General features: G+C 39.3%; 1 protein-coding gene across 11 annotated transcripts; it reads right to left on the bottom strand.

Annotated features, from left to right (window-relative positions):
* Positions 1 to 53272: 53272 nt before the first annotated feature.
* Positions 53273 to 143848, bottom strand: RALB (RAS like proto-oncogene B). 11 transcript variants are annotated; one of them, XM_036746520.1, is made up of 8 exons: positions 143764 to 143848; positions 129484 to 129622; positions 116711 to 116759; positions 77262 to 77359; positions 71190 to 71354; positions 67274 to 67482; positions 60476 to 60653; positions 53273 to 54961 (listed from the first exon to the last, which is right to left on the bottom strand). In XM_036746520.1, the coding sequence occupies exons 5-8, from the start codon at positions 71301 to 71303 to the stop codon at positions 54842 to 54844; spliced, it is 621 nt and encodes a 206-aa protein (XP_036602415.1). In that variant the 5' UTR covers positions 71304 to 71354; positions 77262 to 77359; positions 116711 to 116759; positions 129484 to 129622; positions 143764 to 143848; the 3' UTR covers positions 53273 to 54841. The 11 variants fall into 11 exon arrangements, with proteins under 11 accessions (XP_036602415.1, XP_036602411.1, XP_036602409.1 ...); XM_036746516.1 differs by lacking the exon at positions 116711 to 116759 and having other exon boundaries at positions 71190 to 71357; XM_036746514.1 differs by lacking the exon at positions 116711 to 116759.
* Between the last annotated feature and the right edge of the window lie 331 nt (positions 143849 to 144179).

The raw sequence follows: 144179 nt of genomic DNA, 5'->3' as shown, positions 1-144179 counted from the left end.
GGCCATGCGGGTGAAAGGGGGAGACCATGAGACAAGGAATCTGGGAGAAGGGAGCGGAATTTTGTCCTAAGGTTTGTTTTAACAGAATTCAGGGCTCTATTGTCTCTGTCACATTTCTTCCTCTAGCCTACTCCTGATTATAGCTATTGCTGGCTTTGCCTCAGTGACCTTTACAGGGCAATCAGGGATTACTGCTTTGGGCCACTTATTGTTTCCAGTCCAAAAGGAATCCCATTTATCATAGATCAATAAGTTAACACTGGAAAAATGGCTTAAAGAAGTTGTTGAGTAAATGAGTTGAATTCTTCTAAAGGGTATATTTAATGCAATTTATTTTTTAAATATATTTTATTTCATTAAATATAAATTCAATAAAATATTTTAAAAATTCAACAATATTTTTAAAACAAAATTTTTAGTTCCATATTCTCTCTTTCCCTCCTGCCCCTTCCCATCCTTGAAAAGGGAAGCAATTTGATATCGATTCTATATGCGAAGTCATGAAAAACATATTTTCACATTGGTCGTGTTACAAAAGAACGCACAGACAAAAAATAAAAGAAGAAAAAGAAAGCAAGTTTTTAAATATGTTTCAATCATTCAGAATTCATCAGTTCTCTCTCTAGAGGTGTTTAGCATTTTTCAACATGGGTCCTTTGGAATTATTTTGGATCATTGTGTTAATCAGAGTAGCTAAGTCCTTCACAGTTGATCATCCTTACAATATTGTTGTTACTATGTACAATATTCTCCTGGTGCTGCTCACTTCACTTTGCATGAGTTCATATGTCTTCCCAGGTTTTTCTGAAACCATCCGGCTCATCATTTCCTTTTTTTTAATTTAGCTAGTATTATCATTTTTATTGTATTGGCTCAGCCTACATATGAATGATTAATATTTCTTTTATTTTTATTTTTTTAAATTTTCTTTTTTAAATTTTTTTATTTTTAGTTTACAACACACGGTTCTACATAATTTTGAGTTCCAGATTTTCTCCCCTCCCTCCCCCTTCCCTCCCCAAGACAGCATGGAATCTCATATAACTACCATGTATAACTTCACATTGAATTAATTTATACACTAGTCAAGTTGTGGAGAAGAATTATGACCAATGGAATGAATCATGAGAAAGAAGAAACAGAACCAAAAAAAAAAACCCCAAAAACAAAACCAAAAGAGAAGAAAAAAGGCAAGCATGTAGTATGCCTCAATTTGCATTCAAACTTCACAGTTCTTTCTCTGGAGGTAGATAGCATTCTCCATTGTGAGTCCTTTGGAGTTGTCCTTGTACCTTGTGTTGCTGAGAAGAGCGAAGTCTGTCAGGGTTGGTCCTCATGGAATCCATATATCTGTGGTTGTGTACAATGTTCTCCTGGCTCTGCTCTGCTCACTCAGCATTATGTCATGTAGGTTTTTCCAGGTTGTTACGAAGTCTGCATCATCCCCATTTCTTATGGCACAATAGTATTCCATTACCTTCATATACCACAGCTTGTTCAGCCATTCCCCAATTGATGGGCATCTCTTTGATTTCCAATTCTTGGCTACCACAAAAAGAGCCGTTATAAATATCTTTGTACATATGGGTCCCTTTCCCTCTTGTGTGATTTCTTTGGGATACAACCCTAGAAGTGGTATTGCTGGGTCAAAGGGTATGAACATTCCTATGGCTCTTTGGGTGTAGTTCCAAATTACTCTCCAAAATGGCTGGATCAGCTCACAACTCCACCAGCAATGTAACAATGTTTCAATTTTCCCACATCCTCTCCAGCATTTATCATCCTCCTGCTTTGTTATTTTACCCAATCTTACTGGAGAGATTTGGTATCTAAAAGTTGTTTTGATTTGCATTTCTCTAACCAGTAGTGATCCAGAGCATTTTTTCATATGCCTATAGATAGCTTTAATTTCTTCCTCTGAAAACTGCCTGTTCATATCCTTTGACCATTTCTCAATTGGGGAATGGCTTGTATTCCTATATATTTGGCTCAGTTCCCTGTATATTTTAGAAATGAGGCCTTTATCAGAGATATTAGTTGCAAAGATTTTCTCCCAATTTTCTGCTTCCCTCCTAATTCTTGTTGCATTGGCTTTTTTTGTACAAAAACATTTCAATTTAACATAATCAAAATTATCCATTTTGCATTTTGTAATGCTCTCTCTCTCTTGTTGGGTCATGAATTCTTTTCTTTTCCATAAATCTGATAAGTAAACTATTCCTTGCTCTCCCAAATTACTTATAGTATCAGCTTTTACTCCTAAATCATGAACCCATTTTGACTTTATTCTGGTATATGGTGTAAGATATTGGTCTATGCCCAGTTTCTGCCCCACCATTTTCCAATTTTCCCAGCAGTTTTTGTGAAATAGTGAGTTATTAGCCCAGAAGCTGGCCTCTTTGGGTTTATCAAAGAGTAGATTGCTAAACTTGTTGATTTCACCTACTTGTGTACCTATCCTATTCCACTGATCCACACCCCTGTTTCTTAGCCAGTACCAGGTAGTTTTGATGACTGCTGCTCTGTAGTACAGTTTAATATCTGGTATGGCTAGGCTACCTTCTCTAGCATTTCTTTTCATTAATACCCTAGATATTCTAGACCTCTTGTTTTTCCAGATAAATTTTGTTATTATTTTGTCCAGCTCAGTAAAATAATTTTTTGGTAGTTCGATTGGTATGGCACTGAATAGATTAATTTAGGTAAAATTGTCATTTTTATTATATTAGCTCGGCCTAACCATGAGCAACTGATATTTTTCCATTTATTTAGATCTGACTTTATTCGCGTGAAAAGTGTGTCATAGTTATGTTCGTGTAGGCCCTGGGTTTGTCTTGGAAAATAGACTCCCAAATATTTTATAGTGTCTACAGTAACTTTGAATGGAATTTCTCTATCTCTTGCTGTTGGGCTTTGTCAGTAATGTATAGGAATGCTGAGGATTTATGTGGGTTTATTTTATATCCTGCAACTTTGCTAAAGTTGTTTATTATTTCAAGTAGTTTTTTACTTGATTCACTAGGATTCTCTAAATAAATCATCATATCATCTGCAAAAAGTGATAATTTAGTTTCTTCTTCTCCTAATCTAATTTCTTCAATTTCTTTTTCTTCTCTTATTGCTACAGCTAACTTTTCTAGTACCAAATTGAATAACAGGGGTGATAATGGACATCCTTGTTTCACCCCTGATCTTATTGGGAATGCATCTAGCTTATCCCCATTACAAATAATGCTTGTTGATGGTTTTAGGTAGATGCTATTTATAATTTTAAGGAAGGTTCCATTTATTCCTATGCTTTCTAGTGTTTTTAATAGGAATGGGTGTTGTACCTTGTCAAAGACTTTTTCTGCATCTATTGAGATGATCATATGGTTTCTGCTAGTTTTGTTGTTGATATGGTCAATTATGCTAATAGTTTTCCTAATATTGAACCAGCCTTGCATTCCTGGAATAAATCCTACCTGGTCATAGTGTATTATTCTCGTGATGAGTTGCTGCTCATCATTTCTTATAGCACAATAGTATTCCATCAAAATCATATACCACAATTTGTTTAACCATTCCCCAATTAATGGATATCCAATTTCCAATTCTTTGCCACCACAAAAAGATCTGCTATAAACATTTTTGTACATATATGTTCTTTTCTCTTTTCTTTGATCTCTTTGGGATACAGACCTAGTAGTGGAATTGCTGGATGAAAGGGTATATACACACAGTTTTATAACTCTTTGGGCATAGTTCCAAATTATTCTCCAGGATGACTGAATCAGTTCACAACTCCACCACAACTTCCCAACAGTGTATTAGTATCCCGATTTTACCACACCCCCCTCCAACATTTACTATTTCTCTTTTCTGTCATGTTAACCATATCTGCTAGGTGTGAAGCGATACCTCAGAGTTGTTTTAATTTGCACTTCTCTAATCAATAGGGATTTAGATTATTTTTTTCATGTGACTAGAGATAACTTTGATTTCTTCTTCTGAAAACTGCCCATTCATATCCTTTGACCATTTATCAACTGAGGAATGACTCTTATTTTTATAAATTTGGCTCAGTTCCCTACATATTTGAGAAGTGAGGCCTTTATCAAAGAAACTTGCTATAAAAAAATTCCCCCAATTTCCTGCTTTCCTTCTCATTTTGGCTGCATTAGTTTTTTTTTTGTGTAAAAACTTTTAAATTTTATTTTATTTCATCCTCTCTATCTCTTGTTTGGTCATAAACTCTTCCTTTATCCATAGATCTGAACCGTAGCTTTTTCCATGCTCCCCTAATTTACTTAATGCAATTTAAAATCACACCAATCATGCAGATTGGAAAAGATGAACTAATTCCAACACTCTACTCCTTGGACTAGGTATAGTATAGAGAATAAGATAACAGAATAAAGTGTCATTGTACTCAAACAATCTGATGCATCCCTAGCAGTTCTACCTGGTCACAATTAGTCGTGTTATTTAAGTTAAATGACTTGCCTAATTAGCTAAACTCTCTTTTTAACCAACAAATATATGCATAAATATAACACTACCAGATCAAACTATGAATCACCATTACACTACACTTTTCATGTGCAGTTCTGCTTAGTTTCAACTTCACTGAACAAGATGCCCCTGACGGTATCCCTACATGTCCCCACTATCACCAGCTTACTTTTGTGTGCTGTCTTCCCCCATTAGATTGCTGCTGTTTGTCCTTTGTTCTTGAAGAGGACCATGACATGCAAGTGAATTGGATTTGAGGGAGAGAGGGTGATGCAAAGTCCCCCATAGGTAGTAAGCTCCTTGAAGGCAGGGTCTTTTTTTTTTTATTTGTATCCCCAGTACTTAGCACTGTGCTTAGCCTATAGTAGGTACTTAATAAGTGTTGATTGAATTGAGTTGAATTGAATTTTTAAAAAAACTGCAGAGAAGATAATGCTTCATATTTTGCTGGGAGAAAAACTTTCTATATAAAAGTGAGTTCCCTAGCTTGTTAATATCCCATGTTGGCAATCCATTCACTATAATGGCGGAAGATGAGACCTGTACATTCATGGCAGCCTTGGGATTTGGCTTAAATTAAGTGGCTCTTTCTGCCTTATGCCCCTGAAAGTCAGAAGCACATAAATTCTTGATTAAATAATGTCCACTCATTTCACATTTCTTCAGAGTAAAAATCACCCCACCTACGTTGCCTTTCTTTCCTACAGAAATTGACAGAGAGCCAATTTACCCTACACCACCCTTCACTGACATTCCTCTAACACTAAATCATATGGATTTACTAATACAAATTTGAAAATGGCTTTATCTTCCTGGTCTATACATAGTATTTGTTCTTCAAAACTCTCCCCCTCTCCACCCTCATCCTAATTCCACCCAAATCCTTTTGCACCTATCCTGCATAATCCCCTTCTCCCAAGTATTAAGCAAAATAAAGTGGTATCAAACACTTAATTTTCACCAGATTTAAATAGTTAAAAACAAAATGGGTCAAATCTATCACTGCTACTACTCATTTTAACAGAGAGATCATTTCCCCAATCTTTCAGTGGTTCCTTTGCCCCCCAAAAAGGGAACCGAATCTCAGGGGAAATCAGATTAAACCCTTTTTGGGATACTCTGGCCTATCTTCTTATCCTTCTATCCTTTTAGGGAGGAAAAAGGGCCTCAGATTTAGTTCTGTTCTGTTAAAAAGAGCACCCAAGACACATTGCTATTTTCTTTAGGAAATCTTATTTGTAATCCTCAACCAATCCTTCTTCTGGTTTGTTTATCCTGGGCCAACCTGGTCAATACTGAATTGGCTAATCAAGATAGGAAAAAAGATAACAGAGCTGCCTCCAAAAACTATAATCACTGAGGTCATCACCTTTGCTTTGAAAATGAGAAATGTATTTGCTCTGGGGAGGGAACAATGTGAGGACAAAATGGCTTCTTTTAAACTTGGGTGACTTCACTTGAGTTTTGCTCAATCTTGAGCGCAAACGGCTAAACTTTCTGAACTCCAAACCAAAATAAATATAGCTCTGAAGTTAAACAATGTTATTACATCAAGGCTGATGTAATGGTTCCAAACCATGAGAAAATAATGTTTCAGCATAATAGGCCCCTCTGTTTAGCCAGGAGAAAGGCTGGGCTGCTGGCTTCTAGTCAACTGGAATTTGGCATTTTCAATAGAAGCTGAGCTGGTAGTGTGTGCATGTGTGCATGTGTGTGTGTGTGTGTGTGTGTGTGTGTGTGTGTGTGTGTGCATGTGTATTTGTGTAACTTATTAGCAACGTTTTAGGAATTGCAGTGTGAATGTTTGCAGATATGCAAAATAACTGAGAGGTATGAAGTACATATTCCTGCACTTATGCAAACATTGGTTCAAAACAAATTCATCCTCACATATCTCCACATGATGCTTTTCTCAGGGTCCTGGTTCTCAGGCCAACACAGAACCTCACACTTGACGGAAAAAGGAGATTTTCAGGTGCTTATATGTGAGAAATGGGATCAAAAAAAGGTTGCTTCAGGTGAAGGGTGATGAAATGGAGTGAAGACTAGCTACAAAATGGAGGATTTTGCTAGTAAACCATATAGTTTTCATTGTTTCCTAAGTGATTATTAATTATCCACCACAAGGGACACCTTCATTCTGAGGGCCAGTTTCCAAACAAAGAGAGAAAAGATACAACCAAAGAAAGTGCTGCCTGTCATCAGATGAGTAACAAAACTAAGATGCTAACCACAAACAACTCTTGAAAAACCCTAATGGTTAATGGTGTCTGGAGGCAAAACTGGGAATTGTTCAGACAGCTAAACAGAAAAGGGAGCATTCTGAGCAAGAAAAAATATACTTTGGAAAAGGTATCTGATGAGGAAACATCTCTCCCTTCTCAGTGGAAAAGTATGTGCCCAATGTGAGACAACTATCAGATATGATTGTTATGTCAGCTAGTCTTGCCTAACTTTTTCCCTTTATGACCAGGGAGCACTCTTTAGGGTTCAGGGGAAAGGGAATCAAAGTTGTCAGTATAAAAAATAAAATGCATAAAAAAGAAAGATGTATTTGAGCCCAATATTCCTGTAGTTCCAAAGGCACTGGACAGTTATGCTGCTGTCAGCCTGTGAAGTTGGAGCTTCAGTGAAATTATATATGTAAGGCACTTTAGACATCAAATCATTATATTAATGTCAGCTATTATTTCTTTTAGGTTATTCATCTTCTTACTTCCCTAAGTTAATCAAATCCAGACAATTCTGATGTTGCCCCCAGCACCTAGAAAGCAGGGTGAAGTTGACTGGAAGATATGTTAGTAAGTCAACCAGCATTTATTAAACAACTATGTGCCAGGCACTTACGCTAAGGGTACAAAAACCCCACGAAAACAGCCCCTGATCTCAAAGAGCATATACTCTAGTGGGGAAGACCACGAGTAAATAATTAGGTGCCATACAAGGGATATACAGAGAAAGGAAGGGAAGGCTCCAGCACCTAGGAAGACCCAGCCTTGTGTGGTAAGTAGTACAACTTGAGTTCTGTCTTGAAAAAAAGCCAAGAAAACTGAAAGGTGGAAGTGAGGAGGCAGAGCATTACATGTATTGAGGACAACCCATGCAAAAGCATGGAGATGGGGGATGGACTGTCTTGTTTAAGGAACTGCAAGTAGGCCAGTGTATCTGGATCATAGAGTACATGGAGGAGAGTAAAATGTTAAGATATTAAAATGTTTCTCCTTTTTTGCTGCATCTTTAGCGAAAATGAAAAGAGCTCTGAAATAAAGAGAAAAGAGTTCTTTTCCCAGTTCCACTACTAATTCTGACTTTAAACAATTTATTCCAAGTCCCTTTGCTTCACACAGTGATACTGCTACCTCATCTTGCCTCCCCACATACACCAAAGGAGTATTTTCTGGACAGATATAAAGCATTAAGGACAAACAACATAAATTCATAGTATGGGAATTGAAATAGGCTCTCTTTTCAAAGTCCCCAAGCCAGAGATAGGAGATATATTGGAGAGCTATATTGACAAATTAAGTCTGATCTTTGCTGATTAAAGGTTCTGCATAAAATTTAAAGGTTGTTTCTATGTACTATTAATCAGCACTAAATACCAGCCACCTGCACGAACACAGAGCTAATCACTGCTCTGGCCCTTGGGGGTCTTTAACTAAATTAGGCACAAACAGAAAACCACAAAATTGTAGGAGATCACAGCATAGCTTTGTTCCGAGGCACAGGGATGTATTAAGTAATTTCTCAAGTTTCCTTCTAAGGTTTTAAGTCACAAGGGATAGACGGCAACAGACAGATGAGTAAAGTTATTGGTTCTTGGCTCTCTCCACAACCACTAGCTTCCCTGGGGGCAAAACAATGCATACAGTTTGGGACCTTTGCTTTATTGAAAGCTGATGCCTGTAATTCATATGATCAAAACATTAGAGAACCTGAGAATCTGGCTGCTAAGTCATCTTCTAGGCATACATGGGAGAAAGAACTATTGAACTTGAAAACAAGTATGGAAATAGACTGATGTTGCTCTGTCAGCAAAATATGCAAGATAGGAATGTATGACCATGATGGATTAGTAAATGTATGTTAAATAAATATATATAATTATATAAACAATAAAATATATATAATAATATATAACTGCTCAGCTCTGTAAAATTCTTTAAGGTTTACCAAAACACTTTCCTTAAAACGTGTCTATCAAACTCACACACAAGAGAAAGGGCCTCAATTGGTGGCTTCTTTGATACTATTGTCTTAAAGAGTTCCCTGGAGTGGTGTCAAACTCGATTTGAAAGTCTTTCTCTTGATTGCTTGCAAAAGTTGTTTGTGAATGGAATTGTTAAATTTAACCACTCTGTGTCCTGGATTTTGCAGCCTGTTTTTTTTTCTAAAGGTGATCTGGGAATTCTTTCAAATGGAATTTAATTTTCTATGTTTAGAAGTTCTAGGCGGTTCTCTTCCATTATATTTCCTTCATTATAGTGTTAAGATTCTTTTTTGTCCTGTCATGTTCTTTGGAAGGCCTATGATCCTTATGTTGACTCTACATATTTTTGTCTTCTGAGATCGGTGTATTTCACTTGTGTGGTGAACTTATTTTCTTTTAATGTCATTTTTTGCTTTTCTTCTAGATTGTCCTTCACTTCTATATATTTGCATTCCCAATTTATTATTCTCTCTTGTTTTTTTGGTGGTGCTTGCAATTGCCCATTCCAGTTTTCCTATTCTGCTCATTATTTTTTGCTGTGCAGGACATAAATTCTGCTTTCATAATTCTCATTTCTCTTTTGAACCACTCAGGGACAATGTGTTTGGGTTCTATATTCTCCTTAGCATTGTAAAGCTCAACAGCTCCTCTGTCTTATCAAGTGTTGGATTATTTGTTCTTCAGTTTTCATTCACAGATGCCTGAACTTGTTTACTAGCTTTGGAGGCCATAGTTCTTTCTGTTGTTACTGTTTTTCCTGTTGATTTATCTGTTTATGTTCAAAGTCACTGAATTTTCTTCTTCCTGAAATCTTTGATAATTTCAGTCCTTTTTCCCTTTTATTTTCCCTATCACTCATTTTCTGACTCCCTCCCCTCTATGATTTCCTTGAAGGATAATATCAAAGCAATCTCAGCCTCCTCTTACACTGGGCAAGTTTACCAGCCTAAGTCTCTATCCTGACTTTTGGGAAAGTCAAAACTGACCCCAGATGAATGCTGTGCTATTTCCCTCATGCTTAGTGGAATACTTAACAGTCCTCCCACTCCCCAACATAAATTCACACATAGTATCCTGTCCTGGTGACCTGTCCCACTCCCTCTGTTCCTCAGTTCTCTGGTGCAGCACAGGCAGTTCAGAGATTTACAGCAATGGTGCTATGGGGTTGCATCCTCTAATAGGGCTTTGCTCCTAAAGAGCTAGGGCCAAGCTGGCTGTCATGGTCCAAGCAAACTTTTACAGCCAGAATTTAGGATTTTCATAGCACTGAAAAGAGGGATGGGGTAGGAACAGGTTTTGTTGTAAGCCTCTGCTGTAGAGTCCGTGGGTCTGCTAATGCAGCCTTGGTCCCAATAGCATTAGAGGTGGGGGAGGGGTGCTAAGTGAGTTCAGGATCAATAAGTGTCAGTTCATAGATTTCTAAGGTTGTTGGTTTGTGTTTTTTTTACCTTCTTTTGATTCTTCCTTGACCAGGTAAATAGTTAAATTTGCTTTATTTCTGATGCATAATTTCTGTTTTTGAGAGGTCTGAAAGGTTGTGGGGATCAAAGAAAATGTTTAGTTCTCTATCTTGTTGCTCACATGACCCAGAAGTCAGTGGGGTCAAACTCAAAATAGAAATGGGGGCCATTAATCCATATATAAGGGTCCCTGACCCACATATTGACAGCTTTAAACTGTAATATTATCTATGTTTTTTTGCATTTTTGTTATGTTAGATATTTCCCAATTACATTTTAATCTGGTTGGGGTCTCACTCTGCATACACAGCACCTGCCAGCTGTGTGACTGACACCTCTGGCCTGGAGGACTAAATTAAATCAGTGCATGTCAGAGTCAGGACTGAAACCCAGGTCTCTGGCTTTGAGGCCAGCCCTCTCTCCACTATGCCTTGCTGCTTTCTCCTGTTCAAATATTATTTTCCTAATTATGAATGAGGAAAGTAAGGTTTGGAAAAACTAAGTGATTTGCTCATGGTCACTCACCTGGTGCTGAAACCAGGACTTCATCTGAAGTCTTCTTGTTCTAAGAACAGTGATTCTAATGCCAATGCTGTTTCCACAATAGTGCTTTGCCTCTCAACTAGGTAGTAGCTGTTCAGTCTTCATTAAACTGGTAGACATAAGACAAGATTTCTACTCTATGTCTGGCTACAGATTTACAGCTGACATTTATATAATATTCTCAGGTCTTCAACGCACTTTTACATAAATTAGTTCATTTGACCCTCATAACAGCACTATGAGCTAAATACTAAAGATATTATCACCTGCATTTTATAGATGGCAGAACTTAAAGTCTCTGAAAGGTTACGAGGCTTGTCAGTGGTCACATTATTAGTAAATGTCAGAAACAGGATTCAAACCCATGACTCTCTTGACTCCAAGCCCAGCGTTCTACTATACTATGCTAGTTCTCTGTTTCTTCCGGTCAAATTTTTTCTTTATTTGTAAGGGAGCTGAGAGGGTAAAGTGGGGGTGAGAGGGGCTATGAGTCATTAGCCAATGATCAGTAATTGCTATGACATGACATAAATTGCTGCCACTTTGGCAATGTAGTCAAATATGGAATGGCAGAAAAGCTGCTCAATTGATCTCAACAAACCATTAGATCTTTTCATAAAAAATCTAAAGTGTAGCTTTGCAGATGGGCTCAAAAACACTTATGCTTACTTCTCAAGGGTTTTCTTTTTGTTTTCTTCTGTTTTTAAAGACCCTTCTGAACATTTCCAAGGGGTGCAAGTTTTCATCAGTTGGCAAAAAGCATCATGAGTAGCTTGGCAGCTGTTTTGTTCTCATTCTGACATGCTTCCCATCTGACTAATTTCAACCTTTCTTTGAGTTTCTGGGACTTATTTAGATATCTAAACCAAACTGACTGTCTACTAAACAAGGATAAGTAACTGCTGTGTGTGGAAGGGAAGACTGGAGGTAGCTTCTAGAACTCCAAATAGCTTATAAACAAATTTTACCTCCAACATCCACAGGTGTTAGCTAAAAGTCAAATGTCAAAGTCTTTTGGGGGCTGCCTATTTGTCTTGGTTGCAATGGAAGGCAGTTGTCTTAAGTGTAGGAAGGGGACATCAAAAACCCCTCATCACAAGTGGCTACAGGTTTTGAATCAAGACAACAGAGTGAATTTTCTGATAGCATGGATTATCCTTTATTTGGAGTTACTGGAGCTGGGCGAGGGGGGCACTGCTCTGTAAGTCTTTGAAAATGAGACCAAATATCATCCAGGATAGTTTCCTTTGGGGAATGGATGTGCTGGCCCATGGAGCCTCCTCCTACCTCAGAGTTCACCATGGCACTATGAAAAGCTGACAATAGTTGGCAAGTGACAGCAGCTGACAGATCCCAGTGGCCTGTAGCCAGCAATAACAGGGTGGCCCAATCTGGGCAATGTACCTTGAGTTAATCAAAGGACAGTTGCAAATAGCAATAAATCCAAAGGCTGCCAGGATTAGCCATTTGACAAGCTGTACAGGCAAGAAGATGGAATTGCTAGGTGTATATCTGTTGTATGTCCACAAAGGAAACAGTAGCAGAACAGGCTCTCTGAATACAAAGTGTAGGTGTATGTATATACATGTGTCATAAAACACATAGACACATACACTATTTATATCGAGATGATGGAAAGGTCTGCTTGGGAGGTCTAATTTCCAAGATAATAAAAGTACCAATAACAATTAGACTGCTTTCTTCTTAAGAGCAGAGCGTGTTTTCTGCCTCCATCGCCTCTTTCATCTTCACAACATGCCTCTGAAGTAGGAAGACGTTGGTATCATTTTCCCTATTTTATGGCTGCAGAGAGTCAAGACCAGAGAACCTTGAATGGCTTGGTCAAAGTCACACAGTGAAGCAACTTGAGACTATTGGTAAAAAGTCCCCTGACATCTAATCCATTAGATTTACTCTGATTGCCATTTGTTCACCTACTTCTAAAGCAACTTTCATTTTAAATGCCAATTTCTTGAACTTAATTTGAGATACTTAGGTCTGATACGTCACAGCACATCAGTTAGTCAACAAGTATCGATCAAATGCCAATTTTACATGCTCAGAACTGTGTAAGGCACTGTAGAGGATACAGAAATATGATGCGTGATACCTGCTTACAAGTATCTTATAGCCTGGATGGGAAAGCAAAACCAATATGCGTGAAAAGCGAATGAACAATATTACAATACATATGCAGTTACAGTATGTTACAATAATATACAGTGCATAATTAGATGACAAATTTGGTAGTATAAATTAGAAGTACTGCAGGAATGAGAGGGGGAGGAAATATAGAGCTTGAATGGAGCTCTGAAAGATGGGTAGGATTTGGATAGATGGAGGAGAAAGAAAAGACATTTCAGGGTAAATTAAAGACCAGTAGCAAAAATAAAGATGGGAATTAGCATGGCATGATTAAGGAAAAGTGAAGAGTACAAGGAAAGAGTACAATTGTATGAGCCCAAAGGTTTATGTTGGTGAGTGAGAGGAAATAAACTTTAATGGATGAGGTAGATCAAGATCATGGAGAGCTGTGAAAAAGGCCACAGAGTTTAGGGAGCCCCTAGAGGTCTTTGGGAAGAAGAGAACAATGAAAAGAAAATTTTGCAGGTTAGATTGAAGGGAAAAGACACATATCAAAGACTGAGATTTACAGAAATCCAAATATGGAAATTCTCAAACACATCACTTAATGACATGAATAAAAATATCCAATAGAGACACAGACTGAATCCTAGAATCAATCATTAATGGCTGGAAGTCACTTGGATATATCACCTTTCATAGCATCCTATAGCACTAGGGGATTGAAACACAAAGTTCTAGAGATCTTAGCAAGCGATTTGGCTCATGTCTATCTCTCACCTCAAAGTAACCAACTTGTTATATGATAGACATGGAGAACCTATTCATTAATTCTCTAAAGTTATAATCCTAAGTTTAAATTCTGGGTGTCCATGCTAATATTCCTTCACCGACATCACTTGCAGAACAAACAGACTGTCCTGTGTCCTCATGTCAGTGATGGGGTTTGCTGCTTGGTTCATACTAATTCCCTTTGAGAGAGAAAATGAGGGCATCATGCTCAAACTGCAGTTTGTCTGTTCGTGTTCTCCCTGGACCTTTCTTTTGCTTTTTGAACTTTTCCCGTGTCAAGCAGAACTTCACCTGTTCTAGAGCAAGTAGATAAAATTTAATTCCACTGGCTATCATATGAAAATATGGCATCTTTATGGAGGTTCAATCCTCACACACTCTGTAAACATCATCCTTTAGGACTCCACGTCATACAGAGAAGAAAAAAGTGCTAAACCTGGGGGTCAGGAGGCCTGGGTTTCAGTCCCACCTCTAACATGATGTGACTTTGGACAAATCACTCAGACTCTTGTAACTTTAGTTTCCTCATTTGTAAAATAGAAATGTCTTGGATTTGCCTACCACATTGTTTTGTTAGAAGGAAAGCACATTGCAAACCTTAAAAGTAAAATTGTGAGTTATCTTCAGAGCTACGGGAACCCTGGCTACCACGAAGCAATGCTAAGTCAATGATTTCCCTCTTCTCTCAGGATACTTATTTGGAAAACCTAGGGTTAGACATCAGGAAGCCCGAAAGGGAAAAAATGGTTACAAAGAGTTCCTAGGCTTGCTCCCTGACCAAATTCATTTCCAAGAAATCTAACACAATCTCCTCACTTCATTTTGTCCTCACGGACAATAAAACACAACCCAAAACCATGACAAAGGGCACTGTTTGGACTTGCCCTTGATGTCATATTAACCACACCCATGACTGTATTATACCTGTTTTTTAAATATTTTTCCAGAAAGGTCATGTAAAAAATATAGTAAAGTGGATTTTTTTCCTCTGTGCTGTTGATGAACTTTTTAGATGATACAAGGACAATAATAAGGTAAAACACATCTTCCCCAGCAAGTGCTAACTTGTTCCTGAGGCTGCTGCTTTCTTTGCCATTTACAGAAGAGGTTGGCAGTCAGGAGGCATGAAGGTAGCTACAGGTGACACTCAGTTAAAGATATGTTAAAGCCTATTATTAAACTCGGCATAAACAATCTTTGGGAACTTGGTCATACCAAGTGAATTCACCCTTGGTGACTTTATGTGCAATGTAAGCCCTGTCTCTTGAAAATAAAATGTTTTCACTTTTAATCTGTTGCATACTCTTTGTTCTCTAGACTAGCCCCAAGTATTAATGTATTAGATAAAGCTTCTATGACATTTAAAACCCGTAACAAGTTCTCATAGTTTGGGGGGGGTCCACATCAAATAACAATTCTTCTAGACTCTGGAGGCGTAGAAATGTCAAGTATTAGTCCTAAAAGAAATTTAATTCGCTCTACCTTTGTGTTTTCTAGTCCCATTTTTGTTAGCTTTTCTGTAGAAATCTATTGGCAGGGGCCTATTTTCTGTAGTCATTGCTGGTGGGCTTCCAGCATTGTAATTAAATGATCATGCATAGGATTTCTGTAGCCCTATTCCTACAAAGAGTTTCTTTTTAAATATCAAGTCATATAATGCTTGGAAAGATGGGTAGAGACAGTGATTATTACTGACTTCTAAAGATAGAGAAAACTGAGCAGCTCAAAGAATTTAAGTGATTTGGCCAAGATTATCCAATAGGTCAAAGGCAGATCCCAGAATAACCAAAGTCCATATTATCCTCACTGAATGTTTTATCACAAAGATCATATTGCCTTCACCAGAAACAGCACTAGGACTGAGTAGGAGAAAGCAATTAATAAGTTCATCTATGATTATGGAGGTAATATATGTCAAAAATGTGTTGAAAAGTACAGAACCAAGAGAATGTTATATACAGTAATAGCACTATTATTCAAAGAATAACTGTGAATGACTGAGTTATTCTGAGTATTATAAATATTCAAATCAACTACAAAGGACCTATGAAGGAAGATGCTTCTACCTTCAGAGAAAGAACTGATAAATAGAGGGATACACAGTATGGTTTTACATATATACATATCTGTGTCAAATGGTGGCCTTCTCTAGTATGGGGTGTGGAGGGAAGGAGGAAGATATTTCAGAACTTAAAATATAACAAAAATAAATAATTTTTTAAGAAAGAAAAATACAAAGTGCTATAGAATTTCACGGTATTATTTGGTGGATAGATTTTTAAAACTTTCAGAAAACTGTTAAAGCACATAAACTGTAAAAAAAAAAAAGCTCACCACATTTATCAGGCTCTTGAAATGCAGGCTAACAAGTTCATCGAACAAAATGAACATATGACAAGATAAAACATATGACTATACGCCGATGATGATTTGTCTCTTAAAGGTCCAGCTTTCAATATTAGACTATTTTAAAAGTTTACTAGTTTGCCTGCAGTAGAGCTAAACATTGATTGTTGTCTCACTTCTTCCCAGCCCACCCCCTTTCATCTCATGAGAAAGACCATAGCTATCTGGAAAACAGATTTTCCATAACTGATCCATCAGGTAAGGTCTGACCAGGTGGAAGAAATGATGATTTAGATCCTCCTGACGGCCAAGACACTCCCTGGGAATAGAGCTGTTTAGTAAGACTCCAGCAGGACACTTCAGTTCTATGTAATACACTACTACAGAATACCAAATGATCTTTCAGTGGCCTAATTTTCTCCCAAGAAGTAAAACACAAGAACTGAGGAACAGTTCACTCTTTTTGTAAATACCCTAGAGATGAAAGCATCATGTATCATTATTTCCTTATATGTTTTACATATACATATATAATGTATGTTAACATATAGTATGCTATACATGTATATATTACATATAAATAGAATGGTTGTGTTTACTAAGCATGAAACAAGACATCGTTACAATGTGTTTTAAAAGGCACAAAATAAGAGTTCTAAGCAGACAAAGAATGAATATCCTAACAGAGAAGCTGTCAGGAATTAGAATGAGTTATGTTAAGAACAGGAGATATTAAAAAAATTTTTAATTTTAAAAAAAGGAGAGATTCTTACCTATCTGGTATGGGGTAAAATATAATATGACCTAATGGCAAGCAGAAGGGCTGGAAACCTTTCAATGTCCCTTCTAGGCCTAAAATTAAACAAGCCTTATCCATGATCACCCACAGAGATAAAGAGAAATCCTTCTGGCCTGGTGTGTAGCCAAAGTTATAGTGACAGGTAATCTTATGGTGAACACCTTCTTCTAGTATATCCAAAGGGTTCAGTTTTATCTCATGACCCTTGTTCTAGAGTGGTTTTCTTTTTTTAATCCAGAAAAACACCATTGACAAAGTTACTTTTCCTGGCAAAGAGAATGCTTAACTGATCACTTTGAGAAGTTCATACTGCCACCATCCAGCCCCAGACGTCCCCCAATAGGGACATAAATGTTTTCTTACATGAAAATGTATGTGATAAGTCTTTTTGAACAACCTTTTACTTTAAGGTAGCAGATATGTCAGAGTTGTTATTAAAAAAAACATTAGCATTTAAAAGGGAACAGAAGTGCATTGGCCTGTTATTACCAAATGACCTAGAGAGATGGAAATAGAACTATTTATACATGTTGTGAATTGTGCAAAATCTATAACTTTGGGGGTGGGGAACAGGTAGGTAGGAAGAGAAACAACAATTGAGTGCCAGAGGCACCTGGAAGTGAATAATATACTTTGTTTCAGTATTGCTCAATAGTGACCAACATTCACCAAGGTTCTTGCCAGCACTCATGTAAAGGATCAGAGTCCTGCTGATTGATTATTTCATTCCCTGCTGGAAGCAGTATGAGGAGCTGCTCCAAGGTTGCAGCGTCCTTTGTGAAGCTTAGACTCAGCTAGGTGCCAGAGCCTGAGAAGGGCATCTCTCTCGTGCGAGATAGGCAAGCGGACAAGCACCTACCTGCACAAGACGTGTTTGCAAGAGGAAAATGAGGTGTCTCCAGGCCTCCAACACAAGGAGTGAAGTTAGGAAACAGAAGCTCATTCATTCGCTTGCTGCTCAACAGTCAAGGGAACACTCTGCTTTCTCATCAATCCCTCCAGCTGCTATTTACCAGGGGGGTTAAGAAAGTACTAGAGGTCCCCAGGCCATGATCAGTGCAGGTGCTGCTACTCTGGGAGAGGCTGCACAAATCCTAGGAAACAGAATGCATTTTATACAAAAGCACCCTTGTCAGCCACCTCTGATAATGGTTGAACTGCAAAGGACAAGCCCTTTTCTAAAACAATCCCCCACCCACAATACCTGCAACCCAAGCAAAAATTACAACAGGAAAAAAAAACCAAGAACTTGGGTTAGAGCTGTGTAGTCACGCAGTTCAAAGGGCTTTCATGAGCTTATACATGGCAAGATGGAAATGTGCATGAACAACATGGAGCATCCTGATGGATTTGAACTCTGTGGACTCATATTGAAGCAAGCACAAAGATCAGGTACTGAAATGCCTCTTCATTACTGTAATTAAGCATTCACCGAATACCTTCATTCAAGGCATTGGTGTACAACCACAAAGAGATATAAGGCATAGTCCCTATCCTCAAAGAGCTTATAATCTAGTTGGGAAGAAAGGTTAAATACAGAAAGAAAAGAATTACAATACAAGGTGGCATATACAAAGTGCTAAATGAATAGTATAAACTATTGTACCATACGCTATATTCAAGGGAATGAGTTTTTTTTCTTTTTTTTATTTAAATTTATTTATTTAACATATTTAGTTTTCAGCATTGATTTTCACAACAGTTTGAATTACAAATTTTCTCCCCATTTCTACCCTCCCCCCCACTTCAAGATGGCATATATTCTGGTTGCCCTGTTCCCCAGTCAGCCCTCCCCTCTATCACCCCCCTCCCCTCTCATCCCCTTTTCCCTTCCTTTCTTGTAGGGCAAGATAAATTTCTATGCCCCATTGCCTGGGTATCTTATTTTTTAGTTGCATGCAATAACTTTTTTTTTTGTTTTTTGAACATCTGTTTTTAAAACTTTGAGTTCCAAATTCTCTCCCCTCTTCCCTTCCCACCCACCCTCCCTAAGAAGTCGAGCAATTCAACATAGGCCACACATGTATCATTATGTATAACATTTCCACAATACTCATGTTGTGAAAGGCTAACTACATTTTGCTCCTTCCCGACCCATCCCGCTTTATTGAATTTTCTCCCTTGACCCTGTCCCCTTTCCAAAGTGTTTGTTTTGATTACCTCCACCCCCATCTGCCCTCCTCTCCATCATCCCCCCCTCCCCCCCCCCGCTTTTATTTTTTTTTATCTTCCTCCCTCTTCTTTCCTGTGGGGTAAGATACCCAACTGAGTATGTATGGTATTCCCTTCTCAGGCCAAATCTGATGAGAGCAAGGTTCACTCATTCCCCCCTCACCTGCCCTCTCCCCTCCTCCCACAGAACTGCTTCCTCTTGCCACCTTTATGCGAGATAATCCACCCCATTCTATCTCTCCCTATCTCCCTCTCTCAGTATGTTGCTCTCTCATCCCTTAATTTCATTTTATTTCTTTTAGATATCTTTCAAGGGAATGAGTTTTAAAGAATTAGAGCTGGATGGTTTCTTCTAAGACTAACTAGCCTCCAAGATAATATCCTTAACCAACCATGCAACTAATTTTCCACAAAATTATTTGGCCAAAAAAATTTTCCTTAGTCCTCGGAATGGTCAAATAGCCCTAAAAAGAATGGTCAAATAGCCCTAAAAAGCATTTACCAGTGATTCCCCTTGCTCTTCCAAACCTTAAAAATACAGCCATTTATTACTGATTTTTTTGGTCATACCCGTCATATTCTAAAATTGGCACCCAAATTTGATAGGTCACATGAAACTGAGTCAATGTTACTCAAAAAGAGTTATTTTTAAATGGGTTCAAAAATCAAAGTACCTAGAATTAGCACCTACTTTGTGCCCAGCATTGTATATACAGCAAGAAAGAAATATAAAACATGTTCACTACCATCCAAGAAGTTGCAATATAGTTAGCATCTAGGTGGCACAGTAGACACTACTGAGTGATGAACATGGAGTCAAGAAGGCCTGAATTCAAATATGACCTCAGATATGTACTAGCTGTGTGACCCTGGGTGAGTCACTTGACCTCAGCCTGTGTTTCCTCCTCTGCAAAACTGGGGAGAATAATAACAGCACCTGGCTCCTAAGTAGTAAGGATAAAATGAAATCATATTTATAAAACACTTTGCAAAACTGTAGAGTATTATATAAATGCTACCTTGCTGACTATTATCAGAAAGGTAAGACTAACCTACATTCAAAAAAAATCACTATTTGGTAGTAATTATAACTACAGTAAAAGAGAAGAGAGAAATCATTGAAGGGTGGAAGGTCTTTTCTTAGAAAAAGTGGGATCCTGAGCTGGTATTTGAAGACTGGATGAGATCTGGAAAGGCAGAAAGGAATAGGAACAACATTCTGAGGGGCAATAACATAAGCAAAGGCGTGATGCGTAAGAAAACAGACCAAACTGGAATGGAGGGTGTTTAGGGGACTAATGGTTTCCTATTTATACAACGTTTTAAGAGCCTCCCTCTCAGGAACCTCGTGAAGTAGATAGTGTAGGTATTATTATTCCATTTCATAGACAAGGAAGGTTCAGAGAGGTTAATCCAATTTCCCAAGTTAATGAGTATAAGAGACAGGATTCAAATACATATCTCCTCTTCCCAAGTCTAGGAATCTTTCCACTGCATCATGCTGCACAGATCAAATGAGACTAGATTAAGGAAGATCTTGAAGGTCAGTTATAAGACTTTAGATTTTTATATAGTAGTGGATAATAACAAGGCACCATAGCATGATGAAAGTGATGTTCAAAGAATATCAGTTTGGTTCATGGAGCCATGAACTGCTCCAGTCATTCTGGAAAGCAATTTGGAACTATGCTCCCAAGGCCTATACCTGAACAAGATCAAAGAAAGAGGAAAAGAATACATATGTACAAAATATTTATAGCAGCTCCTTTCACGTTGGCAAAGAATTGGAAACTGAGGGGATGCTCATCAATTGGGGAACGACTGAACAAGTTAGATATATGAAAGTAATGTAATGCTACTGTGCTATAAAAAAAAAACAATGAAAGAGACTGTTTCAGAGAAACTTGGGAAGATTTGCATGAACTAATGAAAAGTGAAGTGAGCAGAACCAGGAAAATCATTTATACAGTAACAACAATACAGGAAAGACAGATAACTCTGAAAGACTTAGGAACTCTGATAAACAGAAGGCCCATCCACAACTCCAGTGGACTCATGATGAAACATGTTACCTACCTGCAGACAGACTCAGGGTGCATACTGAGGCATATACATACATATATATATACATATATACACACACACACACATATATACATATATATACATATACACATATACACATATGAGGCATGTGTTTGTATAAATATTGAGGCATATATGTACATATATAGTATATGTATGTGTCTATATTGTATATATGCATATGTATACATATTAAGGCATATGTGTACGTATATACATCTATATTTGGATATGCTAATATAAGAATTTGTTTTTCTTGACAAAAAAATTCTTTTTCTGACATTGTAATAAGTTTTTTCTTTCTGAATTGGGAGGAGACGCAGGTGGGAGGGAAAGAATTTAGACATGAAAATAGAATAAAATTGGACTTATATGTATATAATAAAATAATAGATTTAAATATAAGAATATTAGCTTGCACAAGAATGCAAGAATGTTGGCTTGCATAATATGGAATGCACAAAAAAGTAGAAAGAGAAGACAGGGAGAATAGTTAGTCATTAGGTCTATCAATTCAAATATGAGGTGATATGCCAGATTAGGATGACGGTGATGAGAATGGGAAAAAGGAGAAAAAATGAAATAATAAATTACAAGCCTTGGTGATAAACCCCATATAGGAGTAAATAGAAGGAATCAAAGATGACTTCAAGATTCCTAGTATGAGAGAAGGAAGAATTAGGTTAGTGCTATTAGAAGTTAGAAAGAGAAACCAGGAGAAAATAAATGACCAGACTCTTGGTGGAGTTGTGAATGGTCCACCATCAGGATTTCAAGTTGGAATGATGGCCCCTCTTCCCTCAAAAAGTGAATAAATTGTCCATACCCTTAGACCCAGATGCCATTACTGGGCATATACCCCAAAGGAAATAAAGGATTGAAACAAAGTTCCTATATCAAGCAAAATATTAAAAATAACATTATTTGTGGTAGTAAAGAACTGAAAACAAAGTAAGTGCCTACTGATTTAGATAGGGTTGGGAAAAGTATGAATATGAATATAATGAAGTTATTGCATAATAAGAAGTAACACGCATGAATAATCCTGAGAAATGTGGAAAGATCTGTATAAATTTATGCATATTGAAATAAGCAGAACCAAGAGAAGACTATGTATGACAATATAAATGAAAATATCACTAAAGAAAAATTCTGAATAATTGAAAAACCAGTAAAGTTCCCAGAGAACAGATAGTGAAACTTAGGTCATCCCCCATAACAGAGAGAAGGACTAATGGGATGGAATACTGTACCTGCATCAAGATGTTTGTGAATTGAGTGTTTTTGCAGGTATTTCTTTGTCACAAGGGAGTTCCCTCTAGAGAAGGGGGTCTGACCATAATTTCTAGATCAACAATGAAAGACACTATTAACCTCCTGACAGAGAAGTGATGGACACAATAAATGAGTATAACATATATATTTTTGGACATGGCCAATGAGGAAATTTGTTTTGCTTAACTATGTATATGTTTTAAGGGTTCTCTTTCTCCTCCCTCCCAAAGAGAAAAGTGGGAAATAAAATAGATTTTTTTTTTTGGTCACTGAAAAAATAAATTTATATTAAAAAAAGAAATGATGAGATGAAGATAAAACTAATCAACAAAATGTATTTTAAAACAACAATAATGAGCCAGGAAATAAAAGGAGTGGGGAGATAGTTGGAATGGGAAAGATGATTTGGGATGTGCTAAGTAAGGCTAAAGGGATAAGACATCTAACTGGTATGAATGTGTCATAAGGGCTGCATGTCCAAAGAGAGCCCCTAAATATTTATGAGCTGGCCTCATATAATATTTAAGTTTATAATATGTCAATGATTGAATTAAAAATCCTGGAATAAGTGAGTATTTTGCCTCTGTGCTCAAAACTGGTATCTTTTACAAAGCAGCATCAATCTGTCCTTTAATCCCGGCAAGTTTGGGTTTGGTTGGGTTTTTTTATAGGGGCAAGTGGAGTCAGTAGTTCATGGAGTGTTCTATCCTGCTGAAGTGGCTACGCATCAAAGAAGCTTGAGAACTACGGCGCTATCTCTCTTATTCCTATTGTTATTGTTGGTGTCGGTCTGGTCTGTCACAGTCGGATGCACTGAAACTTCACAATAGCATAGTGATGTCACATTGCTCCTCTTCAAGAACGAGGGACAACCACCACATTGTTATTGTTATCATGATAGCCTTCTAAATTCAATTCAGCTCAACTCAACAAACATATCTATTGTTACTGTTCAGTCATTTTCAGTTGTGTCTGACTTGAATGACCCCATTTGGGGTTTTCTTGGCAAAGATACTGGAGTGGTTTGCCATTTCCTTCTGCAGCTCATTTTACAGATGAGGAAACTGAGGCAAACAGGGTTAAGTGATTTGCCCAGGGTCACAAACAAGGCACTATTCTAAGAACTACAGACACAAAGACAAAATGACAACAACAAAAGTCCCTACTCTCAAGGAGCTTACAATCCTCTAGGGGAATACAACAGGTGTACAAATAAGCAAATATAAATGTAACCCAGACAGCTCAAGTCTGGGCATCTGCGTAAGATTCTCCTCATTTGTAGAGAAAATGATTACTCAAACCTCTGTGCTTTGTGAGGAATTGGTAAGAGTTTGGATGAGTTCTTTTTCTGACTTCTAGCTTTTGAGAAAAGCCCCATGTAGTTCCAGACTCTCTTTAGGGAGGCATTCCTGGAGGGGCAAAAAGATTTCCCAAGAAACTGACACGTAAAGGACCTGGTGCCTCTAAGCCCTTCTCTACTTCTAGTTTGCTTCACTAGAGACTTTAGGGAATTTCCCCTTGGGCGATACTGAGGACTCATGCCTCCGTCTCTCTTTGTCTGTCTGTCTGTGTGTCTGTCTGTCTCTCTCTGTTGAGCTAAGATATCTTGCTCCTAAGGGAGAGCTCATTCACTCTGTGTATTGCCTGGTATATTCTAATCTAAATTTAGATTTATGTATCATTTCCCCGAGTATGGGTTTATTCCCCATTTAATATTTTTGATGTCTGTGTGTGTAGCATGTGGTGAGAAGGTAATCATGCCTTTGGATATAACTTCAGGTAGTCCTTCATTAAGAAAGAGTGACCAGGAAAAACAGATTGAACCTAAGAATAATTTTTCCCTGTTGTTCAGTCATTTCAGTCGTGACCCCATTTGGGGTTTTCCTGGCAAAGATACTGCAATAGTTTGCCATTTCCTTCTCCAGCTCTTTTTACAGATGAGGAAACTGAGGCAAGCAGGGTTAAGTGACTTGCACAGGGTCACACAGCTAATAAGTGTCTTGAGACTAGATCTGAACTCATAAAAATGAGTCTTCCGGACTCCAGGCCTGGCACTCTATCCACTGCACCATTTTAACTGCCACAGTTTTTCCCTAGAGTAGCAATGTTTATTGGATCAAATAGAGATAATTTTGGTCCAATATTCCCTCTCTGAAGAGAACAGAGTGGGCCATTCTTGTGGTCTCAATCTTCTGTTCTCCTTCAGTCAGGAATCAAAGTCTCCCTTGAAGAGAGGTGAAGGAGAATCTAGAGATATTAACTTACTCCTCCTTCAAAGCTATATCTAGACAAACCCATGTGGCCATACACTTAACTTACTTGGGTAAAACACAGACCTTACACAAAGTATGTATAAAATAAATTCAACAATTAGAAGGTATTAACTGCTCAGAGTGGGAGTAGGAAAGGCTTCAGACAGGAGTAGCCACTTTAGCTATGCTTCAAAGGAAACTAAGGATTCTAGACATAGGGCACAAACTGAGCAAAGATATGGAGGCAGAAGAGGAAATGTCATGTGCAAGAAAGAGCTAGTAGGCCAGTTTCAGAAGCAGAGATTATTTATGTGTGTGAAGGGGGCAAATATGAAATAAGGTGAGAAAAGCAGATGGAAGCCAGACTATGAAGGGCTTCAAATACTAGATGAGGATTTATATTTTGCCTTAAAGGAGAAGGGAACCACATTTTCTCTGATTTAAAAATAAAAAAAGCCCACTTTGATTTCTTTATTCTCTATCCCCTTTAAAAAGAATCGCCCCCCCCCCATACTGTCAACTCCATTTTTGCTTCTGTTTACTCCCAGTCCCTCTTTATTTTTAAATAAACTTCTTAATCTCTGCTCCAATTTCTTGCCCCATACTTAAAATAATAATAATAATAAACTAAATTAGGGTGGGGCAGAGGGTTGTGCCAAGTATGGGATTTGGCATGGACTAGATCCCTTCAAAGGCCTAGTACTACTGGTTTAAGTAGTGTTCAGTGGTGGCTGGAGGTGGAGGGTGAGAGACTAAGGAATATAGTCTCTTACCAGCTCTGCTCAGTAAAATTATTAAATTATTATTATTTAGCTAGCATTTATATGGCACATTTGCAAAGTGCTGAACAAACGTCCCTTCGTTTGATCCTCACAACAGCCTTGCGAGGTAGGTGGTATCACTATCCCCATTTTACAGATGAGGAAGCAGAAACAGAAGTTAACTGACCTCTCCAGGGTCACACGACCAATAAATGTCTGAGTCTGGACTGTATTTAGGTCTTCCTGTTTACAGGCTCAGCACTCTAGTTACTCCTAACCCATCCTAATCCGTGTTCTTTTCAGAGTCTGGTGCTTTCATGCTGACACTTAACTGTCCGAGGCACTAGAAGAAGCTATGAACCTCAGCCAGCACTGCTTAAACAGGGTGGCATTCCGTGCTTTTAACTGGATGCTTCCTTTCACAATAAAAATTTACCAGTCTGGTGTTCATCATTTCTGCTTTCCAACGTGACAACTAGATAATCAGATACAATCATTTGAGCTACATTAGTGGATACTAATGGTTTAACTTAACACACTTCACAGGTTTGAATTTTAACAGGGATCTTCTTCAGAGAATATCTTAACCCAAAAGAGTAATTAATGAAAGAGAATGTCACTGTATCTCTATTAGTTGGAAAAATATCATGAAGTATGTAGCTCTCTTGATACCCCTTGAATCATATCATGAAAGGCAGCCCTGGAGGAGAAGTTGGGATTTATTAGGACAAGGGAGCAGTTATTATTGTATTTAATTTTAATTCATCAGATCTGGAGTTAAATGAGCCCTTTGTAAAATATCACAGAATCCAACCCCTTTATTTTACAACCTTAATAATAAGATGGTGTCTATTTTTTATCAAGCACCTACTATGGGCTGGGCCCTATGCTAAATGCTGGGGATACGAATACAAGCAGAAAGGCAATCCCTGATCACAAGGAGCTTATAATGGCGGAAGACAACACATAAAAGGGAGTGAAAAGTGGGGAAAGGGGGATGCGCCCCTGTGTAAGAACAAGGAGAAGAAGTCTGGAAAACCCAGAGAAAAGTTGGGCTTGGGTACTTCCTCAAATGGAGATTCCAAGCTAGAACATGCCAGTTAGAGGAGAGGGCAGATGCATCTTCCAGGGTGAGAAGGCTGCTAGGGTGGAGGTGGAGAAATCCAGAGGGTTAGGAGCAGAGCCGGGAGATGATGCAAAGGGTGGATATCCATAGCAAGGCAGCTTGATGAAAGTTAGGAAGGTTAAATGACTTGTCCCAAAGGTCACAAAAAAGCAGAGCCTCTTCCCTATCTTCAAAACTGAGTTTGTGTCTAAATCCACAACTGCCTACCTCTCTACACACCCCTGACAAAAACTTAAGAAAAAGATCTGACAGAGGAAATCAGAAATACCCGGGGGCATTTAATTTTTTTCATTTAAAAAATAAATTCACCCCTCAAATTAGCTTCCCATGTCACCCCCATTTTAAAAAAGCACAAATAACCCAGCAGCTAGAAGCCCTGAGTCTTTCCATCTCCATCTCTTCAGTTGTGTTTGGTTCAGGAACTTTAAAATAAGCCCTTCTTGGCAAGCCTAATTCTTCCCTATCTTTAACTCTCCATAGCACATCTTTATGAATGTAAAGGAACTTTTCAAGTTCTGGCCCAAACTGATATGTTGGAGCTATACTGGTGTAGTGGCACCGCTGATTTGGAGTCCAGGTCCCTGGATTCTAATCCTGGCTCCAATAACTTATATGTGTGATCTTGGGTAAGTCCCAACCTATCTGGTCCTCAGTTCCCTTATCCATAAAATGTGAGGTTAGATTAAATGACCTCTGAGTTCCCTTGTAGCTCTACATTTATGATTCTATGAAATACAAACAGTAGGAAATAGAATTTTCAGAAAAGAGAACTTGAGGAGAAACTGCAGTCAATCAATAAGCATTTATTAAATGTCAACTCTGTGCCTCGCATTGTGATAGGAACATATGGTATAGTCTGGTCCAAAAGGGATCCTATTAATAGGAGGACTTTGGAACGTATAAAAATCAAAGCCATTTGCAAAAATCACTTTTAAGTGATGACAGACCAAAATTAGACCAAAAAAAATCTTCCCCATTTCACTGGGCTAAGAAAATACAAGAATTTGTCTGCATCTAATATATTTACAATTTCGACAAATTGACTCCTAGCAAAAAATTACCATAAAAGGAGTAAAAAGTAAATCATCGCAACATACAGAAACAAACAAGCACAGTAGCCCAGCATTTGGTAAACCCAAGGATCCCAGCTATTAGGGCAAGAACTCATTATCTTATATAATTCTTAGGGAAAACTGGAGAGCAGGCAGAAACTAGGTATAGGCCAACACCTCACATCATAAATCAAGACAAATTCCAAATGGGTACATGATTTAGACATAAAAGGTGACATAATAAATTAGAGGAACATGGAGGAAATTATCTACCAGATCCATGATAGGGGAAGAGTTCATGATCAAATGAGAGCTAGAGAGGTTCAGAGGAAGTAAAATGGACAATTTTGATTATACAAAATTAAAAGATTTGCGTATAAGCAAAACCAATTTGGCTGAAATTAAAAGAGAAGCAGAAAATTGGGAAAAATCTTTGCAGCAAGTTTCTTTGATAAAGGTCTAATTTCTAAAATATATAGGAAATGGGTTCAGAATAAAAGCCATTCTCCAATACACTGTTGGTTGAACTGGTCCAGTCATTCTGGATAGTAATTTGGAACTATGCCCCAAAGCTATTAAGCTATGCATACTCTTTGACCCAGTGATATTGCTACTAGGTTTACACTCCAAAAAGATCAAAGGGAGAAGAAAAAGACTAATAATACTTATAGCAGCTCCTTTTGTGATGGCAAAGAAGTGGAAACAGAGTACCCATCAAATGGGGAATGGCTGAACAAGCTATGGTATCTGAATGTCATGAATACCACTATGCTATTTAAAAAAAAAAGATAAAGGGGATGCTTTCAGAGAAACCTGAGAAAACATATGAACTGACATAGATAAGCAGAACCAGGAGAATAATGTATACAATAACAACCATACTGTAAAAAAGACTTAGGAACTCTGATCAACCCACAGGTCAACCACAGACCCAGAGGATTCATGATGAAACATGCTAGCCACCTCCAATCAGAGAGATGACAGACTCAGAGTGCATATTGAGGCATATTTTTTTTGATACGGCTAATGTAGGGATATTTTTCTTTCCTATATGTGTTTGTAATGGGTTTTAGTTTTCTTGCTTTCTGAACAGGGGAAGGACAACAGAAAAGAGAGAATCTGGACCTGAAAATAAAACAAAAATTAAATTTAAAAAAAGAAAACAAATCATCCTTTAAGATTAGAGCTAGAAGCAATTTGAGGGATGAAACATATTTCTTTTAAGCTTATGGCACAAAGGTCAGTGTTCATTTCCATGGCTGCCCTAAGTAGTTCAAGGCAAAGAAAAAGTAGCTTGGTCATCTACAGGAAAGGCCTCCTCAATTACTCATCCCAGTATCTACAAGTAAATTTCTTCCTTGTTTCTATCAAAAATCCAAGCCTTCCCTACACACACACACACGAAATTCAATTTTCTCAGTGAAGGAGGATGACAGCTAGGAACCTTACTTTGTAAATGGCTCTTTACATACATAAAGATTACACTGGGTCTTTTCTTAGCTCTAATTTAAGAACCCTAATTTTTCTCTAATTTTTTTTCTTATTTTCCAGCTTTTAACCGCTGCCCATTCTGAATGCCTTTGTCCAACATTTTTACAAGTTTTCCACATCTCCCAAAGTCAAGGAGCCCAGGATGAAGCATGGTACTTAAAGGAGCTAACCAATAGTGATTATAGTAGTTACCTCACAGTTCTTCTATACCAATTAAAACTATAAAATGAAATTGCTACTTCCTAGTATCAAACATAAGGAGAGTAACAGGAGCTACATTTGTCATTTCACTCACATCAGGAACTTTCAAATGAGGAAACTCCCTCCACCAATAACGGCTGGCATCTTCTCTTAAATTTATGGTCTTAAGAGAGTTTCCTAGAGCACTGAGAGGTTAAGACTTGCCCAGGGTCACACAATCAAAATGTGTCAGAGGTGGGCCTTGAACTCAGGCTTTCTTGGCCAGCTCTCCATTATCCCATAATGCCTCTCAGAGCCTACATTTTGGATTCAATAACATGATAAATTTAGCCAGACGATTGGAAAAACCTTCCACACATCAGTCAGTCACTAAGCATTTATTAAGCACCCACTGTGTGCCAGACTTAGTCTCAATGCTGAGCACCAAGGATACAAAGAAAGGCAAACAGTGCCTGCTCTCACAGAACCCACAGCCTAATGGAGGAAATAACAGCATACAAACAACTATGTAGAGCTAAGCTATATGCAGAATAAATCGGAGATAATAAATGGAGGGAAGGTACTAGCATTAAGTGGGATGAGGAAAGGCTCCTTAGAGATGAGATTTTTATCTGGGACTAGAAGGAAAGCAGGTAAGCCAGGAGGCGGATATGAGGAGGGAGAACATTGCAGGTATGGCGGACAGCCAGAGAAAATTCCCAGCCCTTGATGAGTATAGTCAGATTTTCAGATGTGGCAGATTCAGAGAAATCCTACCTAAGTTTATTTTCCAATATTAACTAAAATGCGACAGTGGAAATGACATGATAGCATGTAGGAAGAGTATATTTATATTATATTGGTGCATATGTTTTTGCTTAGTGTTTGAGTAATAACAAAATCTTTGATCAGAATCCCAACTATAATCAGAGATGACTGGCATCTTGCAACAATGGGTATAATTCCACCAACGTGTAATCTGTGGAGCTTCAAATAACCCGGAATTTGCTTCTCTTTTAGCTCAATTTATGAATCAGTTGTGAAACTGTAGCAGCTAATTAAAACATACAGCATAAGAATGAGTTTTGTCCTAGAGGGTCGGGATGGAAAAGGAGTAGCAAAATATAGAAGGCAGACATAGCCATTGCTCCTTGCCAGAATGAAAGAGTCCACATCTCTACAGGTCAGCTTTCATTCCCCTCTCAGCCCTGTTCCTGGCTCCCATACTTCTAGACTGCACTATCTCCCTTATTATAGCACCTGGAATCTCTTCCTCCTGAACATTTCTCAAACTGGAACATCCTTTTATATGGGCAACCCCCTCTTCCCCTTGGTGAGTTTGAAAGGCCCAGGCCAGTCTTCATTCTTCTTCCAGCCCTGTTCTTGTCTCCTAGACTTTCCAAATCATGCTCCCTGAGGGCACCTGTGCCACCTACCTGCCCCATCACCGTAGAGATGATAATTCAATCTATGGGAGCTGATAAGATCACCAAATGAAGTAGTATAGAGGAAGAGGAGAAGGGGGCCCAGTACAGAACTCTGAGGGACACCTATAGTTAGAGGGCATGATCTGGAAGAGAAGGAGCAATTAGAGAGAGAGGAGGGAAAGTAGGAGAGAGTGGTGTCCCAACAACCTAGAGAGAAGATTATCAAGGAGGAAAGAATGATCAACAGCATCAAAGAGCACAGAGAGGTCACAAGGACTAAGAAAAGGCTGTTGGATCTGGCAACTAAGAGATCATCAGTGATTTTGGAGAGAGTAGTTTCAGTGGAATATGGTCTGATGCCAGATTGTAAGGTATCAAGAGAGTGAGAGGAGAGAAAGTAGAGGCACCTATTGTGGATGGCCTTTTCCAGGAGAAACAGGACAACAGTTAGCAGGGATACGAGGATCAAGGAGGGGTTTTTTCAAGATAGGGGAGACAAGGGCATGTTTGTAGGCAATATGAAATGAGCCAACAGAAAGGGAGAGATTGAAAATAAGTGAGAGTGGGAATGTCAGAGAAGACAATCTGTTGGAGGATTCAGGATGTAATTAGATCGTTCAGAAGTAGAGTTAGCCTTGGTAAGTAATGAAGCCACTTCATCATGTGAAACAGGGCTGAAGGAGGAGAAAGTGGCAGAAGGCTCCTGAGAGATGGGAGATGAGGAAAAGGGGAGAAGATGGAAGTTCACAGAAAACGGCCTCAATTTATTCAGTAAAACATGAGGCAAAGTTCTGACCTGGGGGTGGGGGAGGGGGAGAAGAAAAGGTTCTGACTTTCACAGGTTTAAAATCTAGTTGAGAAGATAAGTGTCCATCCTAGAAGAAAACAGAGAACAAAACAAAGTAATACTTGAATGCTACATCATGTGGTGCACACTAACTACACACCTGAAAACCTCCACATCTCTCACATCTGACCCCTTCTCTCTACTTACACACCCTCAACCTTAAACTAGGAGTTCATCGCCCCTCACCTGAATTACTTAAAGACCTTTCAATAGGTCTCCCTGCCTCAACTCTCTCCCCACTCCAAATCTGTCCTCCTGACCACTGCCAAGGAAATTAAGCAAATACCTGCTCATGCTATTCCCTGCCTCCACCCCTGCTTATCCAGTGGCTCCCTATTGCCTCATGGATAAAACTCCTTTGCTTGGCTTTTAAAGCCCTCACAAATAAGCCTCTACCTATCCTTCTAGTCTAACTATACATTACTCTCCAGAGTCTGTGATATAGTCAAACTGGCCTTGTCTCTGGTCTTCAAAGAGCACTGCATCCCTCACTGCCCTTACCTTCCCTGATCTCAGTGCATAAGCCCAAGGAACACTGATCATCACCACACACACACACTCTCCTCATCTCTCCCTTAAAAGAGCTCTCACTTACTTCAAGACACAGCTCAACACGCCTTCTACTCAGAGCCTTTCCTGATCCCCCAGACAGTTACTGTTCTCTCTCTGCAGTTAAACCATCTTGACTTACTCTGTATTTATTCCATAATATATAAGAATACATCTCCTCTGACAGAATGTGAGCTCCTTGAAAGTAAAGGATTTTTTCATTTATCTTTATGTTGCCAGCATTTAGTACAGTACCTGGTATATATACCAACACTTAATAAATGTGATAATTATTGGTTGGGATTGGTTAAGAAAGGCTTCATAGAGGGCTTAAGGTTGGCCTTAAATGAAGTGTAGGATTTAAACTGGCAGAGGAGGGGCTAAGAACATTCTAAGACAGGGAAAGATCATAAAGAAAGGAACAAGCATGGATTACGTGGAGCACAGGAAGGAGATTGGCTTGACTGTATTAGAACATCTCTGTTGGGAACAGTGAGATAAGTTAGAGGTAGTTGATGGAGACCTCCAAATGTCAGGCTGACAAGTCTAGGTTTGATCAAAAGGTAGCCACTATAGGTTCTGAAAAGTGGGAAGAAAAGAGAAAGGAGACTGGAGGAATGAAGCTTACATGATAAAGCTTTATTAAGATTAATCTGTACTCCACTAGTCTGGTCACAGATTCTTTGTCCCCCACAAGCCACTGGGAAAAAAAGGTAGAAAGTAACTCTGGGGGGGGGGGGGGCAGAGCCAAGATGGTGGCTGGAAAGCAGGGACTAGCGTGAGCTCCCCACCAAGTCCCTCCAAAAACCTATAAAAATGGCTCTGAACCAATTCTAGAACTGCAGAACCCACAAAATAGCAGAGGGAAGCAGGGATCCAGCCCAAAACAGCCTGGACGGTCTCTGGGTGAGATTTATCCCACATGGAGCTGGGAGCGGAGCACAGCCCAGCGTGGGTGGCGCGGGCCTACCAGACCAGGAGCTGGGCGGAGCGTGCCCTAGCGCCCTGAATCAGTGAGCTGCAGCAGTTACCAGACTTCTCAACCCACAAACACCAAAGAAAACAGAGAAGGTTAGTGGGAAAAGTGGCTGGAGTGGAAGGAGTTCGTTGTTCAGCTACCGTCCTGGGGGCAGCAGAGGTGGGGCAGCTACAGAACTACAGCTGCAGTTGCTTCCAGCCCCAGGCGCACCTGGTGGGAGGAATTAAGTGGCGGATCAGAGCAGGAGTGAAGAGCCTGCTGAAGATCTAAGTCCAGTCTGGGTTGGGGGTTCTTGGGGAAGGAGGAGTGCTGGTGTGGCAGAGCTGCCACATCTTCCCAAGCTTGGAACATAGTTCTCTTAACTCTACAAGCAGTCATACCCCGCTGAAAAACTCAAGGGTCAAGTTAGTTGGCTGGGAACATGGCCAGGAAGCAAAAACGCACTCAGATTCAGTCTCAGACTTTGGATTTTCTTTGGTGACAAACAAGACCAAAACATACAGCCAGAAGAAGTCAACAAAGTCAAAGAGCCTACAACAGAAGCCTCCAAGAAAAACATGAACTGGTCTCAGGCCATGGAAGAGCTCAAAAAGGATTTGGAAAAGCAAGTTAGAGAAGTAGAGGAAAAATTGGGAAGAGAAATGAGAGTGATGCAAGAAAACCATGAAAAACAAGTCAACGACTTGGTAAAGGAGACCCAAAAAAATACTGAAGAAAATAACACCTTAAAGACTGTTAAAGACCCAAATGTCAAAAAAGCTCCAAAAAACCAATGAGGAGAAGAATGCCTTGAAAGGCAGAATCAGCCAAATGGAAAAGGAGGTCCAAAAGACCACTGAAGAAAACACTACCTTAAAAATGAGACTGGAGCAAGTGGAAGCTAGCGACTTTATGAGAAATCAAGATATTAGAAAACAGAACCAAAGGAATGAAAAAATGGAAGACAATGTGAAATATCTCATTGGAAAAACCACTGACCTGGAAAATAGATCCAGGAGAGATAATTTTAAAATTATTGGACTACCTGAAAGCCATGATCAAAAAAAGAGCCTAGATATCATCTTTCAAGAAATTATCAAGGAGAACTGCCCTGATATTCTAGAGCCACAGGGCAAAATAGAAATTGAAAGAATCCACCAATCGCCTCCTTAAATAGATCCCCAAAACAAATCTCCTAGGAATATACTGTCACCAAATTCCAGAGCTCCCAGATCAAGGAGAAAATACTGCAAGCAGCTAGAAAGAAACAATTTGAGTATTGTGGAAATACAATCAGAATAACCCAAGATCTAGCAGCTTCTACATTAAGAGATCGAAGGGCTTGGAAAACGATATTCCGGAGGTCAATGGAGCTAGGATTAAAACCAAGAATCACCTACCCAGCAAAACTGAGTATCATGCTCCAAGGCAAAATATAGACTTTCAATAAAATAGAGGACTTTCAAGCTTTCTCAGTGAAAAGACCAGAACTGAATAGAAAATTTGACTTTCAAACACAAGAATCAAGAGAAGCATGAAAAGGTAATCAAGAAAAAAAAGAAGAAAAAGAAATTGCAAGGGACTTACTAAAGTTGAACTATTTTGTTTACATTCCTACATGGAAAGATGATGTGTATGATTCACGAGACCTCAGTATTAGGGTAGCTGAAGGGAATATGCATATATATATGTTTATGTATATATATGTATATGTGAGTGTGTATGTATGCAAATATGTATGTATGTATGTATGTGTGTGTATATATATATATATACATATATATATATATATATATATGGACAGAGAGAGAGAGAGAGAGAGAGAGAGCAGGCACAGGGTGAGCTGAAGATGAAGGGAAGATATCTAAAAGAAATAAAATAAAATTAAGGGATGAGAGAGGAATATGTTGAGAGAGGGAGATAGGGAGAGATAGGATGGGGTAAATTATCTTGCATAAAAGTGGCAAGAAAAAGCAGTTCTGTAGGAAGAGAAGAGAAGTCAGGTGAGGGGGAATGAGTGAATCTTGCTCTCATCAGATTTGACCTGAGGAGGGAATATCATACATACTCAATTGGGTATCTTACCCCACAGGAAAAGAGGAGGAAGAAGATAAAAAAAGAGGGGGGATGATAGAAGGGAGGGCAGATGGGGGTGGAGGTAATCAAAAACAAACGCTTTCGAAAGAGGACAGGGTCAAGGGAGAAAATTCAATAAAGGGGGATAGGTTAGGAAGGAGCAAAATATAATGAGTCTTTCACAACATGAGTATTGTGGAAGGGTTATACATAATGATACGCATGTGGCCTATGTTGAATTGTTTGACTTCTTAGGGAGGGTGGGTGGGAAGGGAAGAGGGGAGAGAATTTGGAACTCAAAGTTTTAAAAACAGATGTTCAAAAACAAAAAAAAAAGTTTTTGCATGCAACTAGAAAATAAGATACACAGGCAATGGGGTGTAGAAATTTATCTTGCCCTACAAGAAAGGAAGGGAAAAGGGGATGAGAGGGGAGTGGGGTGACAGAAGGGAGGGCTGACTGGGGACCAGGGCAACCAGAATATACGCCATCTTGGAGTGGGGGGGAGGGTAGAGATGGGGAGAAAATTTGTAATTCAAACTCTTGTGAAAATCAATGCTGAAAACTAAATATATTAAATAAATTTTTAAAAAAAGAATTAAAAAAAAGAAAGTAACTCTCAGTCCAGTTCAGTCCACTTCCACAACAATGTGACTGAATGACCAGAACAGGGGCAGAGAGTGCTAAATGTCAGTTTTTAGACCATAAAAATTAACTTCCTTATTAGTATTCTAAATATGAGCCATTAGAGTTCATTGGGAAGGAGAGTAACCACCTTGACATCTGAGTAAGGAATAGCTTGCAATGAGGAAAGAGTTTGAGGTAAGGAGAAGAAAGCCATTGCAATAGTCCAGGTGAGAGGTGATGAGAGTCTGAACCTGGCTTGTGGCTTTGTGAGTGTCATTGAATAGCAGAATGTGTAAAGGAAAATAAGGTGTAAGAAGACTAGGAGTGTAGGTTATAAAGGAGACCAGATTATGAAGAACCTTAAGCGCATGCAGAGCCTAGTCTTCTTACACCTTATTTTCCTTTACACATTCTACTATTCAATGACACTGGCTTACTGTGAACATGATGCCTCATCTGCCCATGTTTGTGCCTTTGCACTTCCTATCCCCCATGAATGGAATGCTCTGTCTTCTCACCGCTGTCCATGGGCTTCCTTCAAGACCCAGTTCAAGTCCCGCTTTCTATAGGAAGCCTTTCCTGCTGGTCTCTGTAGTTTCTAGCACCATCCTTCTCTCAGAATACCGTCGATCTATTCTACATATAGCTTGTATATAATTACATGCTAGCTCTCCCATTAGAATGTATGTTCCTGAGGGGGTGGAGCCAAGATGGCAGCTAGAAAGCAGGGACTTAAGCTGTCCCCCAAATCCCTCCAAACACCTGTAAAAATGGCTCTGAACAAATTCTATAGCTGCAGAACCCACAAAATAGCAGAGGGAAACAGATCTCCAGCCGAGGAGAGCCTGGATGGTCGCTGGGAAGGGTCTATCGCACAGTGCTGAGGGCAGAGGGCAGCCCAGCATGGGCTGCACCGGGATAGACCAGGCCCAGAATCAGCCAGCTGGCACAGGCCTTGGGGCCATGAAACAGTGAGCTGTAGTAATTACCAGACTTCTCAACCCACAAACGCCAAAGAGCAGATAAGGGGGAAACTGCAGAATCGAGTTCAGAGCAGTCAGGCTGCCAGCTCTGGAGGTGGAGGAGATGGTGCAGCGGTGGCATGGCAGCAGCAGGAAACTCCTGAGGCTGCTTCCAGAGCTCCAGCATCAGCTGCTTCCCGAGTCCCTGGCTCACACAGCAGGAGGAATCTAGCAGATCAGAGCGGGAGTACAAGGAGTGCTTTGTGGGCACAAAGGCAGATTCTCTTGCTGTGCCTTGCTCAAATCTGTATTGTGGTCCTGGTTGGTGGTTCTTGGGGGAGGAGGAGCACTGCTGGGACAGAGCCTGGGGTGACAGTGGAGTAGAGGTAGCTCTGAAAACAGCAGTGCTTGAACCCTAAAGCTTGGGACAAAGTACTCTCTACTCTACAAGCAGTCATATCCTGACAAAAAGCTCAAGGGTCAAGTAGTTGGCTGGGAACATGAACAGGCAGCAAAAACGAACTCAGACTCAAACACAGAATCAAACTCAAACTTTAGATTCCTTTTTTGGTGACAAAGAGACCTAAACACACAGCCAGAAGAAGTCGACAAAGTCAAAGAGCCTACATCAAAAGCCTCCAAGAAAAATATGAATTGGGCCCAGGCCATGGAAGAGCCCAAAAAGGATCTGGAAAAGCAAATAAGAGAAGTAGAGGAAAAATTGGGATGAGAAATGAGAGTGATGCAAGAAAACCATGAAAAACAAGTCAACGACTTGGTAAAGGAGACCCAAAAAAATACTGAAGAAAATAACACCTTAAAGACTGTTAAAGACCCAAATGTCAAAAAAGCTCCAAAAAACCAATGAGGAGAAGAATGCCTTGAAAGGCAGAATCAGCCAAATGGAAAAGGAGGTCCAAAAGACCACTGAAGAAAATGCCACCTTAAAAATTAGATTGGAGCAAGTGGAAGCTAGTGACTTGATGAGAAACCAAGATATTAGAAAACAGAACCAAAGGAATGAAAAAATGGAAGACAATGTGAAATATCTCATTGGAAAAACCACTGACCTGGAGAATAGATCCAGGAGAGATAATTTTAAAATTATTGGACTACCTGAAAGCCACGATCAAAAAACGAGCCTAGATATCATCTTTCAAGAAATTATCAAGGAAAACTGCCCTGATATTCTAGAACCAGAGGGTAAAATAGAAATTGAAAGAATCCACCTATCGCCTCTTGAAAAAGATCCCAAAAAGAAAACTACTAGAAATATTGTCACCAAATTCCAGAGTTTCCAGGTCAAGGAGAAAATACTGCAAGTAGCCAGAAAGAAACAATTTGAATATTGTGGAAACACAATCAGAATAACCCAAGATCTAGCAGCTTCTACATTAAGGGATCTAAGGGCTTGGAATATGATATTCTGGAGGTCAAAGGAGCTAGGATAAAAACCAAGAATCACCTACCCAGCAAAACTGAGTATAATGCTCCAAGGCAAAATATGGATTTTCAATAAAATAGAGGACTTTCAAGCTTTCTCAATGAAAAGACCAGAGCCGAATAGAAAATTTGACTTTCAAATACAAGAATTAAGAGAAGCATGAAAAGGTAAACAAGAAAGAGAATGCATAAGGGACTTACTGTTATGTTTACATTCCTACATGGAAAGATGATGTGTGTAATTCATGAGACCTTTCTGAGTATTAGGGGAGTTGAAGGGAATATAGGAGGCCACAGGATGAGTTGAATATGAAGGGATGATATCTAAAAAAAATGAAATAAAGTTAAGGGGTGAGAGAGGGAGAATAGAATGGGGTAAATTATCTCACATAAAAGTGGCAAGAAAAATCAGTTCTGTTGGAAGGGAAGAGGGGGCAGGTGAGGGGGAATAAGTGAATCATACTCCATCGGATCCAACTTGAGGAGGGAATAACATACACACTCAATTGGGCATCTTACTCCACAGGAAAGTAAGGGGAAGGGGATAAAAAAAAGGGAGGATGATAGGAAGGAGGGTAGATAGGGGGAGAAGGTACTCAAAAGCAAACACCTTTGAAAAGGGACAGGGTCAAGGGAGAAAACTGAATAAAGGGGGTCAGGATAGGATGGAAGGAAATACAGTCAGCCTTAAACAACCTAAACACTGTGGAAGTGTTTTACATAATGATACATATGTGGCCTATGTTGAATTGATTGCCTTCCTAGGGAGGGTGGGTGGGAAGGGAAGAGGGGGGAGAATTTGGAACTCAAAGTTTTAAAAGCAGATGCTTAAAAAGTAATTTTAAAAATTGTTTTTTGCATGCAGCTGGGAAACAAGATGTATAGGGAATGGGGCATAGAAATCTATCCTGCCCTACAAGAAAGTAAGGGGAAAGGGGATGGGGTGGGGGGAGTAGGGTGAAAGAGGTGAGGGCTGACTGGGGAAAGAGGCAATCAGAATATATGCCATCTTGGAATGGGGGGAAGGTAGAAATGGGGAGAAAATTTGCAACTCAAAATCTTGTGGAAATCAACGTTGAAAACTAAAATATTAAATAAAAAATAATTTTAAAAGAAGAGAGAACAGAGCTATTTGCTTGAGGCTCTCATTCCTGGAGGAGTGTTGGCGTGGGACTCTGGGCAGCCACTCTAAGAGCCTCCCGGCTTGTCAACCCAGATGTTGATGGTTTCTTGGTAACTATGAATTGTATTTTGTCTGTTTAAAATGTATGTTTGTAATTTGTTTGTATTTGCTCTGAAGTTCAGGGTGCTGGCTTTTTCCCTGAACTACGTGAGTTTATATGTATATGTTGGATTAAAGTAAGATTGTTAAGCCCTTAACGCTGCTTTCCTCAGTAAAGCAGATCAAAAGAACCTGTGCTGGCAGTGTTCTTGTCATTGGGCTTGTGTTGGTCTTTCACCCCCACAACAGCTGCTAGCCAAATTGTTGCAACACAGTACCAAAAGAAGCTTCAATTCAGGGGAGCAGAATTCATTGAAGGGAACATCCAGATGACTGTGAGGGAGACTATGTCAGGAAGATACCAGTGAAGAGGAGGCCTGGAAGGAGAAGCATAATGACATCACGAGAACATATTACTTACCCTGTGGCATCAAATGAAGGATCTGCCCCTTTACAAATGTTCTCTGGCCACTCATCTTCCCTATGTGTTTGCCATGCCATGAATGTTCCCATTGTGGGTCCGCTGATGGCATGCATATTTTATGGGAGAGTTGTATCCCAGGTATATGGGATGGAATGTTTTGTTGCTACTTTTCTGAATGAATATTTCATTAAATGCCTTTGATTTGAATTGGAGCTGATGCAGACCCACAAATAATGCCTTTTAAAAAAAGAACGTATGTTCCTTGAAGGCGTCAATGTTTTTGCTTTCTTGGTATCCCCAGAATTCGGCACTGTGCCTGACACATAATAAGCACTTAATACTTGTTGACTTAAGGTTGAAAGTAACTTTGAAAGATCTGAGAACTCTGATCAATACAAGGACCAATTATGATTACAGAAGATTGATAATGAATTATGTGTCTCTCCTCTTGGCAGAGACATAATGAACCAGATATTCAGAGCGAGAAATATATTTTTATAGACAGGGTCAATATGTGAATTCTTTTTTCTTGAATATGCTTTTTTTTGTTACAAGAGAAAGCCAGTTAGTGGGGAGTGGTAGATAGCAAAATAGAAAAGAATATACCATCAATGAAACATTAAAAAAATACACAGACAAAAGCAGAAGGAAGCTCATAAGGGAACACAAATAATACATGTATAATTTTGTTATTATTGTCTTAAATGCAATATATACTTAAAATTGTTTATAATGGAAAATTGCAAAGCCAGACCAGCAGAGCTAGGGTAACAATTTTTTTCTTTTAATATTGAAATTTTCAAGTTTATTGAAGTTTGTTAAATTTTAAATAAAAACTAGCATTATTTGCAATAGAGAAACATTAAAAGCTTTGGCACTAATATCAGGGTATAAAGCAAAGATGTCTAATGTTTCCACTACTATTTGTTTTAATACTAGAAGTGCTAGGCATAACAATAATTCTTCTTTCATAAAGAAATCAGGGGAGTGGCAAAGTGGTGGTAAAAACATCTCCAGTTGCAGATGTGGTATGTGACAGAATCTCCAGAAATTCAATGAAAAAATAATCAAGGTAGGTAATCAATGATGTCAGTAAAGTATCGGGTTACAAGCCCCTCCTCATCAGCCTTTCCATACAGCAAATCCAAAGAGGAAAAAACAGAAAAAGAAATTCTATTTTTTCAAACTACAAATTCATAAAATACTTGGAATGTGACTACTCAGACATACTCGGAATCTATATAAACACAACCACAAAACACAATTTGCAAGTAAAGAAATAAAGGAAGCCAAATAATTAGAGATCTATTTGTTGTTCATCGCTAAACTGTGTGATATAATACAAAGGGACTATGACACCTAAATTACACAGGATCACAGATTTAGAGCTGGAAAGGACCTCAGCCACCGTTTAGTCTAATCAGCTCATTTCACAAATTAGGAAAATGAGGTACAAGGAAGTTAGGTGACTTGACCAAGGTCATGTAAGTAGTAAGAACTGGAGGCAAGATTTGAACCACTGCCCTCTACGGCATCACCTGTGCTTCTTCCGTGTACCACTCAACCTATCTAACAAAGGGACTAGACAGAATATGGAAAAAACAAAAAGTCAGGAATTTTAAGGGAAATGATGAAAAAGTTCAAGAATCAAGGCTCAGCGTCACCAGGTCTGAAATTATACTACAAAGCGGTAGTCATCAAAACAATCTGGCATAGGTTCAAAAGCATAAAAGCAGATTAGTGAAACAAACTAGATGGGCTGGAAGCAAATGAACACAGTAAGTAGCCCAGTATTCCATAAACCCCACAGCACATACTACTGAGGGAAGGATTCTGTATTTGATAAGAACTGCTATGAAAACTAGAAAGTAGTTTGGCAGAAAATAGGTTTTTATATTTGTGCCAGTTTCTGTCTAAGACGAAGAGTTATTCTTCAATAGATAAATGGGGAAAATTAGGAATAGTTTGTTTTTATTCTTTTGAAAACTATCAACAATTACATCACATTCCTAATCACTAATAATAAAATGCAAATGTAAAGAACTCTGAGGTTTTGCCTCATAGTCATGAAATAAGCAAAGACAATAAAAGATGGAAAAAGAGTCTATGCCGTAGAGGCTGTAGTACGTCAGGTAAACAAATAACTGTTAGCGTAGCTGTGAACTGGTCTAACGGTTCCATAAAACAACTGAAGTCTAGAGACAATGGATAAGGTGTCCACTACCTAGCATCATCCATCGATCATTTATTAAGCACCTACTATGTGCCAGGAACTGAATGAGCTTTCATTAACTGAGGAGAAAACGAGCACATTCATAGGTATGTACAGAATAAGTATAAAAAGTATAAAGTATAATAAGTATAAAAAAGTATAAAAAGAATAAACACAAGTTAAATACAAGGTATTTTGACAGGCAGCGATAGCACAAGAAATTATGGGGATCAGCTTCATGTAGGAGATGTTGCTTGAGCTTTTGTCTAGAAGAAGACAGGGATTCCCTGAGACAAAAGAGTGTGGGGGAATGGCGCGAGAAGCAGTATATTTTAGGCATAGAGGCATGGAGGTCAGCCTACGGCAGGAAATGGGAAGAGGAACTTGGAGAAGGCCTGTTTGGCTAGATCATTGAGTGCTGGACAGAAGTAATGTACAATGATGCTGAAGAGAGAGACTGGGGCAAAGCTGTGAAGGGCTTTAAAAGCTAAACAGAGGAGTTTATATTTGATTCAGAAGCAATAAAAAGCCACTGAAGTTTACTGAGTAGTAGAATAAAACTGACTATACCTACACCAATAGATTACCATTGGGTAAATCCATTGAGTTACCTTTGGGTTATCAATACAGAAGTCTTTCCAAATCAGCTGTCTGTGCATAGTCAAACCATCAACTTGTTGGAGCAAAGGAATAGGGGATAGGGCACTGGATTTGATATCAGGAAGACATGGGTTCAAATCATGCCCTTATGACGTTGCTTTGTCTATGTGATTCCAGGCAAGTCACTTAACTTCTCAGTGTCTCAGTTAAAGTTGGGAGATTAGACTCAATGTCTCCAAAATCCCCTACAGGTATACATTTATGATCCTATGATCCAATTCTAAATTAGAAGTAAGAATTAAAATGAGAAGATACACCATACAATTAAAAAAGCTCCAAACCTGTATTTAAACAAGCTGCTGACATGAAAAATGGTAAATGGATAAAAAAACAGACATTATCACAAAATATAACCATTTCCTAAAGTAATTTAACCAACATAAATCAGATACCACAAAAAAGATGCCCCCAAAGCCTATAAACCACATTAGCCAGTAAATGCTGGCTCTACCTTCCTGACCAAGGGATATAGCAGCCAAGGGAAACATTACCTTAACTATAAACTTGTTCATAAAATCTTATGGAGGAGGATGATGGAAGAACATGAACAGTATTGCCTCTTAAAACAGTGAAAAGTGCAAAAGGGAAAAACAAATTAACAGAAGACATGGGGAGAGATAACTCAAATACTCGCCAGAACATCCTAAGGATGAAGGATGAAGCTAGAAGAGGGAAATGGAGGGGTGGGGGTAGCGGAGAAAGTCTGCCACTGCTTTTATAACAGATTATCTTCTCCATCAATTGACAGTAGATCCATCACATTTAGACTCCAAAATCAAAGTTCTCAGGTGTGCTAGAGGAGGAAATATTAATAACACTTAAAAAACATGTGGGTAGAACAGAGAGACTGGAAACCTACACAGAAGAGACCCAAGCTGGAGGAGATGCAATTGACAGGGCTTGAAGGATCAATTCTCAGCATATTTGAAAAAAAAAGTCAAATGTTCAGGAAAAGTTACTATTGGGAGGGGGAGAGCGGGAAAATATGATTTTTAAAAATATCAACAACTAATGATCTCTTAATGCTACTTTTCCGTCTCCAGTAAGCTTTGAGAGATATCCAATGAGTAGCTCATCCAAGCCTTGTGATTAGAACTAGGAAGTCTTGGATTCAAGTCCTGACATATACAAGCTGAGTGACCCTGGGTAGGTCCCTTAATCTCTCAGTGCTCTAGAATAGGTCAGCTGCCATCAAGGAAATTATTACAGTAATTCAAGTGTGAAGCAGTAAGAACCCAGAATGATAGCCACAGGAATAGAGAGTAACGTAGCACGAATGGCAAAGATACCAATGAGTTAAAGGGCAATATAACTTGGTGACCAGATGTTCAGGCCCAAAGCAAAGGGAGGAAGAGTTAAAAGATTACTGAGTTGAATTGCTAACATTAAGAGTGGACCTGTGTCAAGGCCAGAAGGTACTCCTAGAAAAGGAAGGGTAAGAGAAGGTAAGAAGAAAAGGATTAACCAATAGATGGGATGACATATGGTGTGGAGGGGAAGTAGGAGGCGGAAGAAGAGCTAGGGGTAAGGTTAGATACCAGACCTGTGATTTAACTGACAGAGAACTCCCTGTTGAGAAACTTTCCTACCAGTATAGGTTGGCACCTTCCCTACAGCTTACAATATTAAAGAATTGCCTAGAGTACTGAGAAGTTAAGGGACCTATCCAGAGACACATGGCTTGTGCACATGAGGACTTGAGCCCAGGAATTCCTGGCTCCAAAACTGGCTCTCTGTCCCCTATGCCACAGTGCCTCTCGATATGGGGCAAAATAACAACAGCTCATTCATATAGCATGCTAAGGTTTACAAAACATGTTACATCATTATCTTGATTTTTATAACAACCCAACGAGGTAGGTAGCACAAATATTATTCCCATTTCACAGATAAGGAAACTGGGGTTCGGGGATATTGAATTTTGCCCAAGATCATAAACTAGTAAGTGGCTAGTAACCTAGAGAGTGATTACAGGGCATGACAGGATAAGAAATGTTCTGAGATACAAAAACGGAGATGTAAATTTTGGTCAGATGTCTAAGGAAAGAAAAAGTTAGGAAACCACTGCCACAGGCTATACCACCTCCTACACAGGTTAGTAAAGAGCTGGCATAAAGCCCTCTACTCTTTCATCAGGCTAGCCACATCAGCTTGCCCTGTTTTATTACCTTTGCATTGCCTCAGAAGAGCTCACTCCATCTGGCTGTGACTGTTAAAAATGTGCTTGGCTTTCTTCTTAAAAATAAAAACCCCAATCAAGAGATGAAAGAAAGTACTTTTGGAAGCAGTCCAGGGAACCACTGCATACAGGTGGGGAGGGAGAAAGGAGAAGATGAGTGAGGAGGAAAATCAGGTGAAGGTAAGAATCAGAAAATGTTGAAAAAAACAATTTGGTTATAACAAAAGCTCCCACTTTCAAGCACAAGATAAGCCAAAATATGTTTTCCAATGCCCAGAGACTGCAAAGATCTGCCACTTAGTGTAAAGAGGGAAGAGAGGTGTGAAAATGTAATTCAAGAAATATGCAGCTACTTTTAGCAAGGCAATGCCATAGAAACATCTGTTAAAAGACTGCATTGAAATGTAAAGCAACATATACTCACAACTCTATTTTCTACAAGTGTTTTATGGATTATCTATAGCAGCCCAAGGTCACATTCAAATAGGTAGGCTCTCAATCCTCAACAGAATGGAGCTGGAAGGGGATTGAGACCAAGTACCACATGTCGCAAGTTCCCCTGCAACCTTTAGTTACATCCATCCCAATCTTAAGGCTTTTTTTGAGGGGGGTGTATTCTACAATATTTAGAATTCATTTCTTCATAGCAAATCAACAAGCATATCTGTTCTCAGGCAGACTTTTATGAAAATTTAACCAAAAAACTAGAATTTCCCAAAATTAGATTTAGGTCTACAGGCTAACTTCTGTAATGATTCCTTTTCATGCTGAAAGAATATGCTTCAGTACATGGTGGGCCTGGAACCTTTAGTATTAACTTGTTTGGGCACAGTCCTTGAGGCAGGGGTCAACACTGTCAAAATGCCAAGTGGCAGCAACTAAAATCATACCACTGTTGATATCAGAGAAGAACTGATACTCAGAATCAAGGCCCAGGCACTCTTTAGGTGTATAGCAACATGTATAAACATTATTCAGAAGAAAGAACTCCTTTGCATCTGGGTTGCCTTGGTCTGTATGGTACAAAAATGTTGAGATTTGGTAAAGGGCTCTGATTTCCCTTTAAGACTCCAAGTCATTTTGCAGTAAACAAGACTCAGTGTGGGAACAATGTCCCCATAAATTACAATACAAATTGATTAATGCCATAAAAATGTTGCTGAAACCACTGGCCCTTGGAAACAGTGGGTCTTATGTTGTCTGCTGTATTCCAAGGAAGATTTCACTTTGGAGCTTGTGTATTGTTCACCCTTTATGTTGGCACACACACAGCCTGCTTAAAGCACATAATAAGGCAGGTCATTAAACTAAACAACTTAATTTGGACCATTTTCAAGGGAGTGATTCAGTCATGAGTTCTCAACACACAATCAGTTTACAATATCTTATCAGATGTTATAAGAGGAGTGGGAAGACAAGCCAGAAAATGTTTCCTTACTTTCTGGAAAAGTTCACCTTCTCATGGCCACAAGGTGGAGCTAAGCGGTTTTTTAAAAATAGTTAAAAGCAACAGCTACAGCTTCCAACTCCCTAGGCTATACCATCTAGCTTATACAACTAAATACAAAAAGGAAATAACAGTAAAGATTAAATGAACATGAAATTCTTATGCTTGCATAAAAATATAAATTATGTGCTGAACAGTCAAAATGGAAATAATCACTTTTATTTAGGATCATACACAGGACTTAGGATCATGGGATTTTAGAGTAGGAGAGAAACTTAAGATTCAACCCCCTCATTAGACACATGAAGAAACAGAGAAGTGAAGTAACTTGCCCAAAGTTATACAGGTAATATGTGACTAGACCAGAATTTGAGTCCAGTTCTTTTGATTTTAAATACAGTATTATACCATGTTTAGGAGTTAAAATGGCCATGTGCATGCCATCATGAATCAATAAGAGCATGATACAGCTGAAATTTATACTTGGCCACAAATCAGGAGACCCAAGGTCTAGTTTCCTCATCTGTCCAAAAAATTATCCCTACGTCACAATTTTGGTGAAAATTAATGAAGTAGAACTTCAGAGTTGGAAGGGACTTCAAAAGTCAACAAGTATTTAGCACCTTTGATGTGCCAGGAGCTGGAGTTAAAAACCCCAAAAATAATAACAAAAGAAACTGCTTGTTCTCAAGGAGTTTTTATATTATCAAGGGAGACATGTACAAAATAAATACACAAATGTAATATTGGAAGGGGGGCACTAACAGATGGAGGTAGAGTCTGAAAAAGCCCCACAAAGGTGATGGCTGAGTCGAGCTTTAAAGGAAATCAGGGAAGTAAGAGGCAAAGGTGAAGAGGGAGGGCATTCCAGGTGTGGGGACAACTTGCTGAAGAAGCACATCATGAGTGAAGAGCAAGGATGACTATTTGATGGTGCTACAGGACATTGAAGGGAAGTAAAATATCAAAAGGTAGAAGAGTAGGTTGGAGCCCTGTTGTGAAGGTCTTTAAAAGCTGAACACAGAAGTTTCCCTTTGACTCTAGAGGTAATAGGGAGCCACTGGAATTTACTAAGTAGTGAATGACATGATCAGACTTGCACTCTAGGCAGCTATATGGAGAATATTCGAGAGAAAGGAGAGACTTGAGGCAGGGACCAATTAGGAAGTTAAAGTAACAGCCCACACCAGAAGCAATAAAGTCATATATAGTCCAACCCCAACTTGAACAGAAATCCCCACCATGCAAAACCCAACAACTCGCCATCTGGCTTCCACTCGAAGGCTCCTACTAAGAAGGCATTCACTAACTCACAAAGCGGTCTACTTTGTTTTGGGGCAGCTCAAATTATTAAGAAGTTTTTCTGTTTATCCTTCTGGACACACTGCTTTTCTGTTAATGCAACCAAAGATCATAATATTATTTTGTCTACCATTATGTTGAAACTGGAACAAAGTCTTGGCAATCCTAATGAATGGCTGCCTACACCAGGCTGTATCTTCCCCATACTTTACTTGTGTAGTTGATTTTTTTTAATCTAAATGGAGAGGCTTTACATTTATCCCTAATGAATTAATCTTATTAGACTGTTTTTAATCACTATGCTGTCATTTAGTATATTAGCTCTCTGTCCCGGCTTATCATCCACAAATAATGTATATGAAAGTACTCTATAAAATTGTTGTGACCCATAAAGTATTATTTTATTGTTGTTTTTTGCCAAATGGATATGGGCCTATTAAAAAAAATCACAGAAGGGTACCAAAGATAGGCTCTGTGAGGAAAGAGTCTAGGGATAAGAAGCATTTCCCAATTAAATTTTCATGTTCAAAATCAAATGAAAATTCTTACAGTAAAAATATGCCAAATTATAACTAATAAACATACATTAGTTTCTGTATTCAATTTGCTTAGTAAATACATTTGCTTAGAAATACATACTATAGCACCAAGAACTATAGTTAGACGTAGGAATAATGAGACCAGACTATTAACTCATTAGAGTTACTGAAGGAGGTGGTGAAGTCTATGAAGTCCTATGATTTTAAGAATGGGAAAATTCTCATCCGTGGAGTCTACAAACAAGCAGATAGATTTTATATAATCTTAAGCTTTCTACTATACTTTAGGCTCAATTATTTAGTATGTGTGGTAAGGACCTATGAATTCCCAAAACAGTAAAGGTTATTATGCCCCCCAAAATGGCTACTTTACAGAGAAAGGAATAAATCTTTTAATATAGTACAAGTACACCTCACTTAATATAACAGGTTTCTGCCAAGTTGTCTGTAAAATCAATTTTTGTAAATCAAGTCATTTTACATGCAATCAGGAATTCTGCATTATGCTTTGTAGTTTTCAAATATATTATCTATCTAATTTGATCCTAACCACCACCCTGGGAATTAAGAGGAATGGATACTAGGCTTACTGCACAAATAGAGAAATTAAGAACCTCTTTGTAATGTAAATAGTTGCTTCCTAAATTCATTTTGATTAGATTTTCTTAAAGACACATTTGTATTTCTGACTACATTTGCCTTCACATTCTAATAAGTATAATTCAATTTTATTTTAAATAAATTATCATATAAAAGTATTGATAGCTGTAGAAAACTGCAGTATACATTTAGTTTGGAAAGAAGTAGGACGTCAAAAGTAAGTATGCTTTAGCATAAGGCAGAAAAATAAACCCAAAGGCGGAATGAGTTCAAAATGTGCTATATTCAATCACAGGATTTGGTAGATGAGAAAAATTTGGAGACAGTCTAAAGAACAGAAATGTAGATCATTAAAGCAGTCTTGAAAACAGCAACACAAACAAAGCAACTAAGTTTTAGAGATGACCAAGTAATTATTTTTCTGGAAATGTGCTTCCACTGTCATTTGAACCATACATGAATTAAATAGAATAGAAAAGTTTCACTGCTTCTTCCCTCTGTGAGATGTTATCCATGCAAAATCACATCCTGATATATTACTTCTAAATGCAAATGATCAGATTTTATCAGAGGTAGGCAGTAACATCAATGGACAAGAGTTATAAAATAGATACTGTAAGAGTACAGGAATTAAAATTTTAGCAGCTCATATTGTTACATATTTTGCCCTATGTTTCAAAAATAATAAAGTACAGAATGATCCTTGGGTTAGAGCTAATTTCCATTAAGTAGCATGAACTGCTTCAGAAAATAAAGGATAAAATCTGTTATCATCTATTCAAGGCAAAAGTGACCAAGACCCAGAGTCATAAATTTAAATTGGGCATTGAAAGTAACATTCAAAAAGGCTTCCTTACCATTAAATGCAAAAAACAAATATGGAGTCCATTTCATATAAAATAGCAATGAAACACTTACGTGCCCCTGAACTTAGGAATAATTATTGTACTTGCCAGAATGTTTACTAGAATAAGCCGATTCTGTTAGCAGATACTGCTAAGATCATATAAGACATAATAGCTAGGATAATAACCAAAATTCTAAAAAATAAAACTTCTTATAGATTCTGGAATCTACCCTTAAAACTGGTTATTTATACACACACACACACACACACACACATGTATGTATGAATGAAGACAGGTTAGATTTGTGGTGAGAGCAAGAGATAACTGCTGGGCATCTCACATGCACCACAGGTATCCTTGAGAAAAGAAAGCAAAACTCTATGCCAATAAAATCATAGGTCCAGTCTATAACCCCCAAAGTCATCATTTTATATAAATATTTTCATTAAAATGGATTTATTTTCTTATCTCATCAATGCAATTTCAACTATATTTGAGATAATTTAGGAGCCCACAGTTATGAAAAACAAAGTTCCTTCACAATTTCTCATTATTTAGAAAATGCAACCACTGAAAATACTATATTAAATTCAGAGTTATACTCAATAGTGACTTTCTACTTCAATTTTCTCTTCTGGAAAAACGTGAGACATTCACATCTGTTTAATTTGCTCTAACATGTACGAGCCAGTTTTAAGTTTTCTATTGTTTTGGAATAATAAAGTTTTGTAGTCTACTGACCTTGGGCACAGAAAGAAGGTTCAACAGTAACTCATGACACTGATAGCAGTCACAGGTCAAACCTATTGCATTTTTATATTAAGCTTAAAATTTTTAAAAAATAAAACACGATACTGATTTTCTATTGGTGAAACCAACTGGCTAGTAAGGAAAAAAAATTTCCATCTGCAACTACATAAGAGTATTAATCAAGAATTTTATGTCCAGACTTACAATAGACCTGAAGAGATCAGTTCGTCCATCCCTTTGTATCAAGTTGTGCATCATTCAGACCATCTTAGGTCACCTGTAACTGGTGAACTACCAAGCATAAAACCTTTCCCCCCATTCCTCCCCTCTAACTCCCTCACCCAGCAGAGGGGAAAAGTGTATGTGTGTTGTGTGTGTTTGGGTGGGGAGGGGGAAGGAGTAATATTCTCACTTCCCCGTCAGACTGAGCCCTAGTAAAACTCAATTCTCCTTTCCCCTTCATTTCTTTCTCAAACTCTGGTAGACCACCTAATATTGCAATTAAAAACAGAGGAAGAGATTACAACACCTACTATTATCAATTCCTTCCTTTCCCAAGGTAGCTGGAGAAAATACTACCACTAAAGGGGCTAGGCATAATGCCTTAACAAGCATTCCCTGCCAACCTGGACATAAGCCTCGGTCCTCACCTCTCTAGTGTTACTCTGCTACTGTTACATAATCCAGTGTGCCAATTTTGACTTAATGTGTTACTTGTGTGGCAATGAATCATTCTGGCAATATGCCAAATACAGACTAACTGAAACTAGTGGCCAAAAATAAGAGAAGATGAACAGGTATATTATGTTTGAGATGATTTAGCATTTGAACTAAAAAAGAACCTGAGGGAAACTTTTTTTTCTGTTCATTTATCTCTACTTAAATAGTGGAAATTAGTCATCTAGTTAGAAGTGTGTAAAATTATAAGTTGTTCAAATAAGCATGATTTTGAAATTTTCAACAAACAGCTTCTTTCTCTACAAAAAACTAGAATTAATGAAGGAACTCAAACAGCATGTCAAGTGATACGACTCAACAGTTCCCATGTTCACTTTATAAAAGTAAATGTTGCTTGAGAGCAAGATAAAGAACACTGAATGAATATGCGATCTATGCAAAACATACCTCAAGATTTTAAAATAGAAGTCAGTTAAAAATCTCATGTCAAACATGAGCACAGTCTGTAAAATCATCAACATCAAGACAATAAGCATTAGATCAAATCCTGAACTCTGAGGCAAGAGGGAACACTTTATAAATTGAAGTGGATGGACAAATAAAACAAATATTACTTTACGGATTGATGGGGGAGGAGGATGCAGATAGGGAGGAGTTGGTACATCACACATATGAATTCAAAGAGCTTTGGACAAAATTTTTGAATACCTGTCCTTTAAGGCTGATGTAGAACCCTGAACAATTAAGTCACATCATTGTTTCAGGCCTCAATTTTCTCTTCTATAAAATGAGGAAATTGGACTAGATAATCTAAGGTCCCTATCTCAAAAACTGAGATTCTATGCTGGGGAAATAGCTATACTTTGTCACATGTCCTAGACCATCTCTGTTGGCAACAGAAGAAATATTAGGTTGCATGTTCAGCTGTGGCAATTACTATGTTCTACAAAATGAAAACTGTTATAAAGTCCTATGAATTAGTCCTTCAATATTACTTTGTAATATCTTAAAATGGCCACTTTAGCCAAGTAAAGATCTTCCAAACTCTTAAACACTGGTTTGTAATGAAAAAAATTACTCACATATCTGAAAACATAAAAGCTGACTCTACTCAGGTCTTAGGATATGACTTGAACATAGCTATTCAGTTTTAAGTTTCCATGGCTTATTTTTTTAATATGTTTTAATTTCCAGGTGAACACAAAATTCATTTGTTTCATTATTTGTCACTTTTAAGTTTTACAATTAAGATAATATGCCTATTAATATGAATGTATAAATAGAGTATATCAGATTGCATGCTGTCTTGGGGAGGAGAAGAGGGGAAGAAAATTTAAAACTCAAAATCTTATGGAATTGAATGCTGAAAACTAAAAGTAAATTAATTATAAATAATATGCCTAACTTTTGTTCCTCTTTTCTTCCAATAATACCCCGGTAAGTGTGTGTGATGCTACATTTCAAAGATATGTGATCTCATCACTGTATGCAGGTCACAAGAGTATACAAAGTTGTAAATAACTAGGGAGAATAAGTCTGAATTATAAGATACTAACGTCCTCTAGTGGGCTAATAAATGACTAATTATCTCAAATTTTCAAATAAGCCAAATTTTTTTCAAATGAAATCAGTGTCCATACAAATCGTTACTATAAAGACTAAACATATTGAGCTACTGCTTTTCAGTTAAGTATGATTTTTAAAACTCACCAATTACAAATACCAAAAGGAATTTCCACATTCTAAGTTACAATATCTGGTATTCACAATGCAACTATATCTCAAACCTGCTTTTTTTCCAAACTAGTCATAAGATCATATATATAATATAAGCAAAATGTGCGGAAAAGACTGAATCAGAAAATCTAGGAGACTACCTCATAGAATCATAGTTTTAGAGTTTGAATAAGCTTTAAAAGCCATCTAGTCCAGCTCCCTCATTTTACAGATGAGGAAATACAAGTTCACAGAAGTTGTGACTTGCCTAAGGTCACACGAAAGTGATAGAAATGGGATTTAAAGTTGTGCTCTCCAATTTACATACTTCCTCAGCTTGTGTTTAGATTTGTTTGAGAGACCTCAAATGAATATTTTTAAAAGGTGATGCTCAAACTAAATGAACAAGCTAATCACATTGAACACTAGCCCAATGAAGGACTCATGAAGATTAAAGTGATGCTAATATTTGTAAACTTGTTTCCCTTCTCCAATTTCAGAGAGGTAACACAAATAAATGTATTTGTCTGGTAGAAATTCAAGCATGAGAAAATAAATAAAAGGAAGAATGTTTTCTTTTTACTCCTTTTCATCTTACCAGCACAGTGCCTTGTTTATTGTAGATACACTCAATGAGGTTTGAAAGTATGGTAAGAAGATGTAAAATAAAAAGGCCCAAATTGTCAAGTTTTTGTCTGTTTTTTTATTCCAAAAAATGTTCATGATTCATTGGGAAGTTATACAAGATGGTTTTCCAAATCAAAATCATAATCTTTGCAATTTCTGTAACAATAAAATAGAGAATGTTTTTTCTTTTTTCTTTTTGGCACCTACACTTGAAGTCTCATTTTTACTGAAAAGGCTGCTAACTTTTGACTTTTTTAAAAAACCCATATTATTCTTCCTTGTGGTAAAATTTGCATGATTGCTTAACTTAGAAATATGGCAGCAGCCAGTAGGACAACTACACTTAACCGTTTTTCTCCCATCATTAAAAATCTCTTTCTAATGTTAGTATGTCTGTCAGAGGAAAACTATATGAAAAACTGCAACCAGAGAGAACACGGCAGTGGCCTACCTTCACTCTCCTCACTGTTTTTCTGATTTAAATTTAGAATTACTGAGTAATTCTGTGAGAGGTAGCAAAATGTCTGGCACTGGCTCTGGCTTCATGATTCTAGGTAACAACCGTAGCTCGTCACTCTTCCAAAGCATTTGTATTAAACTAAACAAGGCAAACAAACAAAAAGTACAGCATCAACATTTGCTACATGCACAGGAGTTTATCAGTGCTCTAGGAGAAAACATAATTTTAAATGATGACAATTATTTTGGGGTAAAATGGTGTTTATAAACTGTTAATGCCAATTAGTGTGTGGAGTTAGCATAAGCATGAAATTCTAAAGTGTGTTGTAGAATTGTTACTGGTTGGTTTTTGTTTTTTTGTGTGGTTTTTTTTTAATTACAAAGCTGCAAAAGGTGAGGTATGAGAAGAAAGTGTACTTTTTTTTAAATTTCCCACACAATCTTAGGACCTTTAGGGAAGGACCAGACAATAAGGGTAAAAGTAGCCAATATTTAAATAATTTTTAAAAAAGCCAGAACAGATTACATTTCATACCTTAACTGCGTAAGAATGAGGTTTATGAACTTCATAATGACCTAATTGAAACAACTCAAATTTACATTTTAGCTACTTTTCACACTCTTCTGGGAAATACTAAGAAAATCTGACTACAAAAGTCGCTCAATTTTACTTAAGTCATTAAACATAACCGAACCACTTGCTTTGTAATTTAATGATTTTTCTGACTGCCATTAATAAAATGGTAATGTGTTAGATTGCTGTGTGCAGAAGAAAGTCTGGTTTTCCTTCCCCAAACTTAAAGAACAAGAAAATTTTAATTTCTGACTGAAATGGTGATGTTATAAAACTGGAAAAATATCATAAGCTACAATACAGTATTTTTAAAATTAACACTGAAGTACTTTCTGCTTGTGGTACTAAGTTTGTTGTTTTTAAGCTTTCAGTTTAAAAAAAATGACAGAGGAGCAGATCCATTTCGAAATGGATCATTTTTTCTGCCAGTTATTGACTGATTCACAACTCTTTTTTTTTTCATTTAAAGAAGTAATGCATGAATCGAGTAAAAAGAAAAGACAGTACAAGTAAAGAAATATAGTCTTCCTTTCATGAATCCAGCCCTATGTCCTCAGTGGCAACTGACAGATTTGATCCACCTTTTCAGCAATCACAGTAAACAGCATCTTTCTTTAAAACTTTTCTTGTTCTTGCTGCTTTTTTTGCCATTCTTATCTTTGTTTTCTGACATCTTCTTTGCTCTTATTTCTCTCATTAGATCAAAGAATACCTAGAGAAGAATAAAGAAGAGGGAAAAGAAAGCCATTTCACCAAAAGTAATTCTACAAAAGCAGTAAAATCAGAATAATATGCTAAACCACAAATCAAAATTAAATTTGAAAAAAGTAAAATAAATTATGCCAAGAAGATAGGACCTAAAGCAAAGAACAAAAATTAATATAGTTGCCAACTGAATAGATTAATGATGTTTATATGATGCAAATGATCAAAAAAAGAGAATAGGAATGGGGCATTCTTAACTGTTACCAGTCACTTAGTCATCTGTTGTAAAAATAAGTTTGTTATTGTTTTTGTAAGGTATAAAAATAAAATGCAGTGGTAGAAAGAAGGTAAAATTATTCATAAAATTATTTGAAAAAAGTGACTGAACAGTCCATGTCCTTTAATCCAGCAATGCCTCTACTGGACATATAACCTAAAGGAAGGACCCATAAATTTCGATTAAAATATTCATAGCAGCACTCTTTGTAGAAACAAAAAAATGGAATGATCAGGTGCCCTTAAAATGAGAAATGGTTGAAAAAATTATGGTATATAAATTGTAGGGTATTAATCAACCAAATGGAATGACAAATGTGAGAAATTCAAAGATATATGGGAAAATTTGTATCAAGTGATACAGAACAAAGAAACACAATCTTCAGTTTGTTGTTCAGACTGATGTTGTCAAACAGCATCTTCAACTACAATAACATAAATGAAGACAAGAACTGAAAGACACTAAAAGAATTCTGATTAAATTCTGAACAATGATGAAGTCAGAGATGCTGAAACACACTAATACAACTAGCTTTGGAACCCTGGATAAGTCACTTATTCTCTCTGAGCCTCTGGCAACTCTCCCAGGTTATCTTTTGCAGTGTGGAGGGGATTAATATGAACTTTCTGGAACACAGGAGCAAGTGTAAGAGTTGTTTCTGTGAACTGAGGATATAATAAATTTTGAAGGACTGGCTATCTCCAATACCACTCATCCTCCCCCCAATTTCATAATGCTCTTGGGGGTTTGGTACTACAATGTACAGCTTTAATGTTGTGACCTTAAAGTTGCTGGAGTAAATTTTTTGATTCCGTGATGACTATGCTATACCCTGCTTTGAAATTTCCAGGAACCTGATAACTCTTGTCCCCCAAACCTGTAAATCTACCAATATTGTGTATTCTTTTCATTTATTATTTTTTAGTTTTAGTGTTTTGTTAATCTGTGTTTGTATTTTTTCAACCCAACAGCTTCAAAAATTTATTATATCCTCAATTCACAGGAACAACCCTTACCCTTCTATTTCAGAAAGTTTGTATAAACCCCACCCCCCACCCAAAAAAAAGATAAGGCTGTTAAACATTTTCAGATCTTCTCAAAGAAAAAGGAAACAAATACCTGGGCTGGTAGGTGGCACAACAGCTAGAGCATCAGTCCTGAAGTCAGGAACACCTGAGTTCAAATATAACCTTATACACAGGCCCTGGACAAGTCATTTACCCCTATTATGAAGTATCCCTTTCTCACAAATCCAACTCTCTCAGAAATTGTAAGAGACAAATCAAGAGTATTTGTTTTTATTCCAAAGACTCCTAAAAAATACAATTTGGATGTATATGTTTCCTCAAAAACACAATTTGGATAGAAATGCTCACCCTTACACCAGCCAAAAAAGGATAAAAACTATTGCACTGTCCTATGCACAGGACCAAGAGTTGGAAGAAAGCTTAAAAATCAACTAATCCAAGCCCCTCTTTTTATAGATAATGAATATGGGGAGGAAACATTAAAGTAATACCAGTAGACATTTTAAAAATCTTTTTTATTCTAAACACCAACAAGTAAAGTGAGTATTTGCTATCCAAAGTAGAGCAGGTAAAGATTCTACATGAAACTACAAAATCACTATTATATAAAGCTTACTTTTTAAAACTATATTATAAATTCAGTATGTTTCTTTTGAAGCTTTCCTGGTCTTCTGTGAACCTCTGAACTTTTATTTGCTTCTGTTCATTTTTTTAAAATAATGCTTCAATGACTCTCTTTTCTTTCTTTTTTTTTAAATACAATTTCTTAGCCTTCTTAGGGAGGAAAAAAAGACTTATAAAATACATGCATAGTCAAGCAAAATAAATTTACACACTGGTCTTGTCCAAAAATGTATGTCTAATTCTGCACTTTGAGTTCATCACTGCTCTGTAAGAAGGCAGGCACGTTTACTTTATCATCAATCCTCTGGAAAGGTAGTTGGCCATTACACTAATTAAAGTTTTTAAGTCTTTCAGAGTTGCTTTTCCTTATAATGTTGACTGGTTCTGCTCACTTTACTTTTGAGTTAGTTCATACAAGACTTCCCAGGTGTTCCTGAAAACCCTTCCTTTCTTCATTTCTTATAGTATAATATAAAATACATTCAAATACTATAAAGAAATCCCAACTGATGATTACCACCTTAGTTTCCATGTAAAACAAAATGCTACATTTTTATACATACTAATCATTTTCTTTTTTTTTTTCTTTAATCTCTTTGGTGTACAGACTATTAGTGGCATGATGGGTCAAAGCATATGTAATTTTTGGAGCATAGTTCCAAACTGCTTTCCAGAATGGGTGAATTAATTTACAGATCAACCAACAGTGCATTAATATGGCTGATTTCCCACAGCCCCTCCAACAACTGATTTTCCTTCCCTCTTGTCTTTGCCAATCCCTGGAGAGTTTGTTTTAATTTTCATTTCTCTAATTAGTAATGGTTTAGAGCATTTTTGTATAGCTGTTGATAACTTTTTTCCTTTGAAAATTGCTAGTTCATATTTTTGACCATTTATTTAATGGGGAACAACTATTATTCTTATATAATTGAATCTGCCCTTTATATAACTTGGATATCAGATTTTGTCAGAGAAAATTGCAACAAAGATTTTTTTAACCAGTTAACTGTTGCCCTCATAATTCATCTATTTTATGTAAAAATTTTTGAATTTTATACAATCAAAATTGTCCATTTTGTCTTCCGTGATTCCTTCTTTTTCCTTTGCTTGGTTGTAAATTCTCTTCCTATTCAAAGCTGCAAAAAAATATTTCTTTCTCTGTTCCTATAATTTATGTATAACATTTACATTTAACTCATGTATTATTTGGAACTTATCTTGGTATGTAATGTGAAAGCTAGTCTACGACAATTTTCTGCCATAGTGCTTTCCATATTTCCTATCAGTTTTTATTGAATAGTTAGCCCTTGTCCCACTAGCTGAGATTTTTAGGTTTGGTTAACACTGTGTTACTATGTTTATTTGCTTCTGTATTTTGTGTCGTTGATTTGTTCCACTGATTGACTTTTCTGTTTTTTAATCAGTAGCAAATAGTTTTTATGACTGATGTTCTGTAGTATAATTTGAGACCTGGTACTATTAAGCTTCCTTCCTTCCCGCCTTTATTTTCCTTTAGATTTTTGACTTTTTGTAACCTGGACAAAATGTAATTTCTTCTAGCTGTATACTTTTTTGGTTATTTGATTGGTTTGGCATTGAACAAATAAATGAATCTAGGTGGTATTGTCATTTTTGTTATATGACATGACCTAACATGAGCAATTAATATTTCTCCAATTATTTAGATCTATTTTTATTTTTTTTTAAAGAGTGTTTTGTAGTTGTGCTCAAAGAATTCCATAAATAGTAATTAGGAGATTTGGACCAAGTAATATGACTCTGAGTTTGGTGCTCTTCCCACTACACGATTTTTCTTCCTTCCCTTACCCCTAATAATATATTTCTCTATTGCATAGGATTCCATGTACAGATGTGTTCGTACTGTCAAACAATAAAGAGATTCTCCCAACAGATAAGGAAAACTCTGGACCTAAAGAAGTTGTATTACCAGAGGTATTCTTTACTATAAATTTGCTACCTAAAAGACCACCACCCAATAATTAACAAGTTTATCATCAGCTGTGAATTACTAATAATAAAACATGCATTTCAGGTTATTTTTGTTCTAGCAACAGAGAAAAGATGACTCAATTTAAACAGATGACACAAACAGTTGTCAGCTGTCTTGAAAAACAGCTCTCTTTCACATAAATTGTTTATAAGTGAAAACAATGCTACTATTCCAAGATCCTGCTTGTTCTGGTTTGACAGGTAAAGCTTGTCCAAGAGGGAGAAACAAATTTCAGATGTGGATAAAAACATTCATCAGTGATTTCATACTGAGAAAGCCTTCCTTATTTGCTTAAAAGAAAGTCAATATCTGACATTTTTTATTATTACCTCTAAGATTAAGGATCACTTAATTTCAAAGAAAATAGGGGTCTGCAACTACACAACAACATAAAGACTGAAATGAAATAAGACTTTTAAACAATGTTATGCTACTTGGTTATGTTTCACAATGAGACATTCTTAACTAAAGAAGGAAGGACTATATTTTCCTAACAGAAATTCCCCAAAATACTTATAACTCATAGACAGTCCATCACCTTTAATACTGAATATCTTGAAACACTATTCCTCAGAATTCTTCCTACATCTAGTTCAGACTACTTGGTCATATGTGTGTAAATGCTCTTCTCTCTTCATAATGAAGATCATTCTTCTCTCCAAATGAAAAAAAAATTCATACAAATGTATGGAAAACCTTGATCTGGGTCCAGATGCCAATAAAACTAATATAAATAGATTAATAACTCTGTGATTGCTAAGTGATATGCTGAATTTGAAAAACAAGACCATGCAAAATGATGGCAGAGGGAAAAAGTCACATCTTTCTGGTTTTGTTTTTGTTTTTCTGGATAAATACACTGACTTTATAAAATTGTATCTGCTTTTTTAAAAAAAGTACTCTTTTGGAGGAATCCCTGGTACCTAATTTTTCCTCCCTTCCCTAAACTTAATTATTCACATCAATATCACCATCCTGTATGTCCTCACAAAAGAGAAAAAGATTTAAAGAATTTAGGCCTTAAGAATGAATATTGTTTAGAGACCAAGTTAGAAAGAGGTAGTTTAGTGTTTTTGGTACTGAAAGGTGAGAGAACTGAAATACCTGAGTTCAATGAAAACCAAACCAGGCTCACTGGCTAATGTTTTGTTAGTAGTAATAGTTCCTCTGCGAAATGAACTGAGTGAATTAACCCTGCTCCTCATTAGCAATAAGAGCTCAAAATATAAGCACTTAATGGCTATCCCTCCCTCATTCAACAAGCTTACCCCAGAACATACTGGGGTATCTTTACTTCAAATAACTATGTAAGAATTCAATATGCTTTACCAATGTTGTCCAATATGAATCAAAACTTTTGAGTTAACAGTTTTCTGATGTTTTAACAGGAAAAAAGAAACCCCAACATTTCTTATAGCATTGATTAGGAACAAAATACTCAAATTAAGCAACCTGAATACTTGGAAAATCCCAGTGACTGTGCTCTAATTTCTGTGAGTTTCTTCATAACCATAAAGTTAAGAATGATAAACATTTTATTATTTCTTGTATCATCTTAAAAGAAAAAGAGAAATTTCATACCTTGTCTACATTGGCTCTAGTTTTGGCAGACGTCTCTACATACTGGACACCCCACTCTTCTGCTTTACTTCTGGCCTCCTCAATGGGTACCTGTCTCCGCTCTTCCAAGTCAGATTTGTTTCCCACCACAAGCAAAGGGATTTTATCTTCTTCAGCCTTAACACGCAGAATCTGTTCCCTGATGCATTGTCAAAAATAAAATAGTTGACAAGACTGTACTATGTTATATCAGTAGTGACAGAAACAACAACACATAAAGCCTTAGAAATAATGAAGACTTCACAACGGCATAACAAAAAGTTACTGCAGGAGCCACATTCCAAACACTGCACTTTAAGCATAATTTATATCAGACTAAAAAAGCAAGGAACATCCCCACAAATAAATAAATACTTGAATGTCTCTCCAATGGAAGGGGAGCTCAGCACTTCCTCAAGATGGAGCTTGATGGCAGTCCTGTACTGCCTGCTGCAGCTGACTTGGAGCCAGCTGACTGAGGAGGCACAAAGTTCTTCCAAGCTCAGGGGCAACTGCCATGATCAAAGGAATAGGTATTCTCCTTCCAACATGTACTTGGGTAAAGCTCCTCCCTTTCTCCCCCAACTAATTTTTGCCATACAATAATCATATTCATAAATAGTTCATTTTTTTCTTAAGTTCAGATACAACGTACCCCAAACATGAAATGGCAATATTACAAAGGTCACTCTGACTCTCATCAGTTAGATACATATGCAATGAACAATCTTAGATGCTTTTGTGTTTTTGCATGTTATTTTGACAAATTTAACATTTGAATGATGAGAGATTTTTAAGGTAAAAGGTCCTCATCACTCAGTATCTTAAGTGCATATGGGTAAGTTATTCCAAAAAGTCCTATCAACATTATTTATCATACTTCTACAAGACACTAAGCAGAGCAGTAAAGATGATGCCCCAGAATTTCATATCAATTTCCAAACTCAACATATTTCTTCAAACTGAAAACAAAATGAAAAGGTAAACTAAATTAATAACATAACTGTCAAAGGCACCACCATCCTCGTAGCCACAAATGTTTGCAACCTCGGTATCATCACTGACTCCTCACTCCAACTCATCCCATATAAACAATTAGTTCTTTCTCCACATCTCTCCTATGTGTCCCCTTCTCTCCACTCACATAGCCAACACCTTGGTTCTCAAACCCTCATCAGCCTCTTACACGGACTACTGTAACAGCTTCCTAGTTGAGTCTTCCTGCTTCAAACCTCTCTCCCTTCCAATCCATCCTCCACATAGCCGGTAAAGTGACATTCCTAAAGCACAGATTAGACCACAGCACCCCTACTATTAAAACTCCAGTGGTTCTCGAAGATAAAATATAAACTGCTGTTTGGAACTTAAAGATCTTCACAACTGGGCCCCTTCCTGCCTTGGCAGTCTTCTTACCCATTACTCCCATGCATGTATTCTAGTTATACTGATGGGCTCGTTGTTTATCATCCTTCATGATCTATCTCCCATGATCATACTTCTGCACTGGCTGTTCCCCAAGCTTAGAATTTTTCATTCCCATCTCCTCCTCAACCAATCCCTGGTATAGTACCTAAGCCAAGGTTCAACAAATCTTGGTGGCCAGCTGTACACAAAAATGAGGAAAGTTCCTGAGTGGCAATTCTGGGGTTGGGCAATTCCGAGGGTTGGACAGCTACAGCCACCTCTCCCTAAGAATGACACATGAAAGCTCAGAATCAGGAAGGTAGACATGATGAAGGAAATCTGAAGAGAGCACATATTATAGGAAAGCACGGAATGAAGTATGACAAGACTTAGATAGGTTTAGGAGATGTGCAGAATGGGTAGAGCAAAATATCACTGGGCATAAGAGGAAGGAGCAAATCTGAAGTGTTATTAGGCCTGAGGAAAATCGGACAGAAACTGTTGTTATATTAATTTTTCTCAATGAATACCATAACAATGAATTATAGAAAAACAGCTGGGAGATACCACTTCTAGGGCTATATCTCAAAGAGACCATACAGGTGGGAAACAGACCCGTATGTACAAAAATATTTATAGCAGCTCTTTTTGTGGTGGCAAAGAATTGGAAATCAAGGGGATGCCCATCGATTAGGGAATAGCTAAACAAATTGTGGTATATGAATGTAATGGAATATTATTGTGCTATAAGAAATGAGGAGCAGACAGACTTCTTTACAAGCTGGAATGACTTATATGAACTGATGCTGAATGAGGGGAGCAGAACCAGGAGAACATTATACACGATTACAGACACATGGTATCTGTAAAGACTAACTTTGATAGACTTCGCTTCTCTCATCAGCTCCAAAAGACTCATGATGGAAAAAGCTATGCACATCCAGAGAAAGAATTACAGTCTGAATGCAGATTGAGGGAAACTTTTTGCTCTCTTTTTTTCTCCTTCTTTGGTTTCATTTCTCCTTTCTTATGATTCATTCCATTGGTTATAATTCTTCGTTACAACTGGACTATTATGTAAATAAGTTCAGTGTGAAGGTATATGTAGAACCTACATTGTATTACATGCTACCCTGGGGGGAAAGGGGAGTGGAGTGGAGAGGAGAGGGAGGGAGGGAGAGAAAATTTGGAACCCAAAAACTTGTGGAACTGAGTGTTATAAACTAAAAACAAAAAACAAATTTATTATTAAAAAAAGAAAAACAGCTGGGAAATTTGAAAATGAAAAACAATTCTATTAAACTTCATCATTAGAAAGAAAAATGTGCTTGTCTTCTAAATTTGGGGTATAGGTCCTAGACTCTAAGCAAAGCACATTTTGTCTTCTTTATGCCCTAAATTTTACAAATAAGTTGTTTGAAGGAAAGTATAATTTGAAGATGATACATAAGAACTATAATAATGTAAATGAAAACACTGTTAAAAGGCAACTAAATTCAAATTAATTGCAATGACTAACCTTGGTCTAAACAAAAAGATAATAAAACATTACTTCTTATCTTGGGAAAGAAGTGTTGGGGGAGAGGGAAGGTTCTAAGGGTACAAAATGATGCATTTACTGTCAGATGCAGACACTGTACTGATGAGTTTTGTTTAACTGCTTTTCCTTGTTACAAGGATGTTTCAATAGGAAGGAGGGTATCCTGGAAAAGTCTTGTTGTAAAAACAAAAGACATCAATACATTTTTAAAAAAATTAATATAGCTATAATCTACCATGTTTTATCTCTTAGAAACTAAATTTCTTCTATTTTTAAAACATTGAGATTTTAAAGAGGCAAGAATCATTGCACAGTGGAAAAGAGCTGGCCCCAAAGTCAGAATGAGCTGGTTTTAAGTCCTACCTCAAGATACTTCACTTCTCAGTGACCTAGGCAACTTTCTCAAGACTATGTGTTGTAGAATAGTTGCCAATATACTTTGAGGGAGGAAGTTTCCTCACTGGAACACCCTACAGCAGTTAAGTCACAGATCCAGAACAAAACCAAACCATTATCAATAGAAAAAAAATCAAAGCTTAACCAAGACACTGTAACTGAGTACTGGGCAGGGAAGCCCGAAAGGGATTCCTACCTCTATTTCTGATCACAATTTTTGGGAAATAAAGTCCCCTAGATAAATGTATACCTTGTGGAGTTTTCCATTTTTGTGTGATACCTTATGTGGTGTGAAACATATAATATATTTATTTATATAAAAACATATCATTCATATAAAAACATACAATAAATAAAAGCATTATCTTTTCACACAGTCTATTAAAGCACATGAAATCAAATCTTCAGAGATTAGAAAAGGAAGAACAAATAGATGTTTGCAATTTGCTTCCTCAACAGCTATGCCATCTCAAATGTTTCAAAGGTACAACCATCCAAGCTCATCATCTCTGTGTCATCCTCAACTCATTGTCACTCACCAGACATATCTAATCAATTGCCAAATCTTGTTGCTTCCCCTTCACATCTTTCACATACATCTCTTCTCTCCACTCATCAACCTCAACCCCAGGTCAGACCCTCCTCACTTCTTGCTTGGGCTAATGCCTAATAGCCTTCTAAGCGGTTCCCTGCCCTAAATTTCTCCCCACTCCAATCCTCCACTCAATTGCCAACGTGATTTTCTGACCATCTCAGTATCTCCCTACTCAGTGGGGTCTAATTAATTTCCTATTACACTCCTATGGTCAGCATTTAAAGTTCTTCATAATCTAGCCTCTTACTACACTTTATTCCTCTACACATACTCTATGATCTAGCTACATTGCTCTTCTTGCTATTCCTTGAAGGTGACACTCCATCTCCCACCTCCAAACCTTTTCACTGACTATTTCCCAGGCCTGGGATACTCTGTCCCCTCTTTCCCTGGTTTCCCTTTTTAAGATAACTCAAATCCCAGATTATGTAGGAGGCTTCTTTTGGTTCCTCTTGCTAATACCCTTTTTCTCCTTTGATTTTACCTTCTGCCTACTTTGTATACATCTTGTCTTTACCTAGCTATTTATTAGAATCCTCTTTCTTGAGGACAAGAACAGGTTGTTTTGGTGGTGGTGTTGTTTTGGGGGGGGCACTTCCTTTGTATCCTTAATGATTAACACAGTGCCCAATAGAGTAAATGCTTAATAAATCTTTAGAAATTGACTGAAATGGGATCACTCTTAAGTATATAATAAAAAAGAGACTTTATTGTAGGTTGAAAACATGCTCTCCCACGAAGAGCACAAGAAGATGGCAATTTCTGGTTAGTTTCAAAGGGTCAGATGGAGAGGTATGCCCCCAAATTAGTGATCCCATTCTATCCCATCTCCTCCAACAGACTGCCCCATTTGTAATCCCCACGCTACCAGTTATCTTCAATCTCTCCCCGTCTATATACTAGCTCCTTTTCTATTGCCTTCAATTATGCCCAGGTCTCCCCACCATCTTAAAAAAAAAAAACCTTTACAGGAATATAGCACCAGACCCAGCTTACTTTTAAAAGTAAAGAGTAGCGTAAGGGTCACTGTATTCATCAATTGATCCCCACTTACCTCTATTCAATCGCAAAAAAATCTAGTTCTGGGACTTGTAGCCAAAGTTTACATAGAGCTTTGTTCACAATAACACAATGTTATTTGCCAGTGCAAGTATCTCCATTTTACATATGAAGAAACTGTGTCACTCAAGGAGGTTAAGTGATTTGCCCTTGCACATAAAATGAGTCCTGGAGCTAAGAATTCAGTATAGGAATGGAACACTCTTTCCACCTTTCAGAGCTATTCTTTCTTTTAAGGCTCCTTTTACATTATCACAAAATTCTCAAGATGAAACAAAGACTTGATGCAGAACCACTAAAGAACACTAACGTCATTTTTGTGCTAGCCTTGTTGGAAAGGGGAAGGGTGACATAATCTTTCTCCTGAGGATAATTGTAGTGCTTTCCCTTTAGGTTAAACCACGGAACAAGAGGAAACAAAAGACTAGAAGAAAGAATAAGATGTTTGTGTCTCTTCTGTCTTTTGAAGAGGTATAAAAAATGAGAAAGTCTGCATCCCTCCAAAAAGTGAAGATAATTATGAGTACATTTGCTACATTTGGCAAACAAGGCCCGTAAGGAACAGAAGTAGTAAAGGAAATTCCTGAAAAGGGACTTCTAGGAACATAATTATACTACAATCTTATGCTAGCCTCTTTCTTTAGGAAGAAAGAGGGTCCTTCATAATATGTGTATGTAGTTGTATGTAATTATATACTATTCTAAAAGATAATATACTTTAAAGACTTAAAACTATACAATGGAAGAACTAAGACACTGCTCTTGTTGCCTTCCACTCATATTTTCCTATTTACCTTCATTCCACCTCTGAGGCCTCCCTGGCTCAATGATGCTTCCTTGCAAATCTTGGCACAAAAAAAATTAGCTTCCTCATTTTCACCCCTTGTTGGTCACCTCTCTGACCAGAACTTGCTAAGAAAGGAAAAGAAAATACTGGGTGTTTTGTCTGGTTGTTAAAGTCTCCTTGAGGTTAAGATACTTTAAGTCTACTTACAATAACTGGGTAACTGCTTATGAGAAGCACAGATGAAAATATTTAATTCCCCAAGAGAAATGGGGAATTCTGACTGAAGGAAGTATCAAGGAAAACAATGACTGCATCCCAAAGATCCTATTTCTTTACAACAGAAGATTAGCAACTAAAAGTATTTTAACTTTTTGTTTAAAAAACATCTTTGAAATGTAAAATTAGCGCAACATATTTATTCTATTCCAAAACAGGAAGAAATTAAAATTCTTAATTTGCCAGGCTTTACAAGTCCAAGGGAAATCTTCTTTTCTCCTGTCAGTGTCCTACATAAACAAACCTCAAAATACAATCAATGCCATCTTTCCACTGAAATTTTAAAGCAAATGTGTCACATCGATCACTCACTATTTCTTAGGAACTATACAAATATACAATGACCAATCGTTGTGTGTATATGTGTATGTAATAATACACACATATGAAACACACATACATACACACACACACACACACACCAGTGGGTCCTCTTTGGAGAAGATAAAATTCCAATACTTGTAACCATAAAAGCAAGAGCCAAAAGGTCCACAGAAGGAATCCAGCACAGACTACTACTTTAATGCATAAGTACTAGAAAAAACTGACAGCTATACTTCTATTTAGAAGTCCCAACATCTTCTTTAAACAACTGGAACAATGCTCAGCACTTACACTGGAGGTGAGATTACTGGCATATGTTGCTTCTCAACCTAGGCTGTAAGGAAGGAGGACAAAAAAAGGCCTCAGGAGCCTTCGCATACCTTTTATTTAAAAACATACCTGAACTCTGCTGTTGCTGTGAAGGATTCATGTTCTGTTATGGAGAAGACTAAGAGAAACCCTTCCCCACTACGGAAGTAGTTGTCTCGAATAGCTGCATAATCTTCTTGTCCAGCTGTATCCAGGATGTCTATCTGCACTTCTTCTCCATCAAGGACCACTTTCTTTCTATAGCTGTCAGCTTTAGTAGGTTCATAGTCTTCTACAAACTAAAGAACACAATACACAAGTAATGTCATCAAATGACTAAACTACTTCAAAAACACAATTTTAGTAGCACAAACATATACTTTGCTTAGCAACTAAAAATATTTACTGAGTGCCTACTATATGTAATATAACATCTTCACTGTACAATTATTATTAACGTTCTGCATTTCTATGGTGGTTTAGCTCCCCCAAAGCAACATATAAGCTATCATTTCATTTGTCTATTGAATACTTCTGTAAAGTAGACAGGTATTATCCTTACTTTACAGATAAGGAAAAACTGAAGAACAGATAGGATAAGTTGGTAATATTGTCACAAAAAATAACACATTTATATAGCACTTTGAGATTTATAAAAGCACCTTCCTCACAATTTCTATCCTCCATCCTTTCCCAAACATACTAATGTATCTTCATTTTTTAAGTCAAATTTGTTTCCAATGAACTAGGTACAAAATGTGACAACATAATTGAAAAAAAATTAACTGCTAAAAATCTCCTTTGAATATCAATGATTCATTTCACTTTCGTTGAAGTATTTTTGAGCTGATTGGAGATTTTTGTCTTTTTTAAAGTTACATTTATTCCTTTGGGACTGGGAGTCAAGATGTCCTGAGCCTACTAATATACCTCATTATTAAATGAAAAATGCATGCTATTTTTAGATACCTAGGCAATGAGACTCTTCAGCAAGTTAGGGAACATGAGCTAGAGTAATTCTACAGGAAAAGACAAACATTCTGATTCCCTTTAAAGTTGTTGTTTAATAATTCTTAAACATTCAGTAGTCACAAAATCTTTATAAACCTGTAATTTTTTTTGTTTTTTCTCACCTATCCTTCACATTACTATGTCCCCCTTTGCCAGCTGCCACAGAAACCATTACTGTCACAACTATATGATTATTATCTTCAGGTTTCTGGGTATCAGTTCGGGGGACATATAACTAGAGAAACTCAGAAATGAATGCTTGGCTTCAACCACATTGAGAGGAAGTCACCTGCTAATACTTCACAAAAAAAATCTAAAACTGCTGACTCCCATTCTACCTATGAAATCTGCATCTTCAAATTTTGTAAAGCTAGGTATGTATTAGAAAATCACATAGGGACAACAAAGACACAAGCCTCCTCATCCATTTTTTTTCTTCTTTCCTTTCCAAAAGTCTTGAACTGTATTTCTTTTGCCATTATCACCCCACTAACTAACTGACTTCTCTCCAGACCTGAACACATACCAGAGCATAATAGCTAATAACAATAACAGCTAGCATCTACATGTCACTTCACAGGTTTACAAACACTTTACATATATTGTCTCCTCTACCTTCATAATGACCCCGTGAGGCAGGTGCTGCTGCTATCTTATTTTACAGGTGAAGAAACTAAGACACAGAAGTTAAGTGACTTGTCCATAATACATAGCTACGAAGTGTCTGAGAAAGTCATCCCAACTGCAAGTCCAGCCCTCTGGCCGCTATACCACTCAGGGAAGGGGAAGGGAATGAGCATCTATATAGTGCCTACTATGCATCGGGCACTGTGCTAAGCGCTTTACAATTATTATCTCATTTGATCCTCACAACAACCCTGGGAGATAACTGCTATAATTATTCCCATTTTACAGATGAGGAAACCGAGGCAAACAGAGGTTGAGTGACCTGCTCAGGATCACACAGCAAGGAAATATCTGAGGGTGGATCTGAACTCAAGTCTTTCTGACTCTAGACCCAGCATTCTTTTCACCATGCCACCTAAGTTCTCTTGGGTCTAACCCCAATTTCAGAGAACAGGAATATTAGAAAATGACTCAATTCATATCCACGCTTGCTCCTCTTCCTCCAGTCATCCTCCCTTCCAAAAGAAATTTTTATTCCTCTATGGCTCAAGCAGTCACACTGGTAAGGCTTAGTAGCCAAGGATAATCATCTTAGATTAAGAGCTGGAAGGAATTTTGATATTATCTAGTCCAGGAATTCTCAAACTTTTTATCTTCTTAAAAATTACTGAAGATCTCAAAGAGCTTTTGCTTATCTTGGTATATGTGTTGATATTTACCATATTAGAAACTGGAACTGGTAAAATTTACACTTGTTATTTCATTTAAAATAATCATTTCATTACATGTTAAAATAACATTTTAGTGAAAAATAACTGTATTTTTCAAAACAAAAAAATTTAGTCAGAAGAATGACACTGTTTTATATATTTCTGCAAATCTCTTTAATGTCTGGCTTTAAAGACGACAGCTGGATTCTCAGATCTGCTTCTGCATTCAATCTGTTGTGATATGCTGTTTTGGTTGAAATGTATGAAGAAAATCCGGCCTCACACAGATATGTAGTTGGAACAGGGAGGAGCATTTTAATAGACAAATGTCTTTGTATTTTAATGAAAATAGTTTTGACCTCAAGGACCCCTCTCAAGGGTCTCAAGGACACCCAGGGGTCTGCAGACACTTTGAGAATGAATGCAGTCTAGTCCATCCCTTTCATTTTACAGATGAAGAAACAGTCTCAGAGTAAAAAAGGGACCTACCTAAGATTAAACTGGAGTAAATAAAAGACCTGGGAACTATAGGCAAGTCCTCTGATTCCAAATCCAGTGTTCTACACCACACTAACAGGTATTCTACTCTGCACTTGAATTCTCGGTTTTTTAATCTGCAAATGCCTGGCCATACTTTGTGGCAATGTTCCCTCCCTTAATCTATCAAGCCTCTGTCTCTGATCCTATTTCTTCACCCATGATTTCCCACCCCACCTTCTTGCTTCAGGACAAGGACAAGAAGCTAAGGAAAGAGGCATACAAGTCACCAAAGGGAAAAACAATTTCTCTGGATCTAGGGTCCAAATCTGTCTCTCCTTTTATGCAAATAGTATTTTCATTTAATCCAGCAGATGTTTGCCTCCCCACTTTATCTTGCAGTAAAAAGTAAGGATAAGTGGACACCAAAGAAGTTATTTAACCACCAAGCAGAACACCATAGGAGCAGTTCTGCTATCCCTTCTAAATAGGACCAGCAAAGAACACTCCATCTGGGGCACAGAGCAGTGGGTCCTTTGCCAAACTGTATGCAATATAATATCTATTATCACACCAGATGCAGCACAGTTTTGACTATGACACCCACATCAAGTAAGTGATTTAAACTTTGGCAAGGCTGGGGAAGAGACAGAGAGCCAAACTTCACTCTTGCTGTATGGAAGAAAAGTAGGGAAAACTTTACATCTATTAATTATAGCAAAGAAGATCAGAGTCTAGGCCTTGTGAAAACTCAATTCAGTTCCCCTCTATTCCACGGTTAACTTTTCACAAGGCTAAGCACCTGATCAGACCATTAGCCATGGAAGGTTACCAGTTTTTCTCTCTTCCTCTCCTCCCTTTTCTCCACAAACAGCAGGACCAAACAGTAACAAGAGAAATAAAGGCAAGAGAAAGGAAACTTCCCCTCCAGGCCCCTCCCAGCCCTGCCAAAGTTTAAATCACCTACCTGATGTCAACAATTTATAAATTTTATTCTTGCTGAGATTCACAGGAGACTGCGGACCTTTCATTCTTCAGGAACCTTTTACAGGGTTGATTTGTTATATAACCCTAGAGGGCACATAGGGAAATACACACTAAGAAAAAACTTTTTTTTTAAAGGGGAGATATTTGTACCAACAGGTAAATGAGCTAGACAACTTGTGACTTAACCATCTTACCTCATCATACATGAACTGAAGGGTAAGTGCAGATTTGCCCACCCCTCCACTGCCAACCATGATCACTTTGTGAAGAACTAATGAGCTCTGGTTCTTATTCTTGTTTGCAGCCATTGTGCTTGTTGTCTAGGGTTGCTGAGCACTGTCCAAGGAGCTGTTGAAGAACTGCTGGTAAAAAAGGACAAAGACTTAGGGGCACTTTGTTCCCCACCCAATTAAAATCAAATAAAATCCATGCCTTCTACTGAAGCCTAAGCCCCACATTCCCAAACAGGAGCTAAACTTATAGACTTAGGAAAGCAATAAAAAGCTTCCTACAGTTCAGAAAGTCAATAATTACAGGAGTTGAGCCAGGTGAGAAGCAATAGCACACATGGTCCTACATATTTCACAGAGCAGGCTAGGAAAGGGGAAAAGAGCTTGAATAAGGAAAATTAACATCTTACAAACTGCCACAGGCCTCCTCAGTCAGAATGACCAAACCACCCTGAGTTCCAGATTCTGCCCCCCACTCCCTCCACGTCACCGCCACTGGACAGAATCTCTGTGCCAGGCTCAGCATTTACACAACCTCATTTTCCATCCTCTATTCTCTCACCCTCCTCCCCTATAAAAACTCCCATCTGAATTGGTGTGAGCTATAAATGGAGAGAATATTTTTAATCCACTACCAAACACTGCAAATTTAAAGGATAAAGAACCAAATTTAACGTGATTCTCATATTTGTGTTCTATTTCTCTAGAGTGATTTTACTATGTATTAATTTATAAAACAATCTTATGAAAATCTTAGTGTGACAGATTTTTTTGAACATTCACACATTAAGTATTAATGATAATAAAAACTAAGCTATGATATTAGGAATGAAAAAGGCACCCAGACTGGCAACTCCTAGATTAAATATCACATATGAATACATAATAAGACACAGATTGTTTCAAATAAATGAAGCTCTATCTGTTTTGTTTCAAAGACAATATTTCTCTACCTCCAACCTAGGTGCAGAAGCTACTCACATGGCTGACTCCAACATCAACATAGGAACTTTGACCTTCCTCATGCCTGCCTTGGGTCAGTTTTCCCCTTTAGGCAGCCTGGTTCCCCCTATCCTCTACCCCCTACCACTCCATCACTCTTTAATCACAATATCTAGAACCATGAAACTCCTCTCAGATCACCGATCTCTATCGTTGCATCTCTCCCCCTTCCTTAACCTGTTCTTTGTGCTCACCAAGGTAACCTCAGAGAGATGAAGGGATAGGAGAAATCAGGAAAAGTCTCTTCCAGAAGGTGGGATTTTAGCTAAGACGTGAAGGAATCCAGAAGGCAGGGCTGAAGAAGGAGAGCATTCCAAGCATGGAGGACAGCACAGCCAGTGAAAATGCAGAGTCCAGGAGACCGGGTGTCTTGCTGTGAGGAACAGCAAGGAGGTCAGCGTCACTGGATCAAAGAATACAGGGAGGGATGAGGACCAGGGGAAGTAAAAGGTATAAGAAGACAAGAAGAGGTATAAGGTGGGATGAGGACAGGTTGTGAAAAGCTCTGCATGCCAAACATAGAATTTTATATTTGCTCCTGGAGGCACTGAGGAGGAGCACCTAGAGTTTATTAAACAGAGGTGTGACGTGGTCAGACTTGTGCTTTAAGAAGATCAATCTGACAGATTACTAGAGGAGAGACTTATGGCAAGGAGATCAACCAGCAGGCTAATGCAATAGTCCAAGCACGCGGTGATGAGGACCTGTACCAGAATGGTAGCAGTGTCAGAGAAGGGAAGGGGGCATATTTGAAAGACTTTACAAAGTTAGAAACAACAGGACTTGACAACTGATTGGATATGGGGGAGAAGAGAGTGAAAAGTTGAAAATGGCACCTAGATTTTGAGCTCTGGTGACTGCGAGGATAATGGTATTCTCTACAGTAATAGGAAATTTAAGAAGGGAGGGTTTAAGAGAAGGGAATAAGTTTAGTTTTGGATATGTTAAGTTTAAGATGTCTATAAAAGTTGAAGATGTAAGACTTCAATAGATACAGGAGGGATGGATACATAGAAGACACAGATCCAACTTTTAAAGGAACCCATGATTAAGGGGTGGGAGATAAAAGAGTACCAAAAAAGCTGATTATCAGGAGTGGTAAGGAAGTAGAGACACTGAAAGATAACTCTCTCTAGGAGCTTAACAAAGGAAAGAGTGAAAAAGGACGACAGCTTGAAGGAACTGGCAGGAATAAATGAAGGGTGTTCTGAGAACGGAAAACTGGATATTTTTGTAAGCAGCAGCCTAGGAAGCAGCCATTAGGAAAAGAAAACTAAAAAGAAAGGAATTATTTATGGGACAAGCTCCTGGGAGAGACAAGAAGGGGTGGGTTCAATGGTAAAGTAAAGGGGTTAACACTGACCCTAAAGTAAGGGAGAAGTTGAGTGAAGATGAATAGGGGTTTTCCAAAGATCCTAGCTCTGAGGGAAAGAACTCACTATTCAACAAAAACTGCTGGGAAAATTGGAAACCAGTCTGACAGAAACTAGGCACAGATCAATATATCATACCATAAACCAAGATAAGGTCAAAATGGGTACATGATTTAGACATAAAGAATGATATCATAAGAAAACTGAGGAAGCATGGAAAATTTTACAGATCTATGACTAAGGGGATAGATCATGACCAAACGAGATAGAGAGGATCACAGGAGGCAAAATCAATAATTTTGTTTACATGGAATTAAAAGGGCTTTGCACAAAAAAACCCAAACAATCCAGCCAAAACTAGGAACACAAAATCAGGAAATGGGGTGGGGGGGTGAGGGTATTCGGCAAGTTTCTCTAATAAAGGCTTTATTTCTCAAATATATAAAGAACTGAACCAAATTTATAAAAATAAGAGCCATTCCCCAATTGATAATTGGTCAAAGGATACAAACAGGCAGTTTTCAAAGGAAGAAATCAAAGTTATGATGAGTCATATGAAAAAACAATGCTCTAAATCACTAATGATTAGAGAAACGCACATCAAAACTACTCGGAGGCACCACCTTACACCTATCAGATCGGTTAACATGACAGAAAAGGAAAATGACAAATGCTGGAGGGAATGTGGAAAAAAAGGGACACTAATGCACTGTTAGTAGTGCTGTGAACTAGTCCAACCATTCTGGAGAACAAGTTGAACTATGCCCCAAAAAGCTATAAATTTGTGCATATCCTTTGATCCAGCAGTACCACTACTAGGCCCATACCCCAAAGAGATCAAAGGAAAAGGATGTATATGTGCAAAAATATTTATAGCAGCTCTTTTAGTGGTGGCAAAGAAGTAGAAATGGAGGGAATTCCCATGAATTGGGGAATGGCTGAACAAATTGTAGCATATAATTATGATGGAATACTATTGTGCAATAAGAAATAATGAACAGGATAGATTCAAAAAAACCTGGGAAGACTTATATGAACTCATGCAAAGTGAACTGAGTAGAACCAGGAGAACACTGTATATAGTAGAAGCAAAACGTTGGTAACAATAATCAATTGTGAAAGACTTAGCTGCTCTTGTCAATACAACGATCCAAGACAATGCCAAAGGACTCATGATGAGAAATGCTATCCACCTCCAGAGAGAGAACACTGATGCACCTCTGAGTACAAATTGAAAGGTATTTTTTTCATTCTTTAGTTTCCTTGCTTTTTTTTGGCAACATGGCTAATATAGAAATATATTTTGTATGACTTCATATGCATAATAGGTATATTATCTGCTTTCTCAATGGGTAGGGTAGAGACTGGAGGAAGAGAGATAATCTGGAACTCAAAATTTTTAAAAAATGAATGTTAAGAGGAAGAAATAACAACACATGCAAAGCAGTTCACAAAACTTCAAATCACTATATAAATATGAATTGATATACAATTATGAAAAATTTTTAAAAAGCTACTTGGGGGAAAAGATATATAGGAATTTTTAAGTATTCAGGGGGAAAGTTCATGATTGATGATCTTGATTTTTCACAGTTAAATGGAATAACATAATTTTGATCATATGAGAAGCTTCTGCACAAACAAAAGCAATACCTCTAAGTTAAGAAGATAAGTCATTTTATGGAGAAAAAAATCTTTGTTCAAGTTTATCAGATGAGAATTTGGTATCCTATATATATATATATGGACAATTAATAGGGTCAAAGGATATGAACAAAGAGTTATCAAAAGAAGAACTTCAAACTGCTAAAAACTACATGAAAATGTGGCAAATCACTAATAATAAGATAAATGAAAAGCAAAACAACACTTATAGTTTCACTTCATACCCAGAAAATTGGTAAGGATGACAAAAGACGCAAAGTCATTGGAAGGGTTGTGATTGATAGCTAGTGCACTGTTAGAGCAGCTGTGAATCTGAAGTTTCATTTTGTTGAACAATTTGGAATTATGTAAATAAAGTGATTAAAATATCTATGCCCGGGGAAGCTAGGTGGGTGCAGTGAGTAGAGCACCAGTCCTGGAGTCAGGAGCACCTGAGTTCAAATCTGACCTCAGACATTTGACACATTTACTAGCTGTGTGACCTTGGGCAAGTCACTTAACCCCAATTGCCCTGCCTTCCCCCCTGCAAAAAAAAAGAAAAAAAAAGAAAGAAAATATCTATGCCCCTTGACATAGAAATTCACTATTAGGCTTATACTTCAAAGAGGTCAGGAGAAAGTCATCATATCCACCAAAATATTTAAAGAAGTACTTTCTGTCATAGCAAGGAACTAGAAAAAGTACTTAACTGCAAGCAGCCAGAAAGAAAGAATTCAGGTACCAAGGAGCCACACAGTCAGAATCATACATGATTTAGCAGCCACCACTATAAACGAGCACAGAACTTGGAATACAATATTCCAAAAGGCAAAGAATGTAAGGCTTATAGACAAAACATACAAAGAGGTGGGTAAAAGTCATCTTTAAACAAAAGATTAGAGTACTGAAAATTTGAAAAAATATGTTACTATTGTCAGAACTACGAGAGTTTCTGGAACTGTTAAACCTCAAAAGGCTCTATTTTCTTCTATTAAATATTAGTGTTTTTTACCCCATGATACTTGAAGTAAAAAAAAAAAGGCCTCAGGAGCAGCCAGGTGGCGCAGAGAGTAGAGCACTGGTCCTGGAGTCAGGAAAACCTGAGTTCAAATCCAGCCTCAGACACTTGACACACTTACTAGCTGTGTGACCTTGGGCAAGTCACTTAATCCCAATTGCCCTGCCTTTGCCCCTCAAAAGAAAATAAAAGGCCTCAGAAAGAAAAGAAGCTACAGATTATGGTTTTATGAAATGGAAACTCCACTCAATGCAATTATCTCTCTCTGTCCTCTACTCACGTAATAAATCCATTAAAATATCGAAAATATCTTACTTGAAAAAAAACCTTTAACAGTCACTATTTTCTTATAAGAAGACAGAGGGAAATATCATATCAAAACAGAGGTTTATCCATACCCTTTAGTAGTACTTCAAATCTGACTGAAATCAGTTTATCCCTACTAAAGTTACCCTGAAATGAACAAATATAAAGACACAAATGACTAAGCAGCTAAGTCTCAAACAAAGACCTTATTTCTTTAGTCAATTATTTTTTAAATGAAAATATCTTCTAAAGTTAAGGTTCAGAAAAATAAACATACATAAAAATAACTTCATTTAATTTTTTAAATCAAATTTTTTAATCAAATTTTATTTTATCATTAAAAACAGTGTAAGATTAATGTAATTTTTCTATACCTCAAGAGATGACTGAGGGGCCAATTATTTCAATTTTTATATACAAAAGAAAGTTAAAGCTCAGACCAGAGGCAATGGGAAAATAAAAGGGAACTCTTGATTGTTTATATTTTAGCCAGAAGGTTGTCAATACTTTAATATTAATTTTACTTAAATGTATTTATGACATTTTGGGGAGGAAGGTTATTTTTTCCCAATACATTTGCTGTGATTTCATTAAATCTGGATTAATTTGTCTCAAAACAGTAAGGAAGAGGAATTAAAATAAATAATGTATTAAATCCCTGCTACTAACAAAAACTGACTTATATACACTTACAGTAGTTGAAATGTTACTTCAGTTTCTTCAGGAAAGATTAGTCCTCATTCTTTACTTGAGAAAATAGCACAAACTGTACCTTCTTCTCTTGATAAGACCTGAAAATTTAATTAAGGGAATTATTTAACACAATATTTGATGGTTATTTCTTTAGTTATTGACTCAAAAACTCCAATATCTTTAAACTAGGACAATTCAATCATTATTCCAACAAAACAGCTCTACCAGGTTCTCCTCTACTACCTACCTCCACCCCAACTCTGGCTAAAATATATGGTCCTAAAAAGCTTCACATTTTCTGGAATTCTAGTATATGGCTTTTAAATCTTACATGTCATCATATGTAAAATTAAATAAATCCTTCCACATTTTTAAGGTTTTGTTCCTAGGTTTTCTCAGGCTTTTTCTAAGATTTAATTGGCTTCTTAAAAGTTTCTGCTAATAAGCTTCTGCTTGCTTACTCATCTTTGTTCTAAGAAATTGCGATTCTAATGGTTAACCTTGGCTAATTCTTCCACTAGCTAAGAAACTGTGGGGAGTTTATCACCTTAAGGTTTCTTTAGACTTAATTGGTTGAGTGGGGGGGGGTAGGGGAGGTGAATTGCAAAAGCTAAGTAAATGTTCAAATCATTCAAAATACTTGGGAAGTAAGACTATAGTATAATTTGCTGCCTGTTAGGAAACTGTCAGCAGTTATTTCAACTACCTACCAAAGGTTTTGCTCTGACACTTAAATGAATATATAATATGACAGCATATGTACTCAAGAGATAAGAACAAGCTAAATATTTGTAAAAGTGTCATTTTCTCTATTCCTAAGTCAACATATAAGCTTTCCTAAAGCTATGATTTTTAGTCACATAGTGAGCAAAATAGGTTAGAAAATTATTTTGAAGCTTTGTGAATAGTTGTATATGGGAGAAGTAGATTTTTAGTGTTTAAAGAAATCTGTAAAAAATGTATTATCCATTATATAAAAATTCATCATGTAAAATTTTCACCAACATGTCCCATTTGATGTTTTATGGCTTCGAAAATGTTCATTTCAAGTCTAAAACCATTTAATTTCAGGCAAAAGGAGGGGAAAAAGCTAAATAAACATATAAATTCCACATTTTAACAGATTAAAGCACAAATGTAGTACTTGCTAAATTAAAGTCGGTTTGAGGACTTCTCATACTCTGTTGCAGGGGTTCTTAACCAGGGATCCATCATTGTAGTTGATTTTTTAAAAAAATTTTGACAAGAGTAATTCAACATACTTAATTTCCTTTGTAATCCTATGAGGTTTACTTTAGGCACTTAAAAACAGTATCCTGGGGAGGGGTCCATAGACTTCACCAGACTGCCAAAGGAATTCCGGATACAGAAAAAGCTAATTAGTCCTACTGTACTGTGATCCCTAGAAACAGATGGGCTGATGCTTGAGTAAGACAAAACAGTAAAGTGTATGAAGAGGAAAAAGAAATGTGATGCGAAAAAAGCAAGAGCTAGCAATACTGACATAAGTTCAAAAGAAAACTAAAATAAAGTTAAGATTAAAAAGATACGCCTATGAAAAAAAGATACAAAGGTCAGGCTTAAACTATTTTTAAAGATAAAAATAAAATTCATCCCATGCCTCCACTCTCCCCCCAACAATTATGACAAATTATAACTGGGACTAATTCTGAAGTTCACATCTCTTAGCAAACTTGCCTGCTTGCTTGTAGCTAGGTGACACAGTGGATAAAGCATTGATCCTAGAGTCAGGAAGATGTGAATCCATATCTGGCCTCAGACACTTACTAGCTGTGTGACCCTGATCAAGTTACCTAACCTATGTTTGCCTCAGTTTCCTCAACTGTAATATGAGAATAATAACAGCACCTTCTTCTGAGGTTGTTCTGAGGTTCAAATGGGTTAATATTTATAAAGTGCTTAGCACAGTGAATAACACATAGTAGGCACATTGCTTATTCCTTCATCCCCTTATCCAGATTTTTTTCATTATAAAAGGGATTATAGAGTTGCTATTTATAATATACATCCTGGTCTTAGCAACATAAATCTTAGAAAAGGAGATCTGACAGCTCAAATCTGGAAGTATCTCAAAATAGCTATTGTGATTTGGGGTGGGGGAGGGGCATGTCTGGTCTGAACCTATGCTTCTAGTAGTGAAAGGAAAGGAATTCCTGTAAGCAAATTCCCTCTACCAATAAAGACAGGCAACTACTTAAACTATCAGACTTACTTGAAAGAATGATAGATTTAGAGATTCAAGGGATCTTAAAGGATAGCCAGTCCATCTTCCTCACTGATTTTTACATATGCTCTCTGCAGCCCAGAGGTGCTAAGTGACTTGTCCACAGTGACAAAGATCAGGATTTGAACTCAGGACCTGACTCCAAAGCAAGTGCTGTTTCCACTATTCTTAAAGAGCTATCTGGGAAAGGGGTGTGGGGTGGGGGTGGGAGGGCATTGCAGGGAAATAGATAAAGAAGTGGGAGGGAGAGATGCAGGAGGATTGAGCTTAGTAATTTGCCCTGCCCAAAGGAGCTGGCTCTTCTATCCATTACCCAATGCTACTTCTACAGCTATCTTAAGAGCACACATACTACTAAGAATTTTTTTACTTGAGTGTTGAATATTGAGAACCCCAATGTTTTTAATAATTAAAAATATTTCATTTCTAATAATCTACCTAGTCTTTACTTAATGGATAGGTAATCAAAGGATATGAACAGGTGGTTCTCAAGTGAAGAAACACAAGTTACTAACAACCATATAAAATAATGTTCCAAATCACTACCAATGGTAAAGCATCTCTTAATGTGCCAGGCACTGTGCTAAGCACTGGAAATAGTAAGTACAAACAAACTGGACAGCTCCTGTCCTCAAGCAGCTTACATTCTCATAAAGACACTCAACACAGACAGGGAAGGGTGTTTTGTAGCACTGAGGAACACAAACAGTGAAGGCAGGTGAGGAGTAAGTGAAGGGTCTGGATCTAGGCTGCATCTGGTAAACACTCACCGATCAGAAGCCCAGGGATCCAGAGACAGATGTAGTGTGCCACATCGAAGGGGGAGGCTGGAGTATAGGAGCATGATTCAATGAAGACGACAAATTTAAAACAATTATGAGATTCTACCTCATACCAATGATACCAGCAAATTTGACAAAAGAGGAAAATTAGGATGGTTGGAGGGGCTGTGTACACTAACATGCAGTTGGCAGAACTATGAATTGGTTCAACCATTCTAGAAAACAATGTGGATTACCAAATCACCAAACTGTATATACACCCTAAGACCCAGCTATACTCTTACACTAAGTATATACACCAAGGAGCTCAAAGATATAGGAAAAGAACCTTTGTATACAAAAACCTTTACAACAGCTCTTTTTGTTGTAGCAAAGAACTGGAAATAAAATGGGTGCTCATCAACTTGGTGGCGCAGTGTTCTGGGCCTGAAGTCTGGAAGACCTGAGTTCAAATTAAGCCTTAGATACTTATTAGCTCAGCACTCTGGGCCCTGGTGACCCTAGGCAAGTCATTTAAAATTTAAGTGCCTCGTTTTCCTCAGTTTTAAAATGGGAATATACACCTACCTTGCACCATTGTTATGAGGGTCAAAAGAGATAATATTTGTAAAAGTGCTTAGCACTTAGCACAGTACTTGGCACTTAACAAATGTTTGTTTCCTTCTTTTCTTTCCTCCTTCTATCAAGTGAGGAATGATTGAACAAACTGTGACATATGGATTAATGAAATATTATCACTGTAATAAATGGTGCTGTATGCCAGGCCTGACTCAGGCCAGTCTGCTACTTCAGGTTCAGAACTGTAATGGAATAAAACACTCATAAACTAACAGCAAAAGAAAGATTTACTCAACCACAGCAAGTAAAGAATATTCAGCAAGGATCTGGCTGGGTACAATTTTCTTGCATTTGTGTTGGCCATGGAGGTCAGCTAATAGTCTGAGGGAAGAGCAACTTTATCCTTTATCTCTGTGGCCTCGATTTTATATTTGGCCACCAGAAAGCTACGTCAATGGCCAGAAGCCTTAGTCTACTGAGCCAATGAAGTCTTGAGTACAGCTTTCCATACCTTTAAAGGACAAACTAGCCTAGCCTACCTAGCAGACACTTTCCTACCACACTTAAGAAGTCTTGTATGAACTAGTGCAGAATGAAATGAGCTGAGCCAGGAGAGCAATTCCACAATAACCAAAATAATATAAAGGAAAACAAGTCTGAAAACCTTCAGAATTCTGATCAAAGCAAAGCCTTCCACCTCTTGTCAGAGAGAAGACGGACTAGAGGTCCAGAATGCGATATACATTTTCAGATAGACCCAATGCATGAATTCCTTTGGATTATACTTATTTGTTACAAGAGAAGGTTTCTATTGGAAGGCAAATGTGAGGGAAGGAGGGAGGGAGGGAAGGAGGGAGGAAGGAAGAAAGGAAGGAAGGAAAGAAGGAGCATCACTTTAACAACACACAAAATAAAACATGAAGGAGGGGACACAAATAGGACAATTTTATCAATGCTATGTTAAATTTAATATGCACTTTTAAAAATACTTAAGGGAAGTTGATGATTTAATTTACAATCCTTTTTTATTCTTTGTATACGTGAAAAAATGTTCATGTTTGTTGATTATCGTCAAAATCGTAACAAAGAAATTAAAAAAAATAAACATGAGGAATAGAACTAAGAGGACCCACAAAAAGATTTACTTGGCTCTGATTCACAAGATATACTTAATTTTTTTCTCCCTCATATAGAGATTCTTCAGACCTTCAGATCCTTTTTAAAATAATCAAGAATTGGACAACTGCAGGAGCCAATTTACCTAGCAAAGCTAACAATTCTTTGTTAGGGAAATACAAAGACTTCAGCCTGGTGAATTTTTCCAAAGGCTACTTTGTAACTAAAATATTTTTAAGATTTTCATATAAATTTTAGTTGTACGATTAAGATCATGGAAATATCCAACTGCAAACTAAGCAAAAAAGACTTGACTCAAACTAGAATATTTCTTGGTCAAGCAAGTTACGTAACCTAGTTTGCAATGTGAAATCCAAGAATTGTGCATTCATCCATAACCTCATCTCAAACGTAACAGTCAGGAACTAAAAAAGTTTAACCTTAAGTTCTGATATCCTTAGCCCCAAGTTAACAAGAGCTTGGCTACTGGCTATCACTAATTCAAATTTTGGCACCGATGTCCATAAAAGCTTTACACTTTTCTGTCAAGGTTCCTTTTTAAAGTCCTCTATCAGGTTGTCCTTATTGCTGTCTAAACTAAGCAGTAAAACTGCTCAGCACAAACATTCCTCTCTAAACAATATTCCTTAACACGTGTGATTTCATCACGTGGTCTATAGTCCTTGTATTGAGAGAGCACAATTCGTCTAATCCTTAGGAAACAGATCAATCAACAAGCCCTTATTAAGTGCCTACTTCTTGAATTCTGCTAGACCCGAGGGATACTAAGACAAATATTAAATAGTCCCTGCCGCCAAGAAGTTTACATGCTTTTAGTGAAGATTAAAAAGTACACACACATGCAAGTATATTAAAAAGATATATAAGGTAATGGAAGGCGGGAGGAGGGAGAAATAGGAAAGGCCTCATGTAAAAGTGGTCTGACCTAAGCTCGGAAGGAGACTAGGGATTCTTGAAGGTAGAAGTAAGAAGAGAGTACATTCCAAACCTCAGTGAAAGTTTGTAGAAAGACACTGAGATGAAAGGAGTGTCTCATGTGAAGAAGAAAGCCAGTCTGGCCGGACTGTGCCATTTTGAAAAGGCGTAATGTGTAATTGGCCTGGCCAAGTCAAGTTAGAGCCAAGTTGTAAAGGGCTTTAAATGCCAAACATAGGAGCCTGTATTTGATCCTAAAAACCAAAGGAGAACCACTGGAATTTACTAAGCAGCATACTGACACAGTCAGACCTGCACTTTAGAAACATATCACCTTGGTTGCCCAGAGGAAGATGAACTGGAGAGGAGAGGGGCTTGAGGCAGAAAGGCCAATTTTAGAAGCTACTACCGTAGTCTAGGTAAAAAGTGATAAGGACCTGAACCAGGGTGAGCAGAGTACAGACTATGGGATGGATGTCAGAGATGCTATGGAGGTGACAAAGCAAGATTAGGAGACTAAGTGATTAGATAGATATGGCAGATGAGGGGAGAGGGTGAGAGAAAATGGGGAGTTAAGGATTACTCTCAAGTTGCAAACCTGGGTGACCAGAAAGACAGAAATGTTTCTGATTGAAAATGGATGTTTCATGAGTTGCTATGGCCAAAATATTCATCATCTGGTGACCCATTCAATATTTTATATTTTTATATTTCAGATTTCTTAAAATACTTTAGACTTCCAACTCAATTCAAAATGTAATTTCCACAAAGTCTTATTCCAATGCTTCACTGTGTCATGTGAACAAAATGCAAGAAATCTGGCAGTCTATCATACTTTAAAGGCTTCAAGTACAGTCCCTACAGTAGACTCTATTTTCCAAGGACTTGCCTAGCTAAGAATGGGAAGGATCAACCCTAAAAGGCTAGCTACTTGGTGGTCATGGCAACCCATAAAACAAAAATACAAAATGGCACACAAGCCTGTGCTAACCCCTTCCACCTCATTTCATGAAGTGCCTACTTAGCCTCTTTTCACAAAACCTTTAAGAATATCTCTATTTGTATCCCTGCTATGGTTTTGAGAAGTGAACATTTAGGCTTTTACAATGATACAGCAAACTACATCTTCATAATGATAGAACTGACTTGAAAGATACAGAGAACACAAGATCCCATTGTTTATTTCCTAATTATAGAAAAGGATTTGATTTAGCAGAGAAAATGCCACCTTTACTAGTACATTCAACAAGCATTTATATGGCATCTATACTTTGTACCAAGTATTGTGTTAGGCCATCGAGATACAAAACAAAAGCCAAATGTCTCTGTCCTCAAGGAATTTACATTCTATTGGGGAGGGGGGGGGGGCACATACAACTTATGCACAGAAAAATAAATACAAAATGTATACTAATAAATATAAAATATGAAGTTATTTCAAAGAAATGAGAGAACATTAGTAACTCAGGGCAGGGAGGCAAATTAGAATAGACTTCTTATAGGAGGCAGTACTTAAGTTAGGGGTTGAAGAAATCTGAGAATAATTTTACACAGCAGAAATAAGAAGGGAATGCATTCCATACATGGGGGACAGCCAATGCAGAGAAATAATGTTATCTATTAGCACATTTGGCTAGAATGCATGAAGGAGAGTAACATACAATAAACCTACAGGTATAGGTTCGAGTCAGAATATAAAGTGTTTTAAAAGCTAAGGAATTTTCATTTTATCCTAGAGGCAATAGGGAGCCACTGGAGCTTCTAGAGCAGAAAAGTGATATGGTCAGATTGTGCTTTGGTGGAGTCACCTCGTTGGCTTGTACTGAGGAAAGAGAAACCTTAGGCAAGGAAAACATTTATGGGGTTAGTGGTGAAAGGTGATAAGGACCTAAACGAGGGTGCTGGTAGTATGAGAAGAGAGATGGGGAAAGATACAAGAGATGTGGAAGTAGAACTGCTAAGACTTCAAGATTAAGGAAGAAGGTAAAGTTAAAGGTAACTGAGGTTGCAAAACAGGATAACTGAAAGGATGATGGATTTCAACAAAAAGAAAGGCAGGGGGAGATACTCCATCCTGCCATTCTGCTATGAACAAGTTGACATACAGAAAGGATATCCCGGTGGAAATGTCCAACAAGCCATTGGTGATGAACTAGAGCTCAAGAGAAATATGAGGGCTGATCTATAGATCCGGATTGATTTGCATTGAGATGATGGGAGGTCAAGGGAGTAGACAGGTCGACAGAGACACATAAAAAGAAGATAAGGACCTGTGTCATGAATACCCAGGGAGGAGTCAGTGTCTATGAAGAAATGTTCAACAACGTCAAATGATACAGAGAAGTCAAAAAGGATAAGGAGTAAGAAAGGGCTCTCAGGTTTCACAGTAAGAGCTCCTTGATAATCTTGGAAAAGGAAGTTCCAGTTGAACGAGATGAGGTAGGAAGTCAGCTTTTGCCTTATCTTGTCTGACCCAGATCTCTATACCACTTCCCTCACCATGCCCCAAAAAGGTCAATTCCTACCCTCAATCTCCAAGCCCCGCCAACTTTCCATGTGTTTTCTTCTTCCGCTGGAATATAAGCTCCTTGAGGCAGGCATTGTCTTGTTAAATTGCATTTGTACCCATGGACTTATTATTAGAACAGTACCTAGCACACAGTAAGCAGATAAAGCCATAAATGCTTTATCTATAACAGCTGAAAAAGACACTACACAAAAATATGTACATTAAAATGGAAGAAGTACATCAGTGTGCTTATTAAATCATGATTCTCATTTCTCAATGCCATCCACCAATTATGCAGAAGTTTTTGTTGAGATTTGGCTAGTTGATTTTCTTTTTGCCAGATGCCAATCAGTTGTTTTTGGAAGTTAATCAGCATCATATTTTTATATTTTAAACAAGTTAATTAACCCAATGAAACTCTTCTTTTGGGAGGTTAATTTTAAACAGGTTAAAAAATTTTGTTTCCAAGTTAAGTGTGAGGATATGAAAGTTTTCACAGATGACACACATTTTTGGCAACAAAAACTTAGTTTTTAAATGTCTTGCTAATCCTGGTGGCTTCATTCTATCACTAGCTAATATCTCAAGGCACGATGTATATACATTTAAGGTGAGGTACATCATTAGTAATAGTGGCTATGAAGCAATATTTCAAATAATCCTAATAATTTCCAATTGTCAAATGTACTTGTAATATGGCTAACAAAAAGTGTCAGCTGTGCCACTTGTTCACCTTCTTTCACAGTATTAGTATCATAATCCATTCAGTTTCTTTTGCCAGAAACTTTTTAGCCATTGTATATTTTGTTCAAAGTTAATTTAACTAAAATTATATCATATAAGCCAAGAAACCACTTAGCCAAACACATGTAAACTGTAATATGCACAATATACTGAAAGCAAGTAAATGACTCAACCCTTCCACACTGTGGAACTCTCTGCCTTTCTTCAGGACACCCTGAAAACCGTACATGACAACAAACTACCTGACTCACTCTGGTCTAAATTTTGATATGCAGATTAAATACTAGTCAAACTCAATTTCTTATTTTTTAAATAAACAGTAAAATAAATATAAATAGAAGTTCTAATTTTTCTTCTTGCACACCAATAGAATATTTTATATGCCTCCTGGCATGTCTATACCCAACTTGAAGATCTGGTGCTAATTCCTAAAAACCTAGGGCAAATTCACTAAGAGCTGCGTAAATTCATCTTTGGTGAAATTTACCTTCTAAATAAAATAATTCACCCTGGCATACTGCTTTACATTTTACAAAGCTTTCCTCAAGACAACCCCACAAAATATTATTTCCATTTTTATAGAAGGGGAATTTGAACCTCAGGAAGGTTAAGCAACTCACCTATGACCACACAGCTAATAGATTATAGGATTTAGAAATGAAAGGTAATTTAAGAGTTTATCTATTCCAACCCTCTCATTTTCACAGATAAGGAAATTGTGGTCCATAAGGTCTAACTGAATTGTCCCTAGCTCACAGAAGAACAGCCTGGATTCAAATTGAGATTCTCTGACTCCAAATTAAGTATTCTTTGCACTGTTATACTTGAGTGCGAAAACTGGAAAAAGGCTGGCAACTTCACATGGTCCTTACATGCTCTGTCAATGCCAGATAGAATGATGAAGAGAGACAGAATAGGTTAGAACTTTGTTCTTGATGTTACTCAAAAGACCACTGCATCACTTGCAATTTCTGCAAGATTCCTATTCACTGAAGAACAACCCAAATCTATTGCTGGTCTGTGAGTCCAGGTAGGGGGAGGAGAGAAAGGAGAAGATGGGCTCTTCTGGTGACCCTGAGCCGCAAAAGACTATATCACTAACTTTGGAAAGGGAAAGAGAGTTTTCCTGACAGTCTAGGAATTCAAGAATGATCCACTTTACATTTTGGGGTTTTTTTGATCAGGTTAAATAAAACCTGTCCTATAGTCAATGCCTCATCAGCCTAAGTTCTCGCAGGAGATCACAGGGTCTTTGCTTTATTAAAAAGCAAAATAAACTATGCTCTTAGGACTTTACCTAAATTGGCAATAAGTCAAAGAGATTTTGCAAATATATTAATAAGTACACTAAAATAATACTAGGATATATCATGTTGGGAATCAAGTGACATGTGAGTTTTAATGTTGCCTTCCCAAATTAAAATAATCACTTTATAATCTAATTACTTGTAAGGCATTTTCTTAATCAGAAGCATAGCAAACCTGCAATGGTATTCACAATGGGAACTAAATAAAACCAGTCATTTTACTTATTCAAGTATTTTTCCCCACTTACATTTCAGCCCCTCCCGTAAACTGATTAAAAAAAGAAAACACTGACAAAAAATTTTTTAAAAATGTTTCCTCTCTACATCTCCTTCAAGTAGGCTACCACTATCTGCCAAATAGAAAATCTGAATTCACTCAGTGACCTTCATTAAAATACCTGGTGCAGTACTTACAATCTGAGGTTAATCATTTATTCATTAATTTCTTCACCTGTAAAATGAAGGCTAAAAATTATAATCTCTAATTCTTCTAATTCTAGGTGATCAATAAAGTCCTTCCAGTTCTTCGTGAACACAGAATCTTTCAAAATAGGCTAGGCTGTGCTGTCAGAGGACATCTAGCTCAACCTGTACCTAAACAAGAAACCAACAAATGGCCACTGGCATTTACTTGAAAACTCCTAATAAGGGAGAACAATTACCTCTTGAAGGAGTTGCTTCTACTGCATCATCCACCCAATGCTTGTAGGTCTGCCCTCTAATTCCAAGCAGAACAAGATCAATCCCTTCACCACAGGCTTGCCTTCTAAATCCTTAAAAGTGACTACCATGCCCCTGCTAAGTTTTCTCTTTAACACACTAAATATCCCCAGTTCTTTCCACCAATTCTCATACAGTCTAATTATAGTTCTTGACTATTGTGGCTGCCCTTCTCTGGACATTCTCCACCTTACTAATGTCCTTCCTGAAATGTAGCACCCAAAATTGAATAAAATATTCCAGATGTGAAGTAAATAGGACTAAGTACAGAGCTATATCAAATAAGTATTTATTAAGCACCTGCTCTGTGTCTCGAATAGTTTACATGTTATTAGAGAAGATATCATGTAGGAGGTGACTATATCACCTCTTTAGTCTAGAACACTATGCCTCTCTCACTACAGTCCAAGAATGAATTAGCTTTCTTGGGTTGCCAACTGACACCTATCTATGCTTCCTTACTATGTGTTTGAGAAGCTGATTTAACCAAAGTATATGATTTTATACTCATTCCTATTAAATTTCATTTTATTAGATTCAGTACAAGTACATCATAGCTTTTAGAAACACTCTGGGATTCTGCCATTCAAGGAGCTGAGCATCTTACTAAGCTCTGTGCCATCTATAAATTTGATAAATATATCATCTATACTTTTTCCAGGTCACTGATAAAAATATTAGACAGCAGATAGGTCAAACAAGGATCCCTGGGGCACTCCCTAAGACCCCTTCCAAACTGACATGGAACCATTACCGACTACTCTGAGTCCAGTCATTCTACCAGTTCAGAAGCCAGCTAACTGTTTTCCAGCCCTCAAAGAATCATAGAATCATAAATTTAAAGCTGGAAGGGCCCTCAGAGGCCATTTAGTCCAACTCCCTCATTTTAGAGATGAAGAAACTGAGACCCAGGAAGGTTAAGTGACAAAGCTGGAGTTTGAACCTAGGGCCTTTGAATCCAGAGCCAGTGTTCCTTACAATCTTTACCACAGAAAAAGTACACAAGAGTTTGTCCGATGTTCTGCTAAAATCTAGGTAAACTATGTAACAGTAGCTAGTAAGAGCTAAAATGTATATAATGCTTTAAGGTCTTCAAAGCGCTTCACAATCTTCACATCTTATTTTATTCTCACCATAACCCTGAGAGGTAGGTGTTATTATTAATCTCATATTACAGAAGAGAAAACTGAAGCTGAGAGAAGCTAAGTGACTTGCCCATGGTCACAGAGGCAACATCTTCCCCATGCCAAGGCCAGCATTCTACCCACTGTGATGCCTAACTGCCTTCTACGGAATTCCCCTGATCTACCAGTAAGTAACTGTTAAAAAGGGAAATAAGATTAGTCCAGTATGACCATCCAGTGAAAGTGGCCCTGGGGTGAAATCAAAAGGCCTGGGTTCCAATCCTGATTCTACCACTTTCTTCCTTTTCAACCTTTGGCCAGCCATTTCACTCCTACTGTCCTCAGTTTCATCTGGCACATAAGGAGGCTGGATGAAAAGGCCTCAGAGGTACTTTCAAGCTCCACATCTATGATCTATTCTTGACAAAGCCATGCTGACTTTTTGCAACCATTGTTTTCTTTTCTAGATGCTCGCTAACCAACCCTTTAATTATACGTTCAAGAATTTTGCCAGTAATTAAAATTAAGTATACTGGCCAACAGTTTATAGATCCTTTGTAACTGAGTCTAAAATTCCTGTTTTTACGAAATTAGGCAAGCCAGCACCTTGGGCTTCACCATTCCTTTCTGCTCAAGCAAATGCCTGAAAATAATATATTTCTATTTCCCATAGAAATAGCATTTCTCAAACTACTTTCTTCTGAGCTTCTCCTGTGAATACAGCAGTGTGAGATAAACTGCCCCAGTCAAGTACAACTTAGACAGATAAGGGAAGGGAAACAGAATAAGCATTTATGTAGCACCTACTATGTGCCAGGCACAGTGCTAAGTGTTTTAGAAATACCTCATGTGATCATCACAACAACCCAGGGAGGTAAGTGCTATTATTATCCTTTACAGATGAGGTAAATGAGGAAAACAGAAATTAAATGACTTGCCCAGGATTACACAGCTGATAAACGTCAATGGCTAACATCTGAATTCTGGTCTTCCTGATTCCAGGCTCAGAGATCTATTTACTGCACCAAGCAACTGCCTAGCTGCTCTTCAATCCAGGAAATCACTAATTATCAATGCCTTTCAAAATGTGAATTACCCCTCCCCCGTTTGGTGCTTCGCAAAAATACTTGCACACTTTCAGGATCAGATATGTATGCTTTTACCTTCATATTTAACAAAATGATTTTGGAAAGAAAGTTTCTCCTATGGAATATGAAAGGATTTTCATAGGAAGAATGACAGTTTAGAAGTTGATTTAGGAACTTTAGAAACATCTACACATTTACATAAAAAAAGTCAATGACTAAAAGATAGGTTTTCTCCACTCTGTCCCCCTTCCCCAAAAGAAAAAAAAAACATACCAACCACCAACATATCCTACTAGGAACAAGAGGAACCTGAGATAGGAAGAAGAACTTCAAAGGACTAAGAAAAGTTTACCTTCAGGACCAAAATTAGCAGTAATCCCCCTTATCCCATCCCCCAAATCCACCACCTGCATACTGACGCATAAAAATCCTTTAACGAAATTCCACAATAAAAAACGTAAAACACAAATGTTGGTTGAGGTAAGACACTGAAAATCCTAATCTCCACGAAAAGCATAATTGATCAGCAACAAATTACTGATATCTGATTTTTTCATACCTTGTACAACAAGAATAATAACACTTATACGAACTACCATGAGTAGTTCGTATGAGTAAAAGCACTTTAAAAACTGTAAAGGCATCTGCTATAAATGTGAGTTGTTTGTTTATTATGATATAAAAATATCTAGGAAGATGCTATTGGGTATACCACCAGAATTCTGAATTCTTTTGTGGCCTCACAGATAGGTACAGGCACAGCAGAGAGGTAGTTAGGAAAAATGTTCTATGACAGAAGCAAGAGAAGTAAATTTTTAAATTGAACCCCTTTACTCTTACCTCCCCCTTCCATAACCCCAGTTAATTTGATTTAATTGACTTAGGAACCACTGCAACTAGTTTGGGGAAAATATAATGAGAAAATAAGTGGACCCACAGAGCTCCTGAAATAGTAGGAGTTAGGACCAAATGGAGCCCAAAAAGGGAAGACCAAGCAAATTTTAATGCACTCCCAATTTGTCTGAAAATGGGCCTGGTTTACCTTCCACAGATGAGGAAGGGAAAGAAGCAGTGGTCTTAAGTCTTCCTGTCACTAGTCACAAACACATAATTTATGATTGAGTTGAATCTTCATTCTTAAAGGATGTGCTAATTGAGGCATTACTGTACTTTCCAACAGCTTTTAGGAGGAAAAAAGGAGAAAGACTAGTGAGGTAAGAATTTACCGTTACAAGATAAAAGGTCAAAAAGAAGTTTTTGTTCCCCAAGAGTGAAGTATGCCACTTTGCCAACTACAAATTTTCAAATAACACTGAAGATTAACGGTCGATTAAAAACCCTTCAAGTAAATGCTTTTGTTATTACTCTTTTTACCAACTTGTTTTGAGGGTTGGAAACCTTCAATATCCAAGTCTAGAGATCCCATAAATATTGAAATTAAGCTCAATTTTTAAACCTCCAAAGCTACTGCAGTCTGGCTATTTAACTGAATCATCTTAGCATCTGGTGTTAGAATCCATAAATAAAAAATGCTAAGCTGCAAAGTACATACATTAAAAAGAACCAGCAGAGTCAAAACTCCAGCCCTGCTTTACTTCCTTACTATAACCTTACAAATAATGAAACTATACATAGGTCAGGGCAAAAAGAAAGAGGGAAGAGGTACAAAAATGTCTGGGCTAACCAAAAAATAACTGATGCTTATCAAGGACCTACTATGTGTAAGGCACTTGCAGGGACCGAGCAAGACTAAATTGTCCTTCAACTTTGCAGCGCTCATTTAAGAATTCTTCTTTAGACGTACACTATACTCCACCGAGGGCAGCTAGGTAGCGCAGTGGATAAAGCCCTGGGCCTGGCAGCAGAAAGGCCCGAGTTCAAATCCAGCCTCGGACATTTATTAGCAGTGTGACACTGGGCAAGTCACTCATCCCTGTTTGCCTCAGTTTCCTCTTCTGTAAACAGTCAAGAGAAGGAAATGACAAACCACTCTAGTTACTTTACTGAGAAAGCTCCAAATGGGGTCACGAAGAGTCAGACACGACTGAAATGACTGAACAACAACAAAAACGAATACGCCATTGAGAATGTAAGGCAACAACAGCCACATACACCCTTCAGGATACAAGGGGAAATGTGATGAAGAGAAGAGAATTTAGAATCATAGGACCTGAATATGAATCTCAACAGTGCTGCTTACACCTGTGTGACCTTGTGCAAGTCACTGTCTCTGGGCTTCAGTTAAATTGAGGGCAGCGGAGAGAAGGTTATGGGAAGTGGAAAAAGCACTGCCTATGAGTCAGAGGCCCTGGATTCAGAAAGTCTCAAAGATGATGCTTACTCACTATGTGATCTTGAGCAAGTAACAACCTCTAGAGGCATGTACAAAATAAGAGGGGTTGCTCTAGATAGCCTATGTGCTCCTTTCCAACTCCATCTATGATGCTATTAAGAGGAGAGATGGGTTGGGCTAAATGATTTCTACAGTTCCTTCCATCTCTGTCCTTTTACTCTATATATTATAAAAATACTGAATTTTAAAAACCGTATATAATGTACTAATCAGTCTAAAAGAAGAACTCCTCTTCTCTCCAATAACACAGGCACAACCCTAGCTCGTGCCCTCATATCTTCCTCCTTATCCTGCTTCATCTCTCCCTCCTCCAATCTGTCCTCCACACAGCTGCCAAATTCATTTTCTGAAGACCATGTCATTTGCCCTACTCAATAAAATCCCCTAGCTCCTGGTTACCTCTATGAGCAAGTATACTCTTCTGTTTGGCATTTAAAGCTTTTCATAGCCTGGCCTGTTCCTATCTTTCCCGTGTTATACACTACTCCATCTCCTACCTTTACACCTTTAAACCTCTGCGCTAGCTGTCCCCCATGCCTGGAATACTCAAGACTGCTCTCCTCTCATACCCCAGTCTCCTATCTTTGACTCTCTTCCAGATCAGATCAAGTGCCATCTTGTGCAAAGGTACTTTCCCAATCACCCTAACTGCTTGTGCCTTCCCCTCTAAAGTTACCTTTTATCCACTTTGTATGTTTATACATACATATGTGTGTGTATACTTATGCGTGTGCACATGTTTTCACCTCCATTTGAACTTAAGTTCCTTGAGAGGAGGCACTATTTTTGCTTTTTCTTTATATCTCTAATGTTAGTACAATGCCTGGCACATAGTAAGGGGTTAATAAATCCTTGTTGGTTGATTGGTCCTGGTATAATTTAAATATGCTTGACGGTATATACATGTGTACATATATACACACATACACATATATATGTACGTATACATGCAAAGATGTATGTGTACATGTATATATGTGTATATGTACTGTATGTGTCTATACATACACATATTTACATTTTATTCGTGTGTGTGTGTGTGTGTGTGTGTGTGTGTGTGTAATACACACATATTAGCTATGTGACCCTGGGCAAGTCATTTAACCTCTGTCTAAATCCACTGGAGAAGGAAATGGCAAACCACTCCAGCATCTTTGCCAAGAAAACTCCATAGAGGGTCACAAAGAGACACAGCTGAACAACAACAACAACATTAATATACAGGGTTTATATCAGATTTCTTTAAAATGGCATTAATTTTCCATTTTTTATTTGAAGATTTGATATTTATGATGAAAAAGTTTACAATTATTTCAATTTCAATAATTTTATTAGTTATCTTTTTCAAAATCAATGCCAACTTTTTCATCTAATAGGCTAGGAATATATAGCAATCTCAAATTATAATTCTGTGCAGGTTTCACAAAAAAAAACAAAATAATTTAATAGCAAATGTGAACGGTGCCTTTGCATTCTGTTGGTTTGTCTGTTTTTTTTTTAAAGGAAAACCTAAAAAGGCTTCCAGAGTTTTAAACTTTGATGGAGATCACTCAAGAAAACTTAATATTTAGGCACTACGCAACTGTTGGGATCAATCTGCAGTTAAGGAATGACTATCATCCTGTATTCATACTAAGAACCCAAACATCTTCCTCCTTAGGCATTTACTATCTCACATCCAATCTGTTTCCTCATCCATCTATTAATACAAATACATATTCACTCCACAAGCTACCCAACACATCTAGCAACCAATTCTTATGATCTGTATTTCTAGGGAGGCATAAACATAGACATGTGTTCCAAATACCATAACTGTGGAGTTTATTAATTGGCATCTACTATCCCAGCAAAATTTATGATCAGAGATCATATATACTTGCCAGGTAGCTCTACACAGTTATTTGGAATCAGGCTGAGTGACCATCATCATCAAATGGTTCACAAACTGAGCCACAAAGGTTACTTCATGTTCTCTGAATAACTGGCCATACCTTGGATAGTTTGGTCCAACTTTTCCCCTCCTACTTAGCTTCTGTATTTCCCAATTAGAAAGAGATGAAGTAGATTAAATATTTTGTAAAATAAAACATATAAAGCATAGTCATTTGTTACTAGTAATAGATAATCCTCTTTCTTACCCCCACCTCAGCCAGGCCCTGCATTGTTGGATTTTCCCCAGAAATATTCATTCAAACACTTGCCCTACCGTATACACACAATACTGGGGAGTCAGAAACCAATTTGAAAGTGGTCTCTCTGTCATAAAACTTAAGTAGACTTAAAATCCAGCCATGCAAGGAGACTACAGCTGCTTCTCAATGAAGTCAATTCAATTCCTTATTATTATTATTATATAAAGGTTTGTGACAGAATGCAAAGGATTGCTCCAATTTCAAATTTATAACCACTAGTCATGGCACAAAGTTTCTTGAACATGCAACACTTCTATACTTCTGAAATGTAGAACCAAAGCCACAAGAAAATTCACAATTCTGGTGGTAGAGCCAGCAGAATGCTCCCAGATGATAACTCAATTCTACCATGAGCAAGGGACTATACTAGAGCAGAAACAAACCAAACCCAGTTGTTGCACTTGGGGGTGGCGGAAGGGAGGAGGTAAAGATACATGTGCTCAGGTAAATTAATACAAGATAATTTGAAGAAAGGAGTATTAGGGACTATTGGCAAAGGCTAACAACTATGGAAAGATTTCCATAAGTGGTACCTGAGCCTTGTAAGAAGCTAAGGAGTCAAAGTATCCTTAGGAGGAAGAACTGCTTTCCCAGCAGGAGCACTGAAACAAGAGAGGGAATACGAGATTAACCAATTACAATAAAATGAGGTAAAATAAGGCTGGGAAGGTAGGATGGAGTCAATGTGCAAAGAACTTTAAATGCCAAGCTAAAGAATTTAACATCACAAACTCATATTTAGATTTTAAAATTTACAAAATTTCTTTATAACACGTTTGAAGTAGTGAGTACAACGATCATCCCCATATACTGGAGGAGGAACTGAAGTCCCCAAGAGGTTACACGACCTGCCCAAAGGGTAAGTGATGGAACCTGGATTCAAACTCAGTTCTTCTAAAGCCAAAAGTTTTTTCCACTGCTACCCTCTACTTCCCATCCACAATCTTTCCACATGGAACCTTTACTTCCTGCTGACCCGTTCTTTATTTCTTTCACCAGGTTTCTTGACACAAAAATCTTGACAGCATGGCCCAGAGTCTCAGATATCCCAAAATGGCCAACATGCACACTACCCCTCTGAACAGTCAGGTAATACTTATCTGGCCCAAAAGTTACACTAAAAATAAATGACTTTAAAGAGTGAGTTGAAAGCTCTTCGCAGTAAAACTGCAGAGGTCAAACCAAACAATATCAACTCAAGCAGATTAACAGCCCATTAAGTGGCATCAATCAGCCTAAACATTAAACAGGCAGCCAAAAGTTCTTACAATCTTGCTAATTTCCTCTCCCCAAAATTCCTGCTTGATAAATTTTTAATTTTCACTTTTTCCAATAAATTCCAACTTCAATATTATCCAAAGACTGCCTACAACTGACCTGGAATGAAAGATCTCAATTATCTCGATACCGATCTGTTTAATATTTTATCAAACTTAAGCATGTGGCATTCTACCTAGAAACATTTGAGGACTGGCAATAACACAGCTATTGCCTGCATCACAAACACAGAACGTGAAGCTCGCCAAAAAGAAACTATTTTGGTGTCTAGCTGGATAATATGTGATTAATGAATTAAAAGTACAAAATGCCACACCTAGGAATCTAGGTAAGGAGCATCCCAACTGGAGAGGGCACAGATCAGAAGGAGGCAGTCTGTCTCGGGTCCATCACCCAAAGCAAGGATGCTTCACTATGCACGCTTGCACAGCTCCACACTGAGAACTTTGCACAACTCGGAAAGCGGATCAACTCTGAATGTGACACCAGCTGTGGGAACGAGGAAGGGGACCTCGCTCTGCGAAGGCCTTCCTTTAAGAGAGGTAGGAAGTTAAAGCCTTACCACTTCTGGGGAGAGGAAAGGGGGGGGAAGGGGTCAGTAAGAGATGCATATTATACAATGGGTGGATGGTTTTTATAGAGGGAGGGAGGGGGTGAGAAGTGGGGGACCGAGGGCCTGCACCCTGTGTCCATGGGCGGAACGACACACTCCCTTTTCCACACGGCTTCACTGACTGGGCCAACCTGCATCTGCCCAGGTACAGGTGACTAAGGAGCTGGGCTGGGGGGAGACGCCCAGCCTCAAGGCTTGGGGGGGGGGGCAGGGGAAGGACACGGGAGATTCGGTCCTACTGAAAATGCCTACCTGTTTTTGAAGTTTCACTCTGGGAGACAGAAAAGAGCCTCTAATGGGCCTGGAGCCTCACAGGATGGGGAGGGGAGAAATGGAGGTGACACCCCCCATTCCCCTCATCCGCTCTTCTCTCTACGGCGGGGCGGGGGCTTGAGGGGGCGGCCTTAGAGCCAGTCCCCCGCCCCCCGCAGCGGGGGCGCCCCCCCCCACACACACACAGTGAGAGGGGGGAGAGAGAAGAGGAAGAGGGAAAGGGAGGGGCGGGGCCACGCCCGAAGCCCACAGGCCCGCCCCGCACCCCGCTCCCCCCTCGCGCCCCCCCCCCCCGCCGCCACGGCCGTTACCTGGACCTGCGAGTGTCCGGCCCCCTCCTCCTCCTTTTCTTCTTTTCCTCCTTCTTCTCAGCCCCGACCCACCCCTCCCTTACTCCCGGACGCTTTTAAATTTCTCCTTCCTCCTCCCCCGCCGGGAGCCGGGCCACCCTCCGCCGCCGCCGCCGCAGCCGCCTCCTCAGTATTGTCATTGAGCCGCCCAGGCACGCTCCCGGAGGCGCGCCCGCGCCGTCGCCGAGGCAACCCGGCGGGTCTCGGGAACGCGCGCTCCCCTCCTACCCATCTCCGAGCGGGGTTCCGTTCCCACCTCCTCGGGCCCAGCAGCCAATCGGGAGCGAGGGGCGGGGTGGTGCCTAGAAGTCACGAGGGATGGGGAGGAGGCGGGGCCTGTGGGGAAGCCGGCCCGAGTAGAGCTGGCGCGCTCGCCAGCCTTCCTCCCCCCCTCCCCCCGCCTCCCTGGGGCTTGAAACTGCGGAGAGACCCGGGGGGCGAGGGCCTGGGGAGGCGGCGGGGGCGGGGCAGGGCCTGAGCCGGGATTAGGCCTGAAGGAAGAATCTGCTGAGTCAGGAGAAAATGACAGGAGGAACCCACGGAACCGGGACGTAAAAGAAGCATTTAAACCGGGCGGGAAAGCGTGTCTGATGCCGGGAGCGAGCGCTCCGGGTCGGAGCGAGTCCATCCTCCCGTCATTTGTCCTCATCCGCAAAATGACGGGGTTGGACCTAAGTTACTGCCAAGTTAAGGATCCAGTGCTTATATACTAGGGAAAATAGCACGGATGTCCGTTCGGGCCCCGCAGCTTTCAGTCAGTACGGCAGGGTCCCTCAATAAAGCAGGGACCCCCGAGCTTCGAGTCAATCAATCAAGAATTTAAGAGCCTTCCATGTTCCAAGCAATGGGATTAAAAAAAAAAAAAGGATGTCGCGGGGGTAGGGAACTCCCCGTTAAAGCACTTTCTCTTTAGGTAGCCACCCGCCACCAGGGGCTTCTTAACCCCTTTGTCAGAGTGAGGCTTATAAATGATTTGAGGAAACGCGAAATTTCAGTTAGAAGTTAGTGAAAATAAGGATGTTTTTTTTTCCTATTCAAGTTCACGGATCCCCTAAAATCTATCCATACGACAATCTAAATACCCCCGTAACAGACAATTTATAAGCTTTCAGAATTGACTGGGAGGCGTAGGGGAGACGGGCACTGAAGTTATCTTAGGAATTAGGTTATCAAAGCCAGCATGTGTTCAGGGTCTGAATCCCAGTCTTCCTGATTCTATTACCTCTCTCAGGCGCTAGGATCTTCTAGTCTTGGAATTAATTGGAGTGTTTTACTCAGTGCAGTTACCTCAGAGGCCATACCTGAAAAAGGTACGGTCCCTCTATACAATAGCAGGCATTGGGCCAAGACCCCACCACTCCCCGAAGCAACCCATTCCACTTTAAGGTTAGCTCTAATTAAAGGAAATTTTTCCTTGCATCAAGCCTACATTTGCTTCTCTGAAAGTCCATCAAGCCTTCTTCCCTCCAGAGGCAAAACAAAGCAAGGCTAATCCCTGCCCTGAGATTGATGGTAAAGTGCCTCACCATACCATAAGTCCCTTAGGGTAAGTGACTGAGTCAAGTCTAGAGCCCAGGTCTCTTCTACTACACCTAGAACTCTAACTCTGCCCCTGGGCCCTCTACTCTATACGTATCTATTTTCTTTCTTAATGACTTCACCAGCTCCTATGAGTTCAATTATATCTACGGAGATACCTCTCAGATCTAAACATCCACCTCTATTCTCTCCTGAGCTCCACATCATAAGTGCCTTTTGGATGGGTGTCTCACTCAAACTGTCTAAAACAAACCCATGGTCTTTCCCCAAAAACTCACTCCTGTTTCCAACTTGCCTATTTCTGTCAAGGGTATCACTAGTCTGCCAATAACACAGGTTTGAAGCCTCTGTCATCCTCATCTCTTCACTCTCCTTCACACCCTATACATCTAATCAGTTGTCAGGTCTTCATAGCCAATAGCCAATAACCAATGTTATCTTTCATTTGTCCCCTTCTTAGCTAAAAACAATTGCTAGCATTTATATAGCACCTACTATGTGCCAGGCACTGTGCTATATACAAATATTCTCTCTGATCCTCACAACAACCTTGGAAGGTAGGTGCTATGATTATTCCCATTTTACAGTTGAGGAAATTGAGGCAAACAGAGGTTAAGTGATTCGCCCAAGATCATACAGCTAGTTGTGTCTGAGACTAGATTTGAACTCAGATCTTCCTGACTCTAGGCTTGATCCACTGTGCCACCTAACTTCCACCTATCCTAATTCACAGCCACCATCCTGATTCAGCCTTCACCAACTCTTACCTGGACTGTTGCAAAAACCTCCTAATTGGTCTCCCTGACCACAGTCTCTGGCTTCTCCAGTCCATCTTCCACACAGATGTCAAAGTGATTTCCCTAAAATACAGATCTCTTCTAAGATAAAGTAGGAATTCTTCTGTTGGCCATTTAAAGGCCTTCACAATTGGGTCCCAGACTACCTTTACAAACATACTACACATTATTTCTCTTTACATAGTCTATATTCCAGCCAAACTTCCCCCAACAGGATAATCTATTTCTTATTTCCATGCCTCGAACCTCAAGCATGGAATGCACGCCCCCTAATCTATTCCTTTTCAAATCCCTATCTCCCATCAAGTGCTACCCTCTACGTGAAACCTCCTCTGATTCTCTCAGTTTCTAGTCCCCGCTCCCAGATTGCATTGTATTTACCTTGTATGTGCTTTGTATTTGGATGGGAGGGAGGGGAACAGGGATGAGGGAGGAAAAGAAAGAGAGAAGGGAGAAGGGGAAGAAGGAGGGAAAGAGAGACTTGTTTTGGTTGGGAAGGAGAGGAAGGAGAAGGAGAAGAAGGAAAGTGGGTGGGAGGGAGGGACGCAGAAGGGAGAGAGAGAAGGATGGAAGGAAGGAAGGAAAGATCTGTTAAGGTTGGGAAGAAGGAGAATGAGAAGTGAGAAACAATTTTTAATCCCAACATTAATATTTTTGATTCGTTTTTTCCTCCACTCAAGTGTCCTGATCATTTGCCTTGTTCTAATTCACTTCTTTTCATTTAGGCTTCATGTTCGCCCATTGTCTTCTATTTTCATCTTCCATCGTCCCCACCCCATATGATACATATGATCTTTCAATATGTAGTCACAAACCGACTTCTAACTCTTATTTTGCAACCTTTGCGTTAGGTACATGTTTCTTTATATTTGTGTCCATATTCAAAACTAATATAAGACTAAATTCCAAAAAACAAATATAGATTATTTTTGTGTTCTGTAGGGTTTTAGAGGATTTGAAGTGCTATTCTCATTCATTAATATAAAGAACCCATAATTAACTGGATAGCTATATGTATGTATTAGTACATCTATTATAATAGCAAAACCTCACTCTTATGTAGTATAAGATAGCTTCAGCACTTCCCTCACCAACCCTGTGAAACAGCTAGTACAAATATTATGGCACCTATTTTGCAGATAAAAAAACTCAGGCTTTGAAAGCTGAAGTTAGTCCATGATCACATGGCTAGAGTCTAAGGCAGGATCTGAACCCGTCTCCTAGCTCCAAATTCAATTTTATATTTATATGTGGGAAGTAACATTCCTTTTTTAAACTCCCAGAACCATAGAGAATGTTAGAATTGGAAAGAGCCTTAGACAGCATCTAGTTCGGTCTCCTCATTTTACAGACAAAGCAACTAAGACCCAGAAAGGAGATTGTCCAAAGTCGTGATTCCCTATCCAGTGTTCTTTCCGCAAGATCCCCCTAACTCCAAATATCTCTTATTCCACAGTTGATTAAATGCCTTCCACCAGTGCCCAGAATAGATCCCACTAAGGTGATACAGTAATTAAAGTTGGAAAAACATTTCCTCCTCAGAGAAGGGGTTCTGAACTCAGAGTCCAAAGATCCCCAAATATTCCATGGAAAGTTTCAGGGGGTCCGTGAACTTGGATGGGAAAAGTGTTACTTACATCTTTACTCTTCACCAACCTCCAACTGAAATTTAGCACATCATTCAATTATAAAATTTTTAGAAATTATTCTAAGAGGGGAGAAGACTGCCAAAGGGGTATATGACATAAACAAAAAGGCTAAGAACCCCTGTTCTAGAGCTTTTCTATTTACAATAGGAGCAGTTTAGAGTTGAACCACATTTTCAGAGGCCATCTAGTCCCCTATTCCAGGTCATTTTACAGATGGGAAAGCTGAAACCCAAAAAAGGTAAGTGATTTGCTCAAAGGAATTCAAACCCATGTCCTCTGCCTGCAGATCTAGGGCTCCTTCCACAAACCATGCTGCCTCTTTTGTAACACCATCATTTTTTTTAAGTTTGTAACTCCATCATTTATTTAAAAAATCAAAAGCCAGCATGAAAATTTAAGAATTTTCTATCCTTTGTGCAATATTTTAAACAAAATAAGTTTAAATATGTGAGCCAAGCCCTTATTGCTAAAGGCAAATGGGAAATTCAAACAACAAATTGAACAAATTCAAAGGCAGACAGATTTCCCAGCAACAATTCTTAAGTGACTTCTTACCCTTCCTTAGTAAGATGATCATTTTGCTTCAGATTGCTAACTAGATGTGGCAGGGTCTACACTCTGCCTGCCCCCTTGTTACTCTCCCGGCTCAGTGCCTAGAACCACCACTCATCACTCTTTTCTGTTGTTCTCTAGTTGTTTCAAGGGTATGAGGCCTATCTTTGCTAAGTGGGTAACAAAATCCTTAAGGGAAAAGATCATGTTTTATACTACTTTTTTTTAACCCACAGTACCTACCATAAGGTTAAACCATTATTTTCTTCATTGGAGTAAACAACTTCCATATTTTTAAATCATGTATAAAAATAATCTTGATGTGTTATTCTTAGAACAGCTTTTCATTAATAAATAATTTTAGTTTGGGGGAAAGATTTTGTTAGGCTTTTTTATATGATAACACAATGCATAATACATAGTGCAGTGACTTACAAACAGAAGACATTTATCCTAAATAAAACCGATGGTCACACAATCTTATTTTCTAGCCCCCTAAACAAAAATATAGTGACTATTATTCACATTCATTATTATTCATTAACATATTCCCATTCATTATTATTATTCACCCTGTGTTTATATTTAACAATCCTTATAATAAAGTAGGTCGCTGGTTTTGCCTGCAATAAATAATCGCCTGATCCCCTCACTTTTTAATACTTTCTTTCTCCTAAAATTATATTGCATTTATTTATCTGTTGTATCCCTTTAATCTGTCATATCCCTTTAATAGAATATAGGCTCACTGAGGGCAGGGACTGTTTCTCCTTTTGTCTTTACATCACTAGTACCTACTTAGAACACAACTAAGAGATGCTGAAGTGCTCAATGAAATATGAGACTCTTGACGAATTCTTTGGACAGCACATTATAGTGGAAAGGAAACTGAATATTGTCCCAACTCTGCCACTGAGTCAACTTGAGCAAATCATTTTTTTCGGACCTCAGTTTTCTCCTCTATAAAATGAAGGAGTTGGGTTAAATCAGTCAATAAGCATTTATAAAGTGCCTACTGTGTGCCAGGCACTGTGCTAAGCACTGGGACTGGGATACAAAAAAATGGCAAAAGACAGTCCAGTCCCTGCTTTCAAGGTGCTTACAGTGTAATGGAGGAAGACTACACACAAAAGAAAGCTGAAAAGTAACAGGGGAGGGGGCGGGGTTGGAGAATGTCTGGAGGAGTACAGCCAGGTGAGAAATGAAGAAGTGGTTAACCCAGGTTTAGTGCCTGACCTGGGCACTCTCCTTGAAGGGAGGTTCTGGGAGCAGCTCTCAGCCCTCTACCCTCCAATTGGCCAGGATTTCTATCTTATATTTGTATCACTCACAGAGTGCACACTTGGCTGTCTTACCCATAGCAGGTACTTTAAAAAATACTAAATCAGTCAGTCAATAAATCTCAATCTATATGATCTCCAAGTTCCCTCCAGGCTTCTGACATACTATGACTCTATGACTGATTGAGCCCTCTACTCTACCTATAGATCTCCATTCTTACTCTTTATTTCACATTATGCTTCCTACACCTTTACTATCTGACACCGGTCCAGAGGCCAAAGGGATGGTTAAGAGGAAGCGGAGCCCAAATTATCTGGATGGTCCAAGAATACTATTTATTCTGATCATCTGTGGAATATAACAACAATCTGCCCTACATAAAACTGTGAGGCCATCAGCGTTCATCTTCCGTTCCTCTTCACCTCCCTATTCTTTTTCATTTTTCTCATTCATTAATGAGCCCAGTGTCCTTGGGCTCACTCTCCACTGTACCAGAAACCACTCTCAGGAATAGTTTTGTAAACTCTTTCACATTCACCCATTCATTAATTCCTTCAACAAACATTTATTAACCACCTACCACAGGCGAAACACTGAGCTAGAGGGTGAAGGAGAAATGAAGGTTAGATAAGATAGCCCTGCCCACCACGGGTTTACAATCTTGTAGGAGAGATCAGTCCCATACCACTGATACAATTAGAAAACAATAGGAAGGGACAGGTCCTAAATACTATATACTCCCTACTCTTAGAATATCTTAAGAAATCAAAACTGAAAGTTCATGTTTCAATCTAAATATGGAAATTGTTTAGTCCAATGGTTGATTTTCCTATATCTGGTCCATTGAAATGCTACTTCCTTTAAATAGTCCAGCTGAAATGCCTTCTACTACAATAAGCATTCTCAGATCTTCCTAGTCCCCATTGATCCTTCTCCCTAGACCTGGAATAGGATTTAGTCTATAACTCTCTTATATCTTTACTATTTTTCAGTCACATCTGACCCCTCATGACCCCATTTAGAGTTTTCTTGGCAAAGATACCGGAGTGGTTTGCCATTTCTTACAGAAAGTAAGTGGTTTGCCATTTCTTACAGATGAGGAAACTGAGGCAAGCAGAGTTAAGCAACTTGCCCAGAATTACACAGCTAGTAAGTGTCTGAGGCTGGATTTGAACTCAGGTCTTCCTGACTCCAGGCCCAGCGCTCTATCCATTGTGCTACCTAGCCATCCATTCTCTTCTTACATTAAACAGGTTCTACTCTGCAGTGTTGGTGGAGCTGTAAATTGACTCAGTCATCCTGCAAAGCAAATTTGGAACTATGCCCCACAGTTAATAAATTACAAATACTCTCTGGCTCAACTACCAGACCTATACCCCCCTCAAAGAGATTTTTTAAAAGAGGAAAAGGACCCATAAATACAAAATTTTTTATAGCAGCAATTTTCATAGTAGCCCAAAACTGGCAACTAAGAAGATGCCAACTGACTGAGAAATGGCTAAACAAGTTATGGTATAGGAATGTAATGAAATATTATTGTGTCTTAAGAGATGATGAAATGGACAATTTCAGAGAAAACTGAGAAAACCCCTATAAACTAACAGAGAACAAAATGAGCAGAATTAGAACCACTTATACAATGATAATGATAATATAAAGAAAAACAACTGTGACGGACTTTAGAACTCTGCTCAAAGCAATGATAAGCCTTGAGTCCAGAGTACTGAAGATGAAACACCCATCTCCCACCAGAGAGGTGAAACATGTCATATGTAGAAAGAGACATTCATTTTTGGATGTGGGGATCTATGTTGTGGGACTATGTAGTAGTTGATGTATTTTCTTTTTCTTTTTTCTTATTGTTAAATGAGGGAGAGAGGAGGCAGGAAGAGGAAAAGATATATTAATGTGCATAAAAATAAATGAACGCTTTAAATATTTTAGCTTCTGTTCTATATTATAGTTGAGCGTATGTTTCATATGCCCCTACTAGACTGTGAGTTCCATTAGCTCTCTATTTAATCTTGTTCCTTCTTCATTGCCCCTCACAGGGCTCTGTAGAAGAAGAGGTGTTAGTCAAAGTTGAAGCTGAACAGTTTAAAGTATGACTCCATGTAGGGGTATCTGGATTTTAGCTGGGAGTCTTAAGATAAAGGTATGATGTCCTAACATCATCCAAGAAGTAGGCAAGTATCTCTAGTGCTCTTGAAATCACCAACTCCAACTGACTGAAGCATGTAAAATCACAGTAATAAATCTAAGCCTTAGTTACTCAAACTTTACCTGGCAGCTCAGGACCACATGGAAGAATATTTTATTAGTGGAGTACCAAAAATAAGAGAGCAGACTGTCATTTCCAGTGTGGGAATCTCCAAATGGGACGATGCTCCCAAATGCTCTAGAATGGTTATAGGCCCATGAAAGGGAGACTGCATTTTCTGGTAGAAGTTTGCTATAGCATTCCCTCCCTCCCATACTTTGGAATTCATTTCAGTGTTCCAACTTGATAGTTATTGGAGATACTCTTTATTTATTTTTTTATTTTTTATTTTTTTATTTTTCATTTTCAACATTCACTTTTGTAAGATCTTGAATTCTAACTTTTCCCCCTCCTCCTTTCTCCTCCCTCCTCCCCAAGACAGCATGCAATCTGATATAGGCTATACATATGCAATCATATTAAACATATTTCTGTATTAGTCATGTTGTGAAGGAAGAATCAGAACAAAAGGAAAAAATGACGAGAAAGAAAAAAACAAAAAAAAAAGAGAAAATGGTATGTTTCGATCTGCGTTCAGACTCCATGGTTCTTTTCATCCGATATTGTTTTAAGTTACTTAACCCCAATTGCCCTGCCTTCCACCCCTCCAAAAAAGAACAAAACAAACAAACAGATGCTGTTTTAAACCAAAGATTTAGAAGTATCTTTGTTAAAGGTCTTTCCAAAATAACCTATCACAGAAGAGGTTATCTATTTATTAAAGTCCCTTTGGAGAAGGGATAGGGGGAACATCGACATGAATTAACTAAAGGTTGGTAAGAATAATAAGGCCCAATTGAGCCATCTTCTTCCACAAGAAATTTATCCAGTTGGAAAGCATACAACCCCGCCCCCAAAACAAAACAAAACTGTATCTTAATATATCAAAGTAGCTGGAATTATTGACTCACAAGTAGAAGTTAAGGAAAATTAGCTCCCCAAAATATAGTTTCTTGCATTATTTAATAAGATCACTGTAATGCTAATTTCTCACATCATTTGGTCCTTAGTTCTGCTGGCTTCACATGGACATTACTCAAATTTCAGAAATGGAATTGACTTCTTAACAAAAAGCTTAAACCCATGCAAAATGGCAACTGGAAAGCTCTGCATTCAATTTACATAAATGAAGAATAGAATCTGGTGTAGCATTCTCCCCCTTGGGTAATTTCTTTCTTAAATATGTGTATTTATTTTTCCTCCAGCTACTGTATATTATTCCCGAATCACTATGATTCAGAGCTAGTCTGACAGCTATGAAATATTTAAGTTAAGTACATCTCCTCTTAACCTTGGATTAGGTTGTCCTGTCCTGTGACATGAAAGTCAAGTCACTGTGGACACTGTTGAGCTTCCTGTTGGTGGACACCAGATAAACTAGATGACTAGAAGGTGAATGTAGAAAGGGTACGCAACCTCAAGTATCAGCTTCTAACTCATAGATGAGAGGAAGGTAGACCACAGAATGGGAGTTTGAGTTTTAAAGGACCTTATAGGTCATCTTGTTCAGTTCCTTCTTCCCATTTTACAGGTGAGGAAACTATGGCCCAGAAAAGTTATTTGGCCAAGGTCAAGATCACCATGGTGAAGGTGGAAGATGCAGGAACTGAACCAGACTCTGAAGGATAAGTGAGTTCAGTTCAGACAGCAGAAAAAGGATGAAACTTGTTCTCCCTAAAATATTTTCTATCAGCCATTTACATCCTAGTGTGAATCTAAGTCCCTGGGACCCCTCTCCCAGAGGCATATGCATGGAAGCCTTAAATCAAATGTGAATCAATCAACAAATAAATTCCACGTGTAGAATGACAAACTGTATGTAACCTATTAAAGAAAATTCAAGTGTCAGGGTTATCAGATGGCTTCCCAGTGCTTCTTAGGATATAGTTCGTATATCAGGAACTAGAAGGGACCTTAGACAGTCTCTAAGCCTATCCTTTTATTTACAGATGAGGAAACTGAGGCCCAGAGAGTACAAGTGACTTGCCCAGGGTCATTCAGGTAGTGAGTAGCTAACCGAGGTCCAAATCCAGTTCCTCTAACTCCACAGTCAGGGCTCTTTCACACCAATAGCCTGTGAGATCTAATTCAAATCAATTTAACAAACATTTATTAAACTCCTATTATGAGCAGCTAAGTGACACGGTGGATAGAGCACTGGGCTTGGAATCAGGAAGACTCATCTTCATCAATTCAAACCCAGCCTCAGAGAGTTCAAATGCAGCCTCAGACACTTACTAGCTGTGTGACCCTAGGCAAGTCACTTAACCCTATTTGCCTCAGTTTCCTCAGAGAGGAGAAGGAAATGGCAAACCACTCTAGTACCTCTGCCAAGAAAACCCCAAAATGGGGTCACAAAGTGAGACAGTTTAACCACAAAATGTGCAAGGTACTGTGCAAGGCACAGTAAAAATGTGCAAGACACTGAGGATACAAAGATGGGCCTGGCCTGCCTCCGCCATTATAAGACACCCTGGGCTCAGTGCACTTTAGAGAAAAAGTTCAATGCTCCATCGTGTCCACGTCCTTATTCCTCAGTAGGATGAGTGTGGTTTGCACGTACATAGAAAGCCCTTGTGTCTCCCACTTCACCCTAGCTGGCTTCAGACACATTTGCAAACAGCTGAAAATGATGTCAGTCTATGAAACCTACAGGCACACAGAGCAAGACTTCCTCAAACAGGGACAAGACTCCCCTGGGTGGGAAGGAATAAGCTGAGTCAGTTCTGAGAGGATCTGTCTACAGAGCTGCATGCTGGAGCTGAACCATCTAACAATTCTGCCATCATTTGCCCCTCCCCCTCGAATATGTCAGCAGTCCCTTCTGGGAGATTTCTATCAGTAATCTCTTTCAAAGCCAAATCACAGCATAACCTCTTCTTTACATGGACTCAGAGGAAATAGAACAAGGCCAAAAGCATGACTCAAAGATGTCTAAATAACACTGTGTCAGCAACTAAGAAACAGAACAGGGAGGCTCCTGCACTGGAAAGAAGTTGACATTTTTAATCAAAAGTTGTCCCTATTCCTCTCCACTCCCACCAACCTCCTTCACTTGTTTAAAAATACCCTATATTCTAGATTTGCAGTTTTACCTATAATCCTTTTCTTCTGTTCTACTATGTATATAGAAATATTCATTTTATTTAGTGTGTAGGTTCAGAATTTTTTTAAAAACAAAAATATCCTATTTCAGTATGTTTCATATATTTTTTATTTCTGGTTATCTGGCTAGTCTATGGACAGATCATAGATTTATAGGAGGCAAGAAACCTTCAAGGCCTTCTAACATAACCTATCAGAGGCAGCTAGATGGTTCAGTGGATAGAGGGCTGGCCCAGAGTCAAGAAGACCTAAGTTCAAATCCAACCTCACATTTGCTAGTTACGTGACTCTGGGCAAGTCTCTCAACTGCTGTTTGCCTTAATCCAGTAGAGAAGGAAATGGCAAACCACTCCAGTATCTGCCAAGAAAACCCCATGGACAACATGGTCCATGGGGTTAGGAAGAGTCAGACACAACTAAACAACTGAAGAGACGAGTGCTGGGTGTGGAGTTGGGAAGGCCTGAGTTCAAATATGATTTCAGGTAACCTTGGGCAAGTCACTTAACCTCTGTCTGCCTCAGTTTCTACAACTGTAAAATGGGGAAAATAATAGCTTTCCTCCCCCCTCCCACCTCGTTATGAGGGTCAAATGAGATAGTATTTATAAAGGGCTTTCCCTTTAAATTATAGACGCAGAACCTAAGGAATTTAGTAGCAGAGCAAGTATCTGAAGTCAGGTTATGCTATTCCAAACCCAGTGTTTTTTCTACTGTCCCACATTGCTTGGCAGGCATAAGCTAGAGCAGAAATTAGAATGAGACAGAGTCTTTCTGACCATGATATCTATAGCTATTTTACAGAGAAGGAAACTGAGGTCCAGAGAGATTAAGTAATCTGTGAGCCTAAAATGGTCTTCAAGACTCTCTTGACTTGTAGCCAAAGGATTATTTCTGAAACCTCTCCTTGGGTTCCACTAGCAGACATTAGCATTTTCCCTTCTCTGGAGTGGTTTCCTTTGACGCACTAGCTCTGAGGGGCTACCCAAGAATCCACCCCCTTCACAGGCTTTAAATTGTCCACTCTGGGACCCACAACAAGGACCATGCAAGAGCGCTTGTCCCCACAAAAGATCTGTGGGTGTCGGTGCCTAGGGAACTTTGTGTTTTCTTCTCTCCATCCAGTCACAGTCATAAACTTGGGCGATTGGGTTTACAAGGTAGAGTTACACAACCTCAGCAAGACATAAATCTTATTTGAACATTTATAACAATAAATCGCTCAAAACTCTTTAGGTATTCAGTTTATTCCCAGGGCAGGCTGACCCTGCAACTTCCTGCCTCAGCTTCCCAACCAGGACTGCCAATCAGAATTCCAGCTCCCCCAACCCCCAAACCCCAATCAATTATACAAGTCTTTCTCATCCTTCATGGCCCAATTCAAGTCCCTGTGGCTCCGTGAAGCCTTCCCTGAGGCTCCCCGCCCAAGCTGACCTCTCCTCTATAACCTCCTATAAGCACATACATCTTGTACCACCCCATTTACTGCTTAGTCCAATGTCTTATCTCGTTCTCTATTATTAGAGTTAAACCTTAACACCTCAGTTAGAACATAAACTTACCAAGGAAAAAAATCTGAGTCTTCTCCTATATGCCTGATAGTCCCCCTAGCTCAAAGCTAGCTGGGTACCTAGTGCTCAGCAACTGGGTGTGGACCGATTGATTGAAGTAAGTGAAATTGGGCTTTGGTTGCCCCAGAACTTATCACTCAATCGTCAGTCAAGGTTGTCTTCACCACTACCCTTATAAATTTATTTATAAAATTTATGTTTAGATATATTTTATTATTATATTTATAAAATAAATTTTCTACAGAATTTATTTTATAAATATAAATTTATTCATAAATTTATAAATGAAAAAGGAAATTATACTCTCCCTTTCCTCTCCAAGGAGACATCCTCTGTCCTGTCTCAAAACCTCAGGACCTTAATGAAGTCTCTACAGCCTTCCTCCTTCAAAAGATGGAAATTCTATTCTGGAGCTAATTCTCATCAACAGGGAAGATTGGGTTGCTGGGGTGGAAATGATAGGGACTCCCTTAGTGGGCTAGTGACCATTCCTCTTAGGATCTCTGATAGAGGGTTGGAAATCCCTGAATAGCCCAACACACACCCTGAATTGGGGAGAACAGATTTCAAATGGTGCAGAGAAAAAATAGGTCTGGAACCATTGCCTTCAATTTCTCACCTTCTGCTTCTCAGTCCCCTGAAATTTGGCTTCCACCACTTGCCTGAAATTCCTTGCTCCAAGGTCACCAATGATTTTTTTTTTTTTTAGCCACTAAATCCAGTCCTCTTTTCCCAGGGTTCATTATACATGATGCGTCTGCAATTTTTGAAACTACTAACTATCCCCTCCTCCTAGACATTCTCTGTATCTTTAGCTTACATAACTCTCATGGTTCTCTTCTTACCACTCTGGCTATTCCTTTTCAGTCTCCTTTGCTAAATCATCATCATCACCATCCTCCCACCCACTAATTCTGGGCTCTCCCTAAGAACCCCTTTCTCTTTTCTCTACATTCTCCCTTGGTCACCTTGTCAGCTTCCATGGCTTTTAATTATTATCTCTCTGCAGATGACTCCTAAATCTAAATGTCGAACAGCTAAACCCTAGCCTTTATCTCTGAACTCTAGTCCCATTTTACCAAATGCTGTCTCCATATGGTTCAGCGTTTCCAATAGAAATATCCAGTTTCTCTCGAGCTTACTACCATCCTTCAAGTTACCCAGGTTTGCCACATTGGAGTCATGCTTAACCGTTTACTCTCCCTCACCACCCATATCTAACCAGTTGCCAAATCTTGTCAATCTTATCTCCACATCTAACTCCTCTCCACAGAACAGCCTCTTAGCCTATTTCAAGCCCTTCTCTTTCACTTAGACTGCTGAGATAGCCTCCTAGTTGGTCTGCCCAGTTCCACTTTGCCCCCTTTCTGATGCATCCTCCAAAGTGACATTCCTAAAACATAGATCTGTGTCACCCCTCACTCCCATGGCTGCAGTCACATACACTCAAAATTCCTTAATGACTCCCTATTAACTCTAGGATAAAATACAAAATCCATAGGCTGTCATTTAAATCCCTCTACAGTCTGGCTGCTGCCTCCCTTTCCAAGCTTATTCATATTAATCCCCCTGACATTCTCTTTGTTCAAGTCAAACTGGCCTATTGGCTCTTCTTCATATACAGCATTCTATCTCCAGCCTTCACGTCTTTACCTATGGTCCCTCAAGTCTGGAAAGCATTCCTTCCTCACCTCTACCTTATGGAATCTCTAGTGTCCTTCAAAGTGTAGCTTATGTCACCTTCTATACAAGGCTTTTCATTATGTCCCAAGCTATTAGCACACTCTTCCTCCTAAAATTACTTTGTACGGCATCATATATGTATATCGTCTACTTACTAATTTGTGGGCATGTTGTATTCCCCCACTAGAATGGAGAGCTGAGACTGTTTCATCTCTGTCTTTGTGTTTCTAGTACTTAGTACAGTAAATACACAGAAGACGCTTAATATATGTTTGTTGAATTTAATTAAATGGAACTACAACATGACAGCTAGAAAACTAGAGGATAAGAGGCAGAGGCAACAGAAAGTGGGAGAGAATGAGGGGAAAGGGGGTCAGGAAAGCCCCCAAGACATACTTTGTAGACTTGACTATTTTAATCAAGGCCTATTACATTTTGTATTAAGAGTGACCCAGAAAGAATGATAAGGCATGTAAAAATGCTAAGTGATGGGATTTAGGGGGTGGAGGTTGGGAATTTTCAGCTAGGTTCTGAGCAATTCCACGCAGGCTAATGCTTCCAGATGCCCCTATGTGTTTATGGTCCCATAGCAGCTAAGAAATGCATACCCCCCCACCCCGTGAATTTAATTTAAAAGATGACATTGCTGTGTAAGTTATGTTTGTTAAACATTTAGCAAATTGTATCTGATTAAACTATCATTACTGGATAAGCTTGGACTGAGACTAACAAACCAACAAGTATAGCCGAGTCCATTCAAGGAATATTTTTTAAATGTCTACTACAGGGCTGTCCAAAAGGCAACCACAGGCCGCATGCAGCCTGCCTATAAGCAAAGAAATTTACATAAATGCTTTAGTAAACAAAGCCGAGATACCACAGAGCTCTCACTAAAATGGCAAATCAAAATATATTGTCTATGGTCTCAATAAAAACCTAAGGTTGGACAGCCCTGGTCTACTACATGCAGGGCACTGTGCTAGGCATTCAGAAAGATACAAAGATAAACCACAGGCCCTGCTAAACAAACTCAATCTAATATGAATAAGAAAAAAAAATGCCATCTTACATTTTTACCCATCACTTTACAATTTATAGGGCACTTCACAAGAATCCTTTGAAGTAGTGAATTCAAGTACTTTATCCACATTTTACAGATTAAAAGAGTGAAGATCAGAGAGGTAAAGCAATCTGGCCAAGGTTGCACAGCCAGTAAGTGTCAGAGTTGGGAGCAGAAAAATGTCTTCAGACACCTAGTTCAGACGTCTTTCCCCTAAACCATGCTGCCAACCACAAGCTAGGACACAGTCTTTGTCCCAAAGGGCCCATAGTAAAATAACCCAGAAACATGACAACTGAACAGCGTTGGGCCAAGCCCAGTGAACTAAGAGGGACATCTCAGAGGTAGAGATTTCTATGGCAAACAGTATTATAATGGGGAGGCCAGAGACAAATCCTAGCCCTGGTTCTTACCTTAAGTCGCTCAAACCCTTTATACCTCACCTTCCCTTAATGCTTTTCTTGATAAGGAGGCATTCTGGTGCATTGGGAGTTCATGTTGCACGTGGGTTCAGGTATGGCTTTTGTCACTCAGTAACTGGGTGACTTGTCTATAAAATGAATTTGTTGCCTAACCCAAGTGCCCCAAGCTATAATTTCTGCCCTTCCTCCCCCATCTTTAGGGGATATCAATCATAGAATTATAGATCAAGAGTTGGAAGGGGGCTTGAGGCCATCTAAACTAACCCTTGACCTGGCTTCTGTTAAGTCCCAACTGAAACCCTGCCTTCTTAGGGAAGCCTTCTCCAACCCCTCTCCATTCCAGGGCCTTTCCTCTGTTAATTACTTCCTTTTTATCCCAGATATAATTTGTTTTCTATATGTTTGTTTGCATGTTGTCTCCCCAATTAGACTGTAAGCTCAATGAGGGCAGAGATACTTTTGCCTCTTTTTGTATCTCTAGTGGCTTAGCACAATGCCTGGCACATAATAGGGTTTTAATAAGTGTTGATTAATTGATTTTAAAATAAGAAAATTGAGGCTCAGGAAGGTTGAGTGAGTCCAAGTTCACACAAGTAGAGGTGGAATTTGAATCCAGATCCTCTGATTCAGTCAACAAGCATTTATTAAGCACCTACTATGTGCCAGATACTGGATACAAAGAAAATCCTAGCGAGACTTTCAAACAATAGGTATTGAGTGAGATAAAATACAACCAATCATAGGATCATAGATTTGGAGTTTGAAGGGACCTTTGCATCACTGTTCTACATAAAATCACCCTCCACAAACTTGAAACCTATAGAGTCACCCCTGGTCTTCTCTTCTCTGAAAGTAGGGCTGGAGGTAGGAGGTGGGGAGGTAGAGAGATACAGTGATAACTCCAGTTCAAGTTTGAAAGGAACGGGCAATAGTCATGCCTAATACAAAGGAACAAAAATCTAAGTGTGAAATTTCAATTATCAAAAGTAGGAGATTTTGTGATAAGAAGAATGGTTGGCGAATTTCTTTGCATCCCTCAAATCCTACCACAAAAGCAGTATGCTTTTGCATGAAGCTGGCTTGTGACCCACGAAAGGCTGGCACAACAGAATAAGACTGGAGACCTAGTCTATCTACTGGGCCTCTGTCTCTGGGAACAGGGAGCAGTCAGTGCCTAGGGTGGTATGTTAGATTGGACATGCAGCGGCAATTAGGGGTTAAAAAGCCCATCAATCACAGGGGCTTGTTTTTACACTTGGGGTTTTGTGAGCTGACAGGACATGTTAATCATAATGTACACTTAGCAGACAGAAACAAGGGCCAGTAATTACCAGGTAGTGAGTAACCCAGGTCATATGCCTGGCACCATTCCCTGACTCAGGAACCCCCAGCCTGAAGCACGAGGGCCTGTGGGCTTGTGGAGAAGTCTGTAATGTAAGCAGATCTGGGGTCAGGTGAGCGGGAGTAGGTAGAAAAGAGACAAGGTAGGTGTGCAGTGGGCCAAGGCCCGGCTTTAAAGAAACCCTGAGAGACCGAAGGCTTAAGGTTCCCACAGGAGAAGCAGCTCCTGCTTGCCTGTGCAGCACATCGATGGATGAGGGGGGAAAGGTGAGCTCAGGGCAGAGCTAAGGATGTGGGAATCATTCAACAAAGACATTCTGGAGGTCAGGGCTGGGTGGCCTCCTCCAAATAGTTTAAGGGGTTGGGGGAAGGGAGAGCTAGACTTCTTAGAACTCTAGTTCTAACCCAAAAGTATGCCAGAGGTTTAGACAAGTCAGCATTATCCTCTAGGGGAGTCTGACTCTGCCAAGGAGAAACAAGAAACCAAAAAAAGGGCCTTCACAGAATCTGAAACATGATGTGGGGAAAAGAGCACTAAACTGGAGTCAGGAGGCCTGGCTTGAGTTCCAACTCTACTAGCTGTGGCATTGGGCCAGTTAATTCTCCATTCTGGGCCTCAGTTTTCCTACCTGTGAAGTAAAGAGTTAAACTAAATGATTGTTAAGTCCCTTCCCAGGTCTGACTTTGTGATTATGTAGTGAATAGGGCTGGGTTTTTTGTAGCAAGCTCCTTCTGTTCCCTGTCCCAACCTATCATCTCCTATCTTCTTGCTGTTCAGTCGTTTCGGTTGTGTCCAACTCTTCATGACCCCATTTGGGGTTTTCTTGGCAAAGACACTGGACTGGTTTGCTATTTCCTTCTCAAGCTCATTTTATAGATAAGGAAACTGAGACAAACAGGGTTAAGTGACTTGCCCAGGGTCACATAGCTAGTAAGTGTCTAAAGCCAGATTTGAACTCAAGAAAATGAGTCTTCCTGACTCTGTCCCCTACACCACCTACCTGCCCTCACTCCTATCTTACAAGTATATATTTATCAAACGCCTACATATATATGCCCAGCCTTATGCTAGGCACTGTACAGGACACAGAAGAAGACATGATCCCTGACCTCTAGGAGTTTACCATCTCCTATATGAGGCTACCTCCTCCATGAGATCTTTCCAAATCCCCCCAGCTGCTAATGCCTCTTCCTAGAAATCACCTTCTTATGTGTGCATGCTGTAGGGAGTTATCAGGACACCTTTAATCAATTGATTGCCAACCCCTCCCCAGCCCAGTTAATGAAATTACAGGAGCCAACAATGGAAAATGAGGTAGTAAGGTCTTGAGATAAGTACAAAGGAGGAATTAGAATGCTGCTATCCATTGGCCGGAAGAGAGATCTGACACCATACCTCTATAACAAACCCCTCCCCCCAACCCTTGAAGAAGGAATCGTCCCTCTGCCAATGAAATGCATGTTTTTTAAAAAATCCCTTAGTAGGAATCATCATATTCTTGGCAAATTCAGTTGGCAAAGAGCAGTCTGACTGATGCAGAAGGGCAGCCCATAACTTGGAAGGTTCAGCCATGCCACTTCTTTCTCTGGTAGGTCAAGAGGGTAAGTCCAGAAAGAGGGTCAATAAAGAAACAGGAGGCTGAGATGGTTGTATCACATGATGCTGTGGCTGAGGCACCAAGCAAGGGTGGTGTTTGCTATGAGGGAGAAAGCTCACCTCCCTCCTGGTCAGCACCATGAGGCAAAGCCCCAACTGCCCCTCCTTAATTATGGCTCTATTTTAAAATATCAATATGTTAAATAGACCCTACTTCACAGGGGGGTGTTAAAGTGTCACAACCTATATAAATGCGAGCTCTTTTCATTACCTCCTTCATGTAAGTAAGTAAGTGGAGTGTAAGGTGGAATATAAATGAGTTACACCCTTTTATTGAGACACCAAAGAAAGGCGCTATGCAAACTGTCAACATTTGTAGCCATCACAAAGGTCTGTTTACTCACAGTGCATTACAAGGAAGTAATCCTTCTGCTCCTCTAATGAGAATCCCACCTGCCAACAGTAGATCATGAGCTTTGAGTTATTTCTCCAAGACCAGGCAGCGATTTGTCCTGCCCCCGACTGACCCTCCCTCACCCAGTTCCCTCTGTGAACAAAGGCACACATTTGCATGACCGACCATTGTGAGAGCTATTCAGTATCAGCTGGAGCCTTGGAACCGAGTGACCATTACCGGCTTCCCACATGATCAAATGATAACCGTGGCTTCATTATATCCCTGCCCCCCTAACCAGCTCCTGCTTTCTTCTGAGGCATTCCTTCTCATTTGCACTATCCAGATTCAACTAATCTTCCAGCCCAGCTCATGTCCCAGCTCCAGAAAGCCTTGCCCCACAATCCACTCTACAGGGATCTCTCTTCCTTCTGAATTCCTGCAGCCCTTAGTCTATGTCAGTACTTAATACTCTATGTATAGCTCAGTCACTGTTAGTTTACCCCCTTTATCTTTACTCCCTAACTAGACTGTACATTCCCATCTGTAGGGACTGTCTTTTGAGAGAAAAGAGGAAAGCACCAGTGTACAGAAAGAGGGAGAGAGAGGTTCATAGCATCAGAGATTTAGAACTGGGAGGGAACCTTTGGGCTCATCTAGTTCCATCTTTTCATTTTACGGATGAGGAGGTTAGATTTGGGGGACAGGAAGAATAGACAGAAAGGAGAAGCAAAAGGGAGAGGAAGGGAAGAAGAGACAAAGGTAGGGGACAGAGTGAGCAAGAAAAAAATGACGGGGGAGGAGAGAGAAAAGGATGAAATGGAGAGAAAGGGAAGAGAGGAAGAATGTGTACGGGAAAAGGGATTAAAGGAAGAAATTCCCACTCTGGAAGGGCAAGGGTGGGAGGGCTTTTTTCTTCTCCCTGGCTCTGCAGGACACTCTGTGCCGTCCTACCCTGCAAAAAATGGTTATTATGATTTGTCTTGGAAACTGCCCTCCTTCTTTTCCTTCTCATTCTAATGATGCCTTCTCCCCCAAACCCCCACCTAAAGTCCCAGGCCCTCCTTACAAGAAAGGGATGATGCCAACTTTGCCATTATTATTGTTTGACTTTTGCTACAAACAAACCATTAGTGAATAGCGATCTTTACTCCACCCCTCCTAGACATTTTGGTTCTTTCAAACAACCTCCCCAGAACAATGCATCACAGCGGTGACTTCCTTTTAGGATTCCCCCTAAAAAATCCCCCAGCCCCTGGGAAACTCATCTAAAAGAAAAGCAAGTCGCTTCCAGAGAAGAGGCACGCATCCAAGTAAACTATCAGAGACACCCACCCACCTCCACCTCCCAGCCACAGAGTCTGGCTGCCCCTTAAGGCCCAGCCCAGCCCTCTCAAACACTGAGCCATAGCCAGGGTCGCCCAAGGATTTTCAATTCCAAATTCTCTTCCTCCCTTAACCCCCTCCCCTACCCATTGAGAAGAGAAGAAATATGACACCCATTATACATATGAAGTAAGGCAAAATATATTTTCTACATTAACCATGTTGGGGGGAAAAATGAGAAAAATAAAGTGAAAAAAATTAGGTTTCAATTTGCACTTGGAGTCCATCAATTCTCCCTCTGGAAGTTGATAGCACTTTTCACCATGAGTTCTTTGTCATGGATCATTATATTGATCAGAGTAGCTATATACCTATTATCTTTACTCAAATAGATCTGTGACCTGACTAGAAATTCTGTTTACCTCCTGTAAACTGTAAAACCTGTGAACAAATGGGAGAACATGGGATGAAGTCACAGATCCATGGACAAAGACCTCACAAGATGGGGAGGATGGTCTGGCTTCAGCCTACACACACACACACACACACACACACCCAAACACATATGAAAGAGGAGACTCCAAGTACATAAGTTGTCCCTGTTATTCTTTTGTTAAAGTCATATTTTTTGTAAAATAAGTTCTATTCATATGATTTTATTTGGAGTTTAACTTATTAAGTCAAGTGTGTTCACATGTCTGTTTTGGTTGAAATTGTTAAGTCCTAAAGGTTATCTCTTCAGGAGCTTGAAGGTGACCCTGAGTTCTCAAAGGCTGTACCAATAGAGCATGAACTCTGGCGAGTTCTCCCCAATTGGAAAGGCCCAGAGCACAGGTGTGGAAAGTCAGAGACCCTGCAAAGACCATCCTAGTTAAACCTGGAGAGGCTTTCACTAGGCTGGCCACAGTGATGAATTTTTCAGCCATGGCAACACCCAAAGCTATTTGAGAAGTTGTAAGGTGGGGGGCGCTATCAATGAGGGTATAAAGAGATCTCATGCTGAAGAAATCAGTAGAAATCAATATCCTTCTAATAATGTAGATGTTATTAGGTTTGTAATTTAAAACAATTATTTTTCTAAAAGAATCTTAACAGGAAAATGAGCTTTTTTAAAAAAAGTTCTATTTGTCTCCCTTCAACAGATTAAATTCAAATTACAAATTCAAGGGACTATGCCCAAATTTTCCCCATATTAGACTAGGCAGTACTAAAAGATATGTGGTCTAATAGGAATAGCTCTAAATGAGACATCTTAATGAGTGGCAAAGACAAAAAAATACCATACCAGTTCAGAGGAGGAAGAGGTCCATGTGACCTGGAATTATGAAGAGGTATTGTTGGAGCTGGACCATGATGGACGAGCAGGATTCATATAGGTAGAGAGGAAGATGGGAGTCAGTTTAGGTGGGGAAGTGAACAGTTTAGTGACATTGGGGGTACAATTGCAACTTGCTTTCTAGAATGGCTGAACTAATTCATAGCTCCACAACCTTCCCACAACCCTTTCTAAAGTTGCCACTTTTGTCTTTTGTCATTTTTGCCAATCTGAGGGGTGTGAGCTAGAACCTCAGAGTTGTTTTAATTGGCAGTTCTCTTCTCACTGATGATCTGGAGTATTCTTCTATATGATTGTTAATAACTTGTATTTTTAACTGCCTGCTCATATCCTTGACCATTTATCTACCGAGAAATGACTCATTATTACATATTTTATATTCTGTGTGTGTATACATATATATACACACATAGAATATATATATATGTATGTATATATATATATATATATACACACACACATATATATATCCTATGTCTTGGATCTCAGACCTTTATTAGAGAAACTTGCTGCAAAATTTTTCCCAGTTAACTTCTTCTTAGGTAGTCAAGTACAGGTGTGTTTGGAGGAAAATGAGAAGACTTAATTGACCAAGAATAGAACATTCCCAAAGGGGAGTAATGGAAGATAAGGCTGAAAAAGTAGTTAAGTGCCAGACTGAGGAGTTTAGCTGTCACTGCACAGGTATGACCATATCACTCATCTGCTCAATAAACTCCAGTGGCTCCTTATTCCACAAGGATCTTTGGCATTTAACACCTTTCACAATCTAGCTCCAACCTACTTTGCTACCCATATAATACATGACATCCCCACCTGGTGCTTAGTGGTCACTTAATAAATGTTTGTTGATTGACTGACCAATATGCACTACAGTCTAGTATCTTGTTCCTTACCCATGACTCTATCTTCTCATCTCTGCGCCTTTGCATACTGGCCATCCTCCATGCCTAGAATGCGTTCCCTTCTCACTTGTGCCCCACAGAACTCCTAATTTCCTCCAAAGCTCAGCTCAGATGCCACCTAGTACATGAATCTTTCCTGATTCCCCCATCCCCAGAGCTGCCAGTGCCCTTCTACCAAAATAACTAACAGTATTTATCTTATATGTATTTTGTTTATGCTTACATATGTACATGTTACCTTCCTCCAATAGCATCTAAGTCCCAAGAGCCTGTTTTGTTTTTGTCTTTGTGTCTGAAAGGTCTGCAGACAGTAGGTGCTTAAAAACATCTTGTTGATTAACTGATTCTGAAACAGGGAATGATTGGAAGTTTTTGATTGGAATGAAGTAATCAAAGGGTGGTTTAGGAAAATTAACCTGGCAGTGGTGAGTAAATTTGATTCAAGGGACAAGAGACCCAAGGCAAGGAGATAAGGGCCTGAGTTAGGCTGGTGGCAAGGGAACCACTAGGAAGGAGATGGCTGTGAAGACAACACCTAAGGCGAAGGTTCTTGCTGACTGCCTGAATGTAGCGTGAATGGAAAGTCACCCAGATTTCTATTCTAGTCATACTCAAAATTGGGCTCTCAGAAACCTTCCCTGATAAACCCCATCTAATCCTGATTCTGTGCCCCAACCCATCACTTAGATCTTTGCAGTGTATAATTTACATATGTCTATTTATTGCTTTAAAAATCTTCCTAAGACTTTTTAAGATATGAGTACTTTTGCCCTAGGGAAGCTGTTAATATAACTATGCCAGGTACCGCTAGGAATATTTTCATTGGCTGAGAGAGGGCAGTCATTGGCAGCACAATCTGACCTAAGGCAAAAGGGAGGAGTGGTCAGTCGGGTCCTCGCATACCATGGGGTTTTGGCAGGGGAAGGGAGCTGTGAGACAGCAATGACACCATTGCAGTATCTTGGAGGTAGGCAGGGTGGGGACAGTTGTATCACCTGGCACTGTGGGCTGGTAGAAGTAGCTGGCAGAGGACCATGAGGTGAGATATCATGACACTGTTCTCCCCTGAGGAAACATAGTGCCCCTCTTCATGTCCGCTCCATGAGGCAAAATCCCTGACATGCCTCTGCTAGCTATAACAACTCTGGGAGGCTATTTTCTGTTGCTTTGAGAGCCCTCCCCGCCCCTCCTCAGCACCTAGGATAGGGCTCTGCAGTCATCAGGTCCCTGTTAGAAGACTCTTGACAATCTTCTTAACAAGGTGAATTTGTGTGTGTGTCTGTGTGTGTGTCTGTGTGTGTGTTTGTGTGTGACAGAGAGACACAGTAAGAAATGAGAATGAGAGAGAGAGAGAGAGAGAGAGCATAAACCTCTATTTAATTTGTCTTAACAATAAAAAAGAATGAAGAGCTGCATGTAAGGAATAATTAGGTGAATGAGAATGTATTAGACAAAATGACTCACTAACAAAGTGCACCTGCATAATATTGGATTAAAAGCCCAGGCCAAAGGAAATGGAGCTTTAATAGGGAAATGAATGGTGTTGATGCTTACAGAATAAAATTAAAAAACTTTTTAAAATACAAATGAAATTCAATGATAAGCTCAAAAGACCATCCCCATATATTTTGTGCTATATAAATTTAGAGATGGCAGGGAAGGGGAGTGGAGGAGGGCAAGAGGGAAGCTTCTTAGCTTGACATTGGGGTAAAAGTATTAGACTCAGAGTCAGAGAGACCTGGTCACATCCAGGCTCTGTCACATCATACCTGTGTGACCTTGCACAAGGCTACAGCGAGATGGGAGTGAGACCATGTGTGTAAAGTGCTTTGGAAAACACAGGGGGCTTTCTAGATGTCGGTGGGTATGATCTTGGGCTGCATTAGAAGAGGCACAGCTTTTAGAAGGTTTAGGAGTTTTTTCATGGTCCTCAGACCACTTCTGGAGTATTGTGTTCAGTTGTGGGGGCACAGTTTAAGAAATGGATGGAAAAATCAGAGAGCATTTAGCAGAATGCCGAAGGACCTTGAGTCCATGTCATGTAGAGATCAGTCAAAAGAATTGGGAATTTTTAGCCTGGAGAAGGTAAGGTTCAGAGCAGACCTGATAGCTGTTTTCAGGTATTTGGAGGACCGTCATGTGGAGGAGGAGAAGGAATTAGATGCTGTCTGTGTGACCCCAAAGGGACAGAATCAGGAGCAATGAAGAGGCCAATTTGAGCTTGATCTCAGGAAAATCTTCCTAATGATTAGAGCTGTCCAAATAAGGAATGGGCTGCCTGTACAGAGGAAGGGTGACCTCTAGTACAGGCTGGATGAACACTCATCAGGGATGTCATAGTGGGAATTCTTTGGGGAATAGGATTTGACTAGAGGGGGGGTTGCTAACATCCCATTCAACTCTGAATTCTGTGATTGTGTGATAATTGGACATTTAAAATTTTGCTCTCTATTTCTTAAACAGATGATAAATTCTCCAAAGAGCTGTACAAAATCTGCACATAAGAGGTGAGAGAAGACTATGGTTGGGGATGTGGGGAAGGGATGTTCAAGATCGATGTTAGAGAAACCTTTCCATTTTCTACAAGCACACATACATACATATGCACTCACAGAAACACTCCAAGGCCTGATACAGTGTCATTAGCTTCAACAACTAATTCAAACACATCCTAGGCTCTGAGAATCCTAGAATATTAAAGCTGAAAAGGATGGCAAAGACCATCCTGCCCAAATCCCTCATTTTACAGACGGGGAGATTGAGGTCAGACTGTGACGTGATCTGATAGGAAACACATCTTGCTCTAATGGAAAGAGCATTCAAGGGAGAATCAGGAGATGTGGGTTCTTGTCCCAGCTCTTCTGCCTAGGAAGAGTAAGACTGGCCTTCACCTTTTGGAGCTTTCATCAATTTTCTCTTCTTTAAAATGTGGATGATAATATACACCCTGCTGTGCAAAATTATTGGGAAGACAGAGCTTTTTAAACTGTAGATCTATACAAAAGTAAGCTATTATTACTCAAATAAAATTAGTTTTTCAGATTATCCACCTAGAACTGTTTTGAGTACCTACATGGCCATAGTAGGACTGTGCTGGTCACTGTCAGTGGGTATGGAAGATATATTTTGTATCTTCATTTGGCCTCACATTCCTATTACCCCTAAAGAGCTTAGAGAGATAACATTGACACCCTCCCTTTCTCTCTTTGAGCCATATGATGCAGAAAAATATCCTCATTGGTGAAACGAGACCAAGAAGGACTGTGTAGTGAGATAGGAGGAAGCTCAGAGAGCTAATTGAGTGAGTCATTCGATGAATTAAATTAAGAATGGCAATTTAATGTCTTCTATCTGGCAAAGAAGCAGGCAATTAACAGCTAGCTTCTCCTGTGGGATGGGAGAAGAGGAGCTGAATTTTAAAGCTAGAAGGACCCTTGGAGGGCCCATCTAATCCAATCCCTCTTTATACATATGGGGAGGCGGAGGCCCAAGGGGGTGAAGCAGTTTGTCCAAGCATAATGTATCAGAGCTAGGATTCAAATCGAAGTCCTCTAATTCCAAATTCAATGGGTTTCCCCCACCCCCCATTTTTCTCCATCATACCATGCTCCCAGATGTCCCAATTAACTGACAAAATGCTTTCCCTACAGAAAAACCTATATACATAAAAAATAATTTTTCTGCGGGGCAGGGTGTGGGGAAGCAATCAGGATTAAGTGACTTGCCCACAGTTACACAGCTGATAAGTGTCTGAGGCCAGATTGGAACTCAGGTCCTCCTGACTCCGGGGCCAGTTGCTCTGTCTATGATAAATAACTTATTAAAATCCTCCTCACTACCAAAAGGACCCCAGCTTATTAAAGCTGAAAGGATGTTTTGTGTAATTCTCATCTACTTAAATGAAGTCTATAAATGCAAGTTGCATTCTTCTTAATGGCCAAAAGAAATCCTCATTTACATTGAGAAAAGAAAAAAAAACATTTGGAAACAACCAGCTGTTTAACTGAATCCAACAGGGAAGGCTGGTAATACTGGATTCATGATGCTAATTCATTGTCAAGAGCTGTTCAACCATCCAAAATACGTCCCTAGACAAAGCCGGGAAGTTTATTGCCATTTTAGCCAATTTAGAAAGTGCCTCTATGACTGTAAATAATTTTTATGTACTTGCAAGGAAAAAAAAAAGACCAAATGCAACTCTAAAATTCCCTTTTTTCCACTAGCTGACACATTAGAAGGAATGCCATTAAAAGGCAGGGAATTGCTGGGTCAAGGTTTTAAAAGAGTCTCCAAGATTTATTGCCAGAGAAAGGACCCGTTTAGATTTAACTGATACTCATAGAGAACAAATCCTGTTTGCAGAGATTAGATTTTTCCTCTCCATTGCATGGCTCAGAAAGCAGCGCGTCTGACAGCACTGCTCATGATTTATATGCATGCTTATTAGATCCAGCATTTCATTTGATCATGTCCCGGTCAATACCAAGGAAGCTTCGCTGTCCCAATGAAAAATGAAGAGTCGAGAGCTACGGTGAACATGTACGAATCACAAAAAAAAAAAAAGACACGTATCTTGTTATAGATGACAGAAGTCACTTAACATAGAAGTAGCCAGGTGGGCGTGGAGTCAGGAAGACCCGAATCCAGATCCAGCCGAGGACACTTACCATTTGACCTTGGACAAGTCACTGTGCCTGCATATCCTCAACTGCAAAACGGGAGTAAAATAGCACCTGTCTCTCAAGGTTGTCTTGAGAATCAAAGGAGATAATATTTATAAAGTGTTTAGCCTGGTGCCTGGTACATAGTGAGTGAGAGATATATATGTGTGTGTATATATGTGTGTGTGTGTATACATGTACACATATATGTGTTTATACCTACATACATATGCACATATATGCTAGTTATTATTGTTATTGCTGTTATTATCACTATCCTATATTTTTGAAGCTTATGGGGGCCTTAGAGATGAGCTAGTCTAGGGGCTCATAACCTTTTTTGTGTGTCTGGGCCCTCTTTGTCACTCTGGTGAAGCCTGGGGACCTTTTCTCTGAACAGTTTTAAATGCATAAAATAAAGTAGGTAGGATTACAGAGGAAACCACTTATACTGAAATACAGTTATCAAAAATTTTTTAAAAGGAGTTCACAGGACCCCTGGTCTAGTTCAACATCCTTATTTTATAGAGGAAACTAAGAACCTTCTTATGGAAGTTATACAGCTAATTTGGCATCTTGGATCCCAGACCAGTGTTCCTACTACACCATGGTGTCTCTGCAACACCATCAATCCCCCAGAGCCATTGAAAATAGACAGACATACACACACACACACACAGAATGCAATGCATAACAGGGATGAACACACAATAAAGTCACTGAAGTCTCATTAAAATAAAGTCCAAGAAACTACACTAGTATAGAACAGAAAGGCTGGAAAGAGTTGGTTGAAGCCACTGTAAAAGTCTTTTTTCTTTCGAGGCAATCTGAGTTAAGTGACTTGCCCAGGGTCACACAGGTAGTAAGTGTCTGAAGAGGCATTTGAACTCCAAGGCTGGTGCTCTATCCACTGCACCACCTAGCTGTCCTGTAAAGGTCTTTTAAAACTAAAACAGGAGCTTATATTTTATCCTAGAAGCTCCCACTTGACAGGAGAGGAGAGGGAGTCACATGGTCAGATCGGTATTTTAGGAAAATTTCTTTGGCAGCTGTGTGTACTCAGAGACTGCTGGGAGATGTGAGGCATAGAAACCAGCTAAGAGATCATTGCAGTAATTTAGGTGAGAGGTGATAAAGGGTCTGAACCGTGGTGGTAACAATGTAAGTAAAAAGAAAGGGTCAGATGCAAGCAATGTTGTAAAGGCAGAAACGACTACCCAAAATTTATGACCGTGGAGCACTCATTTGGCAATTCATCCCATATTGCCCTGGGCCATCTCTTGGACTATTCCACTCTTACTTAACCCTTATAATTGTTGCTTAACTTTTCATGTACTTCACCTAGGTTGTAAGCACCCTTAGGACAAGGACTGAATCATAAATCTTGCTTATCCTCACAGCACTGAGCACCCACTCAATATGAGAATACATGATGGATGGATCTGTGACTCTGTTGGCATGGGGTGCGCCCAGCATGGGGACTCCCACCAACACAAATGAAAACCCACCTATGACTCCAAAAGTTCCAGGGAGTTTTCTGAGGCTCAAAGAGGTCGAGTCACAGAGTTTGTAAATATCAGAAGTGAGATCTGAATCTAGTTCTTTCTGACTCCAAGCCCAGCGCTCTATCCCAAGGCTGCCTTTAGATAGTCCATGAGAGTTTCAGAATGTCAATGCCAGAAGGAGCCTTAAAGGTTATCTTGTCCAGCCACTTCAGTTTACAAATGGGAGAATTAAATCCCAGGGAGGCAAAAGTCCTAAGGTCATATGTTGAATTAATGGCATGTGTGTGAAAACAAATAAACAGATCGCATAAAATAGACCACTGGGTAAGGCTTAAAAATGTGCCTGTTGCAATGGGATTTGTTGTAACTGAATTTGTCCTGTAGAAACACAGCAATCTTCAATTAAATGGGGAGAACACCATCCAATTTCCTTTCTTTCTTGCCTCTCCAAGGGTGTAGGAGGTGTTCATCTAAACTATGCCCCTGACCTGGGGAGTAATCATAAGTAGCACCTGCTGCCAGAGAAAGAAACTGGCCCCCTCCAGCTGCAGCTCCATTTCCTCAGGGAGAAGCTAGGACAGATAGGAGTGCAGGTGTCAGTATCTGAAGGAAATACACATGGAAATGAGGGTTAAGTTTTTATCAAATGTCTATTTCTATTACAACTGGGAAAAAAAATCTCATCAATTCAGACCTCACAGTGCTTTGCACATGAATATTTAATAACTGTTGAATTAAATTCATAGTTGATGGCAAATACAGACAGGAACTAGGCTGAAGTAGAGGCTGATGGTGTTGGCCAAAAAAAAGCTAATCAAAACTTTAAAAGCTGATTCATATTTATAAGAAAAAGAGCCATTCCCCAATTGATAAATGCTCTAAGTTCTTAAGGCAGTTCTTAAGGACAGAAACCCAGGCTATCTATAGCCATATGAAAAGCTGTTCAAAATCACTAATTAGAAAAATGTAAATTAAAGCAGTTCTGTGATTCTGCCTCACACCCATCAGAGTGGCAAAGGTGATAAAAACAACAAAAATGTTGGAGGGACTGTGGGGAAACAGGCACATCGATGCACTGCTGGTGGACATGGGAATGGGAGTAACCATTAGAGAAAACAATTTGGAATTATACACAAAATGTTACTGAATAGTGTGTATGTACCCTTTTACCCAGATATGCCACTGGTAGGCCTACACCCAAAAGAAATCAAAGAAAGAGGAAAAGGTCTTTTATGTACAAAAATATTTTTGTGGTTCAAAAAAAAAAACCTGGAAACTGCAATGATGTATCACAATTGACGAATAGCTGGTTAAGTTATATATTTGAAATGTGATGGAAAACTATCATGCCACAAAAAAATGAGAAAATATTGGTGATTTCAAAAAGACATGGAGAGACTTACATGAATTGATGCAAAGTGATATGAGCAGAACCAGAAGAAATATTTCTAATGTAACACCAATGTCATAAAAATGAACAACTTTAAGGACTTGTACAGACTGATGAGGAATAAAATGAGCAGAACCTAGAGAACAATTTATACAATAACAACACTGTAAAAACAAACAACTTTGAAAGCTGTAAAAACTATGATCAATAATTGTATTAATGATTGTATCTAAGCCCATTTATGATTTCAGAATAGGGATGATGAGAAATGCTCTCCATTACAGAGATATGATCAATTTACAGTGTAGAATAAGACATTTTTTTGTATATAGCCATTGAGAGAATTTATCTTGCTTAGCTATGCATATTTGTTATAAGAAATTTGGAGTTTTTTTTCTTTTCTCAACGGAGTGACTGTTGGGTGGGGGAGAAAATAGATTTTTATTAATTTTTAACAGGAAAGATGGGGAGTGCTACAGATTGGAATGTTGCATGTGCTTTCAGATGAGGTCACTGCATTTTTATTTTTACTTAACTGTCTTTGTTACAAAAGACCTATCATGAAGTAGGAGTAATCTGTAAGTATGTATAATTTAAAAACAAAACACATCAATACAACTTTTAAAAGAATTTTAAAAAGAAAAAAGGCAACTTTAGTTACATAAATAGAAATAGAATGTCCAAAATGAAGGGAGTGATGGTTCCACTGTACCTTCCTCTAGTTAGACCACACCCAGAGTACTGAGCTCAATTATGGGCACCACATGTTAAGAGGAACTCTGTAGAACTGAAGCCTGTTCAGAGGAGGGTCACGAGGATGTCAAGGGATCCAGAAATGTCATTTAAAGGAAGAATTAGAAACATTTGTCCTGGGGAAGAGAGCACTTCAAGGAGATATGATAAGCATCCTCAGATATTTAAAGGATCGTCATATAGAAAAAGTATTAGATTTATTCTATATAACTACAAAGGACAGACCTAGAACCAATGGATGTAAGTTCTAGGAAGGAAGTTAAGTGACTCAACATAATGAAGAGTTAATGAATTAATAAAGAGTAAATGACTCAACACAATTTCTTAACTATTAAAGCTGTGGAAATAAAGGAATGCTTAGGAAGTAGTGGGTTCACCATCACTGGAAGTGTTTGGGCAAAGGCTGGATAAGTACCTAACCGAGCTGTTGTAGAAGACATTCCTGCTTCAGGTGGGAGGTTAGAAAAGATGAGCTTTAGATCCCCCTCAGGGCTATAAAGTTTATTACTCTATAATTCAGACAGTCCTCGGATCATTAGAATTCATGTGGTTTGACTGCATTTGGGTTCCTTGAACCAAATTATCTTTGGCATTCATTATGCCAGTTTACAAGGATATAAGGCCATGTGACACTTGTTTCTCTGTGTCTCGTCTCTGTCTCTCTCTCTGTGAATCTGTCTCTGTTTCTTAACCTTTGTCTTTCTCTGTTTCTTAACCTTTGTCTTTCTCTGTTTCTGTCTGTCACAGACACACACCAACACACACACACACCAACACTCTCTCTCTCTCTCTCTCTCTCTCTCTCTCTCTCTCTCTCTCTCTCTCTCTCTCTTTCTCTCTCTCTCTCTCTCCAAGTGATTGATTTAGTTTGCCACAGACTTCTCTAACAAATAAACCAGACACTCACCTCTTGCTTTGGACCAGTCAGCCAAGTTGACTTCTTTTTCCCAACTCTTGTAGAGAGTTTCTCAGACCAAAGCTTCCCGATCAGCTGTTTAGTGAGTCAGGCTCACACACTCAATCTTGCCTTGGCTCCTTTGCTAGCTCTACAACGACATTCAGTATGAAAGGAAAATGATCACTTTGTGCCCAACTTTTAAAACTGCTTGTCTCAGGCAGTCCTAGCCTGGGTTTGACATGGAGGCTGGGTCTGTATATTCAGTAATTAAACTTTTTTCCAACCATGGCATAACTTTGGGCTGAACTAGTCACTTGCAGATTGTTCCCAGGACAATACAATCAACAAAGCCAGAAATATCAGTTGTACCAGTTGCACGGTTCTGTAGGGAGCACAGAAGCCCATGATTGGGCAAGTCAGTGCCCTCTCTGGGCAATCCTTTCCTTATCTGTCAAGTAACCTGGCTATCTCACAAAACTATTATGAGAATCAAGAGATAACAGATGTGAAAGTGCTTTAAGAGGTATTAAACACTCCAAAAACCTGAAGTGAGATTTTTTTCTAGAATGATTCTTAAGACAAGTCCCAGGACATAGTCTCAAGGGGATATCACAAATGATGTATTTGGTTTTGTTTTGACTGGGAATTCCTACACTCAAAAAACTGATAACTCTTCACCATGGTGAAAAAAATGCTAATTCATATCCTTTCATCTCTTCTTCCTTCTTTCCATCACTCTTCCTCCTTTCTTGCTCTCCCTTCGTCATATCTTCACTCCTTCTTTCTCTCCCTTCATTCCATCCTTTCTTCTCTCTTTTCTTCCCTTTTCCCTTTTTCATTTGCAACTCTCTTTCTTTTCCCTTTCTTTCTCTCTCCCTCTTCCTTCTCTCCTTTTTCTTTCCTCCCCTCCCCCTTTTCCCCATCCCAGACAGACTGCTCCTTTTCTGCGCAAGAAGAAATGCAAACATGAGTCAAGAGGCTACATATGAGTCACTGATGACTTTTTTTTTTTTGCTACATTGTATGTATCAGAAGGAAGTGATACCATGCCAATAAAAGAACAAGTCATTTTGACACTAGGAGTTTCTTTCATTTCTTTCAGAAACAGGGGAAACTTCTCCCACACTCCACGTCTTTGCCCCACCCAAAGTAAAAAATGAATGTTCATAATAATTTCCCCACATTTTGGGAATTCAGAAAAATGCTGATTTCTATATTCTCTCCATAGTTATCTATGAAGCACACAAGGTCATATCTCTGTAAAAATTTAATGGTGAAATACTTATTTCCATCTATTATCTGCCAATCAATTCAATAGATTATTAAGCCCTTCCATCTATAAATCACTATATAGTGATAAACTATACGTCTGCTGGCCAAGGACCGACCTCATGAAGTCTGATGGGGTTTATCACTAGGCTGGCTGCAGGGTGATGAATTTTCAGCCTTAGCAATTCAAGAAGACCATCTACTAATCTAGAGAAGAGCTGTGATCTGGGATGTGGAGGGAGTGCAGATCCTTGGAGTGTCTATAGGACACCATGGGGAATACAAAGAGCTATGGGACATGATTCCTGGCCTTGAGGAGCTTACGCAACTAAGACACGTACCAGGAATTGTAATGCAAAGGAGGAAATGACAAGTACTATCAAAGTTCAGAGATAGACAGATAAATGGGAGAAAGATAGATAGGTGATAGCCAGATAAATAGATAGATGATTGATAGATACATTGATACATAGATATATGGTAGATAGGTAATAGAGAAGAGAGACAGAGATAGGTAGATATATTGATAATAGCTAGATAGGTAGATAGATAGATAGATAGATAGATAGATAGATAGATAGACAGATAGATGGAACATTTATGAAGCACTTACTATGTGTTGGACACTATTAAACACTGAGGATACAATTAAAAGTAAGCAAGACCATCCCTTCCCACATGAAGCTTACTTTCTAATAGTGAATCCTGGGAAGATTCATGTTAACTACTCAGTTAAGTAAGCAAAACCAGAACTGCCTACAATATGGAAAAGAAAACAACCATGATAGACTAAATAACTCCGTTCGATAACTAGCCATGACCCCAGAAGGCTGACAATGATTTGTGTTTCCCCACTCTTGGCCACAAAGAGTCAGACATGACTGAAATAACTGAACAACACAAATTTTTGGCAGACGAAGGACAGGCTAGAGGGGCAGGATGGGACCTTATCAGACACAGCTAAAGTGTAGATTGGATTAGCTCAACTGTACTCATTTGTTAGAAGAGAGGGCTATTATTTGGGGTGGGGGAGGAAGTGTGGAAGGAATAATAATGTTATTATTGTTGAGTTGTGACTCTTTGTGACCCCATTTAGTGCTTTGGCAAAGATATTGAAGCGGTTTGCCATTTCCTTCTCCTGCTCGTTTTACAAATGAGGAAACTGAGGCAAGTAGCATTAACTAATTTTCCCAGCTGGTAAGTATCTGAGGCCAGATTGAACTCAGGAAGATGAGTCTGGCACTCTATCTAGCTGAAAGGAGGTTCAGAAGCAGATATATAAGCAAGGAATTGATGGAAGCAACCTGTTAAATTTAATACGTACTTTTTAAAAAGCTGTACATAAGAAATTAATTATGTTATATATAATTTTCTATTCTTTTATGAGGAAATATTCATTTTATATATGTCAAATTTATGGTAACATGTATATATATAATATATATTTTACTAGACGTATGAGTCCATTAGTGTAGGGAGCTTTTGTTGAGAAATTCACTCTCCCAATGCAAAGCAGCACCTTCTCTGTGACTTAGGAGAGGGAGGGAGAAGGGGGAGGGAAAAAGGAGAGAGAGGGAAGGAAAAAGAGAAGAAGATAGGTAAATAGATTAGATAGATGAACAGATGGATAGATAGATAGATGGATAGATACACAGTTAGAGGTAGACAGACAGAAAGAGACAGACAGAAATAGATGGAAATAGACAGATGTAGACAGACAGACAGACAGACAGATGGAAGTAGATAGATAAATTAAAGTAGACAGACAAATAGATGATAAGTAAATACACAGATAGATAGATATTTCTGAAAAGTTGTTTTAATTTAGAGGTTATTTTTTTTCATTTCCTAGGTAAATGGAAACCCGCAACTTAATAATGTGTGTCATACACAGAGTCAAACTTTAATGGCATGAAAGCCAGCTGCTCAGAGCTACCCCTAGTGGGTAGCTGAGCTGAGCTGGGCAACGGACCTGCTATTTCACTGGTACGAGGAATGTACCTGATGAGGAAACGCCGTGCACCCATTTGGCAGACCAGTCCTTTCTTTGCAGCCCAGAGCCTTAGAGAGTTGCCTGGGCCGCTGAGTGATGAAATGATGCGTCCAGGGTCATAGAGCCAGTATGTGTCAGGGTCAGGGATTTGAACCCAGGTCTTCCTGATTCCAAGACCAGGCATCCCCTCCAACCACTGCCCCACATGCCTCTTTTCATGTGGTATGCATGATGAAGTTTTACATTTTTATAGCCCTTCATTGCTTACAAAGTGCTTTCACACACATTCTCATCCTCACCTCACCACAAACCTGTGAGGTAACTAAAGTTCAGACATTAAGTGATTTGCCCTAGGCTACAACCCACCAGCCACCAACAGAGTACAGTATGTCAGAGATGATGATACAAAGTCCCTTTCCCCCAGATAGATCTTGCACAATGTGGGTCTCTCAAAATGCAAAACTTCCTCAGGGAGAATAGTTTAATCAGTTATTTTGCAACTTAGTATGAACAAGTTTTGAATTCATCCCTGAGAGGCAGCTTTGAGAGATGGCAAAGGGGAGGGTATGAGGACTCTGGATGGCCTGGGCAAAAGTGAAGAATGCCCAATGACATCAGCCCAAGGCAAGATGGGAAGGCTGAGGATCAGCTTCTCTTATTTCCCAGGCCTTGGGCAGCCTGTCCTGGGATCTCAATTAGCTGAATGGTTTTTGATGAAAAGTGAAAAAAGCCAATCACAAAAAAAAGAGTTCATGTAAGAGATTTGAGAGAGAAGAAAAACATCTTTGAAAGACTTAGAACTCTGATCGATGCAACGATCGACTATAATTTCAGAGTGCTAATGATGAAGAGTGTTACCCACATCCTGACAAACAGGTGACGGACTCAGAATGCAGAATGGAGACACAAATTTTTGGACATGGGCAATGTGAAACTTAGGTCTACTTGACTGTCTATTTGTTACAAAGGTTTTGGCCTTTTTATTTTCTGCTCAGGTGGGGAAGTGGAGGGGGAAGAGGGGAGAAAGAATGTTACTTGAAAAAAATTATGATTAATTTTTCAAAAGAGAGAGGGGTTCTAGACTTTACTCCAGACTTAACATGACTCCATAAATCCTTCTACACCTGCTCCCTCTTCACAAAGAAGCCTGAACAGATTTTGATGTTCAGAATATTGATAGAGAGTCCTCTAGAGAAACACTCTGCAAGTCAACTTGATTGAATAAGGCATTTTCTATATGTTATGTTATTGAGTCACGTCTGACTCTTCATGACCCTTTATGGGGTATTTTTGGCAAAGATACTGGTGTGATTTGCCATTTCTTTCTCCGGCTCATTTTACAGATGAGGAAACTGAGGTAAACAGTGTTAAGTGATTTGCCCAAGGTCACACAGCTAATAAATGTCTGAGGCCAGATTTGAACTCAGGAATATGAGTCTTCCTGACTCCAGGTCCAGTGCTCTATCCATCTAAGCCCCTGCTTTTGCATGGTGCCAGAATGACCACTGGAGCTACACAGCCAAAATGACAAATAATCCCTACACAACAAGGAGAAAAAGATTCCTCTCATTGAACATTTCCATCTACACTCGGCAATATCTACCTTTGTCTTCACAATACCAAGCAATCAGTCAGTCAGTCAATTAGCATTTATGAAATAGCCATCCTGTGCCAGGGACTATTCTGGGTGCTAGGGAGACTATGACAAAGATGACACCATCCCTTCCCTCAGGGAGGTTATGCTCCATTGGGGAGAAAATGCACAGCAGGCACTTCGGTATTTGAGTGGAGGAAGCAGCTGGTCCGGTGGAGAGAGCTCTCGCTGCCTCCAGAGTCAGAGGGTCTGCATTCAAACCCCTTCTCTGTCTGTTACTACTGATGGGGCTTTGGGCCGGCCACAACCTCCCTGGGCCTCCCGCTTGCTCATTTATAAACTGAGGGTTTAGTCTAAAGAGATGGGCCTTCCAGCTATAGGTGAAGCCCATGATAGGAGGGACTCATCCATAGTGACAAGGCAGGAAAGGGGACTCTGCTATTTTTTAAGGATTTTTGTTGTGTGAAGAAACAAGACTTTTCTGTTTAACCCTTCGTGACCCGCAAAATTCAATCCAGCAGCATCTACAGGCACATTCTTGTGAACTAGAGAGTGACTGAGACAGGATTCTAATAAATAGCTCACATTTCAATGTCACCTTAAGGTTTGCAAAGCACTTTACAAATATTATTTCATTTGATCTTCAGAGCAAACCTAGGTGGTAGGTGTCATTATTATCTTCCTTTTTACAGGTCAGGAAACTGAGGTTAACAGAGGTTAAGTGGTTTATATCATAACTTATTGCCCTTCCCTCACCCCAACCCACGAGCAACTACACCATGCTCCTCCAGAGATTAGAAACTGCCAAAAGGAAGTCAGGGTACAGAAACAACAGTAACAGGCTCCATCCTCATCATTCCTACCCTCAACCCTGACAGGCGTTTTACGTAAAGGAAGTACTATAAGGACAACAGTCAATAGTCGGTAAATATTTAAGCACCTACTATGTGTTGGGCAGCTAGGTGGTACAGTAGATCCACACTGGGCCTGGAGTCAGGAAGAGTCATCTTTTTGAGTTCCACTAGCTGTGTGATCCTGGGCTATGCCTCAGTTTCCTCATCTATAAAATGAGCTGGAGAAGGACAAGGCAAACCACTCCAGTCAGTATCCTTGCCAAGAAAACCCCAAATGGGGTCACAGAGTGTCGGCCAGACTGAAAAATGACCAGACAGCAACAATCACTAAGGTTCCACATGGTAAAGGACTTAGCCCAAGCTACCCGCTGGCTCCCGCCCCACAATGCAACACCTAAAATTAATGAAACAACAACAGCTTTCTCCAAATTAACATCGATCTATAACAAAATAATTGGATTTGGAGTTGGAAGGGTCTTCTCCAACTCAACTCTGAGGCAAAGCCTTCTCCCTCTCCTGAACTCTTAATATTCCTGTTCCATTCACACGGCGTTTACCATAGAATTACAGAAGCATGATGAAGTTTGGGCCAGAAAGGACCTTAACATTCACTTAGTACAACCCCTGCATTATACCGATAAAGAAACTAAAGCCAAAGAGAGGCTTGCCCAGGAGCACATGGTCACTAAAGAATAAGGCTAAGATTCAAACACAAGGTCCCCGATTCCAAATCCCTGAATCTTTCAGCAAAGCCAGATTCTGCCCTTTGTTTCATGGATGGAAGGGCTTATGTGGTGCCTACAGACCTATGTCAGGCAAGAAAATGCAGGGCAAGAATGGCCTTACTCATGGGCAGAAAGAAATTCCATCAACGGACTCCAGGCATTTTCACTGGCTGTCCTCCGCACCTGTAATGCCCTCCCTCTGCATCTCCACATCCTGGTTTCCTTCAAATCCCAAATGCAATCTCACCTTCTGCCAATTCCGCTCCCCCCCCCCAATTCTACTGCCTTCCCTCTACAGATTACCCTCAATTTATCCTGTATATATTTTGTTCATACATAGTTGTTTGCATGCTGTCTCTCCCATCAGATTGTCAGCTCCCTGAGGACAGGGGTTGTCTTTTGCCTTTCTTTCTTTTCCTAGAGCTCAGAACAGTGCCTGACACACAGTAAGCATTTAGTGAATGTTTACTGATTGACGGACTAAGGTATATTATTGCATATGGAGAACATAGAAATGCCTCCCTCAATAGGCTGACAACATGCTCTCCTCCTCTCCTACTAACCTGAAATCCCCAATATTAAGGTTACCTCCTCAAGTTCAGACATTATAAATCCACAAAAATCTCATGATTTAGGATTTGCAGACCATTTTCATAATCATCATTTCATTTGAGTCTCACAACACCTCCAAGTATTTCTACCTCCATTTTACCGATAAACAAAGAGAAGCAGGGGAGTTAAGTATTTTGTCCGAAGTTACACAGATAATGCTTGGGCCCGCTGGGACTCAAACTCAGGTTCATTATTCCAAGCCTAATATTTATTCATCTGTAGCCTCACTGTTGCCAAAATATTACTATAAAAATCAAATTATCAAATATGTTTAATATGAATGTATATGTAGAGCCTGCACATCATCTTGGGGTGGGGGGAGGGGAGGAAGGGGAAGAAAATTTAGAACTCAAAATCTTATGGAAGTGAATGTTGAAAACTAAAAATTAATTAATTATAAAGAGAGAAAATCAATTCATCAACAAGCATTTGTTAAAGGCTTACTATGTGCCAGGCACCGTGCTAGGTGCTGAGGATGCAAGTACAGACCTGGGAACAATCTTTTTAGCTCTCGCCAGACAGGAGAAGAGAGTTTTCACCTTGGAAGGCACAAAGAGCCCAACCCCGAGAGAATGAAATCCAAGACAGAGAAGTTTGCATGAATCGAGCAGTGACAGATTCTGGGTGGATTGTAGGAGGACAGTTGGGAGAGAGAGCATTTCCAGAGTGATGGAGCACCCAGGCAAGATAGCATCCCATTTTAAAGTACTAGGACTCAGGGGTAGGGAACCTGTGGCCTTGAGGCCACATGTGGCCTTCTAGATCCTTAAGTGCAGCCTTTCGACTGAATCCAAATTTTACAGAACAAGATTAGGATTCAGTCAAAAGGCCGAACTTAAGGATCTAGAAGGCCACTTATGGCCTCAAGGCCACAGGTTCCCCACCCCTGTAACTAGGTATACTGAAGGCACGTGTGTTCTTCAAGGGTGGATGGTGGGCCCAGTGAGCCTGCACACCATTGCAAGGTCAGGCAAGCACTGCCATTGGCTCCCACTATAGACTTCCACCTTGTCTAGCCCCAAAATTCTAGGATGCTGAAATGTTCTGGTTTCTCCCTTGACAGTCTGTACCAGTTCAAAGGTCAAAGTGCAGCACGCCCATGACTTTCCTCTGGACTTCATCATTCTTTCCAGTGCTCCCCAAAGCCCTGGGTGGTTTCCTTCCCCTTTTCCATCTCCTCGTTCACAGGACCTTTTAAAATCTCGATTAAAGTAAGGATTGAGGATGAAATATCCCCTGATGGGCATTTCCTCTCATTCCCCCATTCCCAATGTCCTGTAGCCCCGGAAGGCCATGCTGACCCCGGACTCTCCTATGGGGGCCAGGGAGGCTGACTCTCCTGTGGAGGCCAGGGAGGCTGACTCTCCTGTGGGGGCCCAGGAGGTTCAGTCAGAGGGGTCTGGTAAAAAAACAAATAGTGTCATAAACTCAGTGAGGTAAAGGGAAAAGTATTGACCCAGAGTTCAATGAAGATGCTTCCTGAGAATGGGCAGGAAGCAGAGAGGTCACTTTCTCCTGTTAGAACAGCCTCACCAGTCCATCTGTCCAAAAGGAACAAATAGACCCAGAGCTATTAACAGAAAGGTCAAAGGGCTTTTTAGGGAAGCTGTCTTTCATAGAAACCATGGAAATGGGACTGTGTCAACAATGGGTTCTGTGGAAATATGGAGAAAGGAAATGAGAATAGACATGGAGAGTCAGAAAATGTCTCTATCCTTTCTCTTCCCATCTTAAAAGATCTCTCCCACACTCACACCTGCTTTACTTATTTCCATCCTAGGGCCAAAGATAGACTCTTTCTGCCTCCTCTGGGGCTGTCAGGCTGCCCCACCCATGCCAAGACACCATTTAATATGATAGCTGGACAGTGTGACCAGGCTGGGCTGTCCTGGCCTATTGTGCAACCGGGCTGGGCTGTCCTGGGCTCTATTGTTCTCTTCAGGCCAGGTCAGAGTGAGTTCACTATCCTTAATTTGGTAGTGTTGGACTTCACCTCTAACATTCCTTTCAACTGTGAGACTCAAGGTTCAATGAACCTCTGGAAGACCCCACAGCCACTGGAAATATCTTATGGGGTCGGAAACCTTCGGCCTTAAGCCCAGACATGGTTCTCTGAGTCTTCAAGTGTGTGGCCCTTTGACTAAATCCAAACTTCAGTGAAATTTTGATTCAGTCAAAGGGCCACACTTGAGGACCTAGAGGGCCACATGTGGGCTCGAGACCACAGGTTCCCCACCCCGCTAGGATATAGCAGCCAGTATAAGGTAGACAGAGAGAGAGGCAGAGATGGGCTGAGGCTGGGAAGGCAGGGGTGGCAGGAGATGGTGTGGTACTTTCCTAGTGGCAAATGCTTAACAACCAGTTCTTCAGAAAGAAAAACAAAACAGCACATGCTACTCTTTTAAGTTTAATCTGCATCATTAACATTTTCTTCATTACTTTCTTAAATCTAGACGATCAACAAAACCACAAATCAAGCCCTGGTTTGTAGGCTTGTCCAATTTCCACGTTGTAAATGGTCAGCCTGAAAACTGAACAGTCTGCTATAGGGAGTCCATTAGAGCTGGCTGCAGTGAACCTCTGGACTCATCCCCCACTATCATGTGACTTGGCTTATCCTACAGTCACCTGGACACATCTTCAGGTAGAGTTGCTGATAATGTCGAAGCCAGCAATCATGGGAGCACCTAACAAACCCACAATCTCTCTTTGTGTACATCAGACCAGTGCAGCTGTTAGGTGACTCCAGAAATTGATCCTTACCCCCTTAGGTGAAGTAGGGGATCTTTCAGTCTCTCTGCTTCCTTCTCTTCTTCTCTGAGGTCCTCCCAATGCCCTTATGCTCTCCCCCTGCCACTCCCCCCCCCATCCTGCTCTCAGGAAAGGATGTCATAACAGTCATTTACACTTGAGTATGATTTAGGAATGCTATTTGAAGTATCTTATCTCTGATTACATAATGGAAACCTCTGCTGCCTGGTAAAAGTAATTTCAGACATCAGGTGGGGAAAGTTTTCGGAGGAAGGGCAGAGTAGGCAGAGAGGGCTCTTTCTCCGAGAAATATCAACCCACCTATCCTTTCTCCTAGCTGACATTTAAATATCACTTGAAAATTTGAAAACTGCTTTATATGTGTTATCTATTTTGAGTGTCACAACAACTCTGTGAGTTAGATACCTGGTTATTCTCACCCCCACTTTACAGATGCGGAATTTGAAGCTCAGAGAGGTTAAGCCGTTTGTCCCCAATCACACAGCTTATTGGCACGATTAGAAGCCAGATCCCAGTCTATGTTCCTGACTCCACATCCAGCACTCTAACAACCCACTTTTCAAAGGCCGTGAACCCCCATCAATTAAGTGTGTTAGCTGCTGAAGAGCACGAAACCATTGCATTGATGACAAAAGGTTAAATAACATACAGGAAACGAGCGCGCGCGAGCGCACACACACACACACACACACACCCAGAATGGCCCTCTGAGAAGGCAAACTAGGCCACAGCCAAACTATGTGATAAAAAGGCCGTACTGAGCTATCCTGTCCCATCAGCCTGCCATGTTTCCCTCCTTTCCTATCTGCCCTAAAATTCCATCTTCCTATTTCAAAGGTAGGGGGAACCAGTTTCCAAAAGACCCCAACTAAAATACGCACCTGTGTGTGGCCAGGGAGGTAGGCAGACCCTCCCAAGTGATCCAATTAGCACATTTTAAAGCTTAGCACAGCTAATATTTTACAGTCATTCATGTAACCATCAACTGAGCACTTTCTCGGACGGCACAAGAAGCAGAGCCGTGAGGGAACGAGATAGGATACGGACACCCCAGTGGGAGGTCAGCTGAAGCAGCGCTGCATCTATAACCTACAGCAACTCCCTTGTTCTCTCTGGGCCTCAGTTTCTCTATCTATAAAATGAATGCGTTGGTGCGGAAGGGTTGAGAAAACACAGTTCTTCCTAGGGCGGGCAGAGGGGACAAAGATGGTGATACATTGCTTATCAGTGCTGTAAGACCCAGCGGATGGGACGGTTAGTTTTGTTGAACCACTTTTTGTCCTTCTTTTATTAATCTGCTACAGAGGATGGCTTGCTAGACTTGATAGCAATTGAGAAGTGACACATTCAGAAACAAAGGTAGCATAAAAACAAAAGATAACAGTAAAAAAATCAGATTTTTTTTTAAAAAGCCATTCTAAAAATGAGGGGCTGGGTGTAATGAACAGGAAGGTCCTTTGCAGCGCTAAATCAGTGAGTTGGTTTATTCTTGACAGTGCCTGGGTTCAGTCACTTGATCAGTAAAAAATTAAGTGCCTACTATGTGCCAGGCACTGTGCTAAGCCCTGGGATTTAAAGAGAGGCAAAATATGGTCCCTGTTCTCAAGGAACTCACAGACTAATTGCAGAAGACAACATGTACAAATGAACTATATACCAGATAAATTAGAGATAATCAACCAAGGGGAGGCTTTAGAGTTAAAAAGGTAACCAGGTGAGATGATACTGATTTCCATTTCAAGAAGGAACAGATCCTTTGTGACACAGGCTGGACCGTCCCTGAGTTAGTTCCCAAGGGGACCCTCTTATCTCAGGATGGAAGTTAAGTTATTCTCTACCTTTAAATCTACCATTGAAGGAAAGTAGGTGATAAAGATGCCAAAGGGACCCCAGCAGTCTGACAGCTAAATGAGTGGAGGGCGCGACAGTGATTAGTTAGGGCAGTCAGTATCGGGAAATTGTTGCAAGCTCTGACTTTTGCTAGTTGACAGAAACCCTAGATTCAGAGCTAGAAGGGACCTTTAGAGGTCAACTAGTCTGACGTCCTCATTTTATGAGGATATCCTGAGGTGCAGAGAGAGGTGAATGACTTATGTGACTTACCCAGGGTCACACAACCTGTTATCTGTCAGAGGCAAGAATTGAACGCAGGTTTTACTGATAGAAGCTGCCTCTCTTTCGACCACACCATGCTGACTCTCAATTATACAGATGAATAACATGTGATAGAGAGAGGGGCAGGTCCTATGATTTCACTGGTACATTATATGCCCTCTTCGTAAGTCTTCCATCCATGCCCCTAGGTCATTAAAAGCTAGGACAATAGAGTACAAGTTCAAGTAGGTCGTATCAAACTGGAAAGGCCTAGAGTAGGGGTCCAACAATGAACTGTGTATCTGTCACCTGACAGCAACCTGCTCAAGTATTAAAAAAAAAAAAAGCCCCTTATGAGATGGCTGGTCACCAGAGCCTAAATTTTTTCCAACCATAGAAATCCATGAAGAATCATCAAAGCACACAGAGGTTGGCATAAGGGAGCATGAATCTGGAATCAGAAGACCTGAGTTCAAGTCACTTGCTTCTTGAGTGACCTTGGGTAAATCCTTTAAACCCTCTAGGCCTATTTCTTCATCTGGAAAGTGAGAAGGCTGGACCAGATGACATAAAGTCCCAGCTCTAAATCCTCTGAGCATCTAAACTGGTGGATGAAATCAGGGATCTCTGAAGCACTGAGGTCTAAAACATCTGCATCTCGGGTGTGCCTGTGATGTTCTCATACATAACCTTTGGGCCCTAAAAACCCTGAAGAACTGAATGTTCTAGGGCAGAGGCAGGGGTGGGAGAGGGAAAGATTGGCTAGCCCCAAGGTGGGGGTCCTAGGGTGGAGAGGAGAATGAGGGGATGAGGATCACAGAAGAGAAGCCCAAAGGAATGGAATTCTAAAAGGGTGGAACCTGGGGGAATCCAAAGGAGTCAATTACAGGGAAAACTGATAAGGGACCAAAACAAGTTTCCTCTGTTTCAAAGCTGTGTCCGGGCCCACCTAAGCACAGTGAATTTCACAGTTGTCCAGAAAGCTCCGCCAGTGGTGGAGGTGGGAGGTGGGGGGTGGGGAGAGAAAGGGGGACTAGGGGCATGAAAACAAACATCATCAAATCCACCCAAGGTCAGCTGTGCATTTCCACCTTCCACCCCTAGCCCATTAACAAGACTGTGAGCCCTGCCTCATCAGCTGGGCCTTCCAAGAGCAGAGAAGCCATAGCCGCCTTTCCCTTCCCTTCCCCATCTGAACCCCCTTCCTTTATCTCTCAGACCACGGAATGTCTGAATTGGAAAGGACCTTGGAAATCGTCTAATCAAACCCTTTCATTTTACAACTAAAGACAAAATGAGGCCCAGAGAGGGAAATGGACCCAAAGGGACATACAGAAGTAGAGCCTGGGCCAGAACTGGTGTAACAAACTATCCCATTTCCCCTTAGTGTCAATGGACTTGTCAGGTTATTTTCCTCCTGGGCAGGTGGGCCCTCAGGCCCTATGAAGGTACTCTGAGGAGGGGAGAGACAGAGACAGACACAGACACAGACACAGAGAGAGAGACAGACAGAGAGAGACAGAGAGAGACACAGAGAGAGAGACAGAGACAGAACAACAGAGGGCTTAAAAGGGGTATTATGAAAGTGGCAAAACCAAACTTTACCAATTTCACAATTCTCCCAAGCGCCCACCCTGTGGCTATTACCACTAGCTTCTCTGAGCTCCCAATATGAAGAGTCAAAGGTCCCAAAAGGCCAGTCAGTTTGTGCATTCATGAGGCACCCGCCAGTCTTCTCCCAGCCCAGCAGGGTCTTCCTTTTACCCCAGCTAGGGCAATTTCTGCATCTTGTTCATCCCTTTCCAGTCCCACTCCTTTGCCAAGGCTAGGAGACCCTAGTGAAGAAGCACGGTATAGGGGAAAAGAATACTCAATTTGGAGTCAGAGGGCCTGGATTTGAATCCTAGCTCTGCCTCGACTACCTGTGCAACCTTGGGCAAGTGGCTTAACCTCTCTGGTCCTTAATTTCCTTATCTCTAAAAGGAGACGGCTCACAGATTTAGAACTATAAAAGACTCGAGAGTCTATCAAGTCCAGTTTCATCGTTTTATAAATGAGGAGGATAAAGCCCAGGGGTTACACAAGCCAGTGTCAGAGGCGGGATTCGAACCCAGGTCTTCCAGACTCCAAATCCAGCTATACAGTTGAGGCTAGAGGACCCCTAACGTTCCTCCCTCCCAGCTGGAAATCTATGGTCCAAACAGCCCTAAGATTTCCCTTGGCAGTTGCCACCCCTTCTCCTTTCCCCCAAGGCTAGCGTGGAAAAAACCAGCTGTCACCACATCTGGCAGGGGCGGTCCAGGGCCCACCCACCACCGCCCGGTGGGCCACGGACCCAAGAAGCTGAAGCTGCCTCCTAAATGCTTTGCTACTTACAGCACCCACCGGAGCCTGGACGTGCGGAGGCCACTTCCTAGACAGCAGCAGGAGAAAGCCGGGGGCAGGGGCGGGGGCAGTGGCCGCCTCCCAGAGCCGCTCTCCCTCCCTCTCTGGCAACTCCGCCCACGCTCCCTTCCTCCTTTCTCCCCACCTCCCCCCTGCTCTGGCTTGGGAGGGCTAGGAGAAAAGGGAAGGGCTCAGGATGTGAGCTCACACTAGGAAACGGTCAGAGATAAGGCGCTGCCCAAACCGCTGAGCCAAGAAAGTTTTATCTGTGGGGTGTGCAGCATGCTTCCAGGGCATTGTTCCTCCCGGGCAAGTTTCAAAGTCCCCAGTTCCTGTTTGGATCTTTGGTGGCCTTTTCTCTTTTCCCTTTGGAAAATGCAAGAAACTCAGATGCGACCAATACTTTT

This window comes from Trichosurus vulpecula, chromosome 2 (assembly GCF_011100635.1).
Source record: "Trichosurus vulpecula isolate mTriVul1 chromosome 2, mTriVul1.pri, whole genome shotgun sequence".
Taxonomy (NCBI): domain Eukaryota; kingdom Metazoa; phylum Chordata; class Mammalia; order Diprotodontia; family Phalangeridae; genus Trichosurus; species Trichosurus vulpecula.
The sequence above is the reverse complement of the archived record's forward strand: the minus strand, read 5'-3'. Positions and strand labels throughout refer to the sequence as shown.

Coding starts and splice junctions, on each gene's coding strand:
- RALB (XM_036746520.1), bottom strand. CDS start 71,303: ATGGCTGCAAACAAGAATAAGAACCAGAGCTCATTAGTTCTTCACAAA. Junction 60,654..67,273: donor ACAGCAACAGCAGAGTTCAG/GTATGTTTTTAA, acceptor ACAATGCATCAG/GGAACAGATTCTGCGTGTTA. Junction 54,962..60,475: donor CTAGAGCCAATGTAGACAAG/GTATGAAATTTC, acceptor ATTCTTCTCTAG/GTATTCTTTGATCTAATGAG.